The sequence below is a fragment of the Oryza sativa genome, chromosome 8, assembly GCF_034140825.1.
Source record: "Oryza sativa Japonica Group chromosome 8, ASM3414082v1".
Lineage (NCBI taxonomy): Eukaryota > Viridiplantae > Streptophyta > Magnoliopsida > Poales > Poaceae > Oryza > Oryza sativa.
In genome coordinates, this window is record NC_089042.1 from 24,384,017 (window position 1) to 24,486,308 (window position 102,292).

Genomic DNA, 102,292 nt, shown 5'->3' on the forward strand with positions numbered 1-102,292 from the left:
TTAATTGAACAAACACTTATAAGATTAGACAATATATCATCATAGCAACTCAAATTCAGGGGCGAGCATCATTATTACCGTGTGGCAGCCCTGTTCTTTGGCTTTGCCATCTGTGTGCGGTACTGTTGATCCGGTTAATTTGTACGCTGAAAATCATCTAGAGCATGACAACATTTGCTTATCAGAATACTAATGAAATTTATCTGACTATATAGTTTTAGAGCCATCTGCCCGAGCAACCAATGAAGGTTGAGTTCCCTGCACCAAAGCCTCGACTTCAAAAACTTGTATGCCTTGTGGTGACACAAATTTTAACAATTTGACCCTTTGAAAAAACTAAATTTACAAATAAACCGTCGCCAAAATTTATTTCAAAAGTAACCCTTTTGTTCAGCGCCAAATCGTGTGACGCTGAATTTAGACACCTCAGCGTCACGTCAACTGGCGCTGAATACCGTGCCACCGCGGATGGAAGGCTGAGTCAGCGTGTCAACGGACATTCGGCGCCCGTGCTATTTGGCGTTGAGTGTCTAAGTTCAGCGTCACACGATTTGGCGCTGAATAAAAGGGTCATTTTTGAAATAAGTTTTGGCAACGATTCATTTGTAAAATTAGTTTTTTCAAAGTGTTAAATTATCAAAATTTGTGTTGCGGTGAAGCTTGGTGATTACTGAAATTTAGCAATCAACCTTCTATTACAAGTTTTTTAACAGTGCCGTAGCACGTGTTCCCTCCATAATTTTAAAGTTCTGGCAAATGGTTTAGGGACATTATTAACATTTAAAAGTTTGGATTTTGCCTTTTTTTTCAGATACAAGGAAGATAAACTCAGAAGCATTGAGGACTCTATAAACTCAGCTTTTGAAAAGTCAAGCTTAGTTCAACTGTGCCAAGAACACATTCACATCCAAGCCACACAAGCGTCGCAGGATGCAGATCCAACGGCCGCAATCAAACGGCCCAAAATACGCGCGCCCCTACGCTCGATGCCGCTTGGCGCGCGCGCGCGCGCGCGCGACGCCGCGACGTCATCACTATCCCCGCAATGGCAAGAGACACCCATGGCGCGAGGCGCCACCAAGAATAGCCACCGTCTCCTCCGTGCTTGTCTCGCCGCCGGCCACCTATATAGCTCCGGCGCGCGCCATGGCGAAACCTCAACACGGGAAACCCAGGGCCCATAGCCGGACGAGGTGCTCGGTCGATCGACGCACCATGGCCCGCGCTGATCTCGCCCTCGTCGCCGTCCTCCTCGCCGCGTGCGCCGCCGTGGCGCTCGCCGCGGAGGCGCAGGCCCCGGCGGCCGCGCCGAAGTCGTCGTCGTCCTCCAACTCCTCCTCCGGCTCACATACCTCGCCGTCGAAGGCTCCCAGTCCCAGCAAGTCTCCCGAGAAGTCCGGCAAGGCTCCCGCGGCGGCGCCGCCCAAGGCCGCCGCCGCCAAGGCCCCCTCCGGGAAGTCAGAGGCGCCCAGCGAGGCGCCCGACGCCGAGTCCGGCGCGGAGTCGCCGGAGGCCGGCGAGGAGTCCGGGAAGTCCCCGGCAAGCGCCCCCAAGGACTCCTCGTCGAGCTCTTCCGAGGAGGAGGAGGCGTCGTCGCCGGACAGCGGCGACATGGAGGACGAGACGGCCGCCGAGGCCCCGACCGCAGAGGAAGCATCCGGCCCCGCGGCGGACGGCCCGCCGGAGCCGGAAGCAGACTCGCCGGCAGCAGACTCGCCTGGCCCCGGCACAGCCGACGAGGCGGGCAGCGCGGGCATGAGCTCCGGCGTCACGGCGGCCGTGGTGGCCGCCGCCGCCGCCGCGCTCTCGCTTTAGATGGCGTTGGTGTTTCGGTGGCTTATATATTAGGGAGGAGTTTGGAGGGTCGGTGATTCTTGAGGAGTTCGGCGATTTAATTAGGCCGCTTGCTGCTTAATTTCTCCTTAGAAAAAATTAGGCACCTTGGGTCTCGGTTGATCGTTTGGCCGTTTGTAATTTGAACAACGATGTACTAATACACAGTTGTGTCTCTGAATATGGCTGTATTTGTGTTCCCAACCCCTCTCTCTTTTTTTTCCGCGTGCACGTTTTTCAAACCACTAAACGGTGTTTTTTTTAAAAAAAAATAGGATGGTAGCCCGCGCATTTGCGCGGGGGTGCATAGTAGATTGCATTGCTTAAATAATTGTTTAATCTATTTGATAGATTTATACTGTATAATATTTAATTCATCCCTATAAGCAGATATCTATAGTCTTCTTCATCATTTAAGATAATGTAGACTTAGTCTATTTAGAAAACATATCTACTAAATTAAATATAAATTAAAAATAAGGTTTTTTTGAAAAAAAATAAATGTTTAGGGGCTAACTTTTTTTATCAAATCTGTTTATTTTCTACTAACACTTGTGTTTTATTTGGCATCAACCTAGCCTAGTTTACATTGATGCAATTTGTCTCTTACAAATAAGACAGAGCATATTTCTGACTTAGAAATTACTCCCTCTATTCCAATTTGATCATCACCTAAGCAAAGGATGCTGAGACCAAAAACAACAAAACCTCCATGGTTCTAAAATTATTTTCATCAATCAAGGTGTTAATTGCATCACGTTGTAAATATTTCGTGGAGTTACACCAAGAGAATTTTTTTAGGCTTACACCAATAGAAATTACTTTTGGCTAGTTGCATGCATGACTTATTCAACTATGCCCATTTACTCTTTACACAAATAAACGAAAAGTCATTTGTTATATGATGATTATTTTAAGGGAGATATAAAAAACTTGGAAGAGATCAAACTGGCATGGAGGAAGGATGGTGGGAGTAGTAAATATCAAGTTGTATATGTAGAGTTATGACCTGAACAGTTAATGCATCTGGAGTCATCTTAGCATGGAGTTATAATTTTTAGATTTTTTTCTAATGATAAAATAATTCATAAATTTACAATTCAAAAAGTATGTGCTCTACTTGGAGTTACAATTTCAATTTTTCATGATTTTATCGTTTGGGGAGTACAACATATAAAAATAAAATTGTACTCATCTGTAACTCTCAATAGTAATATTTTTTAACTTTAGAACTTATTTTAAAATTAACCATTAGTAAGTTATTATGATTTGGTGCCACTTAAATAGATGCAAACTTCAAAATTAGAAATAATAGAAAGTGTCACAATTTATTACTTATATACAGTAGTGCAAATTTGTTAGGTTACTGAATGACCACGATGTCGATCGTTTCATATCATTAACATGGAAAGACACAATTTAGAAGTTCATGATGTCGTTTCATATCAGAAACATGAAAAGAAACAAAACTTGGAAGTTGGAACGGAAATTTTCTTTGAAAAAAACAGCAACAATAGTTTGCAAATTTCAGTTTGGATCAAATCTTAATTAATAAAATAGTGCCGGAGTGGTAGAAGCTGTGGGACGTGAGAGTCTGGTCGACATCAACGGACTCATGGTTATGGCTACCCTTGTCGCCGATCATCTAGGGCAGCTGGGCAGGCCGATCGCCGGTGAAAGAGATTGACGTACCTGCTAGTCAACGTTTCATGGTGCGTGCAGAACCCTGCTGCCTGGAGGAGTGCGTTGGTTTGTGATTAACTCATGCCCCATCGCGCGTAAGAATCGTGGAGTGTGTTACTTTTTTATAGATCTAAAGCGATTAGAAGGCAAGGAGGATCACAGATTGATTAACTTTTTTTTCTCACAAATCTAATCTAATGGTGTAAAATAACGGGTCCACCGGTTTAAGTGAAATCCAAGGACTAGATGTTTTGCTTTTTTCTTAGAATTTCTAAGAATTTATCTAATTTATTAGAGCGCCACTTGGCGGCTTAGGAGCGTTTACAGGACACTTAATGGACTTTTAGTATATAATAGATTATATATGAAAGTTGCTTAAAAATCAAATTAATTCATTTTTTTAAAAGAAATAGCTAATACTTAATTAATCATGTGTTAAAAGGCCGCTCCGTTTTGCGTGCAGGAGGGATGGGTTCCCATCCTGCACTTGCGAACACTGGGTACTGTTAAAAAAAAGGGAGATCGTCCCTCCAAATATTTTTTAAGATAAAATTATAAACGTGTTGGGATTGAACATATGATCTCGGAATTGAAACCATACCTTTTGCTACTACACTATCAACAACATCTCGATTGGGTAGTGTTTTACCTCATTTGCAACATCTCCGTTGGCTAGTGTAACAGTGTTTTACCTCATTTGGCTGTTTGCAGGCACGATTCCTAGTTGATACCCAAAATTTCATTAGGTTTTTTTGAATTTTTGGATTCCCTAAAACAAAGAACTTTTGTAGGCACGGGCTTGCTATTGCCTCTTGTAGTGATAGCGGTGGGAATTTTGGGTACTGGTAACATTTCAAAGTACTGTTTAAGCATGATTTATATCTCATACATTTACATAAAATATTTGAATAAAATGAATGGTTAAACATGTGTTTAAAAGTCAACACGTCATCTATTAAAAAAATAGAGGGGGTATGTCCTAATATTGTTTGCAACAGGTTAATTGCGAGGATTTTTTAAACATTTTCAACCCTATAAATGTTTTTTCATGATAAACTTATGTTATAGAAATGAAATAAGATATTAAACAAGATATAGGACAATTTTGTAAAAAAAAAAGAGCACATGGATTAGTTGGTAAAATTATATATTAGAAGTTCATGGAGAGTTGGTGGTGACTATTGCCATCACCATTGTCTTCTTTTAAAGGAGTATAGATGGTATAGACAGTTTTGATGTATAACTATAGCGGTCTCAATGTGGAAATGTAGCAGTTCCGATGTGGATCATAGCAATAGAGCTGTAGACGGCAACTCCGGCATGGATTGAGGCCGTGGAGACGATGGTCGCGATGATTGCAAATCCTGGTGGTGGAGGTGCATATCAGTAAAGAGCATAGAGCAGAAGGCAAGAAGGTAAGGACAAGAGCGAAATAGGTGATATCGGTGATAAAAAGGCATGGGGAGAGGGAGCGTAGGCATTTGCAAAGCACTTGAGGGTCTAAACCCAACTTCTTTCAAGAATAATTGTGGACGGTCACACCTTTTTTATGATAGGATAAGTTAAATTCTTTTATCAATTTGAGCTCGGGATGAAAAAGTTTACATGCCTATAATTTATACTAATATTGCCTCTATAGGGCTTTCAAGTAAGCCCCTAGAGCATCACCAACAGTCCCCTTATTCCATCCCCCATCCTAACTTTTTGGGATTTTGGTAAAAAAAAAATGCCTCCAACAGATCTCCTATCTGGATCCTAATGTTTTGGAAACCCCTTCCCCGCATCCTTCGCTCTCTTCATTTGAGAGAGAGAGAGAGAGAGAGAGAGAGAAACGGCGTGTCTGTCATCCCCAATCTCTCATTAGCGCCAAATTTTTCTCAAGGGAGAGCGCGACACACATTGGGGGGAACGCCAGGAGCGCACGCAAGAGGGAGGAAAACAGAAATAAGCTGGTGTTAGTTTAACAAAAGGGACCACTTTTAGTTTTGGAGATAAAATTTAGGATTTCTCTTGGAAATATATGTTTTTCGACTACTTATTTTCAGTTTAGGAAACCCGAAAATAAATTTTTGGAGAGAGATTATACGTAATTTCTTGGTGATGCTCTTAACAATGATTTTGGAGAGAAAAATGAAGAGAAAGAGGGCAAAGATGGGGAGCGAGTGATGTTGAGAAGAAAAGGGACAAACAACCCAAGACAAATTTTTATTGGGTTAAGGGCTGATTAGTCCGAAAGAGATAAGGCACGAACGCTTGTGCTTTCCTTTTTTTTTCCTTACCACACGGTTTTCTTTTCCCGTAAGCTTATACACCAAAAGTTTGTCCAATCCTGAATCCAGTTTCGATTTTGATTCGAATTCGGATTCAAATACTTTTATATAGAAAGTTTCTATACTAAAAATCTCTACATATAATATTTACCATTATTAACTTTCTAGGACAGTTTGTCTTATTGGATCAGTATAAATTTCTACACATAAGATTTACCATCCGCGCGGCTCAAACACCACTGTCAACCACTGTCAGTGCCTCGTCGCTTGCCCATATCCAATTCACACAGCCGGACCGTCTCTCACGACCATCCCCCAATCTGGGAATCTAAACCCTATTCCATTAGGTTCTTCATAGTCACCGAAACTAGAAAGGAAAGGGTCGTCGCAGATGGAGAAGAAGGAACTGGGGTTGTCAGAGCACGGATCATAAAGCAAGTCGTAAGGGTAGAAATCTGAAAGAAAAAAGAACATTTTTTTTGTCAAATGTGATTTAAGCAATCCCATTATAAATTAGCTACGGTTGATTAAGTTAGTGCGTACTCCTTCCGTACTCGTAAAGGAAGTCGTTTAGGACAGCGACACGGTCTCCAAAACACAACTTTGACTTCTTTTTTCTATAAAAAAATTATTGAAAAGTGATATATGTATACTTTTATGAAAGTATTTTTCAAGATAAATCTATTTATATAATTTTTATATTTTCAAACTAAAGAACTTAAGAGTTATTCATCATTTATATTCCCAAGATTTAACTTAAATATTGCTCTAAACTATGAGTATGGAAGGAGTACTTACCTCCCAGCCCCAGTAATCCCGGTCTAGTTTTACTCGAAGCCCAAGCTTTAATCTCACAGGCAGACAGGCGTCACCGGTCACCGCGCCCGGTTCCTTGCTAGACGGCGACTCCTCCACCGATCGCTTCGGCACCACAGTCCATCCATGGTACGCCCGGGGCCGCGCGTTGCATCTGCACGGCGAGCACCTACGCGTTTGTCACAAGCGGGGGGCAGTTTGTCTCCTTCAGCCCGCGCGCGCCCGCATCGCGTGATGAAATCCAACGCGGCGTCTCGGCCGGATGCCCTGCCCCTTCCATCCGCTGTCGGTGGCCGCACCACACCCGTCGCCGTCCTGAAAAGAATTTCGCTTCACAACCCACGCTTCTCGTCGCGTGGACGGGTCGCGAGCAACGGCAACGTGCTATTACTGCTGCTGCTAAACACAACGGCCATGGAAGCTGGCAGACTGGACAACGACGTTGCATTACAATATTTCTACAACTGCATATATGTTCAAAAGAAAAAAGGGAGGAACTATAGTACTTACTATATAATTAAGAAACAAAATAGCAGGGGAGCTGACGAGGCAATGTACAATTGTCGTGAATGCGTGTCTTCGGGCACTAGCTAGGTGGTGTGTGTTTTGCCCATTGTCCCCACGTCAATTATGTGGGCGAATAGGTACAAACGTTGGCGATCCGTAGCATAATTAGACTCACTATTCATTACGTCCTGCAAGTTGCCGTGCAGGGGACCTCCGGTTCTTCGTCCACAATCCATTCCAGTGTCGGCCATTGATTCTTTGCCTTACTCGTTGGCAAGCTAGCGCTAATTTTATGTTGTTTAATTGCGATGATTAACAAGTCAAGAGTGTGTTCTTTTGTTTCTTTTCCTAACTTTTCGTTATTGTTTTTCGTGTGCACGTTTTTCGCATGGTTAAACGATACAATTAATTTTTTTAAGTATTTTTCTTATAAAAATTGCTTTTCAAAAAATATTAATCAATTTTTATTTTTTAACTAATACCTAATTAATCATATGCTAATTCTCCACATGGTTTTATATCTAGGAGAAAAGAGTTTCCAACATTTTTAAAAGAACACGACCCAAGATTAAGTGATCACTTGGGATGTTCGTGGTGGTTTGGAGTCATTTTTTTTGCTCTATCAAAATTTCGACAACTTCTATAGTAGCAGACGAATGCCTTTTTTTTTTTTACCAAATTTATCCACACTGGTCCAAATTCTGTACTATAGGTAGTTCCAAACATTTTTGACACTATTAAAATTTTGGTACTGCAAAACTTAACTTTAAACCAAAGAAGCTCTATGAGCCAAAGTTGTTGCTGAAAATAGCTTTAAATAGTACCCGCTCTAATTAAAGCGAGGGTAAGTTTGCAATGTATAATTTCTACCCCAATATTCGTCCAAGTCAACTGTTAGGAGATACCGAAATGGGGAATGGTATTTGATCATTGGTTCAAGGTTCAAGTGGAGGGGTCTTTGCGCAAACTTTTTTAAACCCAATATAATAAGCTGTTTATATCACAGTAATTGCGCTAGGAATAGGATAGGATGTCATAAAAGTGGGAAAAAAAAACATTTATGCCCTTTCCGATTTAAAGAAAAAATCATAGAAATTTTGGAATTTTCGTTCATATATGATTTTTTTTCATATATAGCCTTTTGAATAAAAGGAATACATCATATGAAATCCTATGGAATACCACATTTTATACAAGTTTTGGAGAAAATTTAATATGAAATAGAACCTCATGGAAAGTTTCTTTAGTCTCTTTATCTCTCATAAATTCATCTGTTTTTCCTACGGTCCAATCAAACGATCGTTCATGTGTTTTGCAATCTAATATTTTGCACTTACATTTATGTCAAAATCCTTTATTTTTTTTATTTCTCTGTTTACGATTTAAAATGATCCTTATAAGTTTAAAACTCATGGGACAACCTCCTCCATTTAAAAAACACAAAAGACCGAAGAACATCACCACACTGACCCTCTCCACTCTCAATATCATTCCCAAACACCATCAACTAATAAAAAAAAGAGCAATTACAATATAACAAGAGGACATCAATCTGTCGGAAAAAAGAGAATAAGAAAATGACACGAAGACCTGAATTAAAATATAACAAAAGAACAAGGAATGACCAAATCACAATTTTTTTACATGACAGAATCTATAATAGAAGCAAAGGGGGGAAAATGGAAGGGCAATCCACGATATTCCGGGTTAACCCCAAGGGTACCTCCATTACAAAGCCAGCTCACCTCCCACTCTGTTTTACACTCATCATCAGTCATCACTACACGGCTCCCACTTCCCTCACTCCCACGCAGACACATCCCACACGCTAGGCACAATGCGCCACCTCCGCCTCGCCGCCGCGCTCCTCCTCGTCGTCCTCTTCCCCCTCGCCGTCTCCGCCGCCGACGGCAAGGCGGCGGCGGCGCCGGCGAAGGCGAAGGCGCCCGCGGCGCCCCCGCCAGCCCCGCCGAACATCACGGCGTCGATGGCGAAGGGCGGCTGCAAGGCGTTCGCGGCGCTGGTGGCGGCCTCGCCCGACGCGCTGTCCACGTTCCAGTCGGCCGCCGACGGCGGCGTGACGGCGTTCTGCCCCACCGACGACGCCATGAGGGCGTTCATGCCCACGTACAAGAACCTCACCGCCGACGGCAAGGCGTCGCTGCTGCTCTTCCACGCCGTCCCGGTCTACTACTCGCTGCGGAGCCTCAAGTCCAACAACGGCGTCATGAACACCCTCGCCACCGACGGCTCCGCCAAGAACTTCAACTTCACGGTGCAGAACGAGGGCGACAAGGTGACCATCAAGACGGACGCCTCCGACGGCGTCGCGCGGATCAAGGACACGGTGTACGACAAGGACCCCATCGCCATCTACGCGGTGGACACGGTGCTCGAGCCGGTGGAGCTCTTCGAGCCCGCCGAGTCCCCGGCGCCGGCGCCCGCCCCGGTCGCCGACGCGCCCAAGGCCTCCAAGTCCAAGAAGGCGTCCCACCGGCACGTGGCGGACGCGCCCGGGCCGGCCGGCGACGACGCGCCGCCCGCCGACCAGAGGAAGAGCTCCAAGAAGAACGACGCCGCCGCCGGCGCCTCGTGCCTGCGGTGGCTCGCCGCCCTGCCCGTCGCCGTCGCCGTGGCCGCCGCCTTGGCTTAGCGGCGCTCACATTTCGAGGTGGATCTGCAGGAGAGGGTGGCGGCGGCGCGCGGAGTGTCGGTGGGCGGTGTCAGTGCGTGTTCTAGTGGCGTGTGCGTGTGAGACTTGTGTTTTTTTTTCTTGGATGGAAACTGCATAAAAATTTGTTTGTTTTTCTTCTTTGTTCTTTCTTACTGCTCCATTGATGTTGTTAGCATGAAAAAGAAAAATCAAATATTGATGTGGCATGGATATTCGAACAGTTTGATCAGAATTTGGGAAACTCAAATATCCCAAATGTTCATGTACATTTTCACAGCTACTACTACTGAATTACTACATAATGTAGGGATTATACTTGTCACGCACTCACGCAAATACTCCTATGGGAACTGGAATGCTGCTGTGTTGGTGGCGCTCACCTAATTTTGTCCGATATTTAAAATGGGTTTGTTGAGCTGAGCCTGATGCAGGGCTGGCTAGAGCGTTCTGTAGCTGCAGAGGCCAAGAAACAAAGGCGTGAAAAAGCCGAACGGGTGTCGCATGATTAAATAAATCGGAATTACTAAATGGCACTTGCCGCTCTAGGAACGTACTACCTGCTGCTTGAGTTGTCGGTGGGTGTAAAGCTCCATTTCTGCACTCCTTCAGTGATTGCTCTTGAGACCACTGGATGATCTACGAGGGAGAAAATGTCTACTGTTCTGTAAACATCTCCCTGTACTATACTAGCGATAAATTTTACTACCGCAGAATGCTGTTCCGTTTTAAAAGAGAGTATCCGAAGAGAATTCGCTGCCCAATTCAGAAGGAGAGCAACACAACACACCCGAATCCAAGGCTAGCCTAGTTGTATTGCATGCAGTTAACCCAGTTATGCACGGAATGGCAGGACCACCGTGTAATAATGGTCCAGACTCCAGACTCCATCCATAGTCGTGACGGGCCTCCTCTCCCCCAGATTTAACCAACACCTTATTACAATCTCTTTCCTCGGCGCGGGACGATACGCATCGCTTTGCAACCGTGCACGCGACCGAGACCGGACCGGGCACCGGGCGCTCCTCTCGTTTCCTGGCCCATCATCCGTCACCCACGAGAAAATTCCCCACGCGCACACGTCGGTCGGTCGGTCGAACCGGCCGTGCAGCGCGCGCGGGTGGCTGCGCCGCCACCACCTCGCGGCTCTCGCGTAGTCGCGTTTTACGTACGTACGTTACCTACTCCCTCCTACCACTACCACCAACGTCGCATGCATCATGCAAAAACACCGAAGCGAGCGCAACCGCCAAGAATAGCCGCGCCGCGCCGCGCGCGCGGCCGCCAATTTCTCCGCGCATATCGCCGGACTGTTATTTATGCCGGATCCGTAGCAAACGATTGATCACAATCCACGCATCGTGCCTCTCTCGCCACGGATCTTTTAGGCGCAGGACCAACGGACAACAACGATGGCTCGTGGCCTCGCCGTTGCGTCGCTGCTGCTGGTCGCCCTCGCCGTGGTAGCACGGCCGCCGCTCGCCCTGGCAGTGAAGGATTACCCGGCCGACGCGTCGGCGGTGGCTAAGAAATCTCCAGCCAGTAAGGCTGACACGCCTACCACGGGTAAAGAATCCGTCGCTGGCAAGACCGACGTGGTCACGGTGGCTAAGAAATCTCCAGCTGGTAAGGCAGACACGTCTGCCACATATAAGGAATACGCCGCTGCAAAGGCCGACGCGGTCACGGTGACTAAGAAATCCCCAGCCGCCAAGGCTGACACGCCTACCACGAGTAAGGAATCTGCCGCTGGCAAGGCCAACGCGGCCACGGTGGCTAAGAAATCTCCAGCTGGTAAGGCAGACACGTCTGCCACTGCCACAGGTAAGGAATACGCCGCTGCCAAGGCCGACGCGATCACGGTGACTAAGAAATCACCAGCTGCCAAGGCTGACATGCCTGCCACGGGTAAGGAATCCATTGCCAAGGTCGACGCGGCCACGGTGGCTAAGGAATCCACCGCCGGCAAGACCGGCAAGAAGGCTGCGGCAAAGGAATTCACGATGTCCGGCAAGACCAACACTGAGGCCGACGCGGCCACGGTGGCTAAGAAATCCCTAGCCGGTAAGGCTGGCACACCTGCCACGGGTAAGGAATACGCCGTTACCAAGGCTGACGCAGCCACGGTGGCTAAGAAATCTCCAGCCGATAAGACGGGTAAGGAATCTGTCGTTGCCAAGGCCGACACGGCTACGGTGACAAAGAAATCCACAGCTGGCAAGACCGGCAAGAAGGTTGCGGCAAAGGAATCCCCCGCATCCCACAAGACCAGCATGGAGGCCGCAACAAAGAAATCCACTGCTAACAAGACCGGCACGGAGACCGCAGCAAAGGAATCCACGGTATCCGGCAAGACCGACACAGAAACCGCGGCAAAAGAATCTACAGCGCCCGGCAAGACCGACACGACGGCCGCGGTCAAGGAATCTACAGCCGGCAAAGGCGATGCACCCGCCATGGCTGAGAAATCCGCGGCAGGTAAGGCCGAGGCATCCGCCGCGGCAAAGGAATCCCCAACAAACAAGGCCGACGCAGCGGCGGCCGGCCCTACCAGTGGAGGCTACCAATACGTCAATTTCGTCATAAAGAATCCAGTCAAAGCCAAGGAAAAATCGAGTGACCGTGCCGATGGCCTTCCTATCGATCCGACGCCCGACGGCCAGATGATGCACTAACAACCCTAAATCCCCAATGTACGATTGATTTGATGTGTACTGCGTTTGTATTTGATTTTGTACATTTGCCATATTTGAGTTTTGTGGCGCCCAACTTGGGGCAAATCAAGTGCTCGTTTCATACAGTTTTCGAAGCAAACCAACAGAAGGGGTTGTAAAGGAATATAAAGAGGGTTGTGCTTGGAGAAAGTATTCTTTAACACCTACCCATATGATTTGCTCATACAAATATGATATAAATAGTTAGAACAAAAAATTGTATATTATGATAATACAAGTGTTGACGAAAAATTTGCGCTCGGCCGATGGCGATGGAACTGTGTTGGCACGAACTAAGTCGACGAACACAACGACCTGGGAGATCCACTTAACTCTAGTGCAGGTCCAAAGGTTGATAAGATGCGGACGTGCCAGTCAGTTTGATCATGCAACTGACAAGATATATACAAATAGCAAATTAATTAGTCGATCGACTGACAAGCTAATGGAGTAATTTCAGCCCATGCCAGTACTAACCAATAGCAATAAGATTTTGAGCTATCGGCTATATGGTTGATGTAGAATCTGACACTGGGTATAAATAAAGACAATCGACTAATAATAATGTAATAGAACAATGATATAATCCAGTAGAAACTAATCGGCTAAAAATGATATAATAGAATAAGCACTGATCTGAAGTTTAAAGCATACTTCGGCTGGAGATCCGATGTCATTAAATCCAAATGATTGGATAAACAATCAAACCTTTTGTTGCAATCGGCTAACTCATAAGCCGATGCAACGTCCAAATAACTCATCGTCTGAAACCTCAATGAAACCTATATTGGCAATCAAAAAGCAGGCTAGAGGTTATAGTTCTAAGCACGACTAGGGTTGATGTAGCGCAAAGTATGAAAAGAAACATAATATCTAGACAATCAAGCCCTTGACTGATTTTCAGGTTGGTAGATATCTTAGCTAATCTAATATGGTAAAGCAAATTAGCCGATACGGGCATAAACCTTAAAATGAATCTTAGCCGATACAAATAAATTGAACTACAAACTAGATTAACTAAGATATATGATAGATAGGTACTTACATTGATAAGATCAGAGTGTCAAAGCCCTAGTCCCACCGATGCAAACAGCCGTGACAAGTATAAACTCATCGAAAAGGTAGAAAAGTAAAAATGGTGGTGATGTGTCGAATTTTTATTGATCATGGAGATAATTTACAATGACCCCGGGTGTACATATTTATACTTATGGGTAGATACTATCCTTGTTGGATAAGAAAGAAGCTTTTCTAAAGATAAAAGGAAAAGGAACATAAAGTTCTTATTGGACACTAAACATACTTTCCTAAAAAATCAGATTTTTTGTTTTTTTTGTTACGGCTAAAATATAATGAATTTGACGTTAAGATTTTAACCCTAGGTGTAATACAATTGAAAGTATGTGTATGATTTTTTCTAGATTTTTTGGTGACATTTTTTAGTTGGTGTGCACGTGTGTACACGTGAGGGTCTGTGTGTATAGGATATGTTGCCTAGTTAAAATGAGCTGACTCAAGCGCTATGTTAGCTAATAATGGCAGAGTGGTAAATTACGAAACTTATAGTCCAATTTAAAAGAACTTTATAATAAGTCACTGTAAACGTTAGGGTTAATATGATCAATATCATTATATTGTGCCGAATTAAGAAAAATATCATTACTATTTACGATATCAACTTAGTGCCACTGAAATTTTGTATAATTAACGTTTTTCATCCAATTCTGCTAGCTCTCTCCCTCTTCCTCCCTCATATTTGGAAGGTGGTGAGGCGAGCCAATGATCTTGGATCGATGAGCGACAAGCGACAAGTGGTAGCAGGACTGGCGAGCGACGTGACGTGGTCACCCACCACGAGGAGATCGACGGCATGTTTGAGAAGCTTGTCGGTGAGGCCGCCAAGCTCGCCCGGTACAACAAGAAGCCCACCATCACCTCCAGGGAGATCCAGACCTCTGTCCGCCTCGTCCTCCTCGGCGAGCTCGCCAAGCATGCCGTCTCCGAGGGTGCTAAGGCCGTCACCAAGTTCACTAGCTCTTAGGCGCTCTAGGGTCTAATAGTTCTTGGCGATTCTCTTTCGTTGTAGCGAGTTTCTGGCAGCGATGGTAGTTGCCCTGCCTATCTCTGATTTCTATCTCGGGTGTATAGTGTTTGTGTCTAGTGCTGGCTGAATTCTAGGGTATGTACAATCAAGGACACTCATCCTTACTAACTGAGGACACTCTCTGGGAAACTCCCTCAAAGGAGGATACCCCTAGTAGCCCAACGAATGTCTCTAACCCAAAAAAGCCCATGTAGGTATTTTACTATACCACCCCTCTTCTCCCTCGCTCTCTCTTCCTCTCATTTACTCTCGCGTACTCGCCACCAAGGAGGAGACACGCGACGCCTCCGCCGGCTCGACGCCTCTCACCCTCTCTCTCCTGTCTCGAGGCTCGGTGGCGGGCACGGCGCCGGTGGAGGAGGGCGGGGAGGATGGTGCGACGCTCCCTCCGCCTGTTGCTGTCGCGGGGTTGTCACCGAGTCATCTCCATCGCCGGAAGTTGCGGGGTCGTGGCCAGATCTAGTGCACCGCCTCTCTCTCCCTCTTCGTCCCACCTCCACCCTCGTCCTCCCTGCCTCCGGCATCACCGCGCTAGCCGCCGGCGCCTCCTCCTGCTCCTCCGGCTCAAGGGGAACGAGAGAGAAAGAGAGGGGAGAGGATGGAAGGGGAATATGGAGGTGGATAACCCGTTGCCGCAGCGCGTGGCTCGAGCCCGTCCCTTGACCGAAAAGGAGGAGGAGACGCGTCGCCTAGGTGGGGGTCGCGTAGCGTTGTGGGGAGCCGGCTCTGGCGGAAAGGCTAACGGTGAGCGGATGGAGCAGGGCGGGGGGACGGGCTGGGGATACGTATTGCTGATGCCCTAAGAAGCTCGTGGTTATGCCTGTTAAATTCCGATCTTGAATATCAATGTTGACGGTTTGCAGCCTCTGGTTGCCGAACTGTTGTCATGTATCGTGTCATTTTTGTGTGGAATTTCAGATGCGGTGGTATTGAACATATGTTCAGTTTTTGTTGTTCTGGATTTGCTTCAGTGCTCGTTTCACGTCTTGTAAAGTTACTGAAACTGAATTATTCAGTTCTTACATTTTTTTTTTGGTTTGAAGGTTTTTATTTTATTTTTATGGAGTTTTACTGGTATTTGGATACAGCCACTTGCACAGTTTCGAAATTTTTATCTTGGGAACAATACTGAGATTGGGCACCGCTCATCATCAGCTAAACTGTTCAAACCAAGAGCAGAGAGATCATATTCGGTGGCTTGAGTTTGGTTTAATTCGAATTGTGGCTGCGGGGATAGGCGCTTTGTAGTTTTGGCGGGCTTTGAAAATTTTCAATTGGGTATTCGATTCCACGGGATCGTGTGGGCGGGAGCTTCAGAAATTTGGTGGGACTGAGAAAAGCCGCTTGAAAATTGAAGGGTCGAAGCGTGATCACGTGGTTTGCTTTTGGCGGGAGCCTAAATTTTGGGGAACTTGTTTACGTTTCGCAAACTGAACTTGAAAAATTGAGGTTGGAGCTTGAAAACTGAGGTTTGGTGGGATCTTGTTTTGATTTTGAGTTTGGGCGGATTGACAAGTGATACTCCTGAAATTTCAAGAAAAGAAGTGATACTCCTGGTCTACTACCTTGTACTAGTACTCCCTCCGTAAAAAAAAATAAACCCTAGGTTTCCGTGTAACGTTTGACTGTCCGTCTTATATGAATTATTTTTATAATTAGTATTTTTATTGTTGTTAGATGATAAAACATGATTAATATTTTATGCGTGATTTATCTTTTTAATTTTTTTTATATATTTTTTTCAAATAAGACAGACGGTCAAATGTTGGACACAGAAATCAGGGTTTGTGTTTTTTTAACGAAGGGAATATGACTGTAGGAGAATGTCAGAAAAAAAATCACTGGAAATATTATCAGGACACCGATGAGCGAGGGACCAACGAATTCGCAGCTGTCTTCCTTGATCTTATTTTCTGATAGCCATGACAATATCCTGTTAAATTTGCTGGAATAAAATAAGCATATATTAGTATTCATCTTGGCCATTTAATTTCAGATTCCAAAATGCAAGCTATGCCTCTGGAATTGGCTTACTAAAGTCCAGCTTACACAAATGACCGAAAGTCGAAATTGGTTGATTGATTCCACCATCCTAGGCTGTGTTTAATTCTGCGCTAAAATTAGAAGTTTAAAGAAAAAAGTTAGAAGTTTACGTGTGTAGGAAAGTTTTAATGTGATGGAAAAGTTGAAAGTTTGAAAAAAAAAGTTAGGAACTAAACTCCGGCCCTAATATTACTCTCTCCGTTTCACAATGTAAGTCATTCTAACATTTTTCACATTTATATTGATATAGATTCATTAACATCAATATGAATTTGAAAAATGATAGAATGACTTACATTATAAAATAGAGTAAGTACCATTCTTTTTAGAAAACCTTCCGGGACTAATGACATGGCAATCTCACCTTGGAGGTTTGTGCTTTGAACTGGTTTGAGATTGCTCCGAATGAATTATGAGAATATTCTGTAAAACAAGCTTATGATGCCATTTATCATCTCACAAAATTCAACTAAAGTAACTCATACAAGGAGAAACAAGAGATTAAATTCATTTAACTACAAAATTCATTTTAGAAGCAATTTTAATCGTTATTAAGTCTGCCGGAAGTTCGAGGAGTAAACTTGACTTTTAACATGGCCCATAATTGCATCGGAAGCATGGGCTGTGGCCCATTACAAAGCAACGTCACCGTTCCGGGCAGAAAACCTGGTCCTCCCCGCCCCACACCCTCGCCACGTCACCGATCCGCGCCCAACGCATCCGTCCCGTCGGTTCCGAACCCAACGGACGCTCCCGATGTGTTCCACGTCATCGATCCGCGGCACCCCGCCTCCCACCAATCGCGCACCACCTCTCCACCGCTATAAAATCGCCAACTCGTCTTCTCCGCACAACACAATCCAATCTCCAAATCAGAAACACACTCGCCTCGCCTCCTTTCGCTCGTTTCGTCCAACACCACCACCACCACCACCGATCTCGATGGCGCCCAAGGCCGAGAAGAAGCCCGCGGAGAAGAAGCCGGCGGAGGAGAAGGCCGGCGAGAAGGCGCCCGCGGCCGGGAAGAAGCCCAAGGCCGAGAAGCGGCTGCCGGCGTCCAAGGGGGAGAAGGGCGGCGAGGGCAAGAAGGAGCGCGGCAGGAAGAAGGCCAAGAAGAGCGTCGAGACCTACAAGATATACATCTTCAAGGTGCTCAAGCAGGTGCACCCGGACATCGGGATCTCCTCCAAGGCCATGTCAATCATGAACTCGTTCATCAACGACATCTTCGAGAAGCTCGCCGGCGAGGCCGCCAAGCTCGCCAGGTACAACAAGAAGCCCACCATCACCTCCAGGGAGATCCAGACCTCCGTCCGCCTCGTCCTCCCCGGCGAGCTCGCCAAGCACGCCGTCTCCGAGGGCACCAAGGCCGTCACCAAGTTCACCAGCTCTTAGGCGCTCTAGTGTAGTAGGTGTTTGGTGATTTTCTCTTCGTTTTCGTCGTAGCGAGTCCATGGCAGCGGTGGTAGTTGCCCTGTCGATCTCTGATTTCTTTCTCTTGTGTCTAGTGTTCCTGTCTAGTGCTTGCTGATTACTGTAAGAATCTCTTGGTTGTGCCCGTTGAGTTCTGATCTTAAAATTAATGGTGATGGTTGCAACCTCTGGTTGCTAAATTGTTACTATCATTCTTCGCGTCATTTTTGTGTGGAATTGTGGATGCTGTTTAGTTGGACAAATTTGTTTCAGTGCTACGGTTTCACGTTTTGAATGTTTGCTGCTGAATATGAATTGTTCCCTTCGTGGCATCTGGTTCTGTTTGTAGAAATTCTTTATGGAGATTTGCCGATTTTTGGAGAGAACATCCTGCTCAGTGCGAAATTTCCAGCTCAATGTGTTCAACCAAGAGCAGATTCGATTCGGTCGGTTGAGTTTGCTTTAATTCGAATTGTTGCTGCGGGGTTAGGCGCTTTGTAGTTTTGGCGGGCTCTGATAATTTTGAACTCGGTATTCGATTCCAGGGGCTCGTGGTCGGGAGCTTCAGATATTTGGCGGTACTGAGGAGGCGCTTGAAAATTGAAGGTTCGAAGAGTAATTGCGTTGTTTTCTTTTGGCGGGAGTTTAAATTTCGGGGAACTTGTTTACATTTCGCGAACTGAACTTGAAAAATTGAGGTTGGAACTTCAAACCTGAGGATTGGCGCCATCTGGTTTTGATTTTGAGTTTGGTCGGACCGATAAGTGATAGTCCTGAAATTTCAACAAAAAGAAGTGATACTCCTGGCAGTATTTCCATTAATAAAAAACAAACTTGTAGTATGTCAGAAAAAATGATTCAAGTCGAATTTGGTTGGTGGATTGCATCATCCGCATTACCATTCTTTTAGAAAACCTCCCAGGACTAATTGCATGTCAATCGTACCTTGGAGGTTTGAACTGGTTTGAGATTACTCCAAATGAATTTTGAGAATATTCTGTAAAACAAGCTTATGACGCCATTTATCATCTCACAAAATTCAACCAAAGTAACTTTTACAAGAAGAAACAAGCGATTAAATTCATTTAACTACAAAATCCATTTTAGAAGCAATTTAAAAGCGTTATGAAGTCTGCCGGAAGTTTGAGGACTAAACTTGACTTTTAACATGGGCCTCAAATTTTACTATTTCCGCCCCATCATTGCATCGGAAGCACGGGCTTAGGCCCATTATCCCACTCCCCACCGCTTATCGCCTACTCGTCTCCTCCCCTTTGCCAATCGAACAAACAATTTCAAACGCCTCCCCGCGGGGGGCCTCCCCTCCCCTCCATGACCAAACCCTAGCCCCCCGATCGCCCCGACCTTCGCCCGCGACCGCGATGGAGGAGCTCTTCATGCAGGTCTTCGAGCGCCGGGACTGGGTGAAGGCGCAGGTGCAGGAGCAGGTGGTGTCCTACTCCGAGTCCCTCGCCTGCGCCATCCTCGCCGCCGGCCGCCGCCCGCCGCCGTGGCTCCTCCCGGCACTCGACTCCGTCCCCGCGCGCGGTAAGCCAGTCTCCTTTTCGCCGCGGGTTGCCGCCTGTTAGGTCGCTGTGTTTTTTTTTTTGGGGCCTCGATTCCGTAGCGCACCCGTATTCGCGGGGAGTTTGTGCGAGTCCCATTTCGATTTTGGGCGGAGCATCTGTTGGCCCCATTTCGATTTATGTGCTGATATGCTTTGTGGGTATTCGTGTTTAAGGCGAACCAATAGAACTTCGCACCATCATGGATTCACTAACAAAGTAACAAGGGAAATGACACAGAGTGGTAGTACTAACGCTCTGAATTGCGTGTAGTAACTTGCAAGATTTTAAGCGGCTTGGGAGCTCAAATTGTAGTTGTATTAGCTTGTTTGACTTGGGTATGGTTAACCTGCTTCAGTTTACTGAATATCATGAGAAATTGTGAAGGATCGTATTTACATGATAGTGCAAAAGAAAAATGGTTAGGCCGAACGGGAATTTAAACTGCCAGTTGAATGGTTTTTTGTAAACATGGTAATGTGCTATGATTTTCATTCTCTTATCAGTGCCTCTAATCTAATCCTCCCCATTATAGGCCTTTACCCATTTGTGGCTTTCGAAACAAAAAAATAACAGTGCAGGGATTTTTTTTCTGCAGGAAATAATACAAAAATGTCATCTATAGATCTTGCTCATATGAGAAATGAAAACAGTCTGCATCATGCTCAGTCTCAAACCTATCAACGGGTCAAGCCAAAAACACATGAATTTGGTGGTTGCAAACCAGGTGGCTTGCATATTGTAAATTATGCCGGAGAAATTGATCAGTCACAGATATGTGTGTCTGAGTCTGTTGTCCAGGAGTTTAACATCGCACATTCACTAAATGAAGGACTTCCTTCTACCAGTCCTGTTGAAGTACCGCACTCTGTCATGAGTTCGCTGCTTCAAGAGGATACATCGCAACCTGTTGAATCTAATTTACAAGGAATACCTCATTCTGTCTCCAGTCCATTGCCTGAACAGATAACAATGGGTGTTTCCGAAACTGACTCTCTTACAGGGATGACTTGTATGGCTAGCCAACTTCCTGAAAATGTTTCCTTGCTGTCTCTTAAATCTATTGCTCTTGAAGGACCTGATTCTGTGTTCACTCCACTGTCTCAAAAGGAAATAGCGGATGCGGGTGATACTGTTTCTCTTATGGAGCCGATTGCTAAAACAGAATCTGTTGCAGGGCTGATTTCTATGGCTAGCCCACAGTTTGACAATGATCGATTGCAAACTAATTTGCTGGAAGGACCTGATTCAGTGCCAACTTCACTGTCTCAAGCAGATGCAAGACATACTGCTGAAACTGATTCTGTTGAAATCCTGGACCAAGAAGAAGATACTGATACACCTAGAGAATACAGTTTTCCTGATAAGAGAGTTGATGAAAACTTGAAGATTCTTGAACATCAGAGCTCAGAATGTCATGTGCGGTCTCCTCCATGTGATGGATCTTCTCTTCGACCTGATTATCTGGCCAATGCTATTTGTGAAGCTCCAAAAATGTTGTCAACGCCACAGGAGAATATGCTGGGTGACGAACAGCAGGGCTCAGAATGTCATGTGCTGTCTCCTCCATGTGATGGATCTTCTCTGCAACCTGATTATCTGGCCAGTACTGTTTGTGAAGCTCCAAAAATGTTGTCAACGCTACAGGAAAAATGTTTTGAAGCTCAGAGTGAAGCTTATGATGTTTATGTTAGAAATGACATGAATGGATCTGTGATACCAGAAAGGTTTAGTACAGAATCAGCAGAGAAACTCTTAAGAAGCCATGACGGTAATGTTTACTAATGTTTGGATTAAACATCTCATCCTCATTGAATGCCATGCTTCTTGTTTTCTTACCAAACTTTTAATTCTGCAGGGACAGAATGTAAGATATTTTCTTTTGATATTGCCATGGAAATAGATTCCGATTCATGTGAAACAGTGAGCGATAAGCAAGCCCTGGCTACGCAACCTTCTGCTCAGCACCTTTTACATAGTTCTAGATGTGGGGAGATTACATCAAAGAAATCAGATGCTCAAAGCAACAATAGTCACCAGGGAAGATCAGTTGCAGATGTAATCCAAGTACAAGGGAATTCATCTTTTGAAGGGATAGAGATTAACTGCCAATCAGATCATGCCCTGTACAGCTTGTGTAGCACAATGAGTACATCTATGGATTGTCAACCTGACATTCTTGACAAGATGGAAAATAGAGCAGACATGTCAGGGAAGCCACAACATCCAGTTCACCACTTAGATCGCCTGGGATCTAGTGAGTGCATTTCGCTTGATTTAGAACGAAGGATCGTTACAAGTAACTGGAAGAGTTCCGTGTCATATAAAGTTCATACCAGTGTAGATTCTTCCTCTCAAAGAACTATGTCTAGCCTATCAGATATCATCCACTTTAATTCACTGAGGATGAAATCTTTGTCCAGTAGCAGCAGTAGTCTAAGTGGTAATGTAGCAACTGTTCCCCAAGATTCTTTACCTAACTGCTCTGATATCTTATCAGATGGTGATGGAGAGTACACAAGGAAGGTACATTTGTATATAAAAAGTACCTTTTTATTAAAAAATTCTTTCCATTGGAAAACAAGTTTAACCTGTTCAGAGTTATATTCTAGAATTCTCAGTACTTAACATGAATACTTTAAACTGTTTTCAATTATTAAATTCTGTTTTGAAGCATTCATATGTTTTGGTCGTGTTTGTTTGTTTCTTTTCCTGTGTTACATGGGGCTGTGCATTGTTATTTTTATTGACAAGAACTCTAAACAACTTTCGTTCTTTGTTTACAGACAAACAACTGCTCTGTATATCCTGGTGCAGATGTAAAATATGTGGCAGTAGACGACCAGATATTGAATCATACGGATTATGTTTCATCTGGGTGTGAAGTGTTGAATCCAGAAAATCATCCCAGCTCCACTCCACCAAGTACATTTCCAAGCTATGCTTCTTCAGATCAGCAAAGTCAGCAAGCCTGTGCTTCAAACTGTTCCAACAAAGAACTTGGCGAGAAATGTATTCATGATGATCCTGGACAGCCTGTCTCAGATGGTCATATTCCATTGCAAAATGGTGATAATTGTGCTGACTTCGATGAAACCGTTGAAGTGCACCAAAGCTGTGGCATTCCTATTCCAGCTAACAGTCCAACCATCAAAGAAAGGGTACTTGAGGCATATCGTGATTCCACAAAGTGGGTCAACCTGAGCTCCAATCTCTCCTCGAAGTGTAAGATTAACAGTAAGATAACATCCCCGCTGAGGAGTAAGTATGAATCATTGACAGCTAGGTTTGAGAAACTTTTGGGCCCAGCCTCCCTCGTGGAGGTGGAACCTAAATGGCATTATCCAAGTTATGACACCAAAATGATGGGGGTTTTTGGTAATCAAGAGGATTGTGAAATTCCTTTGACACCATCATTTGGAAAGTATAGCCTGCAGAAGCCATCAGGAGTCTGTTATACTTCCAACTGTACAGGTTCCATAACAGATCTTGCTTGCTTCCAAATTGATGAAGATAGCAGTACTTCAGAAGCTTCCAGAAAATATATGGATGTAGGGAGGCTAGATTTGCCAACCACTACAGCTTCCAGTAGGGAGTCTGATCATCAAGCACACCTCATAATTGATCAAGCCATGCAAAACCCAAAGGAGAACCGTGCTCCTTCAATTAGGAAAGAAGTTAAAGTGACACAGTCCCTCCATGACAGAGAAAGCAAGGGAAGAATTCTGGGTAATCAAAATGAAATTCACAAAAGTGAAGTAAATCTTGACAAAGGATGGAAACCTAGTAATATTGTCACTAGCATGACATCATTTATACCACTTGTAAAACAAAAGCAACGGCCTACAACAGTATGTGGTAAGTCTTATGTGTGTGAAATCATTTTTAGCTAAAATGTATGTTGAATCATTATGCTAATGCAATCTTGCGATAAGCTAGGATCATAAGCACAATGGCATTCAACATCACTACATTTCCTCTGTTCACATATTATGAATGTCGCATATATCTCAAAACATTTAACTTGTTGTAGTGAAAAGAGATGTTAGAGTAAAGGCGCTCGAGGTGGCTGAAGCTGTAAAGCGTCGTGAACAGAAGAAACAAAATGAGCGTGAGATGCGCAAAGCAGCTGCTGAACTAGAGCGCGAGAGAGTAAAGCAAGAGAGGGAGCAAAAACTTAAACAGATGGAGCAGAAGAAGAAAACGGATGCTAGAAAGAGGCAGTGGGAAGATGATGGAAGGAAGGAAAAGGAGAAGAAAAAGAAATTCATTGAAGAACCACGTAAACAGCAAAAACAGCTGGGAGAAAGAATGCATGCTGGGAACAGTCGGGAAGATGCTAGTCAGAAGGATCCTGTGAGTAAACACCATAATTCATATTGTCTTTTTTACAATACCTTGAAATCTACATTGTTTTCCAATTGGCTTAATCATTGCAGGATGACACAGAAATCAGGAAGAATACTGTCAGAGTAGTGATAAACCAATTATTATCTGATGAAAAGACAGAATCTTTTCCTATATTAGTAACATCTGGAAGCAACAATGTAAAAGCTGTGGTTGCAGATGGGAATTCTGGAAGTTCTGGTCATCAGATTCATGGAAGATTATCTGATGATGCCGATAAGGTGCATGCTTACATTAAGTTTTGTAAGTTAATGGCAGGGACCTATTTTGTGGTTGCATATAGTAATGCTGATCATTAATATTGAATTGATGACTTGGTACTATACACTTCTGAACTTTGAACAGTTGTTGCAACAGTTTGAATGCTGAGTAATTTCGTAAACTTTGAACTATCAAATGTTTGAAGCTTTGAATATTAATATGTTTATTTTTTTTAAAGTTGGATATTCAAAATCATTGTCAGTAAAAGTGTTTCTGTGCTGTAGCAGCTTATATCGTTACTAGTGATGTAGAGTACTAAAAAAACTAAAAAACTTATAAAAGTGAAAGAACAAAGCAAGTACTGATTACTGAATCTGGATATTGTCCCCTACTCCCCTGTAGTCTGTCTTTTGGTTACTTGGAGTAATGTTTGGGTATATCCATCAGTTTCTTAACAACTGCTGGCCAAAACTACACACAACTGCAATATGGGCTGCTTTATTTGCTTTTAAATATCATATGTTGTCAGATATCATAACATATTGAAAACAATACTTCACATTTTTGGTGCACATCTGCTGCAGTCCTATGAAATGTCTCCTTATGAAGATTCTGATGAAGAGGATGGTGGTGACTTGGAGCACAAAGAGAAAGTAAGGCGCAGACAGAAACATATTCCACCATGGACTCGGTCAGTGTTCTACTACCTTCGTCCCGTAATAAGCTCATTTTTAGTTCATTCCATTTATCCCAAAATAAGTTTATTTTTAGAGTAATCATTGCATCGGAGTTTGTGAAAGTAGGAAATATTGTATTGAGAGTAGATAAAGTGAGGAATAGTTGTATTGGGATTTGATAAAGTAGGGGTATTCTAGTCTTTTTGGTTTTGTATTGGTATGTGTGGATGAGTGAAAGATGAACTTTATTTTGGGATGGAGAGAGTAGATTTATAGTCGAAGCAATCCTCTCTAAACTAGTACTCTCTCCGGCTCCATAATTCTTGACGTTTTGGACAAGATTGAGTTTAAACATTTATGACTTTGACTATCAATAATTTTTAAATTATTTAGTTTAAAGATACTAGAACAACACATATAGATTTGTCTTACAAAGTACTATAATAAAAGTAAAAAATGTATTTATTTATTGTATATATTATAATAGAAAAACATAGCCAAATATATATTTTGTAGACTGTCATTGTCCAAAACGTTAAGAATTGTGGAACCGGATGGAGAAGTACTTTTAATAGGACACGACACATTGTGCCAAACTTGTCATGGGCAGGGTTAACCTTACTGGAGAGGAGTGGTTACCACACCCTGTGGTGATAAGTCTGGTAACTAAGGTAACTGTGCGGTTATTACAGTGAACAGTGGGAAAGCTGGACGACATTTATGAAAAATTCAAAATTTTGTTTAAATTTATTTTGATTACCGGGCACTTATCGTTACTGCGCCTCCGTGGTGAGACCGGTTACTGCGGTAACTGGCAGTAAGGGAAATCCTGGTCATGGGTCAGCAGTTCTCTAGTTCTTGTTGCATCTGTTTTGCCTTTGCATTTCAATGTTAAACATGTTTAAATTTTTTAACCTTTCTAAAAAAATATGCTCCCCCTTTTCATTCATTGAAAGGGACTTAGGTTTGTGAATGTTACGTTGCTGATGATTTCCTGTTGAGGACACAATAGACTAACAAACCCGTAATTTATGTTGCTGATGAAACCAAGAATATTATGCTGTGCTTATTAGAAAGAATTGTCCACTAATGTTCCACCCCTGATTTTTTCCCCTTATTTTCAGGAAAGAAATCTTGGATGAAATACTTCTATCCAATCGGACCTTAGATCCTAGAGAAATTTTTGAACGAAAGTGCTCTTTCAGTTTATCTGACGGTAAGCTTTGGCATGATGTTTATTAGTATGTGCACATATTTATTTTAGGTATTGTTGTGATTAAATCTGTAGGTTCCTACCTTCTCTGCAGTTCTTGCACCCCCCATTCCACAACGGCGATTAAATTAGTTGGATATTTCACAACCTTGTGAAAGTGATATTCTACAACATCGCTGAGCTCCTTGTTTAGTAACAAAATGTACAGGCAAATCTCAACATTCCTACTGGTAGTGATACATGTTACTCAAGTGGCTTTTGCCTTTTGTGGCCTGTGTGTATCTTAGTTATGCAGATGGTAGAAGTCATTTTAAGATGGCTGTATCACCTTTCTTTTTGCTGAAGATCTTCGGAATGATCATATCTGTACATAATTTTGCTTCTTTCACAATAAATGATCGACCTTCTTTGATGCTCGTGCAAGCAAAGCATCCATATTGTATGCCAAAATGGCGCCCTGCTGCTATACACTAGTAAGATTTCACAGCTACTACTGTTGAAGCGATAGTGGCTTCATTATGTTTGCAGGATTCTTCATCACAATATATCTGGTTATCTGCACATTGCCCTGCCTATCTGTCTGGACTAAGCTCAACCAGGAGAAACAATTGTTGGGTATAAGTTTCTGCCTATGCAGCTCGCTTGGATCTGGGGCTTGTGACATTATCCAAAAACTTCTGTAAGGCTTGTTGAAGTGTTTTATTTCCTTTTTCTGTTAATCAACAAATCATGTTCTGTCACTGATGCCCAGTGGGCAGACCATCTTTCCGATCTGGGGTTGCAAGTTGCAACCTTGTCAGCACCATGTGATGTGTATGGAGATTTAAAAAGAGAAAAGGAAAGGGACATATCTGAAGAACAAAGCTGCTGGCAGAATATCTTGTTTACTACATGTCCTGATTCCAATCCTGTTTTTAGGTCAACTATAATCTTGCCTTTTATACCTAATTGCTGTTTAAACTTGCAGTTGCCTAACATAGCGCATCACATTCTGGTGGGCTCCATATTGCTACTATCGATCTGAGTTGTAAGTTGTTAACACATTTTCCTATTACATTACATCTTGTGGCCTGTGATTCTGCATCTACTGTTGGTGCGTACTAGTCCTGCAAGTCCTTTATACTAATGAAACCTTTTTCACTTTGCAGGTGACTGATAAAAGGCTGCCGGTTTTGTCCCTCAGCTTGTTTTGCATCTAATTGGGAGTACTCACCTGCCACTGTCAATTCCAGGTAACGTCTAGTATAACCGTCATACCATTCTGATTCTTTTGTTTAGGAGAAACCATTCAGAGAACAAGCCAAACATGTTTCATTGGACCCATCCTACTCAATACCATTTTGACTGGTTTAGCAAGCACGTTTTGCACTTAGGATTCTGCCATATCTCATTATCCCCTGACACTGCACATGTAGCCTCCAAAGATTAGAACAAGTACTTGGAAGGCATCTCCAATAGATGCCTTTGTACATTGAGGGGCTCCATGTGCTGGGGCTCATGGCTCCAAACCTAGATAGGCTTTGTTGTATCAAGCTTAAACTAACCACTATCTGTTTTCGCCTGCTCTAAACCATCTTATTTGGCCATTAATTATAACTCATTTGACTGTACATAATGGCTATTAGCTCTTGTATATATGCCTACCTGCTGTGGCTTAAATGGCTAAGTTTGAATGGCCAGTCAAGCATGCTGCAAACCTAGCATGGACCTGAATGACCTAACAACCCTTGAAAGATTCCTTTCGAGTTGCACTTGCTCAGCTCGCCTTGATGTAGATCCATGGACCACGTAGAGTAGAATAGCCATTTTCTCTCTGATGATAGCGATGACGGACCAGGAAAAGGTGACATAACAGTGTAGCCTAGCATTGAGCCTTTTACTCGTTGAGTGTGTCTGTGTGCGCGCGCTCCTCGTAGCCTGCCAATCGGTGCCCTAGAAACTGAACAGAAACAATTAGCCGTGTTACTGCTTGTTTCAGAAAATCAGAACTCAACTTCCCATTCCTGCTTCTTACGAGCTCCCGTTTTGGTTCTGCAAAACTGTTGTGAGTGATGAGCACTATGAACAGATCTTTGGTAGTAGTGGTGGTGGTAGTATAGTACGCATGAATAGGAGCTTTCGGAGATTTGGATGGTGATGGGATGAGCAGGGCTGCTCTGTGCTGTTTGCTGATGAGGCAACATGGCAGCTACAAAGATTCTGCAAACCTGGCCCCCCATAGATCTGGCTGTCGCAACTGTTATTGTCTCAGTACATGTACATTGATATACATATCTGAATTTTAATTACATATAGATTTTATTTGGCTAAAAGCTGGTCCATTTCATGGTGTTGAAATATGGCAGGAGCAACCAGGAAGCATCAAACAGGCAAGAAAATTATGATACTGCTTAATAACTGCTCACCATATAGTGATTACTGCTTAATAACTGCTCACCCTGTTTAGGAGAGTTTTTCGTAGCTACAATTTCTAAATCCCTTAAATAATATTACCAAATCACATTTGTGTGCTTATGTGGAGAAGAGAGAAGAAAAACGAGGCTTCTATAGTCAAAGTCGCAGCACGGGCTCTATTAAACTGAGAGAAATGTGTGGATTAGTTATTAATAATATATTATATATCTACAATTAACTATTGTATGAGTAAACTAATACTCCCTTCGTTTCCAAAATAAGCGCAGCCATGAGTTTCTATGTCTAACTTTGATCGTTCTTTTATTTGATTTTTTTTATAATTAGTAATTTTATTATTATTAGATTATAAAACATGAATAGTATTTTATGCATGGCTTATGTTTTTAGTTTTTTTTTTAAAAATTAAAAAGGACGAACGATTAAAGTTTAACACGAAAACTCATGACTGCGCTTTTTTTAAGGACAGAGTGAGTAGATTATATATAGATGATGTTTCAATTTTTGAGACTAGTAGCTGACTATACTATTAAACTTATTCTAATAGAAGTTATAAGCTGAAAAATCTAGCGTTTTCATATTATTCTTACTATCTGACTATTATGTTACTAGCAGTTATTTCTTAGAATTTAGAGCTCTCAAACAAGGCTCTCAGCACAAGGCTGTTTTCTTTCGCCGAAAGCCGTTTCCATTGCATGAAAGCGGCTTTCTAGTACAGTCAAATGCTTTGCTGCTAGGGTGAAGTGAAGTCCATATCTCGGACGAAGCGGCAGGCTGTTTCAAACTTCTCGGTCCTCGTGGGTTTTGATCTCATTTTAACCGCGCTTCAAGATTGGTGCGCCCAGCTCGAGATCAACCCACCACCAACCGTCCGTCTCACACATGGAGCTGGCCCGAATTCCGATGCCCTCGCCGTGGTGCTTTGCGCGCCTCGAGATTAGCGGCGGAATTATCCGGAGCCAAAGCTGCATCGGGGGCGCGGGCCGGGGGACAGGGAGTGATTGAAGGCTGCGAAGGTTGTTTCCTGCCTCTCCTCTCTCTCTCTCTCTCTCAGACTCCTACTTGGATTCCCAATCTGCCCTTGGCGAAATCAACGGCACGCAAACATCATCTCTTTTTTCTGTATCTGCTCTATTTACAGAGTTTTTGCTGGAATTGGTTAAATCCTGAACTTATTTTTGTTTCCTTCGTTTCAGATTACTCATTATTTTAGCTTTTTTTTTTACAAAAGTACTTGTTCCGTGTGAAATCTAGACAAATAATCTGAAGCGAAGGGAGTAAATTCGTTTTTCTCCATATTGTAAAGAAAATCTGAAACCATTTGCAATGACAACAATAGGAATACTACCCCAGTACTAGTGAACAGTAAAGTAATTAGTGCTACTAACAAAGCTACAAAGATGGGCTCTGCTCTTTTAATTGGGGTTACATGAGGAGGGAAGGAGAGGAACAGAGGGTCCCTAGGGTGCTGCAGCTGCACACAAAAGTGGACATTGGGTGGGTCAAAACTGGGATTAAATTTGTGAGGGTGGTGGCCTTGATGGAAGTGAACAAGTGCAAGGGAAAAAAACAAGAAACTATCTTAGGGCTAGGGCTGGGAGACCACCACGCCACAGTAGTAGTACTCCAGTACCACTCTCTGAGCTCACTTGCTTACTTGTTTATGCACTTCTCTTCTTTACAGGAACTTGTTTGTTTTGCAGCCACCACCACCACCACCCTCCAACTGTCCAACCCCACACAGGTCAGCACAAGGCATGGGGGAGCTTAGCTAGCTTTGCCTTTTGCCTTCTCCATGGCTCCATCCTGTGAGCACATATACTACTAATCCACCCCTAATCCGTTGCAGAAAGCCTTTGCTCTCTTCTTGCTTTCCTCAAATCGTTGTGTCAAGCCAGCAGCTGGAGCAGAGCAGCCATGGCTTCCTAGGCCTACCTAGACGAAGGTACTACCTTGGTTCCTTGGTTTTCAATGCTCTGTGATGGTTTGACTGACTGACTGACTGTGATTGCCACTGCCTCCTCGTTTGCCGGCTTTTCTTTCTTGATCTGCTTATGCAATGTCGTCGCCCGTCACTTTCTAGACCTGGTCTGTTTTGTTTCCCTCGCTTTTTGTTCATCCAGTTGCTCCGGGAGTTAGTGCTCATATGATTTTTATGCGCTTTATCATGCGCACCGTTTTCTTTTTCTTCGATGGAGTGATAAAGATGGGGCTTGTGATCTTGCCGCTAGCTTTTTCCAGGTTTGCACCATTTTCCGTCGGTATTTTTCTTGTTTTTGTGGGTATTTAGAAGATCCCCTTTTGTTTTCGTTCCCTGGTATTGGCCCTCATCCCCTCTCCCTGGGAAGAGGTGGTTTCGCAGTTTGAGGTTTTCTCTGATCATGTTAATTTCTTCTCAGTTGCATTTCTTGGCTAGTTCTTAGTTCTTTTGTTTTCATGTCTGGTACGTTCATTTGATATGCTAATGCATCTCTTTTTGTGATGGATTTCAGATGCGGAGTTAGGCACGGACTCTTTTGACCAGCCTGGATGTTAAATCAGTGAACTTCCTTGGATGCTTAAAGAAAGTGGAGTGAGCTTTTCTCTAGATTTGCAGTTGTACAAGCAATATTGACCATCATGTCTGTTGAGGCGGTGAAGCAGATTGTGCCTGCACACCTGGTTAAACCTGCTGTTGATCCTGTTCATGCAAAGGCGAGCAAGGCCGGAAAAGATGGCAGGTCAGACCTTATTGCTAAGGAGATTTTAGAGGAGCAAAAGCCGGCTCATCGGCGGCAAGAGTCTTCTGAATCTATATTGGACAAGGGTCCTTCTAACGTTGGTTCAGACTCTGGTGTCTTGGATGTGCCACTAACCCCAAAAGGAGACTCTGGGGAGCTGAAAGAAATCCAAGGCTTGGATTGCAACGGGAATCAGGAGAAGAAGACGGCGCAAAAGAGCAGCACTAGCGAGAGCTTTGCTTCTGCTAAAGTTAGCGACGGGACGAATGGTCTGAGGAAGACATGTGGAAGTGGCAAGGTCAGTGATACAGCTGATTCTACTGAGAGTGGGAAGAGCAGCATGTGCCGTCCGAGCACGAGCAGCAACGTCAGTGATGAGAGCTCGTGCAGCAGCCTGAGCAGCAGCACAACGAAGCCGCACAAAGGGAGTGATTCAAGGTGGGAAGCAATCCGGATGATCAGGTCCAAGGATGGTATTCTAGGTTTGAGCCATTTTAGATTGCTCAAGAAATTGGGCTGTGGTGATATTGGTAGCGTCTACCTCTCTGAATTGAGTGGTACAAGGAGTTACTTTGCAATGAAGGTCATGGACAAGGGGTCTCTAGCAAGTCGGAAGAAGCTGCTTCGAGCGCAAACAGAGCGGGAGATCCTGCAATCTCTGGATCATCCATTTCTGCCAACACTGTATACCCACTTCGAGACAGATAAGTTCTCATGCTTGGTTATGGAGTTCTGCCCAGGAGGGGACCTGCACACTCTTCGACAAAGGCAGCCTGGAAAGCATTTCTCAGAGCAAGCAGCAAAGTATGTGACAACTACTCAAATTCCATTCATTATCAGATATAACACATACCATTTTGTCTTTGAGGTTTACAAGTATGATCATACATATAATTTATGTTCCCATCATTTCCATTTTGTGGTATCACTGCATTTATACATTCTTTTGCATGAATCCCCTTTAAATACCAGTCATAAGGCCCATAACTTCTATTGTACTATGTGACTAGAATCCTGTAATCTACAACCACTGCTTTAATATAGTTTAGAACTTTGTAAGTGCTCATGATCAATTGTTGTTTGCTAACTCATTAATTCTTTTTGGCGTCTTGAAAGGCATGGATGACTCTTCTCATTGAAACTTTTGGTGATCTCTTGGTATTTCAGGTTCTATGTGGCAGAGGTTCTTCTTGCATTAGAATACCTGCATATGCTTGGGATTATATACCGTGATCTGAAACCAGAAAATGTCCTTGTCCGGGAGGATGGGCACATAATGCTGTCTGATTTTGATCTCTCCCTTCGTTGTGCTGTAAGCCCTACTGTTGTCAAGTCCGCGAATCCTGGACCAGATGCGTTGCAGAGGAACAATCAAGCTTATTGTGTCCAGCCTGCCTGTATTCAGCCATCCTGCATCCAGCCATCATGTGTAGCTCCAACAACCTGCTTTGGTCCCCGTTTTTTCTCCTCCAAGTCTAAGTCCAAGTCCAAGAAGGAGAAGAAATCAAAGCCTGAGGTTGTCAACCAAATTAGCCCACTGCCGGAGCTCATCGCTGAGCCGACTGATGCTCGGTCCATGTCCTTTGTTGGCACTCATGAGTACTTGGCACCAGAAATCATCAAGGGAGAGGGTCACGGCAGTGCTGTGGATTGGTGGACCTTTGGCATATTCCTGTATGAACTCTTGTTCGGTAAGACCCCTTTCAAGGGATCAGGAAACCGGGCTACACTCTTCAATGTTGTTGGCCAGCCCCTGCGGTTCCCGGAATCCCCAATGGTGAGCTTCTCAGCCAGGGACCTGATAAGAGGATTGCTGGTCAAGGACCCGCAGCACCGTCTTGCCTACAAGCGTGGGGCGACGGAGATAAAGCAGCATCCATTCTTTGAGGGCGTGAATTGGGCGCTCATACGATGTGCAAGCCCTCCTGAGATACCCAAGCCAGTTGAGCTCGAGCGCCCACCAAAGCCAGCACCAGCTACTGAGAAGGTTGCCCCGGCTGCCAACCAGAAGGGCTCAGACAATTATCTAGAGTTCGAGTTCTTCTAGGTTTGCTTTCCTTTGTGTTTCTGAACAGGGTTGGTGCATGCAAGCTGATGTATGAAAGGATGGCTTAGAAATATTTTGTTTAGGTTATTAGATGTATTCCGAGCAACCTTTATTTTTCATTGAAGTGCTTATGATCTAATCCGTCCTTCGCATGTTGTAATTTTTAATTAAATCTAGTGATGATGCTTGAAAGGATGTGGTACCCTGTTTCACCTGGCACTATTAATTCCAGTTTTGCTTCAGAATAATTGCATGTTTGCAACTGAAGCTTCTTTGCTGTATCATGTGTGGTAGAGGGGTACTGCCGTAGAACTACACAATTGTGAACACAATGATTATTTTTGCCCATGTGAATAGAATTTGTGAATGAAAAACCTGTAACTATGCACTATAAATTTTGCGAGCGAATTACATGTACTAGCAAGTTAGCTTATTGCAGATTTTAACTCCAAATTGGTACAGTGTTGCAGCACTCTCCTTAGCACAGCTTCATTTGCCCATGCGAAGGATATGTAAAAGTGAGTATATCAAATGTATAGACCATGAAGGTTACTCAAATCAGGCATGAAAAATCAAGCACTGCATGATCCAAGTGCCATCTCGCAAAATTCAAACGACAAATTTAATCACGAATAAGAGAGAGAGAACTTTCAATGCATCAAACCATGCACTGATAGTAGAAGTGTACATGCGCATATTCAGTATTATTTTGCCTGCTGGCTTCAATTGAACTATAAAGGTAATTCAGAACAGGGAATTTTTCTGGTTCCTATAGTACCTGAACTATGTTTTATTACATGAAATTCCTACTGAATTCCAAACGTTTCTAAAGAAGACCGAATCAGGTATCAACTTCAAATTTTGCAGCACTTTTGTGAATAGAATTTATGAACGAAAAACCATCCATGTGAATAGAATTTGTGAATGAAAAACCTGTAACTATGCAATAGCACTTTTGTGAGTGAATTGCATGTACTAGCAGGTTGGCTTATTGCAGATTTTAACTGAAACTGGTACAATGTTGCAACACTCTTAGCACAGCTTCATTGCAAATGATGAAAGGTATGTAGAAGTGAGTATATCAAATATAGACCATGAAGATTACTCAAATCAGGCATGAAAAATCAACCAATGTATAATGATACCACGTGCCATCTCGCAAAATTCAAACTCCAAATTTGATCACACACAAGAGGAGAAAAGAACTTCCAATACACAACTGATACTAGATGTGCATATTCGGTTTTATTATGCCTGCTAAGGTTCAAATGAACAATAAAGGTAATTCAGAACAGGGAATTTAAGAGGTACTAATTCAGAACCAGAGAATTTCTCTGGTTCCTACAGGAAATGAACTCTACTTTATTACTCCCTCCGTCCAAAAAAAAAAAAGACAAACCATGGTTTCTGTGTCTAGAGTTTTACCGTCCGTCTTATTTAAAAAAATTATAAAAAATATTAAAAAGACAAGTCACGCATAAAATACTAATCATGTTTTATCATCTAACAACAATGAAAATACGAATTATAAAAATTTTTTATATAAAACGGACAGTTAAAGTTGGACATGGAAACCCAGGTTTTGCCTTTTTTTGGGACAGAGGGAGTACATGTGATCCCTACTGAATTCCAAACATTTCCAAAAGGAGCCCGAATCAAGTATCAACTTCAAATTTTGCAGCAAAACATGTAGGTGTGTTTGCAATCCTAGGTTCCCAATGTGCATAGCGTGTATGGAAAACAGAACGGTCCATTAGCGCGTGATTAATTAAGTATTAACTATTTTTTTTTAAAAAAATGGATCAACATGATTTTTTTTTAAGTAACTTTCATATAGAAACTTTTTACGAAAAACGCACCGTTTAGCAGTTTGAAAAGCGTGCGCGCGGAATACAACGAAGAGGGGTTGGTGACTCAGGATTGCAAACACAGTAAAAGGGATCAGTAAAACTGATCTAAATCCGCGATACCGTGGTGCAACTCGCTGGGGAGCTTCCGCATGACGCCGACCAAGAACTCCATGAAGCAGACGGTGTGCAGGGTCGCTTTCTGACCTTTCCGCTCGTGCGCCTCGCTCACGGGCTTCACGGCGGCGAGCACATCCGCCGCCACGTCGCGGCGCCGCCGCTCGTCCTGGCTCGCCTCGCCCGCGATGCTCGCCGGCGACACGAGCGTCGGCTTGTAGCCCCAGCAGATTCGGTAGTCGCTCTTCTCCGGCGACGCGTGAGGCGGCGAGTTCAGGTGGAACACCTCCCCCGTCGCGTCGTCGTAGAGGAAGATGGAGCTCTCGTCGTGGGCCTGCAGGGCGATGAGCAGCGCGCCGCCGCAGTCCCAGACGCCGGCGACCGTCGCCGGCCAGTACCAGTCGTTGCGGAACGCGCACCGCCGCTCCCACCGGCGTTCGGTCGTGATGAGCAGCCACACGGCGTTGGTTTCCCTGTCGCCGTCGTCGACAGTCGCCACGCACACGCGCCCGGACATCTCCATGAGATACGATTTGAGGTGCGACCGCGGCTTGCCACCGGCGACGCGCTCGCCGGGCAAGGCGATGGAGGCGATGGTCTCGTCGTCGACGTCGAAGGCGAGGACCGTCTCCTTGTCGGCGTTGAGGAGGTACACCGTGCCGTCCATGTAAAGCGAGCGGCAGTGGATCATGTCGCCGTCCAGCCCGGCGAGCACCGTTCGCGGCTGCTCCGCCGCGCCGCCGCCGAGCGAGTAAACAACCAACTCGTCAGCTCGCCATAGGTAGTAAGGTGCACCGGGAACGCGTGCTATGCCGCCATTGCTGAGTCTTTTGAAGTTGGCGACGCTCTTGTGCTTGCAAAGCAGTAGCTTGTAGGTTCTTGTCCTTGGGCCGTAGCCGAAGCCCGAGATGTGATACTTCGTGTCATTGTCCGGCGAGGAAGGGACGACGGAGACTTTCCTCTCGCCGTCGGCGATAGCCGGGTTCAGGAGGAAGCCGACGGAGGGCTCCTTGTCGGCGAGGAGTACGACGCCGTTGCACGTGCCGACGTACTTGTGGTTGTCGTACTTCTGGCCGGCGAGCGCTCGCATCGGGTTGGTACCGCCTCGACGGCCGGCAGCGGCGGCGGCGCCGGCGACGTGGAAGCCATGGTAACTCAACGAGCGGTGCGGCGCCGCGTCGTAGCTCGACTGCGAGGCGAAGGCCCCGGTCGAGAAGCCGCGGGCGGCTCGCTGGTGCGCCCATCTCTCGAGGGAGTCGACGCGGCCGGCGGTGTCGCGGTGGGCGACGACGTCCGCGGTGGCGACGTAGGCGACGTGCGGGCGCGGCAGGGGCGCGCCGTGGCGGCAGTGGAGGCGGCGGAACTCCTCGCCGGTGATCAGGCGGCGATGGCGCCTCGACAGCGCCATGGACGCGACGGCGTCGCGGGCCGGCAGGCGGGCGAAGATGTTGCGGACGACGTCGTCGCAGACGCTGCCGCCCTCCGACGACGACGACGAGTCCGCGCGCGCCGCGGCGGTCGTGGTCTCTCCATCCGCGACGGCGACGGCGGCGGCGGCGGCTTCTCTCTTCCTCTTCATCGCTGCCCACGCGCCGGGATGAGCGGCGCTGATTTTGTGAGGAGACGTAAAACCGGCCAGGTACGTATATAGGTCCGGATCGGGATCGATGCGTAACGGCCGATGCCGTTGAGACGCTGACATGTGGACCCCGCGTTGATATTGGGCCCACATATCGGTGACTCAATGGCCACTTCTGCCCGTAAGGCCGAGCGGAACGCGGACGAAAGCGTAATCCTGAACCAACACGCCGCGTACGATCGATCGGAGGCAACGCCTTGCACGGGAGGACGATCGGACGAAGCCGCGCGCGTGGATTAACGAGGGCGCGGGCGGAAACTATTTTAACATGTCATCTTATAAAAAAATTAAAAAAATATATAAACAAGATAGATGGATATGTAATATATCAATCTATAAACATACAAGTTAAATGACGTGACCATCAAATATATGCATATAACTAGACATGAGAAATATAAAACATTGTCAAAGAATACATCGGATGAATAGATGATTTACAAGATATCAAAGTCCAATAAGTTTTGGAATCCAATTCGACCTCCGGAGATAGCATTAACTTCAAACGGATCTAGCGCCTTCATGCCAACTCTGATTTAGGTGATCTTGGACTTCGTGGAAAGCTTATCTCGCTACCTTTCAAACGCATCTGGTCTTATGTCCAAATTCATCTCGAGTCAATGGGAATCGCTAAAATAAGACAGTGCTGTTGCTGAAACCGAACTTGGGCCTTGGGCCTTGTAATAGACTAGGCCCATCTCGAAAGTGTCTCCCTCCACCTCCACGAATTAGCACTTAACCCTAGCTTTATTTTCGTCTATAAATAGCTTTATACATCCTAAAAAACAATTGGGTTTTGTTTAGTTGAATTTTGCCAAGTGTCATTCACCTTGTCTCTAGTCCTCACTCGATTAGTCGGCAACTATTTATTCAGAGCCCCCAATAGTTATGTGTTGATTTGCCAGGTCGATTAGATCTACCACTTCAATCGCAACTATTCCTTTGTGCTTAATCACCTATTCGCAATATTTAGATTGCATCTTATCTTGTTCTTACAGTGTTATCTCATTTGCATTGTAGGTATCATCAACCGCGCGTCACGGTTGGTACGACATTGTTTGTGGTGTAGCGATTGCACGTCATCCTGGACTTGTTCTAGTTGGTAGCCACGTCGCAAATGTCGCACTCGATCAAAGCGAGAGTTATCCCCTCACCAGAAGATCGGGCCACGAGAGAGAGCGTCATCATTAAAATTCAATTTCTACAAATTGTAACAAACAAAACCCAAATTACTATATGTATATTTACAATTAAATTTGTTATTTTTGTTACAACTTGTAGAAGTTGAATTTGAACTTGCATGATTGTGAAGTGATATATTACATATTGATCTATCTTGTCAATTTTTTTTGAAAAAAATTTCGTAACCATCTAGTTGACATGCAATAAACGGGTGGACGTCCACTCGAGCTATTAGAATCCATCTCCGGGTGTGGGTCTGTTGCACGTACAGGTGGGCAATGAAATCCGATCGCGAGAAAAAAAAAGGAGCACGCGAAAGACGTAGGCACGGATGGTGGTAGGCAGAAAAACGGCAAACCAAAAAGACTGAGACCAAGTAATTCAGTCCTAGGCAGTGAATTCTTTGGACAATTCGGTTAGTCTCCTCGGTAAAAATAAAAACTGAATTAATAAAAAAAAATCTAAATGCAACGTATAATCCATTAAATTCAATAGGATTAAATTGTAATTTTCACATTCCCACTCCTTCCTTCTAGGCATGTAACACAATAAAGTTCTTTACTCAAACGTGCTTGCGATTTTCTTTTTGTTGAAATTCTATATGATTTCTTTGCATATATGAAACTGGTACTGATTTCGGTTAAGACCGAGACCGAATAAGAAGTTACTTTGTGCCGTGTTCATAGCACTTGTACTGCCAATAAGAAGTTACTAGTGACTGGACTCACATACTTGGAACTGGTTGGCTTCAGCAAAGCATGACACCTCACCAATGCATGCTTGGTGGAAATTTGGGGCTTTTACTTGCTTATTATAAATTTCAGCCAACAAGCATGACACCTAACCGACTCGGAATCAGCACCGCCGCCGTACGTGCAAACTCCGACTCCGATTCGAAGTCGGTTCTCCGCTTGCCTACATATCCCCTGCCCCTCCTCTCCTCCACTCACTGCGCCTCCCAAAGTGTTCGATCGATTGCCTCAACCACCCGCTCACTGCGCAGGCGACCTGTTCGATCAATTGCCTAGACCAGTCAACCACCGCTCACCATGGTACTGGGGAAATCCATTCGCCGCTCTAACGGCCACGCCTCGTCGTCGTCGTCCATACTGGACGGCGATGACACCAGCAGCGCTAGCGGTGGCGGCATGAGCATCTACTACCAGAAGATTAATCAGAGAGTCGCCGTTCTCGAGAAGGTCGCCGTCTCCGTGCACGAGAGCCGGGCGTCCACGCGGGAGGCGGCGCTGGCGTCGCTCGTCGGCGCGCTCGAGGGCTTCGTCCCCGCCCACTTCATCGGGTGGCACCTACGCGGTGAGATCGTTCGCGGCTGCTGCGCCTCCATCAAGAAGGGAGCCGCCGCCAAGGAGGCCCGCCTCGCGCTCCGCGCCGTCGCGCTGCTCGCCGTCACGCTCGGCCCGGGCTCCAAGAGGAGGATCTTGCCGGCGGAGACGTACAACCCGCTCGAACCCGGCCCTGGCTCGAAGAAGATCATGGCGGAGACGTTCCCGCTCGTCTCCCGGATCCTCGAGGTGTCAACCGACGCGCCCCTGGTGATCGCCGCGCTCGAGTCCCTCGCCGTCGTCGCGTTCGTCGACGTCGCCGCGGAGAACATGGACGACACGGAGGCGTGCATGAAGGCGCTGTGGGGGCTGATCCGCCCAAGCACGGGGCCCAAGGTCGCCGGCGTGGCGAGGAAGACGAGCCCTCATGTCCTGGCCGCCGCCGTGTCGGCGTGGACGCTCGTGCTGACCACCACCGACGGCTGGAAGAAGAAGAAGGCGGCGGCGTCCTCTCCCGCCGCGTGGCGCGACACGGCGGCGCACCTCGCCTCGCTCCTCCACTCCGACAGCCGCGCCGTCCGAATGGCCGCCGGCGAGGCTCTCGCCGTCACCATCGAGATGAAGCTCCTGACCCGGGACAGCAACGGCGCCCTCATCTCCGGCGTGGCGGCCAGAGCGTCCGAGCTCGCCAACGAAGCCGCCGGAGCGGGCGTCGGCAAGGCCAACTTCGTCGAGCAGAAGGAGCTCTTCAATAGCATCACGACGTTCCTCGCCGGCGGCAAGGCACCGGCGAGCTCGGTGCGCGCGTCGTCGTCCCACCACGGGCGGCTGACGGCGTCGACATGGACGGACATTGTCCGGCTCAACTTCCTCCGGCGATTCCTCGGCGGCGGGTTCCTGCCGCACCTCCAGGGGAAGGTGCTGATGGGGGAGGAGGCGCCGCTGATAGGGCAGGTGTTCGTCGTCAAGGAGGACGACATGGCCATGGATCACAAGAAGAAGGTGGAGAAGCAGAGGACGCTCAACAGGGAGCGCTCCATTGTCTCTGACCTCAAGCATGGATCTTCTCATGTATGAAAACTAGGAAAGGAATTTTGGGCAAAGCTGAGTCAGTGCATGTAAAGTTATGTACAAAACGATTTATGTTTGAGAATAAATTGGGCCAATTATAGAATTATGTAAGATAGTAAGGTGTGGCTAGTCATTGCTGGATTTTATTCCAGTTTTCTTGTGGGCCCATATTTAACCTAGGATTATCTTAAAATAAGGGATTAGCTATATTTATGGCGCCATATTTTTCATCAAAAAATAGTCGGCATGTATTTACATTGTAAGTCCCTAAATTACATATGTAATTTTAGTGTATTTACAATGTAAGTCCTAGAATTACATATGTAAATACTAAAATTACATACTAATTACATATGCAAGTGGTGTATAAGTGTGGTGTAACTTATATAAGAGAAGGTATCAGTGCAACGTTCAACGCTGATCAACAAAGAAGATTAGGGCTTGCTGTAATGCCGCCGTGCGTGAAAACATCCAACGACTAGCGAATACTCACGGAGCAATCGTACGGCCAGCGACACCGACTAAAATCAGCCCAAAAAACTGGCGACATATTTTTAGCAATTCCGTAAGATAATGCCTCAAGTTATTTTTTAAAAAGCATATTGTAATATAATAATAGTAGTGCAATTTAATGTAACTACTATAACTACGTTCTAACTTTTATATAATAACTTATATAATAATAAGTGAGATTAAAAACAATATAATTTTGGTGTAATTACACTATAAGATACAATTTAAAGTTTTTCGTCTAAAAAATTTACGACAATTTCTTTAGCAATTTCTATCTTCAAGATGGATCAGCATGGCCGATCAACCTAAAAAAATCTATTGAAGACTCGAACCATGGCCGGATCAACCGCTGAATCCTATAGTAACCCCAAACAACCTCTAAGAAACACAATGTAAACTTCATCATCATCTGGTCAAGAACACGGGAGTATGGTATGATGCTTCCAAGCAGTCTGAACCTGTATACACTAAAAAACCAGCATGCCGATTGGCACGCCAGCAATTTATAGACCGTGTGTATTAGCATGATACTCAATTTTGATTATACATGAAAGAAAAGGAAGAGTATAACTTCCAATTAACGCATATACATTATACCCTGCAAAATTCATAAAACTGTACATGTGCACATTGAGTGTTATATATCATGCCTGCTTCAAATGAAACAATGCAATTCAGAACGAGGTAGATTTTTCCAATTCCTTTGAAAATTAAACAACTTAAATCAAGTATTAATTGATTTCAGTTTATGCAGCAGACTAGTAAAACTGATCTAAACCCGCGATAACACGTCGCAAATTGCCGGGGAGCTTCCGCATGACACCGACCAAGAACTCCATGAAGCAGACGGTGTGCAGCGCCGCTTCCTGCCCTTTCCGCTTGTGCATCTCGTTCAGGGGCGTCACGGCGGCGAGCACATCCGCCGCGATGTCGCGGCACCGCTGCTTTTCCTGGTCGAACTCGCCGACGATGCTCGCCGGCGTCACGACCGTCGGCTTGTAACCCCAGCAGATCCGGTAGTCACTCTTCTCCGGCGACGCGTCGGGCGGCGGGTTCAGCCGGGACACCTCGCCCGTCGCGTCGTCGTACATGAAGATGGAGCTCTCGTCGTCGGCCTGGATGACAATGAGCAGCGCGCCGCCGCAGTCCCAGACGCCGGCGACAGTCGCCGGCCAGCACCAGTCGTTGCGGAACGCGCACCGCCGCTTCCACCGGCGTTCGGTCGTGAGCAGCCACACGGCGATGAATTTTTGGTCACAACATTGGCGCCCCTTAGCCTTGACCGGCCTCACACACGGGCACATACGGGACTCACACCCGTGGTCCCAAAACCGAAGCCTTGACCGGCCTCACACACGGGCACATACGGGACTCACACCCGTGGTCCCAAAACCGAGACATTGGCCCAACCGGGAGAAAGCCTTAGTACACCCCAAAAGCTAGCTCAAGAGGTGAGGGGCTCCCTCATTTTTAAGTTGGTTCAACTCCCCCTAGATAAGCAATGTGGGACTATTCCCAACAGCACACACGCCCGGACATCTCCATGAGATCCGATTTGAGGTGCGACCGCGGCTTGCCACGCGCTCGCCGGGCAAGGCGATGGAGGTGATGGTCTCGTCGTCGACGTCGAAGGCGAGGACCGTCTCCTTGTCGGCGTTGAGGAGGTACACCGTGCCGTCCATGTAAAGCGAGCGGCGGTGGATCATGTCGCCGTCCAGCCCGGCGAGCACCGTTCGCGGCTTCTTCGCCTCGCCGCCACCGAGCGAGTAAACTGTGGAAAAATCTAATTTGTTGTATTCTGATGTTTTCTCATCTATTACATCGATCCTCTCATGGGATATATATAGGAGTACATATGGGATAGAGACTTAGAGTACAATACAAGTAAGATTAGATTTATCTCTAGGATTCTATCTCTAGGACTGTATCTTATCTATAGGATTCTATCTCTACTTCTCTAGGATATATCTTATCTCTATAATTTGTTTTTGACTTTTATCTCTAACTAACATATTATACTTCTAACATTCCCCCTCAGTCGTAACGGGAGCGAAGCGAACGATTGCGACTGTATTTGAAATCGTCTATTTCTTCATCTCCATCGACTCACCATCATCGATTGCATCTCTGATGGATGGTCCTCCACCTGGTTCCTGCATCCCCATATGTGTCGTCCCTTGACTCTCCTCTATCCCCTCCCGCAGTCATAGCAGGAGTGTCATGGACGATAGCGATGACACGGACACTTTGACTGGAGTTTCCGTCAATGATTTTTGTTGTAGACGTTCGTCGATGTAGCCGATCATGTAGTAGCCGTAGTCGTAGTAGTTGTTGTAGCCGCATATAGCCGAAGGCGAAAAAAAATATTTACGCCATGGTGTGAAGACGAAACTGTAATTGTTAGCATCTTGCACCTTGTAGATGTCAGAGGATGCCATTGGAAACGTCTTGCATATGTCAGAGGACATCGTTGGCGATGAGGCCACCACTTTGGTTGGTCCTTCTGCGCCGTGTAGCGGTCATCACAATAGTGATGCCGGGTTGATGCAGTCGTTGTAGTCATAGATGACGTGATCGATGCTGTCGTCGGTGACGCGGTCGTTGCCATCGTAAAAAACGTGGTCGATGTTATTGATGAAGCGTCTTGCAGATTAATCTGTTAGAGGACGCGGGATGTCCATCCTTGTGGACAAGTGGCGGCGGCGTGTTTCCCTTATTGATGAAGACCATCTTGTTGATAAAGACCATCGGCGATGTTGCATCGGCGAAGACAATTGCGCAGTCGTACGGCTGATGATGATCAGTACCGTCGGTGTAGATGAAGTCGTGCGCGGGGAGGTCCGTGCGCCTGTGCACCGAAGTTTGACCTTCTCGTGCCTTCCCGAGGATGTGCCACACGATCCATGCATGCATGCGCATGACAATGGTTGTGGTTGTTGGCTTGCTGCTTCTGCTCATGAGGATCATGGCTTTTATGTGGCTAGCTAATGAAGATCTAATCTAATGCTAATCATTACTTAATCTAGGAATTTTTTTCACGGTGGTTGATGGATGCGCGCCCCAGGGAGACTAAAAAGATGTCATCTCCCCGGGGCGGCGCGAGCGGAAGACTAATGGAGCGACGGTAGTATCTGATACCACGTGGAAAAATCTAATTTATTGTATTCTGATGTTTTCTCATCTATTATATCGATCCTCTCATGGGATATATATAGGAGTACATATAGGATAGAGACTTAGAGTACAATACAAATAAGAGTAGATTTATCTCTAGAATTCTATCTCTAGAACTATATCTTATCTATAGAATTCTATCTCTACTTCTCTAGGATATATCTTATCTCTATAATTTATTTTTGACTCTTATCTCTAACTAACATATTATACTTCTAACATAAACATGCAGCTCGTCAGCACGCCACAGATAGAGAGGTTCACCGGGAACGTTTCTCCTGCGGCGGCCATTGGAGTATGTTGTGAAGTTGGCCACGCACTTGTGCTTGCAAAGCAGTAGCTTGTATGTTCTGGTCATCGGGCCGTAGCCGAATCCCGATGCGTGGTAGTCGTCCGGCGAGGGAGGGACGACGACGGAGACCTCTCTCTCGCCATCGGCGACGGCGGGGTTCAGGAGGCCGGAAAAATGCTCGTCATCCTCCCCTCTGCCGGCGAGGAGAATGACGCCGTTGCACGTGCCAACGTACTTCTGGTCGCTGTACTTCTTCCCGGCGAGCGCGCGCATCGGGTTGGTGCCGACGATCGGCGGCGCCGGCGACGTGGAAGCCATGGTACCTCGACGTCGACGAGAAGCGGTCCGGCTCTGGGTCGTCGTAACGTTCTCGTTGCCTGCCACGTTCTTGGAGGGAGTTGATGCGGGCTAGCATGTCGCGGTGGGTGACGACGGGCGCCGTGGCGACGTAGGCGATGTGCGGGCGCGGCAGGGGCGCGCCGTGGCGGCAGTGGAGGCGGACGAAGTCCGGGCTGGTGATCAGGCGGCGGTGGTGCCACGACAGCGCCATGGACGCGACGGCGTCGCGGGCCGGCAGGCGGGCGAAGATGTTGCGGACGACGTCGTCGCAGATGGCGGCGCCGCCGAACGACGACGACGACGTGCCCGCGCGCGACACGGCAGCCGTGATCTCTCCATCCGCCGCGGCGTCCTCTCTTTTCCTCTTCATCGTTGCCCAGTGCCCACGCGCCGTACTAAGCGGCGCTGATCGATTGTGATATTATATATCACCGACTAGCCGTGTGATCACGCGTGTGTACGAGTACGACTATGTTTCGCTTAATCTCATTCTCTTCTCTACTATTATAAAAATTAAAAATATTTTTATCGGTATTTTAAAACGTCATCCGTATTTGAGTCGGCTTTTAAGTTCGTTCGTTTTTGGAAATACAAATCCGTGTCTGAGATAGATTTTAAGCTTGTTCCTTTTGAAAGTATAAACGGAGTCATATAAGAAATCTTTTAAAAGAAACTTGCATGCTAACCTGAGATGAAATACAGACTCCTAATAAATATTCTAACTAAACTGTATAGCAATAATAAAATTTAAATAGCATTTACCCGTTGTAACGCATTTTTTCTAGTTAACTTATAAACATAAGCACAGTGGTTACAATAATCTGAGTAGCACTCTAGAGTCCTGAATTCAAATCTTCATAGAAAAGAATTTCAGATCGGGTTGTTTGTGTGGCTAAGTTTCCAATTTAAATAGCTTCATATATCCGGTTAGATGTAGAAGCTTGTAAAAAGTATCATTTTCTAGAAAAAACGCATGCCCTGACCGAGATAGATAGATAAGGTGGAACAGGTTCTCACCACGTGCTTGGGCCACAGTGGGATTCCTTGAAAAAGGTGGGCCGTAATGTGTTAGCCCGGAACGTGAGCATCTCTAACGTGTTGGGGGCCGGAACGCTATCAATCACGGCCAGGGTGTTGGGCTGTGATGCATTAGGCAGGAAAGGAATAAGTTCACTTTGACTCCCTTAAAAGTGACCCGATATAGTTAAAACAAGGGAATAAATTAGCTCGACATTACAGAATGTTAACCATTATACATGAATAGGGGCAGATTCAATATGGGTAGAGCCATGGAGAGAAGGAGAGAGGGGAGGATAAAGAAGAGTAGAGGAGCCTGAGAGTAACTCTACAACTCTACAAGACTATCCAAACCAGGCTCTCCAAACACCCATATAATCAGCTCTTTAATTGATTTGGCAAGTCCGACTTGTTGCTCACTCGAAGAGACTCTCCATTTTGAGTACATGATAGTGAAACCCATATGTTAGTCTCTCGCTTCTTTCTCCAATCCACTACCTTCAATCCTCCATCCTCCAACTCTCCACCACCCACTAGCAGCAATAGCGGTGACAAGAGGGGGAGAGAGCCAGCAACAGCAGCGGTAGGTGACGAGAGGGGAAGAAGCCACTGGTGCCCGTAGCAGCACCAGCACCCGGGCGACAGTGACAACAACAACACATGGCCTAGGAGGTTGCGGTGAGGGAGGTGAGACACGACGATAGCCGCGCGGCGGAAGGAGCGCTGACCTCGGCTGGCGACATTGCGGCAACGGTGGTGGTGAGCTTGCACTGCGGGAGAGGTAGAGGCACGATGGCCGGTGGTATAGAAGGAGTGCCGAACTCGGTTGGCAATGTTGTGGCGACCTCGGCCAACAGTGGAGGTGAGCTCGTGCAATGGGGAGGCATATAGGCACGGTGGCCATCGACGGTGCAGGCACGCCTTATTTCCCGAGCATTCGGAGTAGTGAAGGAGGGCATCGATCGAGGCGGTAGGGGTGCAAGAGTGGTGGTGGGCTTGGGGACAACTCTTGATTAGGTGCTCCATGACTGGTGGTGGCGGCTGGCACGTACAGAGGTGAGGATGTTTAGTGTGCGAGAGAGAGACTGCGGGTCCCATAGGTGGGCAGTGGTTGCAACCGACCAAATTTGGCCAGCTTGAGCCCATGTTTGGTTAGTGTTATTTTTTGGCAAGTCAGATGACCAGATTGTTGGAGTGTATTTTTTTTCTTAGGATTGTAAAAATTTGGCTTAATGAGTGGGATAGAGAGGATGCTTGAGATGATCTGAGGAAGAATTAAGATAAGCCTCTTTCAAACTAATGGGCGAGTTTTATCCTGTTTCATTAGAAGGTTTCAGATCTTTTTTTTCAACTAACGTGCTACTCTATCCGTTATAAAATATAACAATTTTTAGCATTTAAAATTTATCTCGAAATATAACAACTTATCCCACCTACATTTTTTTTCTTAACTAATCACAACGTTACACCTTTTATTTCTCTTCTCAACAAATCATAACTTATGTCATGTAGGTTTATCTATTTTCTTAATGTCCATATCCAATTTTAAATTTTCTTATATTTTTAGGACGGAGATTTAGGCTGTGTTCAGCACAGCAAGTTCCTATCTCCTCTCCACCGTGTTCCACGCGCACGCTTTTCAAACCATTAAATGGTCTATTTTTTGCAAAAAGTTTCTATATGAAAGTTGCTTAAAAAAATCATATTGGCCCTTTTTTTTTAAAAAAAGCTAATCCTTAATTAAACACGTGCGAATGTACCGTTCCGTTTTTCGAGCGAAGGGGATTGGTTCCCATCTAGCCCAAGCGAACGCAGCCAATCATTTGGCTACAACCCATCATATCCATGCCGTTTCACGGTTTCATTAGATCCTTTCATCCGTACGGGTGTGCATCTCATGTGCTTTTTGTGCCCGGGCAAGTAGCTTCTAGAATATTCTACAACGAATAGAAGGCGCCCGCCCAAGCAGGTAGTAGCTTGCTGAGCACGCCGCATTCCAGCCAGCTGTTCTTCGAGTCTCTCTATATAAACCCACACAGCACACAAGGCTCTGGTTCCGAGCAGAGACGTCACCTCCCCCATTTCGAACGCCAAACTCCTCTCCTCTCCCCTCCCCCTCTCCGCTTTCCCGTACCATGGTGAGCAGAGTTTTTGCTTGTTGTTCATGAACTCGGATTCGATTTGTGGGTGTTGTGTTAGTGCTAGTCTTAGACACGTTGATTTGGATGTTTTTTTTTCCCTCGATCTCGCTTGGATTTGGATTTTGGAGTAGTTCGTGGTTTTTTTTCTGGACGGATCAGTGCGATGTGCATGCGGACTGTTCGATCTTATGCGACACCTCACTCTCTCTAGATTCTGATCGAGTTTTTTCTCCTGAGAAATTGACGTGTTTGATGGTGTTTAATTCCTGCGCGTTTTGATCGGTCGGATGTGCATGCGAACTGTTCGATCTTATGCAGCAGCACCAGCACCTCGCTCTGTCCAGATTCTGATCGAGTTTTTTTTTTAATTTTCTCCGGAGAAATCGTTGTGTTTAATGTTGTTTCCTGCGCGTTTTGCTTGATGGATTTTTTCCCCTCTCTTGCAGGCAGACATGAAGCAAGAGGAGGATGAGCTAGCCGTGGATCCCGGTGTCGGTGCTGTGTGCGATCCTGTGACGAAGCTGCGGTTCGAAGCGATCGTCTGCCTCCTGGATAGGATTCCGATCACGCTGCAGCAGATCGACATGTTTGGCCAGGACGTGGCGTTCCGCACGAAGAGAATTGGCAACATAGAGGCGTTGCTCGACTTCCTCAAAGGAAGCGCGGCCGCGACATGGGGAGCGCGCGCCGGCGCCGGCGAGCCGATCGATGCGTCGTCGCCGGAGCTTCACCGTCTGGTGGAGGATGCAGAGACAGCTTACCGCGACGTCCGCGGCCTCCAACCCAGAATGGTCGTGCAAATGCCCCGCGTGTTCCACAAGGTGTGTCTCCCGAAGCTGCACCAGCTGCTGGTCATCGCGCGCCGCCTCCTCGCCCAGAACGTGGCGCTCCGCCGACTTCTCCTTCAGGTATTCTCGCAACTGCGACGCGCGAGGCTGAATCGATCCTGAGTTTGTGAATGGTTTTTTTGCAGTAGCCAGTGGGCTGTGACGTCTCTCCCATGGCGTTGGCCGAGGCCGCTGTAAGTTCGGACGACTTCGAGCGGCACGGCCGCAACAAGGTCGTCATAGACGAGTTCGGCTACGAGGACCTGCTGCGCCGCCGCCACACCGGCCACGAGTCGCAGAACGATGCGGACGACGCAGAGCAGCACGGCCGCGAGGTCAGAGAAGGCGAGTACGAGGACCTGATCCTGATGCGCCACCGCGACACCAGCCACGAGTTGTTGCAGGATGATGCGCGCCGGCGCCGCGCGGATGCAGAGGCAGAGCAGCAAGGCGGCGACGGCGAGGTCAGAGATGAGTACGAGGACTACCTGTGTCGCCAGCTCGGCGCCGTCTACAGCGGGCCCGATCAAATCTACGAGCACGACATGCGAGGTCCGGAACCAGCACACTCGCCAAACACGCCCGACCAGATCTACGTCCCCTGCGAAAGGATGCTTCCCTACCCAAGCAACTGCGACAACGCCGAGGACCGGATTCATATGGCATGTCTTGCTCTCAAGAACCTGGTAAAAGACATGGAAGGAATCTACTCTCCTCGAGGAACCTTGTGGCAGTATCTGGAGGACGTCATCTCTCTTGCGCATGCTCTGTTTCTGGAGAACACCAAGCTCCACCGGTTCACTGATCAGGCTTCGCACCAGGACTTGCCGTTGCAGCCGCCGCAGGGCTTCCCATTTCAACAGCAGCCGCAGCACGATGGCTACCAGCAGCCGGGCGTCCCGTTCCAGCAACCGCAGCAAGGTGGCTACTACGGCCACGGCCAGGGCATCATGTTTCAGCGAGGTGGCTACCTCCAGGATGTCCCGTTCCAGCACTGGCAGTGGCAGCAGGGTGGTTACGGACAAGGCTTCATGTTTCCGCAGGCTCAGCATCAAGGTGGCTACGGCCAAGGTTTCCTGTCCGAGCAGCCGCTGCCCGGTGACCCCAGCTTCATGAACATGCAGGTGAGCTATTCGATCAACTTGCTCACGGTGAATGGCATGGCAAGTCGATCGATCGGCAACCGGCCGGTAATGGATCAGTGACAGACACGTTCGTGCTTGTTGTGCATGTTCTTAGGCTCCTTACGACGGCGACGGGGGAGTCCTGTTCCAGAAGCCGCAGCACTATCACCATGGGCATGTTCCGAGCGAGAAGGGCGCTATTCAGGTGAGCCATATATATCCAGTGAACTTGCCTCACGGTACGTACACGCAAGTGCAACCAGCAACGGATTGAGAGTGAGTGACACATTACATTGTGCATGTCAGCAGGCCAAGGGGAAGCAGAAGATGCGGGAACCAAAAACTGTCATGTGCCCGGACTGGTGCAGAACCGGACATTGTTCCTCTGGTGACGGGTGCGAATATGCTCACAGTCAAGACGAACTGCGGGTAATCGACGCCCGCCCCAAGTACAGAACAGAGCCGTGCCGTTACTGGCTAGCTGGGAAAGGGTGCTGGTATGGGGACAAATGCCGGTACAAGCAGCACCGATTAGCTCGGGAGCCACTGTATGTCGATCCATTCTTGACAGGTACTACATATGATAGATTTGCTGATTAATTGTCATGTTCTGGTCTCACATTTTAGCAACGGGAAACACTTCTAATCACTTAGGTGAACATCCACCCTTTCTGCAACCTGTAGAAAATTTTGGCCGGTCAGGGTCATCTGTGTATTCAGAAGTACATGTTTGCAAGATTTTGTTTCTTATCTAGCTGAATATTGTCCACCTTACAGTACTAGTTGGGATCCATTTTTTTGCATTGCCTACTTTTATGGTAAATCCATAGCTCTATTGAAGTGTTGATCACGGATAATTTTTACACTGCATATATTTCCAGTCCACTACAGAGTTACAGTAGTTGTTCTGCATTGGAGTAGAGGCTGGATCGACATTACTATAGGGAATTGGCTAGATTAATAATGAGTGATGATGATCATTCCATGTGACATCAGGTCATGAATTGAGAAATAAGACATAGACACCTCTCATTATCTTTTGTGTGATTAAAAAAATCTTGAACCATGACGGCCTTCTATATATAGTACTATGTAGTAGTAGAAATGCGTTTGCACCCACTATAAATATTTGCAATTGTGTGAAGATGCAAATAGAACAAAATACTAATTCAGCTAATGGGAATGTCCAGAATGATTTGTAGGCACTAGAAAATAACCAAGAAATCTATAAATCATTTCTCGTTATCATTATATGACATTTTCTGCTGTGTAGAGATATGTCTTGTTTGTTTTGCTGTGAAACCGAATAAATTGGTCATGTTCTTTTATTTTGCCCATAATGCTCACAATATTTGGTGGGCTGACTGGTTTGGAAAGTTTTTTTAGACATAATCTGATCTGCACAAGTATATATGCAGGAGTTGTGGTCGATCTAGTCTGACATAGATGATACAGCATTGCACTCTGCAACAGATCCAGCCTTGTACAGCGTGAAGTTTTAACCTTCGAGACCTTCAGTCCAGTCGTTGCTGATTAGACCGGTAATGCTGCTTCTCTGCTTGCACCAAAAGCGAATGTTTGCCCTCAGTTTCTTTTTGATGACTGTATGGGCTGTCATGTTCCAACTTCGTTTTGTCCAACTCTCTGATACTATCAAGTTTTTGAAGTCTGGCATCGGTGATCTAGCCGAAAGTTTTCTAGTCTGAAGATTTTGCAATGCTGTGTGTCGGTTGAAATGTTTGCTTGGAGAGGAGTGTGGTAAGAAGGGATTGTCTTGGTAGCTTGGATTGAAGTATATATACTCTGCTTCCGCTGAGGGCATCGCTCGTGTTCATCTCCTATTGATCTCCCTCTCACACACGCCATTCCGGTGAAAAGAAAGCAAGAGTGTGAGTGTGTAGGTTTCTACCCTTCTGATTTCACACGCACACGCAAAAAGAGTTTCATACCCCTTAATCCATACATGTGCTTCAAATATGTGTTAATGTAAATAAATCTAGATAAAGGATAGAGAGACCAAAACGTAGAACGGAGGGAGTAGTAGGCAAGATTGATTATAGAATATACCAATAGTAGACAAGATGATTCATCTAATAAAATGCTCAAAACAAAATATTCATCCTAATAAAAAAAGATAACCAAAAGAAAAGTTTCTTCCAAAATAGTGGGCCATTGAAAATTCCTGCTGATCTCGGAGCTCCGAGATCCAACGCAAGCTGCAATTTATATTGTCTGCATTTTGAAAAAAAAACAATTCGTCATCAGGTCAACAAACAGCAGTCTTGCTTGTTTTGCAGTATGCAACGAACATTAAGGTGCTATTCTAATGTGTAACTTCCCAACTTCACTCCTTCATTTTTCAAGTGCATGTTTCCCGAACCGCTAAACGATGTGTTTTTGCCAAAAAAAATATCCACAGGAAAGTTGCTATGAAAATTATATTAATCTATTTTTTAAGTTTTACTTAATTAATTATATGCTGATAAGCAATTTCATTTTCCGTGCACGGGGGAGAGGTTCACAACCTCTCCTCCTGGGCACAGCCTAAATGGATGACATCTTTGCAAATAAAAATTAAAACACCACACAAAAACAAAAAAAAAACTATCATTTATTTCTTAAAAAATCTGTAAAGGAAGCCTTACATGTCCACTATCAAAAACCTCAAATCAAAGTATTAATTAAAAATAAAAGCGTATACGTTGTTGTTTTTTAGGTCGTTTAGATTGTAATGGAACAGATTGATTAGATCCATATTAGAGAGATGAACGGTATGAGAAACGCATTGTATTTTTAGGGAAAAAACACATGACAAATATAGTAAACACAATTATACTTAAAAAATATTTAGTGTTGGCGTGCCGCGTGCCACACAATCGTACAGAACATTCGGCTAATTTCTGAATAATAATGAACACTCCTACTCAGGCCTGACTGTTCCATGACATTTTTTTGTGATTTATATCTATACTAGGTTATGTAGTCACAGTGCGACTCTAACCATCCTAATATATGTTATGTATATGAAAATATAATTTATTGTAAAAATGAAAATATAACTTATTATAAAAATTGTAAAGCATTAAGAGGTTTTGAAAAAAAATTTTACTATATGAAGCATAGTGTGTGTGTATAATGCTATAAGTTCAGCTAATAGTGTAAAGTAATTAAAAATTGTAAGATCTGAATATAAACAGAATGATAGTTTTATAAATATTTTAATAAAAGGTGGAGCATATGATAAAAAATAATAATAGGAGTTGCAATGAAAATACGTTAAGAACATCATAGGTGGAATTTTGGCCACCACCTACCTCTTTGTTCTCCTCTCATATATATATTCTATTTATCCAACGTGTGTGATATTAGCCAATTTGATTTTGTTTTATATGAATAGGTATTCAGATTTAGTATGACTATACTAAACTTGTACTCCCTCCGTCCCAGAAAGGAGGACGTTCTGCTCCCAAGCAAAAGTCCCATAATTCTTGACGCTGGCATGCACTAGGAGTATAATTTATTATGAAACACCAATTTATATATTTTTACTATATGCATGTTATGTTGTCGGATTTTGCTTATAGCACTTTTTAAATTCTAACTGTAAGACTTTGTTTATAATAATTTTATAACCTATTTATATATAAAATGATAATTTATAGCAGTTACTTAATTAATTCTTAAAATTTTGATGTCATGCATTGTATTATATTTTATAATAGTTTTTAGTATATATATTTTTGTAAGTCTATATAATTTAAACTATATAAGTTTTAAAACACTGCTAACTATCAAGTCTTAGCCAAAGTATATCATAGATATGTAAGTTTTACAATGCCTGCCTATTAAATGGACTTCTTTGTAACATAAATTGTATAGAGGATCAAAACATAAAATTGTATTGATATCTGGTCCCTAGGCCAGTTCGATCGTGGTCATCTCTCTCCGTCACTCATTCATCTCGTCCGGGAGACGGCCCACGCGCTAGAATTCTCTGGAATTTTTTTTTACCGATCAGATTGTACGGCTCTCTTTCTTTTTCATCTCCATCGGATGGCCCAGGTTTTCTTTCCTACGTGGACTAATGAGGTGGCTTTTCAAGATTAACCTTTCACTTATAGGGATTTGATGAAGGTAGGTTATTCGCCTGTAGTTTTTTTTTTCCAGAAAACAAGAGTGTTGAACAACAATGGCAAATGTACAAATAAAGTAGTAGAGTAGTCTATCGACCATATATACCAGTTAATACACAAAATCATTTTAGTGAAGAGTGATTTGGTCTAAGAAACGATAAAAAATAAAGGTGCTGCACATTTTCAAGATATAGTTAAAACAAGGAAACAAATTAGCTCGACATAACTGCATGGTTCAACTGCTTGCAATGGAAACCAGCTTGGATTTTAATTCTTTGAGCTTACAGAAAAATCTTACATGCGAGTAGATATAATACTTTAAAGCTTAAGGCAAAATCTTAAGTGGGAGTAGTAGTGATGTACAGCCACGGTAAAATTGGCAAACGAAATCTAAATAGCTAATACAAAAAGGATAAAAAAAAACTTACAATAAAACACATACCATGAAACTCGTTGGGAGTTTAATTTAGCATAGTGGCGTTCCAATTCATTCCGCCACACTGATAAGCAAAATCATCATCAAATATTTGTCCAGCAAAGCTTCCAGTCGGGTTTCAGAAATAACTATAGGCAGCAGGATAAGGAAATGGAATTTGATTCACAATTGATGATCCACGATAGAAATTGGGATTCAACTTGTATGTAGGATAGTTGCAAAAACCATTGGGAATGTTGCACATTTGTTCCGCAATGCCTCCAGTTCGGTTGCAGGAGTAAGCATATGCAGCCGGATGAGGAAAATGTGTTTGATTCACAATTGATCCATGATAGGACTTGGGGCATGTAGGATAGTTGCAAGAACCATTGGGGATGTTGCATTTTTTTCCGGCAATGCCTCCAGTTCGGTTGTAGGAGTAAGCACATGCAGCAGGAGGAGGAGTTTTATTTATTAATCCACGGTAGATATTGGGGTTGATTCTGCCATCGCTGTTCTTGCGTCTATCAGAAAAGTGGAAAGTGTCTTCACAGGTTGACCAAGCTGCATTTTTGGACTTGTCAATCTTCACAGTTAACTCTTGCCCATCTCTGGAGATATATTTGATGATACAATCAATGATCAGCATTCCAGCATCCACGGATCCAAATTGTTTTAGGTACTTCAAAAGCCCTCTTTCTAAAGAATCCTCTGGCAATGGGCCAATTACTACCTTAATCATATCCCCAACACGGCGTTTTCTTTCACCAATCTGACGAGTGCTCTGCTTGAGAGGCTTGTATCCTGAACTATGGCATCCCGATTGTCTTGGGTCTTCTCTTCCAACATGAACCTATGCATATACATATATGAGACACAAATTTGTTAGCCATAGAATGGTTCATCACACTGATTATATTGTTAGCCTCTCTCTAAAGAATTTTACTATTTTTAAAAAGGTATTGCCGCTCAGTTGGAAGCTATGAAATAAATCTGCGATAGTACAAAACTAGAACTGGCACAATATCGCGAAGTGGCAGCCTTCGCTCAATTTGGGTCAGACCTTGATGCTACGACTCAGGCATTACTCAATAGAGGTAGAAGCCAAGAAGGTACCATTTTTTCTAATAAATTTTACTATTTTTAAAAGGTATCAGAATGTATTATTTTTTCTCACGTAAAATTTGGTACTTCTAGTTATTATGTATTTAAGGTACCAAAATTTTTCTAGTATAAAATTTGGTACCTAGATTTTTCTCAGGAACAAAAAAATTTCTCTTAAAGAAAAGCTATTCCTGTAGTCAAGTAATCTCCAGCAGAAGATACCAAATCATTGGCTAACACACACATATTATATATGATCATTAGGAAGTAGTGTAATAAATCAATTAGTGATATGGTTCTAAATCTATTCGTTTGTGCTGCAACTGGCATCTGTGCAAAAACACTCCGAAAATTCAAATCCAGCAATGTAAAACATGATTTGTGAGCACAACTACATATGGCGCAATAATATAAAGCAAGAAAATTAATTTGACACGCATTATTCTGCTTATATTCAGAAAGAGAGATTAATTGCGTCAAGTCGATCGGAGACGCCGACCATACCGTCTGGCCGTCGATGACCTGCTCCCGATCGGCGAGGGCGAGGCCGGCGAACTCCGGGTGGCCGAACTTGACGATGGCGAAGCGGAGGGCCGGGAGGCCGGTGAGGGTGTCGGCCTCGACCCCCGGGATGGAGACTTCGTCCACCACCCCGTAACGATCGAAGTGGCGGAGGAGGTCCGCCTCGCCGGTGCCCGCGGCGAGACCGCGGACGAACACCCTGCCGTCTTTCGGCGGCTTCCGTGGTCGAAAGTTCATGGCGAACTAGGGGGCTATAGGGTTCTCGATCTACTTTTTTTTTTTTGAGCTTTTGTATCCGTGTTTTCGCAGGAGTAAAAACCTGGTAGGGTGAGTAGGGTCGCGCGATGCCGTATTATACCACCTATTCTGATCTACTCCCTCCATCCCAAAATAAATTCAGTTTTACATTATTTATCTAACATTTGATAGTTTATCTTATTTTAAAAAATTATGGTTAGTATTTTTATTGTTATTACGGCCTGTTTGGTTGGAGGGAGTTGATGATGGGGAATGGGAGTTTATGATATATGGGAGTTTAAGTCTGTAGTTTGGTTGGAAGACTTGGGAATTCGAGAGGGTTTGAGATGGGGAATTAAAAGGTCGAATTCCCACCAATCTCTTACCTGGGGGAGGCCTGTTAATTCGTGAGACTTGGGAATTCGATGTGAAACCAAACAAGGGATGATGACTACAAATATAACTCCTATGACCAATCCCACCATCAACTCCCTCCTTAAAACTCCCATTCCTCTTCCCTTCTCTTACCAAACAAACCATTAGATGATAAAACATAAATAGTAATTTATGTGTGACTATTTTTTCAAAAAAATCATAAATTTTTCAAATTAGAAAAAGATCCGTGCGTTACAACGGGGAAGAAAAAAGTTAAATTATGTTGTGCGTACTACGAGTACTAAATTTGTAATCAAAATTATGTCTTTGCTAGGTTGCATAATATTTTTTTCATATAATTATTTTATTACAGTTTTATAGTGATTTAGTTACTTTTGATTTTAGATCCATCATGAATATCCATATATTTTTAGCTTTGGGCTATTTCAATTTTGAACTTTTTTTTTTGAACCTTTGGGTAGGTGTAAAGTCGTACGCATGCAAAGTCAGTAGAAGGTGAGTGGCTTGATCTCTGGATGGCATATGCAGTCAAGGCTTGCATGTCATGTGCCTGCATGCCGCGTCCCTACAGGACTCAATCACACACGAACAACGCCGAAAATACAAACGGGGCTCCCAGTCTCCCACACGGGCGACGATGAACACGCACATGAAATTGAAACGAACGACTAGGCGAGTAGTAAATCTTTAATTTTTATTTTATAATAGTAGAGATAAGACGGACGGTTAAACGTAGGATGAAATGAGAGAAAGAAAAGATGCTGTGTTAGACACGGATACCCACGGCTGCACTTATTTTGGTTTAGGTAGTATTTATGAAGTTTATTTTTGGAAAATCAGATTGACGCGCATGGGAATCGGTCACGTTCATTGGGTGGCTGCTTCGTGTGCCTTCAAATCGGACACATGTGAATTTTTTTTATTTCCTATTCTTTTTTCAGGTCGGTATGTTAGGTGTAACGACAAAAAACAGTTGTATAAAAATTTAAAAACAATTCAAACACGGGTGACGTACTAAAATTTTGATAAAAAATCTTCAATTTTATAATAGTAGAGAAGAGATAGAGAATAGTCTTATTCGAATAAACAATTCGTGAATAAACACATGTTTCTCCATGTGTTCCTCTCTCCGGTTTCTAGTTTGTCCTTGTAATTTGTGTAACTTAGGCAACATGATGTAAGAAAGTTTATCGGTTGTTTTTTATAAGGGCTGGTTTGGTTTGTGGTCTAAATTGGCATTGCCAATATTTGACAATTTCAACAGTGTTTGGTGTATTTTTGGTTTGAAACTAAAATTGGCATGCCTAAAAAAATAGACCATTTCAATAGTGAAATTAGGCTGCTTTGACTTCAATCCGAACACAACTTTATCTTGCCAAGATTAACTATGCTAAAAATTACTAAAATTTGACATTGATAAAATTGGTAAGGTCAATTTTCAATCTAAACACAACTTTACCTTCCTAAGATTAGCCAAGCCAAAATTTACTAAAATTTGACATTGACAAAAATTGTAAGGTCAATTTAGATCGTAAAGCAAATCAGCCCTAAGGTACAGGCCGTAATGTGTTAGCCCAAGACGGGAGCATCTCCAACGTGGGCCGTGATGCATTTAGCAGGAAAGGGCTTCCCACCATTTCTTGGGACGGAATGGCAATTCGGGCGAACGTATTGGACCCTGAGCCCAGGAAGATTTATGATCTCCTTCTCCGAATAACGCAAGGCTGTTGCCTGTTTTTTTTTATAGAGAAGGGTATTTTTTTTGCCCGGCCTCTACATCCAACCGGATATATACGGCCATTGAAATAGAGAACTTAACCCCGCAAACAATCTAATTTGAAATTCGCTCCATAGAATATTTGAATTCAGGACCTTGGGGTACTACTTAGGTCACTGTAACCACTAGGCTATATGCCATTTCATGGTTGGTGTCTGCCTTGGTGGTTGACAGTGACAACATCATCTTCAGAAAATGGCGATCAAATCCACAACTCCACTGATGTCTGATGGTGATGCATCGATGCATGCAGATCTAATCTCTTTCCGTTCTATATTTAGATTCGTAGCTAGAAGTTGGTGTTTTTAGCACTGGGTGTACGCTGGTTGGCGCCGCCAGTAAACATTCACGTTGCTCTGTATTTTGAAATTACACGCATTATGAAGCCTTTCTTCTTTAGAAACTGATAGTCTGAACATTTCGATGCCGTGAGCACTGTGGTTGCGCCGAATCTGCAGTGAAGCACGGGCACTTCAGAGACAGGAGCGCATGTGCTTGGCTAGAGATTCTGGTTTTCTTTAAGACCAGTTGCCTGTTGAAATCTTTGTTCGGTTCCTGATGGATAGTACTTGCCTCGTCAGAGATCTGCATTTGGTTAATGGTTACACGCCCAGTACAATGTTAGCATGCGAGTTGCAGTGATTTTTTTTTTTGTGTCATTTGGTTATATACTATTATGCTCAGTCCTGCTGGTTCTCTGGTCTGAAATGGCACTAAACATTTCATCATCCAATGCCATCAACTTCAAAAACACAGGGTTATCTAGCTGTCTACTGCTGCACTTGCATAATTGCCAAGCATGCTTTTTCTGTGACAAAGTGGGCTGAACTGAATCGGTGCATTTGATATACACACAGGTGGTGCACATTGATGTATGCCTGCAACTGCAAGGGCCTTCTGGTTTCAGAAAAATTTAGTACGTACTACTACTCCCGCAAATAAAGTTGATCAAGTTCGTAGCCAGAAATTGATTTTTTTTGAGACGGACATAGTAATATGTCACATGTTGAACAATATGGGACAGTTCGTCTTTAATTCTGAAAATGATCTGTTCAAGCTCGTCACATGCTACTACACGGGTAGGACATAGCAGCATGCATCACGCACCTTGCTGCTGGAAGGATATCAAATGCTGCTGTCCCTAGCTCTTGTCCTTGAAGTTATGTGCTGCCGTGATAACAGTACACTGCTCTTTTTGCAATGCTTGCACACATTGCTCTATAGCAATTATTGTTGTTTCTTCAGAAGTGTTATACAGTTCATGTGACCTCTCTCAACTTGCCAACCCAAAACTATCTTTTCCGTTACTTCGGATCCGGTGCATAGTGCCGTGGTGTCGCTAAGAAAAAAGATGCACTTGCAGCTGACATTGCTGTAGCTGACAGCGAGCTAAGAGGGGCCAATCCAATAGAGAAAAACCCATCCGATTCAGTATGTATTCAGTGGCAGTGTCCATCTTGAGGCTGACTTGACCATGGACTTGGCGTGTCATTTGGACTGGTAGCTGTCATAGCGACATAGCGTTATGGCATCACGCAGATTATTCGACCACAAAATGGCATGCAAATTGGGAGAAAAATTTGGTAATCTGTTCATAAAATGGTGCTAGCTGTCATATGATAGTCTCATGGCATCTTGCAAATTATATCTAGCTTGTTAGTGTCCTTCAATAAGGGCCCTTTTAGTTCCCAGAAAGTTTTTCCCAAAAACATCACATCGAATCTTTAGACACATGCATGGAGTATTAAATATAAATAAAAAGAAAAACTAATTACATAGTTATGGGGGAAATAGCGAGACGAATCTTTTGAGCCTAATTAGTCCGTGATTAGCCATAAGTGCTACAGTAATCCACGTGTGCTAATGACGGCTTAATTAGGCTCAAAAGATTCGTCTCGCGGTTTCCCGGCGAGTTCTGAAATTAGTTTTTTCATTTATATCCGAAAACTCCTTCCAACATCTGGTCAAACGTCCGATGTGACACCCAAAAATTTTCTTTTCCCCAACTAAACACGCCCTAAATTCAGGAATCTGATCATAGTTGCATCAAGCAACCAATTACAATATCTAGTACAATGCAGATGCATCATGCTAGTAGGCTAGTACTCCTACTAGCTAAGCTTGAGTTCAGAGTAGAAAGCATCCCTACTTAGTGTAATTGTATATCCATTCCACATAGCATGTGATCCTGAAGTGTTGAGTACTACGTTACAGTGACCATTGGACCACACACTAGATACCCAGAATTTAATGGCTCGGTGCCAAGTAGAGTATGCTTGGCTTGGCTAGTTGACCTGTATTTTTTTTGTATATTCTCTATCCATCACGCACATATATGCAGTGATGTTGCGAATCAGGCACGCCCGGTAGGTGTACTGATACTGTCAAGCGCTATATATGCATTTCATACTACTATATTACTACAATATGTGCTATTTTCTTATCCAAGATTCTGAATTTGTCCAGAAATCTGTACTTCAAGACCAGCTCGATCACTATTGAGAAGATTCGAATTGGGTTTGATTCTATAGGTTGTCACTTTTTTTTATTAAACTAATAACTGCCAATTATATTTCAATAAGCAGGAGTAAAAACCTAGACGGATCATATGAAAAAAAAAAAACAACCCCACAATGAGAAAAGCCTCGCCGGACACTTCAAAAGCGGCCGGCCGGAACAACACCAGCTCGCTAAAAAACTGCACAAAGACGGAAACCAAGACAGGGTATCGTTACCAAGCTCGCTACACAACATAGTAACTCCGACTTCCCAAACACGTGTCATCGTTGCTGAGTTTGCCACACGCCCTCGCAAGACAGCAGCTCTGACTTCACCACGGATGTGACATCGTTGTCAAGCTCATTGTCAAGATGATCAAGCAGCTTCGACCTCCCATGGTGGATTCACCACACATCCACGATAGCCAGCAATTCACCAAAAAAAAAAAAAGGCCACCAAAGCACCACTTCCTCCACACAGCAAGCGCTAGCACACCTAGAAGATTGCAAATTGTCTCGTTGCCGTCCTTACCCCCACAGGTTTTCGTGTGCAAATGACAAATCTAGTAATCTACTGCAAATCCTTTCCTACCTGACGTTGACCACCACATCAAAGAACAGTCACATCGACAGTCTCCAAGAGAAGAAACGACGCTGAAATCCAAAATCATGGTCAGAGAATGACGCTAGTCTGTCTTCTCCCGGCCATCTGATGCCTGCTAAATCCCCATCAAAATAAAGAGAGAAAAAACATGCAAGAAATCCAAGATTCCAACTTGGAAGAGTGGTCGTGGAAAATTCAGGCAGCCGTCGATGATGGATTCATGGATCAGACGACGACGAGCCAGCCGTTACCACGCAATGAAGTACTATTTCCGTCCTAAAATATAGTTATTTTTAGTACAGTACATTGTTTTAAAATGAAGCTATTTTTATACCTTCACAACCATTATTTTTCACCTACCTTCTCTTTTCAATCAAACACACACTTTCTCTAATTATTCTCACATACTTTCTTAATACCCGTGCCAACCTTAAAAATACCTATATTTTAGAACGGAGAAAGTATGCAACAATGTCGCTGTATTGGGGACGGCACGAGCAAAAAGCAAAAGCTCATGATGAGGTGATCTGTAGTGCCAATCGTTCTCGTGAAATTACGAGGAATGTTGATAAGATGATAACCTTGAAGTACTCCCTCCATCTACTTTTGATAGTTATATTTCATCTTGGCACACAGATTAAAGATAAGTAATTCTACTTATTATCTATTTAAACATGCTACTAGTCATTTCTCGTAGATAAGCGATTCATTAATATTTACGTTTCTCAATACCTATGTAGCCAATCATGTGTGGAAAAATAGAGAGTCACACATTAAATCCGAGAAAGTTATTAAGATGATAAGTTGTTGGATTAAAATATGATTATCAAAAATAAATTTTTCAGAGTATAACTGTATAAGCAAGAAGACGGGCAATTGACCACAAACAGGGCGGAGCCAGAAAGAGACCATATATATGCTCCAGGTCTAATTAAGGTATGATTTTTACTGTAGTTTCTAATGGTAGTAGAAATGATCTAGAACGAACTCGAGCTCATACTCCATTTACTACTAATTTTGTCCTAAAATATAACATTTTTTTAGTGAATGAAACATATCCTAGTAGTACTGAACAGTACTACTAATCTGGACAGATATATATATAGATTCATAGTAGTACGATAGGATGTATCCCCTCCATTCAAAGATTACTATATTTTAAGATGGAGAGAGTAACAGATCACGTTACAGATCTTTGGCACAAGAAATAAGGAGAGATTCTACTCAATCCTGGAATTGTAGTTCTTTTTGGTTCGACGAACGACAAATACAGTAGTGCATAAGTTAGCATAAATTAGCAGTTGTGACTTCTCTTCCAGTACGTGGTTCACTGAGGAGAGTCTGATGCTAGACCGTGATTCTAGCTAATGAAGTTTGCAACTGCTTAAGAAAAAAAAACTCCAATCACTACACTGGATCAAGTCAGCACTGACGGGCTCAAACCCTCAACTTTGACGGGTTCAGCTCCCGGTCAGAGATTAGTGGTCACTGATGACTTGAGTCACCTGTGACAGGTGAAGACCCGTCAGAAGTAAGAGCCACCTCAAACGGCCCCCAACTAAAACCCGTCACAGGTGAGAGTTACCTCTGACTGGTCCCAACCAAAACCCGTCACAGGTGAGAGTCACCTCAAACTGGTGTGAAAAAAAGGGGGAAAAAAAAGAGAAACACCGTCCTCCTAGGTTACCATCACATTCATTTCGACCGATTGCATTTGGCATTCACAAATCAAAAAAATCGTCACAATTCTTCTTTGTTCCATCGCAGTTGTCCCAATCACAAAACAAAATCACAAGAATCTCAATCACCATAAGACTCAGAATCATCAATCACAGTAGCAACAATTGGAACAATATGAACAACACAAGACAAAATACATGGGTGAAAGAGGACTTGCTGGCAGAGGGCGGAGGCGGAGGCGCGGCTGGAGGCGTCGCCGGCAGAGGCGGCGGAGGTGGAGACCGCTGCCGCCATCGGGCCTCGGCCGCCTCCCCTCCCGCCGTCGGCCGCCACCGCGCCACGGCTCCAGATCCGTCATCCGCCACCGCGCCTCCCCTCGCCCCTGCCGAATCTGGCGGCCGGACCGCCGCCGCGCCTCCCCACCCGCCCCTGCCGGATCTGGCGGCCAGGCCGCCGCTGCCGCCCCCGCCGGCTTGGCGCCGCCGCGCCTCCCCTCCCGCCCCTGCCGGATCTGGCGGCCGGGCCGCCGCGCCTCCCCTCGCCACGGCACAGAGAAAGAGAGGAGAGATAGAGAGAAGAAGTGGAAGAGATAGAGGAGAAGTGGAGAAGAGGGAGCCGGCTGGCCTTATCTCCTCATGTGGGCCCCGCTGGGAGAGGAGACATATATATACAGTGGCAGAAGTCATCTCAAACGGGCTGGGACTTAAAAGCCGTTTGAGGTGAGTAAACCTCACCTCTGACGGGCTGTCCGGCTGCGACCCGTCACAGGTAACTAGTCACCTGTGACGGGTTAGGACTTAAACCCGTTTGAGGTGAGGTAACCTCACCTGTGACGGGTTCTATTTTTAACCCGTCACAGGTGACTAGTTACCTGTGACGGGTCGCAGCCGGATGCCTCACCGATGACGGCATCCCGTATGACCCGTTAGAGGTGACGGTCATCAGTGACCATTTCGATTGCCCGTCACAGGTATCCCGTCAAAGATGTGAGGATCTGGTGTAGTAAATTCTCTGCCAAGACTGCTCTACTTCACTTACTAGTAGGGACCACCATAATATAAGAGAAATTTTATGGTACATTGTACTGTATATTGCCTGTATTTACAAGGGTAAACTAGAAATTTGATACGCTCAATTAATCCTTATATGTTGAATCCCTATATATTTGTGACGTCAAGTGTAAGTTAGGCTCACGAGAGAATAAGCGCTCACACTTTCCTCTCTCTTCAGTTCACTCTCCTCTAACTAGGATTAGAACAATATAATTTTTTTTAAAGCAATGTTGAATCACCCTATTGTACTTGCTCGAAGGCGAGCGTGTGATGATGGCATGACTCGTCCAGGGGCGGATCGAAAAAATCGCTACCGAGCCCTGAAATTAAGAAGAAAAAAAAAAGAAAATCGAAGTGGCGCGCCGGTCCGTAGGGTTTAGGGGATGAGTCGCGACATCGCGGATTCGCGGCGCACGCGATCAAAGCCGAAGCGAGCGCGACGCGCGTTGGTTGGAGTTCGCGATTCCACAATTCCGTTTCGCTGGTACCAATTTGAGTTCACGAATCATACGTGCGTGCGTAGACGGCAGACGCAGGCGGCCAGGCACAGCGCGCGCAGCGAGCAGCGTCTCCATGACCGCGACTCCGCGAGGCCGGGGCGCGACCGCTTGACGGCGCTGATGGCCGGCGCGATTGACGAGGTGGCGAGCTGGACGGCTCACTGGCTGGACTACTTCTCGTCATATCATCATCGTCTACAGACGAGCGACAGCGCCGACGCCGCTTCAGACCTTCAGTTCAGATTTCACCGCTTTAGAGTAAACTTAACTACTAATTTTATACGTAAACTTAGATAAGCCATATGATCTTCTTTGCTCTGATATGTAAACTTCTTTTCCCCAGTACGTAGACTTAGGAGACTTAATTAATAAGGCATCTAATTAATAAGATGCCTTACTAATATATCATATTTTTAGTCTATAAGTCTCTAATAATTAGACTTCTTTTTCCAATCTCATAATTTAAAGTCTTTAAGATGCTTTATTAATATATCATGATATATTTTTGTCTATTTTATTATCTATAATTGCATTGTTATATATTAGCGTCGTTACATTTACAGCGTTTATAAAATTGTTGCGTGAGTCGGACCGCCCATACGCTAAATCCTACATACGCCACTGGACTCGTCGCCGCTTGGCTGCCCCGTCATCCTGCCCTACACTCGCGAGAGATGACGGCGAACCTGATAAATGCATTTCTTTTTTCACTTTTTGTGGTGCATGTAAAAAAGAAACTCATTATCTCATTTCAGTTTGGACTACTAACATACACCACAATACCTAAATAATTCTCATTTGTCAGTGCTATAGCTTGTTGTCCATGCAAACACATTTTAGTTTTCACCCAGCCGTCCAGAGGCTGGCATGCATCCCTGTCTAGCTTCGATGTGGCCACAGAACCTCATGCACCCGTGTGTAGGGATACAAGCAGGATGACCCGTGAGTCTACTTATAAATCAAATAAGTGATAACCTATGGGTTATGCAAATGTGTTAACCTATAAATCCATTTATAAGTCAAATTAGTAGGTAAGCGGCGAGTCAACCCCATCAGTTACACAGTAAATAATTTTGCTTATAAGCGGGTTTGTGGGTCGGTCCACTTGCATCTCTACCCGTGTGCACACAGCGCACCCGACAGTGATGATGCGGAGAATGAGGCCACCAGCGAGGAGAGGCTAGACCCAAACCGCCACATAGAAAGACAAATCTACCCTTATAGATTTTATACTGCAAGCTAATTAAGTAAACGATCGAATCAATATGTACCATTAAATCATTTATACTAGTAGTGTATACTATACTGATCCTAAAAGTTCTTTAAAATAATTCTACTTATTTTTCGCTGGTATGAAAGCGCAATACGACAAGAGGCTCCTAGTCTATGAATCTATTGAATTCGATGCTGACACCCACTTTGTTGGCACTTGGAAGCTTATATTTTGTAGCGAAAATGAAAAATCTTGGTTGAGGTATATACGTCTACGTTGGAATAAGACGGTATACTGACACGAGCACGATCGATGGAAGTGGCTACATTACATAGGGACCATACGTGTGTAAATCAGCGTGCTGAGAGGGCAATTTCTTTTTGTCAGACCACCACTGGATATTGCAGGGGTGATATGCAATTCAATCTTGGCTTTTTGTGTGTGGAGATATATATTTCTCTTTCTCAATCCTTGGTTATTTTGATAAAAGTTCCACCAGGTGATTAATTCAGTCAAAAGGTGTTTCTTACAGAAAGGAAGTTACAGCAAAAAAAAGTTGGTGCCTTTTTTAGAAAAGGAAAATGTAATGCTCCATGATATTGTTAATATTATCCTCGTTCATTTTCACACTCTTCTAAAAGTGAGCTCTAGATAGATTTGCTAAGAGCATACTTTTGCAGCAGAGGCTTGTTTACCTTAGTGGGGGTAGATACATGGTGGAAACCACTATTTAGATGAAAATCATGGAAACATTGGAAACCAGTCACAATCTTCAAGTATTTCATACAGTAAGTAGCTAGTTGTTTATGTATTCACTTTCACCATAAATCAACAAATAAGTTCTTCTTTTAACAGAGAAAAAATAAAGATTTTGCAGATGCCCCACCAGCTATATTTGCCAATCTTCCCCATCATAAATGACTGGCCAATCATTCACAACTTTGAACTGGAAATGTAAAAAGAACAGATAAAAAATAAAGAATTTTGCAGATGCCCCACAAGCTACATTTGCCAATCTTTATCTCCCCACATAAATGACTTGGCCTATCATTCATAACAGTGAATTGGCAATGTAAAAAGATGGGAGTGAAAGGGGACCAAAAGAACTGGAGAAGAAGAAGCTCTGTTGGGTGAGAACTCTGAAGTGCACCAAGCACATTCATTTGCAGCACAAGAGGGTGAGAAAACAACCCCTAACCTTTCTCCTTGTCATTTGGCAGGAACTACCAGCTACCAACTGGGCCTCTAATTCCATAGTACACTCTGCAAAGGACCTTTTTTTTTGGGAGATATATAAGCTTCCAAACTTAGGTGAAAGGTTGGCGAGGACCAGTACCAATGGAGCAACCACGGCTTGAGCTCAGCAGCCTGGAAGGTCACCGGAGTAGCGAAAATCCAGAGAGCAGAGATGAGAAAACCGGTGAGTTCGTTCAGTTCTCCACCCAAGATTCTTCTTCTTTCTTGCTGTTCAGAAAACATGGCATTGTTTGATGTTCAGAAATTCCTTTTTATGCTCAAAGATATGAGAGTGTTCGATGTTCTTGTGGTGCAGAAGAGGAGGTAGACGACTGCCCGATCGAGGAGGTGCGGCTGACGGTGCCGATCACCGACGACCCGGCATTGCCGGCGCTGACGTTCAGGACATGGCTGCTGGGGCTCATCTCCTGCGCGATGCTGGCCTTCTCCAACCAGTTCTTCGGCTACCGGCAGAATCCGCTCTACATCTCGTCGCTGTCCGTGCAGATCGTCGTCTTGCCGCTGGGCAAGCTGATGGCTGCTTGCCTCCCCAAGAAGGTGTTCAGGGTGAAGGGCACGGCATGGTCGTTCTCGCTCAACCCGGGGCCGTTCAACCTCAAGGAGCATGTGCTCATCACCATCTTCGCCAACACCGGATCCAACTCCGTCTACGCCGTCGGCATTATCACCATTGTTAAGGCCTTCTACCGCCGGGAGATTCATCCTCTTGCTGCCATGCTGCTCACCCAGACAACCCAGGTACATACATGTGACTTCGACTGACACCTGACAAATTGTGTCCTGAAAATTGTTTCCATGTTCTAGTTGGAAGTACTGATTTTCAGGTTCATAATCTTTCTGTGTTGCTGGTTTGCTGTCTTAATCTCTTTTTTCTTTTGGCTCTAATCTTTCTGTGTTTGTGGGCAGCTGATGGGATATGGTTGGGCTGGCCTCTTCAGAAAGTTTCTTGTGGACTCACCTTACATGTGGTGGCCTTCAAACTTGGTACAGGTTTCACTCTTCAGGTCTGTAATTCTGTAATTACATTCTCATTTCTCTGAAAACTAACCTGTTCTTAAGCTGTAATAATAATAATTCTGTAATTGAAGTAGTAATATGTGTGTTGAGATTTTTGATTGGTGGCTATGACAAAAAAAAATGCAGAGCTCTGCATGAGAAGGAGAAGAGGCCAAAGGGAGGGACGACGAGGCTGCAGTTCTTCCTGACCGTGCTCATCACCAGCTTCGCCTACTACATTGTGCCGAACTACCTGTTCCCGACCATCTCCACCATCTCGGTGGTGTGCCTGGTGTGGAAGAAGTCGGTGACGGCGCAGCAGATCGGCTCCGGCGTGTACGGCCTGGGCGTCGGCTCGTTCGGCCTGGACTGGGCGACGGTGGCCGGCTTCCTCGGCACGCCGCTGTCGACGCCGGCGTTCGCCATCGTCAACATCATGGCCGGCTTCTTCCTCATCGTCTACGTGATCGTGCCGGCGGCGTACTGGGCCGACGCGTACGGCGCCAAGCGGTTCCCGATCATCTCCTCCCACGTGTTCTCCGCCAACGGCAGCCGGTACGACGTCAACCAGGTGCTCGACACGGCGACGTTCGAGTTCAGCCAGGCCGGGTACGACGCCGCGGGCAAGATCAACCTGAGCATCTTCTTCGCCTTCACCTACGGCCTCAGCTTCGCCACGCTCGCCGCGACGCTGTCGCACGTCGCGCTCTTCCACGGCGGGTCGATATGGCGGCAGACCAAGGCGGCGGTGAGCGGGCAGGGCGGCGACGTGCACACCAGGCTGATGAAGCGCAACTACGCCGCGGTGCCGCAGTGGTGGTTCCAGGTGATGCTCGTCGCCGTGCTCGGCCTCTCCGTGTTCACCTGCGAGGGCTTCGGCCAGCAGCTGCAGCTCCCGTACTGGGGCGTCCTCCTCGCCGCCGGCCTCGCCTTCTTCTTCACCCTCCCCATCGGCATCATCACCGCCACCACCAATCAGGTGACTCATTCATTCCAGACTAACTCCGTAATAATTAGGATATGTTTAGAGAGCTTAAAATTCTAAGAAATAAGCCGTTTATGAGTATGAAAAAAGTTATGTTTCTTAGCTCCTACTTTCTAGTTCATATTCTAAATTCTACAATTACAATTTTTCAGAATTTGGTTGCTTTCTACTTTATTTTCTGAATTTTAATTTAAACAATTTATCAGAATTCGGTTGCCTTCAGTTTATTTTCTAGATTATATAATTACAATTTATCAAAATTTAAAGAAAAAGGCTACTTATTCGGGAATACGCTAGATGCGTATTTTTTGTTAAGAGGAATAAAACATATTTTTACAGCCCAAAACTAAGAACAGCAGGGGACGGGAATACTAGATAGGAAGAGCTAAAGCCTATTCTCACAACAGAAGAAGCGACCTAAAAAACGACCTAGCTCTAGAGACGTAGCGCCGGCACTGCGGCGTTATTTTTTCAATTCTACAATTACAATTTTTTAGTATGGCCAAAAAAGAAAGGGATTATTTGAAAGAGACTTTGATTCTAGGAGAAGAAGTAGCTACCAAAAGCTCCCTCAGAGATGTTCTTAAACTCATGAATAGTGAATTCGTGATCAATTTATGGTTCTTTTTGGTTTCTTGGACAGCAACCTGGGCTGAACGTGATCACCGAGCTGATCATCGGATACCTGTACCCGGGGAGGCCGCTCGCCAACGTCGCCTTCAAGACGTACGGCTACATCAGCATGTCCCAGGCGATCATGTTCTTGCAGGATTTCAAGCTGGGCCACTACATGAAGATCCCACCACGCTCCATGTTCATCGTCCAGGTGAGCCCCCATCGGCTGAATCCGGACATCGATTCGTCGGAGGAGAATGTGAGCGAATTTGCCCGGTTTTGTTCATGCAGCTCGTCGGGACGGTGCTGGCGTCGTCGGTGTACTTCGGGACGTCGTGGTGGCTGCTGGAGAGCGTGAGCAACATCTGCGACCCGGCGAAGCTGCCGGAGGGGAGCCCGTGGACGTGCCCCGGCGACGACGTCTTCTTCAACGCCTCCATCATCTGGGGGGTGGTCGGCCCGCTGCGGATGTTCGGCCGCCTCGGCCTGTACGCCAAGATGAACTACTTCTTCCTCGCCGGCGCGCTGGCGCCGGTGCCGGTGTGGGCGCTGTCGCGGGCGTTCCCGGGCAGGGCGTGGATCGGGCTCGTCAACATGCCGGTGCTCCTCGGCGCCACGGGGATGATGCCGCCGGCGAGGTCGGTGAACTACCTCATGTGGGGCGCCGTGGGGCTCGCCTTCAACTACGTCGTGTACCGCCGGTACAAGGGGTGGTGGGCGCGGCACAACTACGTGCTGTCCGCCGGGCTGGACGCCGGCGTGGCCTTCATGGGGATCCTCTCGTACGCCGTGCTGCAGTCGAGGGGCATCAATGGCGTCAACTGGTGGGGGCTGCAGGTGGACGACCACTGCGCCCTGGCTCGTTGCCCCACGGCGCCCGGGGTCAGCGCCCCCGGCTGCCCGGTGCAGTGAGCAGAGCAGACCATTGGCATCAATCAGCTGGGAAAACTTAGGGCAGTTAGGATTATAGGTCTATATAGCTCCTCAAGTTTATAAATGATCGTTGACCAAAAATGGCATTGGAAAAGATCAGCACACAGCACTACTGTGTAATTGTGCGTAAAACAAAAGCGCCGTATGTAACTATGTATGTAGTGATGAATAGTCTGATTATATGTCAAACGCATGTGCTTGTTCTGCAGGAATTCACACAGATTCATGACAAGTTTGCATACAACAGAAGTACGTAGGGCCTGTTTATATCCCCGGCAAAAATTTTCATGTCACATCGAATGTTTGGACATAAATAGAGTAGTAAATATAAACAAAAAAATAATTAATTACACAGATTGCGTGTAAATTGCGAGACGAATCTTTTAAGCCTAATTGCTCCATGATTTGACAATATGTTGCTAGAGTAAATATTTGCTAATGATGTACTAATTAGGCTTAATAAATTCGTCTCGCAGTTTACAGATGGAATCTGTAATTTGTTTTATTATTAGTCTACGTTTAATACTTCAAATGTGTATCCGTATATCCGATGTGACACGCTAAAACTTTACACCGATGGACCCCGTAATTACAAGAGAAGGAAAAATGCCAGAGCCAGAAAGTACACTGGTGTGTTCCAACTATAGAGCATAAGTATGCAAGGACAAAAGCCAAGGAAAAATGCACGGTTGAAGGTTGAGACAGCTATGGAGCCCTAAAGTACACGGTTTCCAACATTTCTCCCACACAAAGCAGAGCAGAACAATACCAGAGCAGCTTAAACTTACTTCGTAGATGATATAAAACTAACAATACCAGAATTCCGTTCATCCCAAACAAAACCATCATTACAACATCTAGTCTGATCACTACATGGTACCGATTAAAGCTTTAAGCTCAGGAGAACTAGCAAACATGTACAGAATAAATTACTTGTGCACACGCTCAATCTAATAAGGGTACTAGCATTGCTAAGATGCCCACCATATAAGAAGCTAAAAGAAGGCAATGAGGAAGTAAGATTGCTGAGAATATTATCATGGGTCGAATCCTTCAAGGGCATCTCTATCGTCCATATGGATTGTACCGGCCTGAACCACCAGCCAAATTTCCCCTGCTTCTTTCAGGTGTGCTACCAGATGCATAACCACCTAGTGCAGGATCATATGCTGCGCCGCCATACATAGCGCCACCAAAGCTAGAACTACTGAGGCCACCAAAGCTCTCATCACCACCACGCCTGTATCCACTTAAGTTCCCACCAGCGTAAGGTCCATCAAAACCTCCTCCATACGGCCCAACACGACTAGCATAACCAAAAGAAGGCATGCTTCCAGATCCTCCTAATCCTGGATAGTAACGGCCATACTGAACACCATATTCACCTATCCCACCATAACCACTGAGACTACCACCACCATAAACTCCATGGTTCCTATAAGGCCCAAATCCACCACTGTTGTAGTTGCTATAAGCATTGGCCAGTCCACCATAGTCATTGCCAGAAGAATGACCCCTAGAATCCCTACCATATGCTGATCTAGAGGCACTACCATGTGATGATGGTGGTGGATTTGAGGATTTCTTTGGTTCTGCTTTCTTGATCTCCACCTACAAAGCAAATGACCGAAGTTCTATCAATATAAACCTATACGTCCTTGCTACCAATTACCCGTTGAGCATCACATTCTACAACAACAGCACAGCTGTCAATTTCAACAGAAAAATGCAACTTCTTTTGGCAGACAAGTTGACAATGGTTACACAAGTTGCATTGCACCATAAAAATACAGATAACATTTGTGTAATGAAGTGCACAAGACTCACCTTTGCACCAGCAAGATCAATCATATTTCCATTTGCTAATAAATCATCTACAACCTGATCAGAACTAAAAACTATAAATCCAAAGCCTCGTGAACGCTTGGTTTGATGATCACGCATAATCTGATGGTCCACCACAGGGCCATATTTCTGGAAGAAATGCTTGAAATCATCTGATACATCATACATGTAGAAGGACCATCAGATAAAAGAAATGTCAGGAAAAAATTATATTTCATATTGACAAATACCTTCTGTCAGTGCTTGAGGAAGCCCACCAACAAATATCTTTTTAGTTTTGAAATCCTTTGATTGCACAGAATCTTTTGGAATGGTTCTCTTGATTTCAACCTGGAAAAAACAAAAGAAAAGGCAAACCCGCTTAGTTTTAAGCTGTGAACATGTGGGAACACTGGAATAGGGAACTTGTAACACTTATAGGGAATCAATTCAAAGGCATCAAGCAACAACACACAGAGAACAAGATAAAGCAAACAAGGAAAATTATCAAGCAATAACTAACTAACAAGCACGTAATAATGCATGTCAACAATGGAACTTTCGACAGCTGGATAGCTAAGGCAAAACCTGTTTGTGCACAGAGAAATCAAATAAATTGATAAACCAAAACAAATTGAAGCTCATACTATTAATTGTTTACAAAAATCTAGCTTATGTCAAATGCTTAGAGCTAATTGAGACAACATGTCTATAAAAATAGACAGCCTTGTAACCAATTAGCATACCTTCACAGCAAGGTAATTGAAAAAAAGAAACTTATGCACTGTGAAATCCTCATGAACAACAAAATAAAAACAGTATGATGAATGCCCATGTAGGAAAAACTACAAGTTTAATGGCATAAGATTAATTCGTCCTGACATATAACAGGTCTTTATTGTCCTCACCCCATACAAAATTAATTGACGTTTAGGACAGCCAAATTATAAAGAAAATAAGCTAAATGGTGTAATCGAAATGACAAATAAAATTGACTAAAAGATCAAGATTTTGAATGAATACACAACAGACTGATAGTTGGGCCAAGTTATCTAGAGCAGTAACACGAAAGTACAAACACTAAATGTAGTACTAGTACATACATACAAACAGTGCAGGTATGAACAATGCTCTGCAAAACTTACTTGCTTTCCATTGAATTCATGGATATCATCCATCACTCTATCCACAACGGCAGGGTTAGAATATGTAATAAAGCCAAAGCCCCTTGGCTGAGATGTGTGCTTATCCCTCATTATCACTGAATCAACTATTTCTCCATACTGGCCAAAATGCTTCACAAAATCCGCTGTTATTGAAAATAGCAAAAACCAAATTAGTATCACAAAAACAGAGCTACCACGAGAATCTATTAATCACTCAATTGACAAATATGAATATTATAACTACAGGAATCAGATTGGTTATTGAGAAAATAATAACCGTTCTAGTGCAAGCAAGAGCTAATCCATCATGCCTCATTAATTATTCTACATTGCTCAATTGCAACCTTGAACCTCATTAAGTAAAAGCAACATATCTTAAATTAAATCACATAATCGGAATTATCTCTTATGAATCAACTAACATTTTGGTTGGATATTACTAATAAATTATTATACCTAGAACAGTGCGATATCAATGGTATGGACAAAAGCGGATCAAAACTCAAAACAAATACTGTATGCATTAAGTTAATGATATCAAAACAACCAACGACCACATGATAACATTATAAAAATTGCCGACGCATGTCCCAGTATCCCACCTTCATCAGGTTCACGACACGGTAAATTCCCATACATCTACAAAAATACACCGTGGTTCACCAGCATACCTAATTAATCAGGTCAAGATTGGCAATCCATTGTGGACGCACACACATTAAACTACCTACAACAACGGATCGTAATACCCCCAACGCCGTAAACGAATCGTGATGAGACCCACCAGATCCAGCACGGGACACACACAAAAAAAATCGCAGAATCTCAGCTCACACAATTAGAGAAGGAAATCAAGCAAGTTACCTTCCGTGGTGTCACGGGGCAGTCCACCGACGAAGATCTTCCTGCAAACGCAAACGCAAACCAAACCGCACGAAATCAGAACGCCCCATGAGGGCGAGATCGATCGGAAACTCGCGGGGGAGAAAGTGCGGGAGGGCAAAGCGGGGATTCTCTTACCCCGCGCTGCCGCTGCCTCCTCCTCCGCCCCCGCCGTGCTCCCTGGACCTCGCCTCCGCCTTCCCCATGGACGCCGCGCGCTAGCTAGGGTTCCGGTTCCGTCGCCTCGTGACTTCCCCTCTCTCGCTCGGTCGCTCGGTTGACAATTGCTGACTTTTCAAAGGAGAGAAGCCGCGTGAGCTCTTGGACCCACTCGGCCACTCCTGCCTAAGAAAGGCTAGGCCCACTTTTGGCCCAAATACAGCCCATTTAACTTATGGCCGGAATTTCAGTTCAAATTCCAGCCCAAATGCGTTATGTGGCCTTACACTGTGTTTGAGAGAAGGGTAAGGAATAAGTTCACTCCATGACCCTCAAATGTGATCGAAATCTAAACCATGACCCTAAACTACAAAACCGGATATCTCGACCCCTAAACTCCTAAAACCGGTGCAATTTGACTCCTTGGGCAGTTTTGGGAGGCGGTTTTGCTGACATGGCGTCTACGTGGCAATATTGACCGAGTCTTTGTTACACGTGGCGTTGACGTGGTACCTACGTGGCGGTAGAAATAAAAAAATATGCGTGGGACCCGTTTGTCATTCACACATAAAAAAATTGTGGGGCCCACTGACATGTGGACCCCACATGTCATCCTTCTTCCTCCTCCCTCTCTCCCTTCACTCTCTCTCCCCTTCTTCCCCTTCGGCCGGCGGCGGCAGCGGGAGCTAGCTGAAGTGGCGGCGGTGGTGGGCTGGAGCGGCGGCGGCGGGCAGTGGAAGGCCGGAGCGGCGGCGGCGGCGGCGGTGGCGGGTGGGTGGCTCGGCCCTGCTCCAGCTCGGAGGGCCGGAACTTGTGGCCGCCGCCGCCGTCCTGCTCGTCTCGCAGCGGGCCCAAGTGGCCGCCTCCCTCTTCCACCCCGGCACGGCTGCGCCGCCGGCTTCGACTGCGTGGACCGCCGCCTTCGACCTCCGCCTCCATCTTCGGCCATCGACGACGCCAAGGGCAACCCCCGCCGGTCGACTTCCTCCACGACGCTGACCCCATCTCGCCAAGCGCTAGCCTCGCCATCGTCGACTCCTCCACTCGGGGGACCGCTGCCACCGTCGGAGGGGGCGACCGCCTCTTCGTCGCGCCGAGGTCCGTCGCCGTTGACCCAGGGGACGAGCTCCTTGCGCACCTCCGTCCACCACGCCGACGGCGCTCCAGAACCCGCTCCAGCTAGGTCCCGCTGCCGCCAGCGCTTCAGCTCCCACCGACCGCCACCACACCACAGCCCATGCCCCACCCGCCGGCCGAGGGTGAACAAGGGAGAGAGAGAGAAGGGAGAGAGGGAGGAGGAAGAAGGAAGGAGGATGACATGTGGGGCCCACATGTCAGTGGGCCCCACATTTTTTATGTGTGTGAATGACAAACGGGTCCCACGCATATTTTTTATTTATACCGCCACGTAGGTGCCACGTCAACGCCACGTGTAACAACGACTCGGTCAATATTGCCACGTAGGCGCCACATGGCGCCACGTCAGCAAAACCGCCTCCCAAAACTGCTCAGGGAGTCAAATTGCACCGGTTTTAGGTGTTTGGGGTCGAGATATCCGGTTTTGTAGTTTAGGGTCATGGTTTAGATTTCGATCACTTTTGAGGGTCATGAAGTGAACTTATTCCGAAGGGGAAAGGAGAAGGAATAGGTTCACATTAGGTCCTTCTTTTGACGTTGAGTTTGAATTACGCTGTCGAACCGAAATACCAGATATAACCCGTTTCTTAACTTGAAAATCGGTGTAACTAAGGATCCAAGAAATCTAGTCCACAGTTTTAGCTGATGTGACAAGTGGGACCTAGGTAGGCCCTAGATGTTAGTGCTATCCCCCTCCCTCTCTCCATCTCCATCTCTGATTCATCTCTCTTTCGAACTCCATCTGCAATCCCCCAATATTGCTCTCTATCTCTCCTTAGTTCCCCATCGCGAACATGGGAAGTGATGGATGCCGCGGCGTGCCAACCTCAAAATAAGGGACCAGTGGTAACGTGGCGGCCTCAAGATGAGGGACCAGCAGTAGTGGCGTGGCAGCCTCAAGATGAGGGACTGGTTAAGAGAAGGGTAGCGGCCGGCGAATAAAAGCTTGACGTCAACGGTTTGACCCTTCCTCTTCTCTCATTCTTACTGGTGCCTTCCCGTTCCTTGGCGCCTCTCGTGGCAAGCTCATCGGCGGATGCCTCATTTCGCTCTGACTTCCCGGAGTGATATCAGCGCCGATGGCGATGGGGGTGGTGGATAGCAGAAGGTGGGGTGGCAACAACAATAGTGGTGCCCCCGTTTCCAGTGCCTCTAGGTGAAGGTGAAGATGCCAAGACTATGTGTTTCGGTGTCGTTGCAAGTGAAGACTCCTTGGGTGAAGGTGGCGGTGAAGGGTGTGGCGAAGGTGGCCTCATCGTAGGCCACGTCATATGAGCCCAAGCCACTCCTCCGCCTTCTCCGTCAAGGGCCAAAGCCACCAGAGCCGAAGCCATCGCTCACCCTCCCACTCCTCTGCGAGTCCATTACCACCGACAAGCCGGACACCACCAAACACGGCAAGCCTATGCCGGCGCTCGCATACACCACCACCACACCGACATTTGTCTATGCTGCCATCTCCATCCCAACAACTTCCACCCAAGATCTGCTTCTCGTTGACACAGGCATAAGCACAAGCGACCATTGTGCCACCGCCACCACCTCCCCCACCACCCATCGTCACGGCCAGCAGCTCACGCCTCAACCCCGCGTCCCCGCCAACAAGGTAGTATTTAATGGGCTAGGCCGCAGTTCCAGTAGCCTGAGCAGCCTCACCGAGTCACCGGTGGCCGCCGCCATGACTGCAACGACGATGACGGTGACATCGAGTGCTCCTACTCAACACACGTCCAGTCACCCCAGACCTTAACGTCCCAGTTTGCTCCTTCGACAGCTCCAGTCAGCAGAGAGGTGGAAGAAAGCGCTAGCTCCTGACATGTGAGGTTGATATGGGTCCTATTGCTGACTCAGCCAAAACTGGATATAATACTACCGTGATAGTACTATTCTCAAGGAAGTCTGATTCCAGAAATAAATCTGAGATAAACACAAGGAGATTCCGAATTACTCAGGTATAGTACTATTTTGCTTCTTGTCCGAATCACTGTGCCAGGTGCTCAGTAGCAGAGATTTTTTTTTGTTGTCCCATTGCTTTTTGTTGTAGGGCTTATTTAGATCCCACCCAAAAATTTTACACCCTGTCACATCAAACATTTGAACACCTGCATAAAGTATTAAATATATGCTAAAAAAATAACTGATTGTACAGATTACGACTAATTTGTGAGATGAATCTTTTATGGCTAATTGCTCTATGATTTGATAACGTGGAGCTATAGTAAACTTTTACTAATAACAGATTAATTAGACTTAATAAATTTATCTAGCGGTTTACAGATTATTTTTATTAGTATCTAAACACCCCTAGTAGTGGTAAGCTTGCAGTTACTGTGGGCATGGGGGTACACTTTACAGGACACGAAGCCCAATTACGAATCGGATTCCGCCTCATGTGACGGCCCGTGATGTCGGCACAATTTTGGGCCCGTGATTACATTGTCTGTCTGCTTTTGGATTAGCAGCGTGATTAATCACGAGGAGAGGAGTGGTTGCGGTCCGTGGTTCGCGGTCAAAACACGCTGAATTATGTCTGCAGTTTTGCTTTTGTGCTGATCGGAGGAAGCTTCCTTTGGTTGACGGCATGATTAGCAACATTTGCATATAAGAAGATACTACTGACAAGTAAAGTGACGGGGATGACACGAGAGTAATAAAACAATACTCCCTCCCTCCGTTACTAAATATTTGACTCTGTTGATCTTTTAGCACATATTTAATCGTTCGTCTTATTTAAAAACTTTTATGAAGTATGTAAAATTATATGTATACATAAAAGTATATTTAACAATGAGTCAAATAATAGAAAAAAATTAATAATTACTTAATTTTTTTATTAAGACAAATGGTTAAATATATTTAAAAAAATTAATGACGTTAAATATTTAGAAACGGAGGAAATATTTGCTTTCGCAGGCCATTGTGCAGGTCAAAAGGTGCGTCCATTTTTTGTACGGTACCAAACGGTGACAGAAATATATATATACATTTGCATATAAGAAGATTGGAGTATTGTCATTGTCGATTTATACGGTTTTGCCTATTACTATCAATCACCGGTTGTTTGAAAAATATAATCACGCTCTTATTTTTCAGCGGTCAACGAAGCTGTAGTTCATCCGACTATTATTTCTCTTGGTGCAAAAATATTACTCTTGTTACATACCCTCCTACTCTCCACTCGTGCATCTGCACATCGTTTCACCACCTTCTTGCTAATAACTTTCACACGATTAACTTGTCAAAGTCACCGTCACATGTGCTTCTCTCTCTTATATTGTATACACCTCCGTGGATGAAGTCGAGTCTTATAAATTCCCATTATCTAAAAGAAAATCTTATATGTCGGTCTCCGTGGCACCTCATTTATCTCTTTTTTGGTGAGATGTCATAACACTACTGACCTCCCTCGTCTGTTAGACAATGGTGAGCTCTAATCGACTCCATTCCTCTATGTTAGATCAATCAATAAGAAATGTATGACTATCAAAAATAAATAAAAAATGCGTGAGATAAGTAGAGTTTTTCAATGCTATGGGCAACGCATATACCATTAGAGCTGGTAATAGTATGGTTGATTGGTTAGGAAGAGAATGTCGGTCTAGTCGTAGAAGTTATTATATTTTATGGTAATCGAAGTATTAAATTTGTAGGATCAAGAAACATTATTGCCATCACACTTCTCATCATATTGTATTATTGTTATGAAACACTCCATCGGTTAAAGACTACTCCCTCTGCCTCGTATTAAATCAAACTCTAGTATCCCAATACAAAAATATAAGAGAGTAAAAATAACCAAAATATCCCTCATTCCTAAAAAAAAAAGTAATAATGGTGATAGGTAGTTAGAGGGTATTGAAGGAATAAAACTTCTCATTTTATGTGCTGGGGGTATAAATTCAAACTCTAAAAGTTGAGTTTTTTTTTGGGACGGAGGGAGTAGTGGTTAAAGAGTATACTAAGAGCAAGTTTAATAGTATAACCCACTACTAGATCTAAATCATCTATAGCCAATGTAATAGCCAATTCATACAATAGTTGCTTACTATACTATTAATACCTGGTCCCACCTATCATACACACATTATGTCTTGGAGTCCGTGCTGTAGCTGGCTACAGATCTATAGCCCGATGCTCTTCTCTCTCTTCCTTTATCTTTTTAAAATGGGTTAATTAGATCCATGCCATTATAAATTTACAAGTTTGGAAAAAATACCATTATTATTCACGAAATTGGAAGTATGCCATTACAATTTAACATGCCTTCAAGATGCACCACTACTTACCCTTTCGTTGAAATTTCTAGATTTTTCTGACCAAATTGCCCCCGTCTTCTTTCTGTCGATGTTTGATGTCGCGATTCTGGTATTTGCATAGTATGGGGATCGTTGGTACTAGGATATATGCGAGATTGAGGTAAAAGATATGGAGACGAGGATTTTTGTCGATGTTTGATGTTGCGATTCCGGTATTTGCATAGTATGGGAATCATTGGTACTAGGATATATGCGAGATTGAGGTAAAAGAGATGGGGACGAGGATTTTTATATAGGTTCGGGCCCTTGAATTGTCAGGTAATAACCCTACTCCTGTTGGCCGAAGCCGGTCGTTGCTCTTATTCACCATAATACACCAGTACAATATTTGGGGTAGCCTATCTAACTGTTGTCGACATAGTGGACTGAAGTATCATCATGTAGTCGGCAACATGGTAGTCTTCCTCCTCGAATCCGTACCCGGCGAGATCAGAGATAGCGCTAGATTCCTCTCTTTGGTTCCCGTAGGTACCATATGGGGTTTTCGTAGGCTTATCTCTGAAGTCGATATCCGGCGTCTTGTCTTGACGTATGTTGGCTTGTATGTTGATCTTGTGTCTTGATCTATTGTTCTGTGTCCCCTCTCCTCCTAGGGGGTTTGTATTTATACCCATAGGTGTCCCCTTGTCCAAGTAGAACTAGGAAAACCAACATGGATACAATCCGAGTAGTCCTTGTCGTTTCCATGTAAAACTCTAGTTGTCTTTCTTTATGCGGAACTCCTCCTATATTCGAAGGTTGTTTCCGTATAAGACATGGTATGTGGTGGGTCCTGCCGAGATTTAGTCAACTACTATTAGGTATATGGTATCCATAACCCTGACACTTTCTACATCCTCTTTTTTCTTCCTCTCTCTCTTCATTTTCTTCCGCCAAGATGTGGGCAGCACGGCGGAAATGTCGGCGAGGCTGCGGCGGCCTTCTCGTCGGCGGTGGCTCCTCCTTCGCACCGCCCAGACCAACGACGGTGCTCTCAGCAACAACGCAAGCCCGTCCCCGTCACGGAGCTCCTCGAGCTAACGCGCTGGTACACTCCCGCCACTACCGCCCATTGAGCGCACGACCACAGGGTTCCTCCCGGCGACCTCGAAGCCGACCTTGGGCTCCTCTTCTTCCCCCTCCCCGCCACCATCGAGGAGGCAGAAGGACATTGGCGCGCGCGAGATGGTGCGGTCGGCGGCTACAGCGATGTTGTGGCTGAGGACCGCCTCAGGGGATTCGCCGGAGAGGGACACCGGCGGCGCCTTGCTCCCAATGGTGCTCGTCGGCGAAGAATCGACCAATGGAATAGAGAGAGAGAGAGAAATGGGAAGGAGAAATAATAAGATGGAGGTAGAAGAAGAGGGTAATTTGGTAAAAAGAAAATTGGAAAGTATGACGATGGGTAAGCAGTGGCATATCTCAAATACCTATTAAATTGTAGTGGTATGTTTCCAATTTCATGAATAGTAATGGTATTTTTCTAAATCTAGAAATTTGTAATGGCACGAATCTAATTAACCCTTTTAAAATATGCTTATAGCTGGCTTATAGCATGCTATTTTACCTCCTCTAAACACTGACAATCCTTTAGAAAAAGAGAGCTCGTTTTCCTTCTGCGATATACTCCCTCAGTTAATTTTATTTGGCATTGCTCCCTCTTCTCATAATATATCCATTCAGTACTAGATTAGATACGTTCACGCATACTAATAGTATAAATCTAGATAAAATCTCTCTGCTGATTACTGCATTTTGAGACAAAGGGTGTAATTCATAGTGTCAATCAAATAAAAATGACTTAAAGGGTGTTCTTCTTTTCTTAAAACAAAAATAGTAGCAACACATTGGACTTGGGAGAAAAAAGAAGACTGTTGGACTATAGCTTAATCGAGTAACTGTACTTATCATGTTATTACTGCTTGATCAGGGCCACCATCTTTGGCCGTTTTGGAACCCCCCACTCTCGCCAAGATTCGGGGACCTAAAACAAACGAGAGGAGTTTCAAAGGCGACGCGACGGCGACATCCTCCCCTCCACACGCGGCGCCGCACCGACGAAGAAGCCGACACGAAGCCCGGAACCTGGAGAGGAGAGGAGCCGAATCACGAGCGCCGAAAAGGGCGACGGCGCCGCCGAATTTAATATTAGGGTTAGCATCATCATCACCACCATCACCATGCTAGTCGATCCCCTTTGTGCCTCCTCCTCCGACCTCGCTTTGCTTGCTTGCGCGCGCGCGCGCGTTGACGAAATCTCGCAGTCCATGTGGTGTTTGGGCTTTTGACTCGATCCAACCAAGAACGAGCGCGACTTTGCGCTGTACGGAGTAGTAGTAGTATATAACTCGAATGCTGAGATTTTTCTTTTTTTTTTCCGTTCGCGTGCGCGCGCGCTTACTCCTTCTTCCTTCCTGCTCGAGTCGTCGTCGTCGTTGCGTGTGCGTCTGATCTAGTTTAGCTGTGCCTCCGCGTCATTGGGTTTGTAATGATCCGTGGAAAGTAGGCGCTGCGCTTTTTGTTCTTGTTACAGAAGAAGAGGTGGGGGGGGTTTGATCTGGCTGCGCGAGAGTTCTTTGCTACTTCGATCTTGGATTTGTCCGGCCTGATTTCGTTTTTGGATTGGGGGGAAGGAGCGGGCTGTGATTGGTTCCCACCATTTCTTGCTGTTTCGTATTGGGGGGGATTTGTTGGAGGTGAAGGTTGTGTTCTTGGAGGGGGGTGAGTTTTGAGTCGAGATGAGGCTGAATGTTCGTGTGATCGAAGCCCGCAACCTGCGGGCCATGGATTCCAACGGGTTCAGCGATCCGTATGTGAAGCTGCAGCTCGGGAAGCAGCGGTTCAAGACCAAGGTGGTGAAGAAGAACCTGAACCCGGCTTGGGATCAGGAGTTCAGCTTCTCCGTCGGCGATGTCCGGGACGTGCTCAAGCTGTATGTCTACGATGAGGACATGATTGGAATCGATGACTTCCTGGGGCAAGTCAAGGTGCCACTGGAGGATGTTCTAGCTGCTGATAACTACTCGCTCGGCGCGCGGTGGTTTCAGCTTCTTCCGAAAGGCAAAACCGAGAAGGCGATTGACTGTGGTAACTGATGGAAATTTCCCTACTTCTTAATTTGGCACACGAATCTTTTGCTTTGTTCATGTGAATTGAGTGTTTTAAGGTTATAGCGTTGTTCATATTGTTAGCACTACAAACATCTGAGATGTCTGAATCATATGTCGGTTCATTGTGCGAAAAATATGATAATCACTTTTCTTCTTTCTTTCCTGATTTCACCTTGCAGGAGAAATTTGTGTCGCGATGTCTTTGGAAACAGCTGGTGCCACACGCTCATGGTCCGATGATCTTGTTAGTGAACTAACTGACATACAGAAAGATTATTCTCTATCAAGTCAGGGCACAGGAACATCCGTTGCATTATCTTATCAAGAAAGTGAAGCTTGTCAAGAAGAAAGTGTCAATGGGAATTTGGGCAGAGCTGGTTTCACTGAAGAGGACAACTGTAGTCAAGATACTGACAGAAATCAAACTACTGCAGAGGACAAATCTAATGGGATTCCTGCTGCAGCTTCCACTGGGATTGAAGTTTCTAAAACGGATAAGTCCAATAAGCCATCGTTTGTTGATCGTGTCTGTCAAATGTTTGTCAGGAAAAGCGATGATGTGGTAACTACCCCCTTGGTAACAACTGACAAATCAGAAGATGTTCAAGAAGCAACAACAGGATATGAAGCTCCTGCAACTGGAAGCCAAACTTATAGTGCATCTACAGACACTCCTTTTGATGAACTATTGAAGTACTTTGAATCAAAACATCAAGAAGTTGAAATGCCTGTAGATTTACAAGGAATTCTTGTTGACAAGTCGTACATTACATCGCCTAGTGATCTGAACAATTTTCTCTTCTCGCCAGATTCAAATTTTCGACAAACAGTGGTTGAACTCCAAGGTTGTTCTGATGTCAAAATGGAATCCTGGAAAATTGATAGTGATGGGGAGTCCTTGAAGAGAGTGATAACTTATACAACTGCACCATCCAAATTGGTTAAAGCTGTTAAAGCAACAGAAGAACAGTCTTATTTGAAAGCTGATGGAAATGGATATTCAGTTTTATTGAGTGTTAGCACCCCTGATGTTCCTTGTGGTACTTATTTTCGGACAGAAATTCTTTTCCGTATTTTGCCAGGTCCTGAACTTGATTCTGAGCAACTGACGTCACATTTGGTAATTTCATGGCGCATAAATTTTCTTCAGAGTACTATGATGAAAGGTATGATAGAAAATGGAGCAAAACAAGGGTTGCAACAAAATTATGCACAGTTTTCTGATTTGCTGTCACAGAAGATCAAGCCTATTGATGTAGATGCTGGGTCTGACAAGGGACAAGTCTTAGCGTCATTGCAGAGGGGGCAGGAGTCTGATTGGAATATAGCATTTCTGTACTTCTGCAACTTTGGTGTTTTATGCTCTCTTTTTGTAACCATATACATTGCTGTGCATGTTCAACTAAGGAGTTCAGGTGCACATAAGGGGCTCGAGTTTCCTGGATTAGATCTGCCAGATTCTCTCAGTGAAATTGTCATGGGTGGGCTTTTGTTTCTTCAATTACGACACATCTATAAAAAAATCTCATGCTTTATTCAGGCAAGAGAGCAAAAAGGTGCATTTTCCCTCTCATTCAGTTTCGTCATATTTCATCTCTAAAGTGTTGTAACTAAAAAAATCTCTCTGGAAATGCAAGAATTCATGATTAAAGCTCATGCTTATATTTTCAAACAATAATTTCAGATGCAGTTGATGTTTAGCACTAAATTTGTAAAGAAAAAATATTAATTAACTCCACTTCCCTGGCATCGACACATGGTGCTTTTATGTATTTTATTTTCTTCAGAAACATATGAACAAGTACCACAATAATGTGATTTGCATTTCTTGATGTAGTGCTTTTCATTGTTGAATCTTACACTCACAAATGTGTGCAGTTGGTGATCATGGTGTCAAGGCACAAGGTGATGGATGGTTGTTAACAGTTGCCTTAATTGAGGGAACCAAACTGGCTCCAGTTGATGCTACTGGTTTTTCTGATCCTTATGTGGTATTTACTTGCAACGGTAAAAGTAAAACAAGCTCAATCAAGTTCCAAACACTGGAACCTCAGTGGAATGGTATGTGTTTGGCATTACAGTTCAAATTTTTTCCCTTTTAGATGTTTCCCTCTTTTTTTAGGTATATAACTACATGTACTGGATTTTATTATGGAACAAAGGTTCATGGCACAAGCAACTAAAAATTTGTTCCTAAATATTGCAGACATCTTTGAATTTGATGCCATGGATGATCCACCATCAGTGATGAATGTACATGTATATGATTTTGATGGACCATTTGACGAAGTTACCTCACTTGGACATGCTGAAATTAACTTTGTAAAATCAAACTTGTCAGAGCTAGCGGATGTATGGATTCCTCTTCAAGGTAACTTGGCTCAGTCCTGGCAGTCAAAGTTGCACCTGAGAATTTTTTTGAGCAACTCAAAAGGATCCACTATGGTTACTGAGTATCTGAGCAAAATGGAGAAAGAGGTTGGCAAAAAGGTGAGCAGGTTCCTTCCTGTTTCTAAGGAGGTATACTGGTACAGTGCAAGTTTCCTCTAGTCTGATTTGGTTAACTTCTGCCAGATGACACTGCGGTCTCCTCGAACTAATACTGCATTCCAGGAGCTGTTCTCTCTGCCAGCAGAAGAATTTCTCATCAGCAGTTTTACCTGCTGCTTGAAGCGAAAATTGCACACACAGGTACTCCTCAAATTGCATATTGCATGTATGATCACTGAGCTTGTTATTTCACTGTCACTCATTATGAATGAAAATTTGGTGCCAGCAATTTGGGACTTTGGCTGGACCACTTTTATCATCTATAAACATCTGCATTGAAATATATAAGCTAAAGTTCAAGAATCTTTTTGGTGCAACTAGTACATATGTGATTTCAAGTAGTAAACGAATAGTAGATGAAGCCAGTAAATGTCTTCTCTAATTTTTGAGAATCAGGTCTGAGTGCCAAGTCATTGCCATGTAGGAGTGTTATCAGTTAGATTGTTTGTGATCAAATTCTTAGATTAACTTGTCATTATTTGTGAATCTCCAATCCTCATGGGTAATGGGTTCTCTTATGAAGGGTTCAGTCAACTGAGAAAGATTCTTTTTACTTCTGATTGCAGGGCCATCTGTTCTTATCTCCAAGAACAATTGGATTTTACTCAAGCATGTTTGGCCGGAAAACAAAGTTTTTCTTTTTATGGGAAGATATTGAAGAGATACAGGCAGTACCTCAATCAATATCATCATGGAGTCCATCCCTTGTAATAACTCTTCACAAAGGTAGAGGCATGGATGCAAAGCATGGTGCAAAGAGCGTCGACAATGGAAGGCTGAAGTTTTGTCTGCAGTCTTTTGCATCATTTAGTGTGGCCAATAGGTAAATATCTATTTTCTTAAAATACCATGGAGTACTAAATCTTTCCTTTAGCTACATTAAAACAAACCGCCTTAATAAAGAGTTTCTCTGCATTGATCCATATAGTACCTTGAAATCTCCTGTTGCATGGCACATGTTGTTCTTGACAGTTTAAGCTTGTCAGAACAAATAATTATTTGGTTCTTTACAGGACAATCATGGCCTTATGGAAAGCAAGATCTTTGAGTTCCGAGTACAAAATGCAGATTGCTGAAGAACAATCCCAAAACAATGATACTCTTCAGAGTGAGGACAGTGGAATATTTGTTGGAGTCGAGGATGCAAAGAACCTTCAGATGAACGAGGTTTTCTCCTCCTCGATTTCTGCCAATGTAAGTTCACCGAACTATTACAGATCATGACAATTTGAACTTACACCTATATAATCTTGTCAGCTACTTATCATGTAGTTTTATCAGAAGAGCTGAACTGACATAGACTCTTTCCAGATGGCCTCACTAATGGAAGTGTTTGGAGGAGGTTCATTTGAGATGAAAATCATGAATAAAGTTGGATGCCTAAATTATTCAGCCACACAGTGGGAATCAGATAAGCCTGATGAATATCAAAGACAAATTCATTACAAGTTCAGCAGGAAGTTGTCTCCCATTGGAGGTGAAGTGACTGGAACCCAGCAGAAATCTCCTATGCCCAACAAGGCAGGGTGGATTATTGAAGAGGTGATGGAACTACAAGGAATCCTTTTCGGTGACTTCTTCACGGTATGTACATATACTTGAAGCTTCTGTTGGTGCCTCCCTACTCAGCTCGAATGTTTGCTTTTACGCGTTGACATTTGAAGCCAACCCCTCCACTATTACTTATTTGGTGCTTCATATTAAGATAAGCTAGCTGTTGTCCACTTATCACCTGGGAAGTTTAGTTGACCCTGACTAAGCAAAATAGTGCATGCTTATACTAACAGGCAAGTTGACTAAGACTAGCACAATCTAAATGCTACCACTTCCAGAAAACAAGTATAGAAAAAAAAATGCTGTTGAAAAATGAAAACAGGTCGTCAGGTCCAATTATTTATTTAGACAGACTTTTGTTTAAACCAATTTAAAAAGTATTTGTTGAGACATGATTTTCTGTGATTCAATTAGTCATATCATGCTTACTTTCTGCATAGAACCATAACAAACATTGTAAATGATCTGTTCACCTGACTTGTTCTTGCAGATTCATATACGGTATCAGATCGAAGACCTTGCTCCTAAACAGAGGGCGTGTAGTGTACAAGTCTTTCTTGGGATTGAATGGTCGAAGACCACTAGGCACCGTAAGAGAATCGAGAAGAGTGTTCTTTCCGGTTCATCTGCTCGCTTGAAGGAGATGTTCATTCTAGCATCGAAGCAGCTGCCACATGCCAGATAAGAATTCTCACCTCTACAGTCCCTGTGCATAATACTGAACGACTGAACATTCCTGACCACCAGTATGACCCCCTGTATATATATTGCTTGATTGAAGATACGGCCGATTCATTTGTTAGACCTCAAGAGTGGGTTTTGCGTATTCTGCAATAGCTTAGGCATTGTGATCGATTTTTTTTTGCTTTCAATCAGGATGCCAACCCAAAGTTTGTTGTCGTAGACCATATATAGTTGCAATTGCATAGATTGCAGGATTTAGATACCATACCATTCATTATACTGTGTCAACATGAAGTGATGGAATATAATCTGACTGGATCATGAAGTTTTTTGGTCCTCCGTATTTTTACACTTTTCTCAATGATTTATATAGAGCGACAATGTTCTGTAACTCGTTTCTTTGCACCATTTTGATCTGTACAAAAGCAGAAATAATAAGTGAATGATGCAACAAAGTTGTGAGGTACACAGAAGGCGAAACCTCCAATCGCTATTGCTTGTGTTAATCTGTCGTATATCTTGTCTTTTCTCCTATTGAGTATGGTCTTAACAAAAGCATCAGGATGGCGAAGGCTCAGATATTTTCTGAACCCAAACAATAGACCTGCTGTTTTTAATCTGAAAAGGACCAGCACTATTCTTATCCAATCTGGGCAAAGCAAAAATGGACTCCAAGTCTCCAACAACATTTTTCAGTCAAGATTCAAACGGTGCTGATGCGACCTGTGATCTCCAAGAAACCGGTTGCATCAGATATTTTTTTTCAAGATAATGGGAAAAAAAAAACTTACTCTCATCCTAAGCGAAGTTGAAACTACTAGTGGAGCATAAACGGGAATAAAAAGGGGATATCGGCTGGAAGAACATCTACTTCAGTAATTTCTGGGGTCGATTTACATGCATTTTCCGTTGCAAATTTAAATTTGTAAGCATCAAAGATTCAGGGCGATCCCACCCTAAACAGAAACCATTAATCAGATTGGCTGCCGACTGATTTAGCATCCAATTAAAATACCCATTTTCGTTACTCCACCAGGTATATGATTAACAACCGAATTGTCCACTCTACTACGGCACTCCTAATTTTTATACCTGCGGCTTACAACTAATTTTGCCTACTCGCGCTGTCCAAGCATCGAAGCTGAGTGACGAGAGCGACTTAAAGGCTAAACTCAATTATAAAATTAAGTTCTATCAACGGCTTTTCTAAAAAAAAAAAAAACAAGCAGGGCCACTACCGGTAAGCACTAATCACAGTGCAGGTTTTTTCCTTTGGAATAAGTTCACTTCATGACCCTCAAAAGTGATCGAAATCTAAATCATGACCCTAAACTACAAAACCGAATATCTCGACCCCAAACTCTTAAAACCGGTGCAATTTGACTCCCTGGGCGGTTTTGGGAGGCGGTTTTGCTGACGTAGCGCCATGTGGCGTCTACGTGGCAATATTGACCGAGTCTTTGTTACACGTGGCGTTGACGTGGCACCTACGCGGCGGCAGAAATAAAAAAATATGCGTGGGACCCGTTTGTCATTCACACACATAAAAAAAATTGTGGGGCCCACTGACATGTGGACCCCACATGTCATCCTTCTTCCTCCTCCCTCTCTCCCTTTTCTCTCTTTCTCTCCCCTTCTTCCCCTTCAGCCGGCGGCGGCAGCGGGAGCTAGCTGGAGTGGCGGCGGCGGTGGGCTGGAGCGGCGGCGGCGGGTGGTGGAAGGCCGGAGCGGCGGCGGCGGCGGTGGCGGGTGGGTGGCTCGGCCCTGCTCCAGCTCGGAGGGCCGGAACTTGTGGCCGCCGCCGCCGTCCTGCTCGTCTCGCAGCGGCCCCAAGTGGCCGCCTCCCTCTTCCACCCCGGCACGGCTGCACCGCTGGCTTCGACCGCGTGGACCGCCGCCTTCAACCTCCGCCTCCGTCTTTGGCCATCGACGACGCCAAGGGCAACCCCCGCCGGTCGACTTCCTCCACGACGCCGACCCCATCTCGCCAAGCACTAGCCTCGCCATCGTCGACTCCTCCACTCGGGGGACCGCCGCCACCGTCGGAGGGGGGCGACCGCCTCTTCGTCGCGCCGAGGTCCGTCGCCGTTGACCCGGGGGACGAGCTCCTTGCGCCATCTCCGTCCACCACGCCGGCGGCGCTCCAGAACCCGCTCCAGCTAGCTCCCGCTGCCGCCAGCGCTTCAGCTCCCACCGGCCGCCACCACACCGCAGCCCATGCCCCGCCGCCGGCCGAGGGTGAACAAGAGAGAGAGGGAGGAGGAAGAAGGAAGGAGGATGACATGTGGGGCCCACATGTCAGTGGGCCCCACATTTTTTATGTGTGTGAATGACAAACGGGTCCCACGCATATTTTTTATTCTACCGCCACGTAGGTGCCACGTCAACGCCACGTGTAACAACGACTCGGTCAATATTGTCACGTAGACGCCACGTCAGCAAAACCGCCTCCCAAAACCGTCTAGGGAGTCAAATTGCACCGGATTTAGGAGTTTGGGGGTCGAGATATCCGGTTTTGTAGTTTAGGGTTATGGTTTAGATTTCGATCACTTTTGAGGGTTGAACTTATTCCTTTTCCTTTTCCTGCTTTCGTGTGTCGAGCTGCCACTGGACCGGCCTAACCTTGGGCCAACCAGCCAAGCCAGCCATTCCATTCAGATGAGATAACGCACAGAGCCATCCAGATGAGATAACACACAGAGCCAGCCTGATCAGTGATCATCCCGATGGTCCATCCATCCATGTCGACAGCAAGGTGCACGCAGATAGACCAACGTATACCTCCTAACCTTCGTCTTAAAATATATTCTCCGTTTCAGGTTAACGTTTTGATTTTGGTTAAAGTCAAACTACTTTAGGTTTGACTAAATTTGTAAAAAAAAATATTTTTAGCCCATGACAAACTTATTATGAAATCATATTTAATTATTGATTTGATGAAATTAATTTAATATTATAAATATTACTATATTTGTCTATAAACTTAGTTAAACTTGAAACAGTTTGATTTTAACCAAGATCAAAACGCCTTATAACCTGAAACGGATGGAGTAGCAATGAATGATAGAATTATTTATATTCATAATCTAATCATAACCCATCTTAAATTGCTTATATTTTAAGAGTGTAGAATTAGGTTCGCAATTTCAGTTAAATCCGATTCGGATTTCACGGAATCCAATCGGGATTAAAATCACAAACCTCTTTGTTTATAGGTCAAGTTCAAGAAAGTCAAACTGGATTTTAAAATTCTAACAAAAATTATCTGGATTTTGTCAAATTTATCAAACGGATTTCGAGAAATCCGCCGATATGTTCGTGAGCAGATTTCGATCCGGTATCATAATTGTGTATAGATCCTATCCCAAATCCAAAAATGTAGTAATGTTTAGATTCGTAATCTAATTCTAACTTATTTTAAATTGCTATATTATTAGATTACTACTGCATACTTCCTCTGTTAAAAAAAAATCTATGATTAGATGTGATATATTTTAATACAATATTTATTATATTATGATATGTCACATCCCAATGTTAGTTTTTTTTAACGAGAGAGTATTTGCGATGAGGCACGAACGGAGTTAATGGCGAGGTTGGCCTGTTGCTTCCACCACCACCACCGGCGACGGCGATGCGGACAACGGCGTGTGGGTCCCCGCGGTGACAATCACACGTCCCCCATGTGACCCACGTAAACAACAAGCCTCTTTCACCGCTTTTCCCCCACAATTTTTTTTTTTTTTGCTCCTCTCCTCTCATAACCTCTAGAGATATCCCTCCTCCCCAACCTGCTTTCCTTTGCTCTTGCTAACCCCCAAAATATCATATCATCCCTCCTTCACACCACTAGAACATTCCTTCCTCCTCTTCTTCTTCTATACTCTTCTCTCCCTCCTCTTTTATGTGCAGCAAAAACACGATTAAAAATTGTAGTACAAATTATGTCTACACTCTACTAATTAATTCACTTTGATCTTGGAATTATGTTTCTTTTTTTAGTTATTCTGGTATAGAAAAAGTATTTAAAGAGGAAGAAAAAGGTAAAAAGGGGAGGAGCTTTTTTTGGGCAATGATTTTTTTTTCTCTCCTTCTCATCTCTTCGCTTTCCAAAAGCCCTGTACACAAGTGCTACACCTCTCCATCGATCGGAGCACTCTGCAAATATTTACAATGGTACAGCAGCAACACAAAGAAGTAAAAAAAGAAAGAAAAGAAAAGAAAAGGCCACTCGAAGATGGTAAAAAAAAACACTGCAAAGAGGTGAAAAAAAAATTAAGAAAGTGGGGGGAAAAAGGAGCACTAAATGGAGCTAGCACTAGAGCTAAATGATCCTCTCAATTTTCCTACGCGCACACGGCCCAGTGGCGGATTGAAGGGGGGAGATCTCTCTAAATCCGGGCGAAATGGGGGGTCGCCGTCGCCGGCGACGGCGAGGGGGACTCGGTGGTGGCGGGGAGGAGGCGGTGGCGGCAGAGCGGGCAGGTGGCGTGGTCGTAGTCGAGCCACTTCTCGAGGCAGGCGCGGTGGAAGAGGTGGCCGCAGGGGAGGCGGTTCACCACCGACTCCGGCTCGAACCGCGCGAGGCAGACGCGGCAGTCGGCCGCGCCCGCGCCCCCGCCTCGCCGCCGCCCGAACCTCGCCGGCCTGAACCTGCTCCGGAACCTGTCCGCCAGGCTCGGGCCCCCCGCCGCCGCGGCCGCGGCCGCGGCGGCCGCCGCGATCGCCGCCAGCTGGTCGTCGCCGTCCTCCCACGCCGAGGGCGGCACGGGGAGGCCGAGGAACACCAGCGCCGCCCGCACCATGTCCGCCAGGATGGCGATCGACACCGCCGTGTTGTACAGCAGGTACGCCACCACGCTGTCCTTGGGCGCCGGCATGCTCGAGATGCCCATCTCGCCGGAGAGGCGGGGGCCGATCCGATGGAATTCCGGGGGGGATCGCGCGGCGGCGGCGGCGGCGAGGGTTTCAGATTTGGGGGTGGCGTCCGCCGAGGACCTGATTGTAATTTCGGGTTTTACGGGGGAGCGAGGTGGGAGGAGGACACGGGAGATGGTAGTGGATACAGTGGGAGGAGTCGAGGTATTTATAGACGCTTCTAGAGTGTGGGGATGGGGTGGAGTGGCCTCCCGGTCTATCGCTACTCGCTAGTGTGGTGGTGTGGTTAACGTTAAAAATACAGCAAATGGTGATGTTTTTTTTTTTTGTAACAGTGGGGTAGTGACACGTTTTACTGCGTCCGATGGCAATCTTTACTGCAACCACAGATTTTTCCCCCCCTTACAATAAGCTGGCAAAAGTGCCAGAAGTGGTTACCTATTAGACCAAAATAAGAGGTTGTTTTGTTCATGTTTAATGTTGTTCGGCTGCTTGTTTTGTGACTAAGCAGTAACTCGCATCAAGTATGTTATGTAGCCATAGCCATAGCCATAGCAGCCGGCTTGCCGAACAGGTCCATTATCATAACTAATTAATTTAAGTAAGTATGTCTTATCATGCTTTTTTTTTGTCTAACAAAAAAAAGTTAGTCGTGTCACAACTATAACAACAAACCAAATAGGATCAAATAGGTTTCCAGTCCCCCCATCGTTTGGCATAATGAAGGAAAAAGTGAACAGACGTATTTGCAAATGAAAAATAATTTGTAAATAAAACTTTTATATACGTGTTCTTCATGATCTAAAAGTAAAGGGTGAAAAATGAACTATAAAAAAACACAAAATTAACTCTGATTTAAGATTAAAAATTTAAATTTTAGCTGATAAAAAGTATAAACATAAGCGGAAAGATGAGGCGGCTGGTACTTTTGAGGTTTGGCCTGCTAACCTTTTGCAGCCAACCAAATAGACCTTAACTGAATTGCTAAAGCATATATTTTCCCCTTTAGTGATGTATGCATTTTCCATTAATAATTTTCGGACACATTTTGACGGTTAGAAATATACTCCTTCCATCCCTAAATATTTAATGTTGTTAACTTTTTAAAACATGTTTGACCGTTCGTTTTATTAAAAACTTTGTGGAATATGTAAAACTATATGTATATATAAAAATATATTTAACAATAAATCAAATGATAGAAAAAAATTAATAATTACTTAAAATTTTCAAATAAAACGAACGATTTTGAAAAATCAACCGTGTTAAATATTTAAAGACGAAGGGTACTCTTTAGGACAGAGGGAGTTTAGTTAGCAACAGGACAAGAATGCTTACCGGTTATTTATTTCTTTGTACCACCTTCCAGTTTTTGGTGCAGGATTTATTGTTCTGCTACCATGCAAGTTGGTGTGTAGTGTACGGGTTGTCTAGCTGTTGTTTGTGGTTGAAATGGTCATTTGGTCAATACCTGCACTGAATTTATTGGATAAGATCATGGCAGGGCAGATGATGAGACCAAACACCCAATATGGCGCTGTTTAGATTCTAATTTTTTCTTCCAACTTTCAACTTTTCTGTCATATCAAACTTTTCTACACAAACAAATTTCTAACTTCACATCGTTCTAATTTCTTCAAACTTTTAATTTTAGTGTGGAACTAAACACAGCCGACTAGAATACTGCCAAACTGTTTAGAGCAGTACTCCGTGATGTGTTAGCCTGTTAGGTGTGCTTTGCATTGTTGATTACTCCATCGATAATTGTAAGTGTATGTGTAGTTGTTGTCACGCAGACGACAACTTTAGTACGATGACCATACGCAGATGACAATGCACTTCCGGCCGTTAGATCGGTCCACTATGCACAGTGCACACCATGTCAGTATATACTGTATGTCACTACTCGCATCAGCTACTGATAAGTTCGTATCTTGGATAAAAAGTTGAGAAGGTTAAAGAGATGTTGCCGTTGCTCGTACAGTGTGCAAAAATGTTTCTGTTCCTGCAGACAGTGATGGTCCATTCTTCGAAACATAAATATGTTTCAAATTGATGGAGGTATGGTTGTTTTTACTTTTTTATGAGGTATGACCGTATGAGAGGGTATCTCCATGTGAATTAGGGTGTTGAAACATACATCCTCTGTTCTAGAGATGAACCTAAGCACACACTATGACTCCAAACTTCAACTTTCTTATTTTCCGTTAGCACGCTTTTAAAACTGTTATATTATTCTTTTTTCAAAAAAGAATCTATATAGAAATTTAAAAATTCAAATAAATCTTATTTTTAAAGTTTATAATTGTTAATACTTAATTAATTATACATTAATAAGCTTTTTCGTTTCACCTGTGGTAAAAATTTATCTCTAACCTGTGGCATAGAACACAATCATGTCTAAATTCATCTTTAGAATTAAGTTTTTTATACATAGGACACGGGAAGTAAGTAAGCATACGTTTATCCCTCTTTACCAAATTCCGATAAACATTAAATTACATATATAAATGGTAAAATTTGTCCTGTTTTACCGTACCCTACCTTTTTGCTTAAAAAAACAGCAACAATGACCTGTCGCAAAGATGATGCCATATCCCATCAAACCCCCCCCCCCCCAAACATATATGAATCATGCATAAAACGGCTGTTTAGATTCAAAGTTTGGATCCAAACTTTAGTCTTTTTTCACCACATTAACCTGTTATACACCCATAACTTTTCAGTCACATCATTTTCAATTTCAACTAAAATCTAAACTTTGTGCTGAACTAAACACAGCCAATATGTGCAAGCAGTGAGTTCCAGTTTCCAGATACGAATCCGAACACTTGTGATCCTCGATCAGCTGGGCGCATTATTTCCAGCTTTTGTCCAGAGAAAAAAAAAACCGACGAGTACCCGGACATGACCGTCACGCTGAATCATCACGATCGACCACTACATGGAAGCTTCTCCTGCGCCTGCGCCTGCGACGCACGCACGCACCAACCAACCAGTCTCTGCCCTCTTGTGTGTGTTGCGTCGATGAGACGGGCGGACGACGGCGATTGATGGCTACAGGTTGCACACGGCGACCGTCAATGGGGTGGGGGTGGGGCGCTGGCTTTTGTCACGCGAGTAGGACGGGACCCCAGGCCGTGCATGCGCCGTCGGATGCTCGCCACGTCGCGCGTCTCTTGTGCCAGGATGGCGCCACCTGTCCGCCGTTTTCCATCACAGGCTCGTTCAAACCCCCAATCCTGGTTGAACAAGACTAGCTAAGCATCATTTGTTTGGCTTGATGTGATATGCAGGGTAGAAAAATCTGTGGAACGCGGAGTTTGGTTCCATGTTATCAATCCTGTTGTGATGTTGACATTAAGTAGTTGTAGCTAATTTGGGTTAATTTGAACGGATTAAGCCAATTTATTGGGATTAAGCCCGAGATAGCTAAAATCAGAGACGTACCTAGTAAGGGCCAACAGGGTCCTTAGACACCGGTAAAAATTTTCTTTACAGTTATAAGCTACGTATTTATACCATATGGGACACCCCAACCAAATTAGATTGGACACCTAAGAAGGCTTCTACATAAGTTTTATGAGCATAAGGACCTCGGTAATTTTCGTTATGGGTTCGCCACTAGCTAAAATTGATGGATTAATAGATAATTTGATTTTCGTGAAATCGATTCGAGAGTATAAACCAAATAAGTTAACTACTGTAAAATTGAAAAGATGGTTTTAAAAATTATTAAAAAATTTATGTAGACATTTTTACATTAAACACACCGTTTGGAAGCTTTGAAAATGTGCAAACAAAAATTGAAAATCTAGAATTAGAAAAGAACAAAGAGTCAAAGACCTAAATATACCGGGTCCGTTTTGTATGCGATACGTGCGGGGCACTTCCAATTAAGCTGCGTAGAGGAGGTTATCTAACAACTAATCAAGGTTTGCATGTGAAAGTGGCAATATAAAAGTGTCACTTGCAAATGTTAACTCTGCTAAACTTTGCTTGGCGACAAGGGGGGCGGCCGTTCTTGCGGTTGAAACCTCCGACATCGCGAATATGTTTGCATGATTTAAATGTACAAACCTGATTAATTAAGGTTTGTGCTTGTGCTCGGCGTTGGGCAGATACTTAAAAACATGAACTAGTGCCGATCCAGTGTAATTGTTAATAGATAGTATTGTATAGTCACATGCAAAAGGAGGCACAACAATCTTCAAGCAATCAAGCTACTCTAACAATTATAACTACTCTAAATTTATTTGTTTATTTTGAGATGTAGCGGCTCAATTAATGCACCTGATTTTTCTATCTCTAGCAAGAGCAAGGTAACCAAATTGTTTCATGCAAACTTCAAAAACAACTTAACGTACTAACTCGTATATGGACGTTCCAAACGGACTATCTTCGACATTATTTTGCAAGAAGAACATATATAGTAATATAGTTAGGATTTGTTTTGGTATTTCTTAAATTTGTTCCAAACGGTTGGGCAAAGAAGACCAGCTCACTACGATAAATGGCCGCCGCGACTGATTATTTATTCGTTAAGCAAGATTTTGTTCAGAGATTTGCTGGTATGGGCACATGTGGAGGCGCTAATCGATAATGCATGGGCAGGGTCAATTCATTGTATCAAATTAGGTGCCCCTAGTGGACGTTATATTATCATTGTTTTATGCGAATTTATTTGTGGTTTTTATGAAGGACCTCAATAAAATAGCCTGCTTCATCCAAAACAACATAGGATAATCCACTAATCATTGCATAAATTAAGCGCATCATTTATCCCCACCTCAATGAGATATTTCGTTTAGTTAATCAATTTTTAGCTGTAGTTCTATATTTCTTTTCCTACACAGTACTGATTGGCCTGTCTGCATATGCATCTACTGTACACAGGTGTTATTTGGGTCTAACTTTTAGTTGGTCGCACTTCGTAATACTATTTATCGCGATAGTCCAAATTACAAGTATAGGAGTACTCTTTAAAGCTGCCACAATTATATATTCATATTGTACTTAATTCTATCGGACCGTGTAAATTCACCTCTTATGTATTGATCTAGTCCTGTTTTCCAAGCTTATTCTTTTTCGCAAATGGATTTTGGGTTAGCATGTCACGCTTCCAAGCTTTTAAAGGTATATATCGATAAAATCTTAAGCGCAAAAAAGTGAGATGTCAAGATGCCAATAAACTTAAGCTACAAGATGACTTCAGCGAAAATCTTGAAAATGCTTCTTTTATAGAGAAGAAAGTCGTCTGAATTTCGATTCGAGGGTCCTGAAGAGGTTCGAAGGTACATAAGGGTTCATTGGTTGTCAACCAAGTGAGAGGGGTTTCTTCATCGGTGCTACCTCCAGTTCAAAATGTAGTGCTTGTTTAGATTATAGCCAATATTGCCAAGTTTTAGCAGGATTTCTTATTTATTTACTAGATCTAGTTTGGTAGGAAACTAAATGGATGCACAAGTCCGAACAAGTCCATAGTTATTTCTAGCACAATACATTGTTTCAAATAAAATTATTTCTCCACCTACTTCCTCATCTCAACCAATCACAGCCATTATCTTTTATCTTCTTTTTCTTCTCAACCAATCACACATTTTCTCTAATTATTATCACTACTTTTTAATACCCGTATCAAACTAAAAAATGTTCACATTTTAACATGGGGGAAGTATTTTACAACTTTTTAAAATAACTCATTTAATCTACACATTTGTACCCTCCAACAATCAAACGCGAATTCCTATATCTTTTCATCAGCACGCACCCTGGCTATGTACGGATCGTTAACTTTGGATGAATATGACACAGGGAGGACTGAGGAGTACTGCGAGTCTGCGACCACGCCGTGACATGGCCAGTACATGGTGCGTGCACCGATCGATCCGGTGGGACGGCCGCCGCGACCGCGCAGGCGCGCGCGCGGCAAACCCACCAAACCGCCTTCCGCGCGGCGCCGCTACGGCGCACGCGGTGTGCGCCGGCCTGTGCGGTGCAGGAGCCCACGCGGACGCGGATGCGTGGCCGATCCGCCGATGGGACGGCGCGGGATGCCTGGCTGCCGCTGCAGGTTTGGTGGTGGCGCTGGGCTACGGCCCTCCGTAAAAAAAAAAAAAAAGACAAACCCTGATTTTCGTGTCCAACGTTTAACCGTCCGTTTTATTTGAAAAATTTATAAAAAAAATTAAAAAGACAAGTCATGTATAAAATATTAATCATGTTTTATCATCTAACAACAATAAAAATACGAATTATAAAAAAATTTCATATAAGACTAACAGTCAAAGTTGGACACGAAGACTTAGGGTTTTTTTTTTTTAAGACGGAGGGAGTAGTAAGTAGTAAGTGGCCGGCGTCGGCAGCACGCGAGGGGGCCATGCGCGCGGCGCCCCGGCGCGCGACACTTGGGAGCCCGGGGACACGTATGAATGATTTCACGTTCCCGTCGCGGGGAGCTCACGCTGGACGCTGCTCTCGCATTTGCCGGCTTTGCTTTGCCGCGCTTTCTTCGCGGCCACGCTTCCACCCTTTGGCTGCTCGCAAACGCTTGGGACGGGACGAGACGGGGCCGCGGGGACGTACGTGTACGGGTGGAGTCAAGACTCCGTTACGTGTGCGTGTGCTTGCGTGGTGGCTCCTTCGCTTCGGTGGCTCGAGAACCATGGTGACTCGTGTGCATGCCAACTGCAAAAGGTAGCAGCAACCTCTATCGCGCGTGGATTGTGTGGAGATTAAGGCGGGATTCCAGTGTTGCAAATCGTCGGTAAGATCTGTACGGTCCAGAGACAAAAGCTCCAGATAAAGCATAACGCATTTCAACACGAGGGCATTTTGAGCAAGCGCCGGTTGCGCCCCCACACATCCTGACATGCTACGCCACGATGATAAAGGCGTGTGGGCACGGAAACATCGGATCCCCAAATTCTTTAGAAGTGAAGTAGCTACTAGAAACCAAAGAATTTTCGTTCGTGCATAGAAAGTAAGAAACCAAAATTTTTGGTGCGAATGGCAGATGGAGCCAAGACACGAAAGCAGCCATGCTGGAGCCACAAGGCGCCAACCGAGAAACAGACGCGACGCTATACAACTCCTCCTCCTCCTCCTCCTCCTATACTGCAGTAGCATACGGACGAAGTCACGTGAAGCCGGCGTGGGCGTGGGCGCGCGTGAGCGTGACACCGCCCAGGCGGTACAGCGATGTGCGCGTCTCGTGCGCCACTAGCCCTCGGTGGATGGATCCCGCTGCGCTGCGGCTGTGAAAAAACTTGTGGGCCGTGAGCGGCTGGCGGACGTCGGCCGCGTCGCGCCGCACCGCGCGTGATGCCTGCACCTGCATCGGGGAGCGCGCGCGGACGCCGCGGGGGACGTACGGCGTGGTGCGGGTGCAGCCGCGCGCGCAGGTGCGCGGGCGATGAACTGGCACGGAGTGGTGGGGCTGGGTGCCTGGGTGGAGTGCCACCGCCCGCCGCGTGGCGAGCTACGTGTGGGCTGCCTGGTGCGTCCGATAGCTGGAGGCTGGAGCAGCGTCCGGGGCGGACAGCTCGGCGTTTCGCCGTGCCTGGTGTCACCGATGACACTGTAGCGCGAGGAACAGAAGGCCGAGCACGTAGACGGGCGGATTGGATCCAGGAACAAGTAATTGGAGGACTCAATATACCGAGTACATCGGTATAAACACATCATCTTAGTATTAAACTATGCTAAAATATTATTAAGAGATCTTTAATATTTTTTTTCTTATCAACATAGAAAAAAAAATAAAGGAGGGACCATGGGGTTATCCATGGGTTCGGTGGGTATAGGGGGGACTTGAGTAAGTCCCCTTGCACCCATGTTGAATCCGTCCCTGCACGTGGATCAGTGTGGGGCTCTCTTGACTTTTTTTTTTATGTTACAGCATACCGTACCCGTCAAAAAATGCCTATTTCTAAATATACCTAATTCTAACTATAAATCTAAATTTAGACATATAGTTAGGAGTTGTCTTTTTGGGACATATTAATAGGCTTAAGAGTTGAGAGAATGTTTCGGTTGGTAACCATGGGCAAACAAAGCCTTTTCTTGTCTGGTAGAATGGAAAATTTTCGTTGTCGAGTAAGTACAATGGAAGAAACAAACGAAGATACATTTAATTTCTCCCACACAAAGGTCGAATCCAAATCTAATCATCCAAACTTAACTAAGGACAACACTGTATTCTAGATCTTCCAATAGCCTTCCGCCCTTCCCTATGGCATATTTTGATATGGGGCCACCTCTCTTTCGAAAGCATACGTATATATAACCATGGTTTCATGACATACATGATACATGACGATAGTACTACTTGGTTCACAATTTTTTTCTCTTCTAGGGGAGAGAAGATGGGAGATTTTTTTTACTTATTAAAATAAAAACTATATATCCACGGACACATGGGACGCCACTGACATACGGGTCCTATTGGTGTTATTATTGTTTTCTATATTTTTTTGCTTCTACTATCATGTAGGCATCACATGGGATGAATATCAAGCCAACAAGTCACTTTGACGTCACGTGAGCCGAAACTGTTCTTAATATTGCCAAGAGACTTTAATATCTAGTTTTATTAGGATTAGAATGAAACCTGAAACATAGTTGAAGTAAAGTGGACTTCTTTCTTCGTGGAAATTCGCCGTGAACCAATCTGCAAGGTCCAAAGTTTAATGGGCTGAGGTTGAGAGATCCTATGGCGAACATAGGCTCTTATTATCTCCAAGAAGCAGGCCAAATCGCCCAAGCTATGGTAGGCCTACTGAAGAATATTCTCTATATATTTTGGTAGGCCGGTTTAAAATTTTGTGTGGAGATTGGAGCAGATTTGTTGTCTTCCAGGCCTAATAAGAAATAGCTCGTGAACAATTTCAGTTTGCGTTTTGCGGATCAATTCGGATACTCAAATTGTTAGGGCCGATTTAAATCGACTTATACGATTTTTTTATTTTATATTTTTATTAAAATATTTTAAAAAGTATTTTTTTCCTAAAATTTACGAATCCAGACACCTCACGCTAGGATTTTTTTTAAACTCGCCCCTCCAAAGAGTGTTAAGGGACCAAAATGTTAATTTTTTATTTGTATTCAAATCATTTTCGTCGGTTTTAATTGTTTAAAAAAATAGTAATGCTTATTTGACAATCTAAATGATTTTGAACGGATAAACCACAAAGTTTTAGGCCTCGATGAGATCTATAACTTTCATATAAAGTTTATTTTCATCCAACGTTGTTTGAGATGAATATGTGAGATT

At 44.5% G+C, this 102,292-nt stretch overlaps 14 protein-coding genes, 1 long non-coding RNA gene and 1 pseudogene across 21 annotated transcripts; 11 read left to right on the forward strand and 5 right to left on the reverse strand.

The window, feature by feature from the left end:
• The first annotated feature begins 1,215 nt into the window (after positions 1-1,215).
• LOC107277169 (classical arabinogalactan protein 6) lies at positions 1,216-1,815 on the forward strand. The gene has a single exon (XM_015793836.3). The coding sequence runs from the start codon at positions 1,216-1,218 to the stop codon at positions 1,813-1,815; it is 600 nt and encodes a 199-aa protein (XP_015649322.3).
• A 7,056-nt stretch (positions 1,816-8,871) lies between these two features.
• LOC4345902 (fasciclin-like arabinogalactan protein 1) lies at positions 8,872-10,003 on the forward strand. The gene has a single exon (XM_015793430.3). The coding sequence runs from the start codon at positions 8,947-8,949 to the stop codon at positions 9,760-9,762; it is 816 nt and encodes a 271-aa protein (XP_015648916.1). The 5' UTR covers positions 8,872-8,946; the 3' UTR covers positions 9,763-10,003.
• A 1,115-nt stretch (positions 10,004-11,118) lies between these two features.
• Positions 11,119-12,644, forward strand: LOC4345903 (uncharacterized). The gene has a single exon (XM_015794063.2). The coding sequence runs from the start codon at positions 11,193-11,195 to the stop codon at positions 12,453-12,455; it is 1,263 nt and encodes a 420-aa protein (XP_015649549.1). The 5' UTR covers positions 11,119-11,192; the 3' UTR covers positions 12,456-12,644.
• Positions 12,645-17,493: 4,849 nt separating this feature from the next.
• Positions 17,494-18,526, forward strand: LOC4345904 (histone H2B.2-like). The gene has a single exon (NM_001422608.1). It carries the CDS (start codon positions 17,584-17,586, stop codon positions 18,034-18,036), a length of 453 nt encoding a protein of 150 aa, NP_001409537.1. The 5' UTR covers positions 17,494-17,583; the 3' UTR covers positions 18,037-18,526.
• An 811-nt stretch (positions 18,527-19,337) lies between these two features.
• LOC4345906 (uncharacterized) lies at positions 19,338-26,529 on the forward strand. Of its 2 annotated transcripts, none has more exons than XM_015794582.3 (9): positions 19,338-19,602; positions 20,218-21,390; positions 21,478-22,145; positions 22,406-23,477; positions 23,653-23,975; positions 24,059-24,247; positions 24,812-24,918; positions 26,029-26,120; positions 26,193-26,529. In XM_015794582.3, the coding sequence occupies exons 1-9, from the start codon at positions 19,437-19,439 to the stop codon at positions 26,270-26,272; spliced, it is 3,870 nt and encodes a 1,289-aa protein (XP_015650068.1). In that variant the 5' UTR covers positions 19,338-19,436; the 3' UTR covers positions 26,273-26,529. The 2 variants fall into 2 exon arrangements, with proteins under 2 accessions (XP_015650068.1, XP_015650069.1); XM_015794583.3 differs by having other exon boundaries at positions 26,212-26,529.
• A 135-nt stretch (positions 26,530-26,664) lies between these two features.
• LOC136351409 (uncharacterized) lies at positions 26,665-28,592 on the forward strand. Its single transcript, XR_010734486.1, has 4 exons — positions 26,665-26,796; positions 27,085-27,144; positions 27,266-27,349; positions 28,463-28,592. It is a non-coding gene; the product is annotated as an uncharacterized lncRNA (long non-coding RNA).
• Positions 28,593-30,180: 1,588 nt separating this feature from the next.
• LOC4345907 (serine/threonine-protein kinase D6PK) lies at positions 30,181-33,491 on the forward strand. Of its 3 annotated transcripts, XM_015794586.3 has the most exons (4): positions 30,181-30,273; positions 30,379-30,474; positions 31,022-32,053; positions 32,417-33,491. In XM_015794586.3, exons 3-4 carry the CDS (start codon positions 31,149-31,151, stop codon positions 33,294-33,296), a joined length of 1,785 nt encoding a protein of 594 aa, XP_015650072.1. In that variant the 5' UTR covers positions 30,181-30,273; positions 30,379-30,474; positions 31,022-31,148; the 3' UTR covers positions 33,297-33,491. The 3 variants fall into 3 exon arrangements, with proteins under 3 accessions (XP_015650072.1, XP_015650070.1, XP_015650073.1); XM_015794584.3 differs by having other exon boundaries at positions 30,181-30,474; XM_015794587.3 differs by lacking the exons at positions 30,181-30,273; positions 30,379-30,474 and adding an exon at positions 30,594-30,770.
• Positions 33,492-34,499: 1,008 nt separating this feature from the next.
• Positions 34,500-36,846, reverse strand: LOC112936212 (uncharacterized). The gene has a single exon (XM_026020010.2). The coding sequence runs from the start codon at positions 36,837-36,839 to the stop codon at positions 35,238-35,240; it is 1,602 nt and encodes a 533-aa protein (XP_025875795.2). The 5' UTR covers positions 36,840-36,846; the 3' UTR covers positions 34,500-35,237.
• A 2,004-nt stretch (positions 36,847-38,850) lies between these two features.
• Positions 38,851-40,541, forward strand: LOC4345908 (uncharacterized). The gene has a single exon (XM_015794167.3). It carries the CDS (start codon positions 39,131-39,133, stop codon positions 40,439-40,441), a length of 1,311 nt encoding a protein of 436 aa, XP_015649653.1. The 5' UTR covers positions 38,851-39,130; the 3' UTR covers positions 40,442-40,541.
• Positions 40,542-41,706: 1,165 nt separating this feature from the next.
• On the reverse strand, positions 41,707-45,289 carry LOC136351626 (uncharacterized; annotated as a pseudogene).
• A 2,539-nt stretch (positions 45,290-47,828) lies between these two features.
• On the forward strand, positions 47,829-51,565 carry LOC107276536 (putative zinc finger CCCH domain-containing protein 57). 2 transcript variants are annotated; one of them, XM_026027499.2, is made up of 6 exons: positions 47,829-47,908; positions 48,358-48,819; positions 48,885-49,862; positions 49,978-50,067; positions 50,169-50,433; positions 51,281-51,565. In XM_026027499.2, exons 3-6 carry the CDS (start codon positions 48,912-48,914, stop codon positions 51,301-51,303), a joined length of 1,329 nt encoding a protein of 442 aa, XP_025883284.1. In that variant the 5' UTR covers positions 47,829-47,908; positions 48,358-48,819; positions 48,885-48,911; the 3' UTR covers positions 51,304-51,565. The 2 variants fall into 2 exon arrangements, with proteins under 2 accessions (XP_025883284.1, XP_025883283.2); XM_026027498.2 differs by having other exon boundaries at positions 50,172-50,433.
• Positions 51,566-51,897: 332 nt separating this feature from the next.
• Positions 51,898-56,300, reverse strand: LOC107276582 (uncharacterized). 2 transcript variants are annotated; one of them, XR_001548143.3, is made up of 3 exons: positions 56,019-56,300; positions 54,438-55,263; positions 51,898-52,094 (listed from the first exon to the last, which is right to left on the reverse strand). XR_001548143.3 is itself a non-coding variant. In XM_015794055.3 (2 exons), the coding sequence occupies exons 1-2, from the start codon at positions 56,271-56,273 to the stop codon at positions 54,550-54,552; spliced, it is 969 nt and encodes a 322-aa protein (XP_015649541.1). In that variant the 5' UTR covers positions 56,274-56,300; the 3' UTR covers positions 54,236-54,549. The 2 variants fall into 2 exon arrangements, 1 of the variants encoding a protein (XP_015649541.1); XM_015794055.3 differs by lacking the exon at positions 51,898-52,094 and having other exon boundaries at positions 54,236-55,263.
• Positions 56,301-67,147: 10,847 nt separating this feature from the next.
• On the forward strand, positions 67,148-70,991 carry LOC4345909 (oligopeptide transporter 5). The gene is made up of 6 exons (XM_015795065.3): positions 67,148-67,413; positions 67,546-67,988; positions 68,157-68,254; positions 68,394-69,225; positions 69,875-70,057; positions 70,138-70,991. Exons 1-6 carry the CDS (start codon positions 67,332-67,334, stop codon positions 70,756-70,758), a joined length of 2,259 nt encoding a protein of 752 aa, XP_015650551.1. The 5' UTR covers positions 67,148-67,331; the 3' UTR covers positions 70,759-70,991.
• Positions 70,992-71,552: 561 nt separating this feature from the next.
• Positions 71,553-74,918, reverse strand: LOC4345910 (heterogeneous nuclear ribonucleoprotein 1). Its single transcript, XM_015795066.3, has 6 exons — positions 74,790-74,918; positions 74,634-74,674; positions 73,749-73,912; positions 72,855-72,954; positions 72,607-72,776; positions 71,553-72,390 (listed from the first exon to the last, which is right to left on the reverse strand). Exons 1-6 carry the CDS (start codon positions 74,855-74,857, stop codon positions 71,845-71,847), a joined length of 1,089 nt encoding a protein of 362 aa, XP_015650552.1. The 5' UTR covers positions 74,858-74,918; the 3' UTR covers positions 71,553-71,844.
• Positions 74,919-82,185: 7,267 nt separating this feature from the next.
• LOC4345911 (C2 and GRAM domain-containing protein At1g03370) lies at positions 82,186-88,606 on the forward strand. 2 transcript variants are annotated; one of them, XM_015795482.3, is made up of 9 exons: positions 82,186-82,395; positions 83,532-84,908; positions 85,231-85,413; positions 85,559-85,842; positions 85,927-86,043; positions 86,469-86,725; positions 86,916-87,096; positions 87,214-87,486; positions 87,947-88,606. In XM_015795482.3, the coding sequence occupies exons 2-9, from the start codon at positions 83,549-83,551 to the stop codon at positions 88,139-88,141; spliced, it is 2,850 nt and encodes a 949-aa protein (XP_015650968.1). In that variant the 5' UTR covers positions 82,186-82,395; positions 83,532-83,548; the 3' UTR covers positions 88,142-88,606. The 2 variants fall into 2 exon arrangements, with proteins under 2 accessions (XP_015650968.1, XP_015650967.1); XM_015795481.3 differs by lacking the exon at positions 82,186-82,395 and adding an exon at positions 82,442-83,329.
• A 3,655-nt stretch (positions 88,607-92,261) lies between these two features.
• On the reverse strand, positions 92,262-93,197 carry LOC4345912 (probable E3 ubiquitin-protein ligase XERICO). Its single transcript, XM_015793333.3, has one exon. The coding sequence runs from the start codon at positions 93,033-93,035 to the stop codon at positions 92,532-92,534; it is 504 nt and encodes a 167-aa protein (XP_015648819.1). The 5' UTR covers positions 93,036-93,197; the 3' UTR covers positions 92,262-92,531.
• Positions 93,198-102,292: the final 9,095 nt, after the last annotated feature.

Excerpts from the sequence above, each read along its gene's own strand:
- LOC107276536 (XM_026027499.2), top strand. The coding sequence starts at position 48,912 with ATGGCGTTGGCCGAGGCCGCTGTAAGTTCGGACGACTTCGAGCGGCAC. Across the intron at positions 49,863-49,977 it reads CCAGCTTCATGAACATGCAG|GCTCCTTACGACGGCGACGG; the intron begins GTGAGCTATTCG and ends GCATGTTCTTAG. Across the intron at positions 50,068-50,168 it reads GCGAGAAGGGCGCTATTCAG|CAGGCCAAGGGGAAGCAGAA; the intron begins GTGAGCCATATA and ends TGTGCATGTCAG.
- LOC4345909 (XM_015795065.3), top strand. The coding sequence starts at position 67,332 with ATGGAGCAACCACGGCTTGAGCTCAGCAGCCTGGAAGGTCACCGGAGT. Across the intron at positions 67,414-67,545 it reads GAGCAGAGATGAGAAAACCG|AAGAGGAGGTAGACGACTGC; the intron begins GTGAGTTCGTTC and ends CTTGTGGTGCAG. Across the intron at positions 67,989-68,156 it reads TGCTCACCCAGACAACCCAG|CTGATGGGATATGGTTGGGC; the intron begins GTACATACATGT and ends GTTTGTGGGCAG.
- LOC4345912 (XM_015793333.3), bottom strand. The coding sequence starts at position 93,035 with ATGGGCATCTCGAGCATGCCGGCGCCCAAGGACAGCGTGGTGGCGTAC.
- LOC4345906 (XM_015794582.3), top strand. The coding sequence starts at position 19,437 with ATGGAGGAGCTCTTCATGCAGGTCTTCGAGCGCCGGGACTGGGTGAAG. Across the intron at positions 19,603-20,217 it reads CGACTCCGTCCCCGCGCGCG|GAAATAATACAAAAATGTCA; the intron begins GTAAGCCAGTCT and ends TTTTTTCTGCAG. Across the intron at positions 21,391-21,477 it reads ACTCTTAAGAAGCCATGACG|GGACAGAATGTAAGATATTT; the intron begins GTAATGTTTACT and ends TTAATTCTGCAG.
- LOC107277169 (XM_015793836.3), top strand. The coding sequence starts at position 1,216 with ATGGCCCGCGCTGATCTCGCCCTCGTCGCCGTCCTCCTCGCCGCGTGC.
- LOC4345911 (XM_015795481.3), top strand. The coding sequence starts at position 82,981 with ATGAGGCTGAATGTTCGTGTGATCGAAGCCCGCAACCTGCGGGCCATG. Across the intron at positions 83,330-83,531 it reads CGAGAAGGCGATTGACTGTG|GAGAAATTTGTGTCGCGATG; the intron begins GTAACTGATGGA and ends TTCACCTTGCAG. Across the intron at positions 86,726-86,915 it reads TCATTTAGTGTGGCCAATAG|GACAATCATGGCCTTATGGA; the intron begins GTAAATATCTAT and ends GGTTCTTTACAG.
- LOC4345902 (XM_015793430.3), top strand. The coding sequence starts at position 8,947 with ATGCGCCACCTCCGCCTCGCCGCCGCGCTCCTCCTCGTCGTCCTCTTC.
- LOC112936212 (XM_026020010.2), bottom strand. The coding sequence starts at position 36,839 with ATGAAGAGGAAGAGAGAAGCCGCCGCCGCCGCCGTCGCCGTCGCGGAT.
- LOC4345904 (NM_001422608.1), top strand. The coding sequence starts at position 17,584 with ATGGCGCCCAAGGCCGAGAAGAAGCCCGCGGAGAAGAAGCCGGCGGAG.
- LOC4345903 (XM_015794063.2), top strand. The coding sequence starts at position 11,193 with ATGGCTCGTGGCCTCGCCGTTGCGTCGCTGCTGCTGGTCGCCCTCGCC.
- LOC4345908 (XM_015794167.3), top strand. The coding sequence starts at position 39,131 with ATGGTACTGGGGAAATCCATTCGCCGCTCTAACGGCCACGCCTCGTCG.
- LOC4345907 (XM_015794584.3), top strand. The coding sequence starts at position 31,149 with ATGTCTGTTGAGGCGGTGAAGCAGATTGTGCCTGCACACCTGGTTAAA. Across the intron at positions 32,054-32,416 it reads TTCTCAGAGCAAGCAGCAAA|GTTCTATGTGGCAGAGGTTC; the intron begins GTATGTGACAAC and ends TTGGTATTTCAG.
- LOC4345910 (XM_015795066.3), bottom strand. The coding sequence starts at position 74,857 with ATGGGGAAGGCGGAGGCGAGGTCCAGGGAGCACGGCGGGGGCGGAGGA. Across the intron at positions 74,675-74,789 it reads GGAGGCAGCGGCAGCGCGGG|GAAGATCTTCGTCGGTGGAC; the intron begins GTAAGAGAATCC and ends TTGCGTTTGCAG. Across the intron at positions 72,955-73,748 it reads ATGAATTCAATGGAAAGCAA|GTTGAAATCAAGAGAACCAT; the intron begins GTAAGTTTTGCA and ends TGTTTTTTCCAG.
- LOC107276582 (XM_015794055.3), bottom strand. The coding sequence starts at position 56,273 with ATGAACTTTCGACCACGGAAGCCGCCGAAAGACGGCAGGGTGTTCGTC. Across the intron at positions 55,264-56,018 it reads AGGTCATCGACGGCCAGACG|GTTCATGTTGGAAGAGAAGA; the intron begins GTATGGTCGGCG and ends GTATATGCATAG.